At 45.9% G+C, this 144,179-nt stretch overlaps 2 protein-coding genes across 2 annotated transcripts; both read left to right on the forward strand.

Annotated features, from left to right (window-relative positions):
• Nucleotides 1-585: 585 nt before the first annotated feature.
• Nucleotides 586-4,390, forward strand: LOC117355916 (apolipoprotein L domain-containing protein 1-like). Its single transcript, XM_033935031.1, has 2 exons — nucleotides 586-803; nucleotides 3,241-4,390. The coding sequence occupies exons 1-2, from the start codon at nucleotides 781-783 to the stop codon at nucleotides 3,938-3,940; spliced, it is 723 nt and encodes a 240-aa protein (XP_033790922.1). The 5' UTR covers nucleotides 586-780; the 3' UTR covers nucleotides 3,941-4,390.
• Nucleotides 4,391-13,259: 8,869 nt separating this feature from the next.
• On the forward strand, nucleotides 13,260-72,045 carry DDX47 (DEAD-box helicase 47). Its single transcript, XM_033935033.1, has 12 exons — nucleotides 13,260-13,577; nucleotides 27,417-27,510; nucleotides 31,356-31,544; nucleotides 33,721-33,792; nucleotides 33,995-34,113; nucleotides 35,372-35,443; nucleotides 39,825-39,941; nucleotides 42,158-42,304; nucleotides 55,154-55,291; nucleotides 58,564-58,634; nucleotides 69,683-69,812; nucleotides 70,179-72,045. The coding sequence occupies exons 1-12, from the start codon at nucleotides 13,497-13,499 to the stop codon at nucleotides 70,299-70,301; spliced, it is 1,353 nt and encodes a 450-aa protein (XP_033790924.1). The 5' UTR covers nucleotides 13,260-13,496; the 3' UTR covers nucleotides 70,302-72,045.
• Nucleotides 72,046-144,179: the final 72,134 nt, after the last annotated feature.

Below are 144,179 nucleotides of genomic sequence, written 5' to 3' on the forward strand. Positions count from 1 at the left end.
CTTGGGGATCCCCTCCATCTCGGGTATTTTTAATAGTTGGTGGGGTGGGGGAGACAGAGACCACATGTGCCTATCCAATTTGCCCAGTGGCCAACTCAAAATTTGAGGTGTAGCTACGCACAATTTTTTTTTCAGCTTTCTTAAATGCACCCTGATATGAAAAACAAGTTGAAAATCATTGTTATCAGACTAATACGGCAACCCATTTAAAGATATCAAGTTAAAACAAAAATAAATAAAACACTCGTGAGATCTCCAGGATTGTGGGAATAGGTACTGCAAGGATTGGTGTTTCCAGTTCAAGAGACCCTTTACCGTAATTAAGTAGCTGACCTTGAACATCAAAACATGATTAGTTTTTAAAAAGGGCAATGAATTTATTTTTCTAGCTTTGACTAGTTCCAGCAAGCAGCAACCAAGGCTCAGCATGGACGCTACCCGCAAAGGAAATGATGCAGCTGAGATAAACAATGCTCGATGCCGCCATTGTGAAGCCGAGCGAAAGAGCAAACAGAATGTTCGCGTTCCGTAGTGACGTCTGAAAACGTGCGCTCCTGCACTGCGCCCTGTCCTGTCCCCAAAGTGCCTTCCATACAGGTCATTTCCTTCGAGTAACTGAACAAAAGGGGGCTCGGCAGGCCCACCAGGAAATGACACGTTCCCGGTGTGAGGTCATCGCAGCCCTGGCTGGAGTTGGCTCGCCTTTTCTTGCTGCTCTATAAATACGGCACAGCAGAGCAGTTTGTCAGACAGCTTTAACAGTCAAACTTTTGCTCTAAGATGCCAGCAACGGAGGAGAAAAGGTAAGTTTAGAATATCCTACATTTGCAATGGGAAATTAGATTGTGCAACTATTTTAAAGAGGAAATAACGGCTCAGAAACACATTTGTATTACATAGTTAATTAAAACAAAAACAGTCTGGTCCTTATTTTTCAAAAATGCATGGATGAGCATAAAATCTACCCTTTAGTGAATAGGTAGAAGAGTCTTAGGATTTCTTAATTTCTGGAGATATCACACACTTCTGTCAATACACAAATATGAAGTCGGTACCAGATAAAGGTGACTCAAAACGTGCACAGGGCAGAAAGCTTTCTAATTGCTTGAGCTTTTTTGTGATTGTTTAAAACTCTTTTTATGTTTTCCACATCTATTTTAATAAGTTTTTGAAATTTGTGTTACAACTTAGTGCATAAAAATAAGCCTATCATGGTTAAAATCAAGTTTACACACGTTACATTTTTGACGGCAACAAATAATTCCTAAGGAATAAAAAGCCTGTTATATTAAAAAAGTAAGGTGAAGTGGTAGTAATGAGGTTAAAAAGAGGGCTGTGATATTTATTTATCTGATATACCGTACTTTGTCATTTTAATTTCACTATCAACTATGAGAGATGACACGATCCCGGTGTGAGGTCATCGTGCCTATTTCCTTAAATGTATTTGAGCCACTTTTATTGTGAAAGAATCTGTCATTGGGAAGGGGTGGAGAGAGTTTGCAGAGAAGGGCAAATTACCTCTCTGCATACCCATACCTGGCAATATGATTTTTCTACCTCTTGCTGGTGTGCTCTCTCAGAAGTCAGAGTTATGCTTCTGGTACTGCAACAGAAAGCAGTGGAAGCATTGTTGATAATCCCTGCTTGGGGGGTGGGTTTCATTTCAGTTTCTCATGTTTTGTTTTCAGTAAGTTGTATTGTTAAATGATATAAGCTAAACACAAAACAAAGCAAAAACAATTTCATTGTGTTAGTAATGGGGAGAGGGTTTAGTTAATCTTTCATTTTCATCTTTTGAGCTGAATGCACATTCTTTTTTTTTTTCCTCTTCTTTATTCATTTTTAATCTCTCAACAAGTGTACAAATTAAACCATACCTATACATGTATTGTATGTAATGAATGCACATTCCTAGCAGAAAGCAGTTGTTTGGCACAGGAAGTGGTGGTGGTGAGGGTGTTTTAGGGTCCTGGGGTCATCTATTACTACTACTATTTATCATTTCTATAGCGCAAAAAGGCAAACATAGCGCTGTACATTTAACATGTAATAGATGATCCCTGCTCAGAATAGCTTACAAACTAATATAATAAGAACATAAGAAGTTGCCTCTGCTGAGGCAGACCAGAGGTCCATTTCGCCCAGCGGTCCGCTCCCGCGGTGGCCCATCAGGCCCATTGCCTGAGCAATGGTCCCAGACTATCCCTATAACCTACTGCTACTCCTATCTGTACCCCTCAATTCCTTTATCCTCTAGGAACCTATCCAAACTTTCTTTGAAGCCTTGTAACGTGCTCCGGCCTATCACAGCCTCCGGAAGCGCGTTCCAAGTATCCACCACCCTCTGGGTGAAAAAGAACTTTCTGGCATTTGTTCTAAATCTGTCCCCTTTTAATTTCTCCGAGTGTCCCCATGTACTTGTGGTTCCCCATAATCTGAAAAATCTGTCCCTGTCTACCTTTTCTATACCCTTCAGGATCTTGAAGGTTTCTATCATGTCTCCTCTAAGTTCATCTTGGTGAACTTGGAACCCAAACAGTTACATAGGTATGACAATTGTGCACAGGACAATTGCCCCGACAATTGTGCCCCGTCAAATGCGCGCACCAATAAGTGCACACATGACAATTGCGCCCCGTCAATTGCGCACAGCAAAGAGAGAACATTTGAAACAAGAGAATTATTCCCCCTAAATATATTATACATACATTGTGGTGCTCTGAATGTGCCCTCGATGACGACAATTGGCCCTCCCTGGTGCATGAAGGCCCTGATTGGCTGAGGCACCTCAGGCTCCTCCCCTAAGGAGTCTGAGCCAATCGGCCTTCCAGATACCCTAACACTAGATACTTTGTAACCCTCAAAAAGACAAAATAGGATCCAAAGAACTGCACTAGTTAGTAAGTGAATCTTTTATGTGTAGTGGGGGGAGGGGTTACCCCCACCCTCAAAAAGAGAAAATAGTATTCAAAGAACTATATTACTTCTTTACTGTCGGGGGTTTAATTGTCGGGTCACCTCCCATTCAGTGCACACAGATGTCGGGGTGCAATTGTGCGCGCATTTGACGGGTCACCGTTACATAAGGTGGGAGCTCCTGGGATGTGAAGGTGGAATCATCATTTGTCAGGTGATCTAACAGACTATAATACTTCATCTGGTCTCTTCCAGTCCTATCTTTCTCTCTGATTCCATGTCTGATGACAGTTGTAATGATGTTTGTTTGTTTTCCTGCAGAATGCTAGATGAAACTGCAGCCCTGTCCTGGCATGCCACCTCCAGTCCCACCAGCCAGTCTGTGCTGTTTCTGATGGACCAGAGAAACCAATTGTATGACCAAGTAATGCGCCTCCACAAAATTGCTGCGCGAATTGACAAACTTCACAAGAGGTCTGTTGTCACCACCTTGATGGGGAATTGCCTGAGTATAGCTGGTGCGCTCACTGCCATTGTTGGCCTCTTGCTCACTCCCATCACCTTTGGGGCATCCCTCTTGGCCTCCTCAATAGGCCTGGGGGTTGCAGCAGCTGGCGGGGCAGCTAATGTCACTTCGGACCTGTCTCTGTCATTCTCCAACTCCAAGGAGCTGAGAAAAGTACAGGAAATTGATGAGGCCTGCCGCAAGCAGCTGAAGGAGATCTGGGAATGCCTGGCACTGGAACAGCAACTGACGGGTACTGTTGGGTATGATCCCTGGGCCACAAAGGAAAGTCCTGCTGACTCTGTCCGCTTTATGATACTCTCTGGCTCACATGACTTCCTAGTGCCAAAATACTCAGAAGAAGCCACGAAAGGGAGCCAAGCAGTGCTAAGGGCCAAAGTTCAGAAACTGGCCATGCACCTGGAATCCTGCATACATGTCCTGGACACTATGTGTGATCGGTTACAGCTGGAAAAAATGGCACTGGACACTAAAGCACTCCTGAATTGTAACTGAATAAAGCAAGCAAGAGCTGGACAATTGTTTAAAGACTATTAAGGCTTATTCAGTGAAAATAGTGGGGGAGAGCCCCTTGTAAAGGCCTGAATGGCCAGATTGATATGGTTCAGCTGTTGATGGCAGGTGCGGGAGCATAGAACAGAGTACATGAAGTTGCCAGACAGCTGGTATATTAATTTGTGGTACAGCTGTTGTCTTTCAGCAAAAATGAGTTATTGATGTCCCAGTATAAGAATTATGACAAGACCTCTCTTAGTCAAAAGAAAGGGGAACCTACCATAAATTGAATATCACACACATTTTATATACTATTTATTTAATATATTTTTTAAACGGTGAAATTTTGAGATTCATAAAGACTGAGATGCTCAATTTGATGTGTATACAGTCTGTAGTTCTGTTTTGAGCTGTGGACATTAGATCTGAATAAAGATATTTTATATTTTCTGTACTGCCTTCCTAGAACATTAATAATGTAGTTTCTGGGTGAGGGCAAGCTTACATAAATGACTGCTACTGAGGTCAGTGCCTCTGTCCTTTACACTGGAAATAAATTAATGGTGATGGTGGGGGGGACCTAGTTGTAGTACCAGAAGACTACCGGTTGCGGTTAGGGTTCATAGACGAAAGTACGCAAGGGCAAATCCGCTAAGACAAATGCGCGCAGGACGTCAGCGTGCCGGATTAAAAGGTAACTTTAAAGCGCTCTGAGGGGGGGTGTTTTAGTGAAAAATTAGTTTGCTTTGTAAGTGGGGGGGGTTCCCCCCACTTACAAAGGCAGCGGCAACACTTCTAAGTAAAGTGGTGGGATTCCCCCCCCCCCTCAGAGCGCTTTAAAGTTACCTTTTAATCCGGTGCTCTGACTTCCTGCATGCGCCGTCACCGAGGTTAGTGGCGCCATTTTGCACCGAGTGACGGATGGGGTGGGAGCAGAGGGAGGCTATTCCTGCGCTGTCTCTCTAGACTAGCAGGAATTGCCCTGGGTAAATCCTGAAGGTTATCAGGGGGTGGAGAGGAAGGTTTGGGGGAAAGATTTAGGTTTGTGTGAGGAGGGGCTTTCCGAAGGGTCAGGGCTTCCTGATGGCTTACAGTTCAGGTGGGAGAGTTTCCACAAAGATAGGATTGGGTGGGGAGACCTCTGCCTTAGGAGGTTCAGATCATGTGAGGGGAGAACAAATCAGGTAGGGGGGGTTCTGCTTGTGGGTCATTGGATTGGGGGAAATGGTAAGGGTGGCTCAGACTGGGAGGGGGTGCAGCTGAGACAATGTGTTTTTGGGCCAGCACTGTTACTGTGCCATATAGTGCAGTTCCTTCCCTGTTATCTGGCACTCCATATGATATGATGCCCATGCAATAAGTGTCTGTCCTGTGCAGTAGATGCAGGACAAATACTGGACACACCCCCTGCCTTTACTGCACAGACTTTAGCTTTTCCACCTAACACACAATAAGTGCAAAAAAACCCATAAGTACTTCAAGTCACTTCATTGACTCCCTATCCATTTCCGCATACAGTTCAAACTCAATCTCACCAGGAAGTGATTTCAGAGGGGAACCAGGTCAGTGTGAGCAGCAGGCCAGAGAAGTTGCTCACGCTGGCGAAGACTGAAGATTTAAAGAAGTATGGGGGGGAAGGAAGAGTGTGGAGAGTCAAAGAGGTGCCAATGCCCCACCAAGATGGCACCTGGGACGGTCCCATCCCCCACTCCCCTTACTCCACCACTGCTTCTCTTTTTATCATTTGTTGAAAGGCAATGGCATAGCCAGGATTTTTTAACAAGAGATTCATCTCTTGCCACCCCGCCCCCACAGTGTACCTCTTTCCAATTATCACACTCCATTTCCTAATAAATAAAATACAAAGCATTCTTCCCCACCCCAAAAAAAACCCCTCTTGAATTGATTGTTGCAGTTCTCCAGGTCTTGCTGCATCTGAATAAGTTGAACCAACATTTCAGACATCATGCTTTGGCTTTCTTCATACCTTGAAAAAATCCACAGCACAATGGATGACATGTCAGTTACATTTATTAAGATGCAGCAAGACCCGGTCATCTGCAACAATCATGATGCCTTGGATTTTTTTTTCTTTTATATCCAGAACTGAAAGAATTAAGAAGTGTACGAGGGACCACTGAAAAGTTCTCAGTCCAACCACAAAGTTGGAGCAGCCTCCACTTAGGGCTTAGTCCAGCGATTTTCCACTTTTTCCGTTCTGTATTTTTCTGATAGAATGAAAAAAGTGGAAAATCACTGGACTTTAGTGTATAGCCCTCAATGGAGAACTTTTCAGTGGCCCCTCATACTACATAGTTGCATCTTTAAGGATCCAAGAGAATGTATTAAAAATATATTAACTATTTTATCTCCAGAATGGAGCAGAGACATATGATCTATTCATATGAGCTCGTGCATCTGATTTCTTCATGTTATATTTCCTGATGGCTCTTGCTTTGACAAGTTTACCAACCAATAATTGTTCTATGGACTGAAGCTCAAGATCATTGCTATGGTACAGGAAACACACCTTTGGGGTCCTAGGCAGTAACCCCCTCCCCCTTGCAAATCAAAAAATTCCAGATATGCACTTATGCACAAATTCTATATATAGGGCTAGATTCACAAAACAAACCAATCATGTACCGACCGGTTTGTAACCCCGGCCCGATTCACTTACCTCTCTTCCGACCATCCACCAATCCATGCATGCAAATGAGGGCAACGGCATGCAAAGTAGGCAGGGACACGATTCACTACACCAAACCCTGCAACACCGACTGTGCTGGCCAATCAAAAAAAAAGCGACTGCTGAGGACCAGTCGCTGAAGCCCTTTCCGAATGCCCTGCCTCATGCCGCCCTGCTCTCTGCCCTGTCAGCCCCGATCTCCTGCTGCCCCAAATGCCTCCTGCAGCCCCAAACGCGCCTGCCTGCCTGCCCCGACTCTCCCACCCTTCCCCGCGCTGCAAGCCCGTGGTTTTAATCTGCAGGCTTAAGCAGGTTAAAACCAAGGGCTCCAAAAAGTTCCTCGATCGCCTATTTTAAAAAATCTATGCCGGCCCTGAGGTCCAGCACTTTTCAGGTTCCCTGGCTGCGCTCAGTGGTTTAACAAGCAGATCCACCTTCCATTAAAAAAATAGAAGAAAAAAAAACCCAAACAATTCTGACGGCCTGGATGTCCAGCGCATGCTCAGACCATCTATAAATGGTCTGCGCATGTGCGGGGATCGCTATAGAGCGATCCGTGCCTGCAGATGGGGGTGCTTAAAGGTAACAAAGGAACTTGCAATGAAGAGGTGCTAAGATGTGTTAATGTCTGGGGCTTAAGATGGACAGCTTAAGATATACAATAGGTCCAGGTGCACAGATAGCTAAGATTAATCAGAAACCATTGTCAGAGGCATACTGGAAATTACATTTGACTCCAGTCGGTAAGGGACAGGTTCATCCTCTATTCTTCTCCAGTCTCTCGACTCACACTTCACTCACCTTCCTTATCAATGAAACTAACCATTGTTTCAAACAGTTTACAAAAGATAGGGGTACTTAACTTCAATAGATTCTATTTTTTTAGAATAAGACTCCAATCTATGAAAACCCCCTCTCTACATCATCCCCTCTCTTGCCCTCTCTACAACATCTCTATCTCCCTGGAACATCACCTCTCTCTTGCTCTCTGTCTGGAACCACTTTCTTCTCTGTCTTTTCCTCTATACTCTGTAAGGTAGGGAAACTAGCTTTTCTCTCTCCTTAATTGTAATCTTTATGAATCTTGCTTTTCTGTAATATTAAGCTTATTTCTGCACAATATATATATATACTTTATGCAAGCACTCTTAGCGGTCTTTGTCAGTAATTTTACTTCCTACTGAATCTTCAACGAGGGTATCGAGCCCGGGACCTGGCAGATTGTAAGGTCGCCTCAACATTACCCCTCCAAACCTTATATTTGGGGGGGGCTAAACAGTAGTATGTTTTCATGTATGGGCGCTCAGGACTGGAATAAGCTCCCAGGGTACATAGGACAGCAAACAAATTTGAACAATTTTAAGAAAATGCTGAAAAAAACATATTTTCTGTAGGATGAAATATGGGACCAAAACTGGTATGTGTCTAGGGGAGGTACTGGTAGCCTCTTTGTGATTTTCAAGGGGTTTTACATTATTTGTATGTGTTATGATGTTTGTTCAAATGTATGTGATTTTTATTGTTTGTATCTTATTGTGACCCGCCTTGGGAAAGGCTGGATATAAATAAATAAACTCTACTATATACAGTATAAACACTCAGCTAGTGTTTACAAATGTGTAATCATTCACTACCAACTTTAAAAACTAACCCAATTCTGTTTTTCAGCGATTATTTTGTGTAAAGTTGGCCAATGCACTAACAAGTCATTAGCAGGGGAGTGACAGTACTGGTTCTAAGCACCTAAATTAAATATTTTATTGTTTGTGAACCGCTGTGAACTTCAGAGGCATTGGCAGTATACAAATAAAAACTGTATTGTATTGTAATGTAATGAAAAACTTATAAATAATGAAACTTTCTAGATTTTGGCATGTTTCAGTAAGATGTAAATGCAGTCTCAAAAGGCTGATCTCCCAGCTGTACATAGGTGGAGACCCAACTCTGACATGCTTTAGGGAGAGTCCTCTGGTGATGGCTTTCCTGAACCAGTTTCTGGCTGTTTGTTGCTCATTATTCCAGCAGGGTGGAATTTCCTCTCAGCTTAGATCTGACGCTGGGAACAAAAGAAGTTGCATGTGAAGCATAACAAGCCTGGCATTTCCAAAACATAGTAAAAAGCTATGTGATAGGAAAAGAGAGGATAAATATGTGTACAAATGTCTTTATATGTTATAATTGTCAATGCTGTTAGACTGAATGTTCTCATACAGAGTTTGATTGACCCAAATGTAGGTCCTGGAAAAATATCCAGCAGAAAGTTGTCTGTCAGATTCAATGAATCTGACAGACAACATTGCAGACAGACAATATGAGCATTCCCAGCTCATATTTTAAAAGACTTCCAGTGGCATACCAAGGACGAGGTGGGGGGGGGGCAGTCTGTCCCAGGTGCAGGGAGCTCAGGGGTGCTGGAGTGGTTGCAGGTCTACAGTCTGCCTGCATGTGGCCATCAGCTCCTGCCCTCTCTGACGTCAAGTTCCTGTTCTGGGGTGGGGGACCAGCAGAGCCGATGAAGGCAGCCCACAATCCTGTGTCCGATACATGCATCTTCCCACTGCCTGGAGGGGGGGTTGGGGGTGCTTTGGCCAGAGGAGGGGTTGCTCCGCACTGGGTTTCCACCCTGTCAGGTACGCCACTGAAGACTGCAGCTCAGACACTATATTTCAAGAAAACCAAATAATTTTTGTTCATAGATCTTCCAAGGAGTTAAGCCACCCAGTTATTTGCTATAGCCAGAAATGAGACCATAGCAAATAGCATTCAACAGGTTGGACAAGTAGTGAAAATGCTACTTCTCAGTCAGTGGCTTTATTATTAGCACCCTGCAGATGGTTGTGACAATGCCACTAGATGACGGATTAGAGAGTTTTGCCGGGACAGAAATCAAACCAGTCCCTACCTGTCCCAGCTGGAATCAAACCTGTCCCCACTCATCCCCACCGGAAATCGAATCCATCCCCGCCTGTCCCTGCTAGAATTGAATCTGTCCTCACCTGTCCCTGCAAGTAATCTCTTCCATCCCCGTAAACTTCAGAAGTACTGTAGTTATTTCATTTAATTATGCTACTGAATTAAAGGCTCTGGTAGAGACCCATTTACAAATAAGCAAAGACACTTTATTAATTTGGAAATATTAATTGGGAAGAATATATACTTGTAAAGGGGTCTCTGCCAGAGCTTCTAATGCAGTGTCTTGCAAACTTAGTCAAGCTGCAGTACACTAAACATAATGGCTGCGGCTCAAGGCATCCATAAGTGCGCCATGATGATGTCCACGCATGTGCGAAGGCCCTCTAGATGGATCCTGAGCTGCCAGTAGGGGGTGCCAGCAGGGAAGAGGGCCGGAGGGAAAGATAGGCGCTAGCGCCAGCTGATTGCCTACAGGACGTGCCTCTTGCTGTGTCGCAGCACACCTGAAATCTCAGGAGCCACACTAGTGTGTCACGGCACACAGATTGCAATATACTACTCTAATGCAAATATTAATAGTCCAGCTGATGAAGACCGTCAAGCTATGTCAGCTGAATACTTCCTCTGAAGGTGGTCAAAAATCCCTTTTACCAAGCTTAGCAGGCGGCAGCAACAACATCCCTAAGCCACAGATGCTGGCACCACAGTGGCTCCAGGATGCTGACAATGACTGCTACACTTGGAGAAGGGAGTTCTGGCCACCTTTTGAGGAGATCCTCAGCTGGCGGTGCTTGGGGATCCCCACCAGCTACAGCAAGGGTCAGTAAGTACTTTAACACTGGAGAAACAAAGCCATCAAGACTTCCCCTTCCAGGGGTACTTGCAATGGAAGCCCCGTCATACTCGGCTGTTCCTGAGGCCCCTCAAAGCGTCAGTCTTCCATTAACAGTCCTCCTGGATCGGAGGTGGGTAAGATCCTGACGGGCTGAGCGATATCTTGCCCTCCAAGCTAAGTTGCTCCTGGGACTCAGCAGAGGAAACGCCCAACGCCAAATGAACTGTAAATGCTGTTATTACAGTTTGTTGCAGCATTGATGTTGCCAGCAGAGTTAGAGGGAAACTCCTCTGCCTACTTCTTGTCTTAGGCATCAAAAAGTAAGTATACAATCGTATTGGCAGGAAAAACAGCAGCGCTGATGAGAGGGTTCACGCTCACGCAGCCTGCTTGGTTGCCATCTTGCCATCATTCCACCATTTCTATTTCTAACCATTTATCAAAACAGCTACAATACTACTTTATCCTAAAGCAATAAAATAAAAAAATAGATTTTTTTTTCTACCTTTGTTATGTGGTTTCTGCTTTCCTCATCTTCTTGTCATTCCTTCCTTCCATCCACTGCCTGCTCCTTCCAGAAACTCTGTCTCCCCCTGCCATCTCTCCTCCTGCCCCTCCCCCTTTGGTCTAACATCCATCATCTTCCCTCTGTTCCTCTCATGGTCTAGCATCTCTCTACTTCCGTCTCTTCTTCCCTCCCCCTGTGGTTTTTAGCATCTTTCTCTTCTCATTTCCTCCACTCAGATCTGATATCTCTGTCTCTTTCCCCGTTCTTTGGCATCTCTCTCTCCTCTCTTCCCTTTCCTTTTATCTCTGGTCTTCCTTCTCTATTTTCTGCCTCCATCTAAATTAAATTCTTTCTTACTATTCAGTCCTCATTTTCCCTCTTTTCACTGTGTCTACTCACAGCTTGCCACCCCTTTCCTTCACCCCTCCACTATCTCACTATCTTCTTCCCCCCATCCAGCATGTGGGAAAGCAGCGGCAATGTTAAGGAGGTGAGGCCCCTCACATCCTCACCGCTGCTGCTGCTGCTTTCCCATATGCGCCTGATGCTGACAGCACAAGTTCTCCCCACTTCCATCATATGCCCCCTTCTCTCTCGTCTCCCCACTTCCATCATCTGCCCCTTCTCTCTCTCCACCCCAGGTAATTCCATTGCGTTATCCTGCCCCCTTCCCTCCATCCAGCATATGGGAAAGCAGCAGCAGTGGTGAGGGCCCCTCACCTCCTCACTGCTGCTTTCCCATATGCACCTGACACTGACGGCACAAGTTCTCCCTACTTCCATCATCTGCCCCCTTTTCTCTCGGCTCCCCACTTCCATCATCTGCCCCTTCTCTCTCTCCACCCCTCCCCCCCCAGATCGGCGGCAACCATCCATTCTGTTGCAAGCGGTGCTGCTGCTTGGTCAAAGCTGCCCTCTGATGCGAACCACCCAGGCAGAAACAGGAAACTGCGTCAGAGACCACAAGTTCTCTCCACTTCCATCATCTGCCCCCTTCTCTCTCTTCTCCCCACTTCCATCTTCTGCCCCTTCTCTCTCTCCATCCCCCTATCCCCCCCCCCACCGTTTCAGCGGCAACCATCCGTTCTGTTGCAAGTGGTGCTGCTGCTTGGCCAAAGTTGCCCTCTGACACGAACCACCCAGGCGGAAACTGCATCAGAGGCCACAAGTTCTCCCCACTTCAATCATCTGCCCCCTTCTCTCTCCTCCCCACTTCATCTTCTGCCCCGTCTCTCTCTCCATCCCCCCTAGTCTCCCCCCCCCCCCCCGTTTCAGCAGCAACCATCCTTTCTGTTGCAAGCTGTGCTGCTGCTCAGCCAAAGCTGCCCTCTGACGCAAACTGCCCAGACAGAAACAGGAAGCTGCTTTAGAGGGGAAGCTTTGGGATGAGCAAGGCTTGCACCAGAACGGTTGCCACCGGTGCAGGGGGGGGGGGCACGTTGCTGATCTTTCTCGGGGGCCCGTCACTGTTTGAATAAAAAAAAAGCTGAGTCCTTACTTCTTTCTTCAGCAGCCCCCCACCTCCCCTGGCAAGTTCGGGCCCTAGGCACATGCCTACTGGGCCTACCTGTTAATTCAGCCCTGCAGACATGACCTCTTTTTTAGGGAGCCTGGTTGGTTTTTGAAAAATGGGGGAGTCTATCTGGGTTTAGCTAGCTCTCCCAACTCTTCCACCTATTTCTCCAGTCCCCTACCCTCCCTCCGACCTCCAATGCTGCTTCCCCTCACGATCTCTCTATCTCCTGACTCCCTCTCCTCCCTGGCCAGCCGCTATAATTTAATATTCGGGCAGCAAAGAGATAAGCCTGCTACGGCCCCAGAAGCCGCCTCTCTGCAAGTCCCGCCTGTGCGGAAACAGGAAGTCGCTGCTGAGAGGCGGCTTCTAGGGCCGGCCGGCAGTAGCAGGCTCATCTCTTTGCTGCTGCCCGAAGATTAAATTATAGCGGCTGGCCAGGGAGGAGAGGGAGTCAGGAGATAGAGAGATCGTGAGGGGAAGCAGCATTGGAGGTCGGAGAAGGGAGGGTAGATTACTAGAGAAATAGCATGAAGTCAAGAGAGGGGAGCTGAAGAAACAGGAGGGAGGGAGGGAGAAGCATTATGGAAAGGAGAGAGTGCAGGAGAAAAGAGCATGGTGTAGTGTTGGATGGGAGGAGAAAGACAAACAGGAGAGGAGGTTGGAAGGAGAGAGAGAGAGGATCACCCAGGGGGGGGGGAAGAGGGGAGTTGGAAAGAAAGAAAGAAGCACTAAAAGGGTACAGAGGATAGGAAGGGGGACCAAGGGTATGGATGAAGTATGGGCGGGGTCATGTGAACTCTGTTTTGTAGTTTGATTGTTTGGGGTTTTGGTTGGGGGGGGGTTGTCTTCACAAATATGGTAACCCTAGGCAAGGGGCGGGGCAAGGCAAGCGTCAGGTCTTTCGTTGCCAAAATGTTAGCAGCAACCCTCGGAGGAAGAACCCTGAGACAAAGGAACAAACAAGATCAACGCACGCGAGAGACGAAGAGCTTCAACCAGTACTACATCTCCCAAGCTTCCACATTTTCGTGTCCGGAAAACTACTAGTACAGTACATTTCCCCCGACTCGCGCCCTTACTTCCGGGTGAAAGGTCATGCTCAGGATGGCGGCGCCGGAGGTCGAACGTGAGCTTAGTGAAGAAGTGCAGGAGGAGACTAAAACATTCAAAGAGCTGGTGAGAAATGATTCAGTGGCTAGGGAGACGAACGCCTCCCTCCCGCACCCGAGAGACGACCACATGCAGAGGCAGGAGGGGTGGGAGGTGGTATGGTCTGTCTGATACACATGGCTTCTCTCTGCCTGTCCCTGATTGAAATCTTAGGGTCGTGTACTGCATGAATTATGGAGCTTCACCCCCATCTTCCTATGCACTGAGTGGATGCAAAGACATCCCCCCTCCTCCTGCCACTATTTTGGGGATGGAGGGGGCACAAGTCGCAGCCTGTTCATTTACTGTGGAACACGTGTAGCATTTCAAACAAACAAACAAACCGTGTTTCTCTCCTTTTAACGAGAGGCTGAATTATTTGCAGAACCCAGCATCCTCTTTTTGGTAGTGGCTAATGTAGTTCTTGAGTATCCGGCAAGATGTGGCTCTCAAAGAGTACAGAATACCTAATGAGAGAGATAGAAAGCTTGGTCTAGGATCAATTCAAGTTTCTGTTTCTCTCCATACTTCTGTACAGAGAGGCTTGAACTGGTGGCCCTGGTATTTATTCCTCCTTGGCGTCGCCACCCCTGGTACAGGTTTTGCCCTGGAAACGTTAATGAGATGTCCTAGAGCAGTGGTCTCAAACTCTTTGCAGGGGCCACATTTTGGATTTGTAGGTCCTCAGAAAAAATAGTTAATGTAAAACTCTTTAAAGTTTATAAATCTTTCCTTTTGGCTAAGTCTTAATACAGTAATAATATTGTAATTTATAGCTAGAGACACGTATGATCAAGAAACTGTTTTATTTTACTTTTCTGATTATGATAAACATACCGAGGGCCTCAAAATAGTACCTGGCGGGCTGCGATTTTGAGACCACTGTCCTAGAGTCTTTAAATATCAAGAGCGCATTCATGTTTTTGTCATAGGAATGTGCCATCGGTATTCAGACAATGGGCCTTAACAGGGCTAACAAGTTGGCAGCTAAAATCTCTGGTATTGAGCAAACCTTCTTTAGAAACATAGAACATGACGGCAGAAAAGGGCCACGGCCCATCTAGTCTGCCCACCCCCTAACTACCTCCATGAAGAGATCCCACATGCCAATCCCATCTTTTCTTAAAATCTGGCATGCTGCTTGCCTCAATTACTTGTTGTGGAAGATTATTCCAGCGATCAACCACCCTTTCAGTGAAGAAATATTTTCTTTGGTGGTAAACCTTTTTGTATGCTTAATCTTTTAATTGGCAAATGGTGAAAACTGCTTTTTTTTTTACGTAACTTGATGTTGAACCAGAGCAACAGTGCCAAGTAACACATTTGGAGATGCAGATCTCCCATATGAGCCATAGAAACATGTTATTTCTGAGCAACAATGCCAAATAAAGAGTTAAAAAAAGGACAGTCACAACCCTGAGTTTAGGACAGGTATTCTAGCCTTCAGGACAGCCAGGGATCAATTTTTATATATATATATTTTTTTCATTCTCTGTCTTACTCTCAGATCTTTTTCTGTTTGATATCCTTCTTTATTTTGGAGTGGTTGGTTTTTTTAAATGCCTCTTCATACTTTTATTCTGCTCTTGCTACAGTTCATTTGACTGTGCTCCTCAGCAGTGGCGTACCAAGGGGGGGGGGCGGTCCGCCCCGGGTACCAAGCCCTGAGGGGGTGCTCCCGGTCCGGTCCAGTTACCCCCCCTGCGCCGGGTGTCGCGTCTGGAAACAGCCTGCAGCAAGATCGCGATGCCAGAGATCTTTGCCTGCTTCGACTGTTTCCTCCGCCACGGTCCTGCCCCTCCTCTGATGTCAGAGGAGGGGCGGGACCGCGGCGGAGGAAACAGCCGAAGCAGGCAAAAATCTCTGGCATCGCGCGATCTTGTTGCAGGCTGTTTCCCCAGGGCAGTAGTGTACCAAGGGGGGCGAGGGGGAGGTCCATCCCGGGTGCCGCCTTAGGGGGGGGTGCACAGCTGGCCCGGTCCCTATCGCGCTCCTACCCTCCCAGCGAAAGCAGCATCGGCGCCATTATCGAAAAAGGTAATGGCGCCAGGCCTTGGAGCACCAAGGCAGACCGCTTCTCCCCCCTCCCAGCCGAAACCCCGCTGACCATCCTATCTCTCTCCCCCCCCCCCAAGTGAACCTTTCTGACCCTCCCAGCGAAAGCAGCAAACCTCCCTCCAGTAGCGTCGGCTTTATCCTCCCTCTGCCGCATCACTGATGACGTCATCAGTAACGCGGCAGAGGGAGGAGAAAGCCGCGAAGGAGGTTTGCTGCTCTCGCTGGGAAGGTCGGAAAGGTTCACGGGGGGGGGGGGGGGAGATAGGAGGGTCAGCGGGGGTTCGGCTGGGAGGGGGGAGAAGCGGACTGCCTCGGTGCTCCATTACCTTCTTCGGGCAGCAGCAGCGTTTACAATTCGCTGCTGTTGCCGGCTTCAGGCCTTGTTCTCTGCCGGGTCCTGCCTACTTCCAGTTTTCATGAAGACAGGACCCGACAGAGAGGAAGGCCTGAAGCGGGCAACATCAGTGAATTGTGAATGCTGCTGCTGCCCGATGAAGTTCAGGACATCGGGGAAGGAGCAGGGAGAAATCGGCTGCTGGCTTGGGGGTGAGGGTAGGGAAAGAATCGTGGAAGTGGAGAAATCGGCACGATGGCTTTGTGCAGGCTAGGGGGAGAGAGAAAGAAAGGAAAAAATAAAGAGGGGGGGCCAGGGGGAGAGAGAAAGAAAGGCAGAAAGAAAGAGGGGGACCAAGGGGAGAGAAAGAAAGGCAGAAATAAAGAGGGGGGCCAAGGGGAGAGAAAGAAAGGCAGAAATAAAGAGGGGGTCAAGGGGGAGAGAAAGAAAGGCAGAAAGAAAGAGGAGGGCCAGGGGGAGAGAGAAAGAAAGGCAGAAAGAAAGAGGGGGACCAAGGGGAGAGAAAGAAAGGCAGAAATAAAGAGGGGGGTCAAGGGGGAGAGAAAGAAAGGCAGAAAGAAAGAGGGGGGCCAGGAGGAGAGAGAAAGAAAGGCAGAAATAAAGAGGGGAGCCAGGGGGAGAGAGAAAGAAGAAGGATCAGAAGAAGGACCAGAGACTCATGAAATCACCAGACAAAAAAGTAGGAAAAATGATTTTATTTTCAACTTAGTGATCAAAATGTGTCCGTTTTGAAAATTTATATCTGCTGTCTATATTTTGCACTATGGCCCCCTTTTACTAAACCGCAATAGAGTTTTTTAGCGCAGGGAGCCTATGAGCGTCGAGAGCAGCGTGGGGCATTCAGCGCAGCTCCCTACGCTAAAAACCGCTATCGCAGTTTAGTAAAAAGGGAGGGGGAATATTTGTCTATTTTTGTATAGTTGTTACTGAGGTGACATTGCATAAAGTCATCTGCCTTGACCTCTTTGAAAACCCGCGGAATATAAATGATAATTAACATTTTCTCTGCGTACAGCGTGCTTTGTGTTTTTAAAATTTTATTGTTGGTAGATCATTTTGACTTGGCCACAAAGGTAAGGGGGAGGGAGGGAGGGGAACTGCTGAAAGACATCTAATAATCCTTGCAGGCTTGACTGCAGGGAATTATTTTTGTAAAATCATGTTTTGTTATGTGACTGGCATTATCTAGACTTTAATTTCTATGAATGAATAGAATGAAAATGATATAAAATTACTTGCTTGTTTTTATGTGCGTGCGCTGAAGGAAAGTGGAGAGAGAGTGGGCTGAGGATGCTGAAGGGAAATGGGGAAGAGAGTGGGGAGAAGACGCTGATTTATAAATTGACAATTGTACAGAATATTGTTTCTTTTTATACTTTAATATAAACAATTCAAGGCTTGTGTGGATGGAATCAGGTGGTTTGCGGGGATGGGGACCGAGCTTACGGGGATTAGTCCAATAAAATTGTATTTTTTTATATCTCATTATTTGTTTTATTTTTATTTGTTAATTTATAAAGTGGTGATTGTTATGTATCAGTTTTTTCAAATTTACATCTACTGTCTTTATATTTTGCACTGTTTTAGAGGACATGTGTTACTGTTTTTTGTGGTGTTGCATTGTATCCAGGGTCTGGTTTCTTGGCGGATCAGTTTAACTTTTGTCTACATATTTCTATTTTTAGTTTGTGATTATTCCATTTTGGGCGAGGGTGTATCTCTGTTCTGTGTGTATGAAAAAGACATAGTTTTCAGTTGGCATTGACTACAGGACCAATTGACTGTGCGGGATCTGGCTTGTTTAGTTTTACAATGTATGTGTTGGTGTTCTAGTGCTCACTGCAGTGTTTAAGATGCAGCCTTTTCCTAGGTACACTCTTGTGGTGCGATATGTAGATTGGTACTAAAAATCATATTTTTCATATAGATGGGGGGGGGGGTGTCAAAAAATGATGGGCCCTGGGTGCCACATACCCTAAGTACGCCACTGCCTGCAACTACTCCATATGTACCGTATTTTCGCGGATATAACGCGCACCATTGTAAAACGCGCACAGGGGTATAGCGCGCAGAAATCACGATGATATGTACAAAAACTTTTCTATACCGCGCTCAGGAATATAACGCGCATGCTGCCCGACTCTCCTCTGGCCACCCCGACTCTCCTTTCGCTCTCCCCGACTCTCCTCTGGCCACCCCGACTCTCCTTTCGCCCTCCCCGACTCTCCTCTGGTTGCCCCGACTCACCCTGACTTTCGGTGCACTGCCCCGACTCTCCTCTGGTTGCCCCGACTCACCGTTCACCCGCCCTGACTTTCGGTGCACTGCCCCGCCTCTCCGTGCCTGTCCCCCTTGAAGATCTGCCTGTCCCCCCTTGAAGTCCTGTCCCCATCCTGAAAGCCTGATGCCCCCCCTCGACGTCCGATTCTTCTCCCCCCTCGGCAGGACCACTCGCACCCCCACCCCGAAGGACCGCCGACTCCCCGACAATATTGGGCCAGGAGGGAGCCCAAATCCTCCTGGCCACGGCGACCCCCTAACCCCACCCCGCACTACATTACGGGCAGGAGGGATCCCAGGCCCTCCTGCCCTCGACGCAAACCCCCTCCCCCCAACGACCGCCCCCCCCCAAGAACCTCCGCCCGTCCCCCAGCCGACCCGCGACCCCCCTGGCCGACCCCCACGACACCCCCACCCGCCTTCCCCGTACTTTGTGTAGTTGGGCCAGAAGGGAGCCCAAACCCTCCTGGCCACGGCGACCCCCTAACCCCACCCCGCACTACATTACGGGCAGGAGGGATCCCAGGCCCCCCTGCCCTCGACGCAAACCCCACGCCCCCCCGCCCGACCCGCGACCCCCCTGGCCGACCCCCCCACCCCCCTTCCCCGTACCTTTGGAAGTTGGCCGGACAGACGGGAGCCAAACCCGCCTGTCCGGCAGGCAGCCAACGAAGGAATGAGGCCGGATTGGCCCATCCGTCCTAAAGCTCCGCCTACTGGTGGGGCCTAAGGCGCGTGGGCCAATCAGAATAGGCCCTGGAGCCTTAGGTCCCACCTGGGGGCGCGGCCTGAGACACATGGTCGGGTTTGGCCCATGTGCCTCAGGCCGCGCCCCCAGGTGGGACCTAAGGCTCCAGGGCCTATTCTGATTGGCCCACGCGCCTTAGGCCCCACCAGTAGGCGGAGCTTTAGGACGGATGGGCCAATCCGGCCTCATTCCTTCGTTGGCTGCCTGCCGGACAGGCGGGTTTGGCTCCCGTCTGTCCGGCCAACTTCCAAAGGTACGGGGAAGGGGGGTGGGGGGGTCGTGGGGGTCGGCCAGGGGGGTCGCGGGTCGGCTGGGGTGGAGGGGGGTTTGCGTCGAGGGCAGGAGGGCCTGGGATCCCTCCTGCCCGTAATGTAGTGCGGGGTGGGGTTAGGGGGTCGCCGTGGCCAGGAGGGTTTGGGCTCCCTTCTGGCCCAACTACACAAAGTACGGGGAAGGCGGGTGGGGGTGTCGTGGGGGTCGGCCAGGGGGGGCGCGGGTCGGCTGGGGGACGGGCGGAGGTTCTTGGGGGGGGGCGGTCGGTGGGGGGAGGGGGTTTGCGTCGAGGGCAGGAGGGCCTGGGATCCCTCCTGCCCGTAATGTAGTGCGGGGTGGGGTTAGGGGGTCGCCGTGGCCAGGAGGGTTTGGGCTCCCTCCTGGCCCGATATTGTTGGGGAGTCGGCGGTCCTTCGGGGTGAGGGTGCGAGTGGTCCTGCCGGGGGGGGGGGGGATGTATCGGACGTCGGGGAGTCGGCCGGGCAAGAGGGCTTGGGCTCCCTCTTGCTCCGATCGTGGATGCGGGTGCGGGTGGGAGCGCGTGCGAGCGGTCGTTCGGGGTGGGGGTGCGAGCGGTCCTGCTGGGGGGGTGAATCGGGCGTCGGGCGGGGTGGGAACTATGTTTAAAAACTTTTGTATACCGCGCTCAGGCATATAACGCGCGAGGGGTATGCGCGGTACGTAAAATCACGTATAACGCGCGCGTTATATCCGCGAAAATACGGTACTTCTAATGTCATGACAATTTAGACATAATTTATGTTTTGTTATGTTTGGAATAATGGTTACATATATGAGGTTCAATAAAAGAAAATTTTCACTGCCTGTTTCTATTCTGACCATTTATTCCATTTCATGGTTATTGCAAAAAAAAAAAAAAAAAAAATTTTTTTACATGGGGGGGGGGGGGGGTGTCAAAAAATGATGGGCCCCGGGTGCCACATACCCTAGGTACGCCACTGCTCCTCAGTAGATCCTCTTTTTCCTTCCTTGCCCTTTATGCAGTCCTTTCTATTTTTGCTTCTTCCATGCTGTCATACTTGGGTGCAAACATTTCAATTATTGCGGTGCCAAACAATACAATTTTTTCTTTCCCTAGACTCACTGAAAGGATATGCTCAGCACCCAATCTGACCCTCTCAAAATCTGGATGCTATGCTGTCATACCTCCTTTTTTCCTTATTCTTACTTCTGAATCTCAAGCTGGAAGCTACTCTTCTGTACCCATTCACTTCTGTTGCAGCTTTTCTTCTTAGCTCTTCAGTCTCAGGAGGATGGCGTTAATACTACCAAATCCCTGTAAATCAAGCCATCAGCCCCCAAAGTAGCAGCGGTGATGTTTCAGAGAAGACTGGAGGGTGGCAAGTGGAGTCCAGAGCACTGGTCGAGGGGGTGGGATAAGGAAAGGGAGAATAAAAAAGGACTAGAAAGAAAAAGGTGGGAGCAGGCAGCATATTCAGTTCCTGTGAATCTGTGGCAAGGGGAAAATGCAGCAGCTACAGGATCAAAATAATTCAGAATTGTGATGCTTATGAGCCTTATTAGACCTGCTGCTGGTTCTCATGTTACTTCTTTCTTGTCTTCTGTTATTACCTCTATTTAGTAGCATTCACAAGAATTCTTACTATCTAAATCTGTATCAGAATAGGATTTGAACTCTGGCATTCCTAGTTCTCAGACTGCTGCTCTAGCTGCTAGTATAGTCCTTCAGATTGTGCCTGACATGTTGGCTTGATAACAATGTTGACGCTGCAATCTATTCAGAATTCATGATCTAGAACAGGGGTGTCGAAGTCCCTCCTTGAGGGCCTCAATCTAGTCGGGTTTCAGGATTTCCCCAGTGAATATGCATGAGATCTATTTGCATGCACTGCTTTCATTGTATGCTAATAGACCTCATGCATATTCATTGAGGAAATCCTGAAAACCCGACTGGATTGCAGCCCTCGAGGAGGGACTTTGACACCCCTGATCTAGAAGCACTGATCTTGTAATATAAACGATAGAAGTCTATAAAATCCTGAGTGGAGCGTAATAGGCGAATGTGAATCAATTGCTTACTCTCTCAAAAAGTACAAAACTAGGGAACATGCTGTGAATTTACATAGCAGCACAAAAAGAACATATTTTTCACTCAACCATAATTAAGCTCTGGAACTCATTGCCAGAGAATGTGTTAATAGCAGGCAGCATAGCTGAGTTTAAAAGGTTTAGATAAATTCCTGGAAGTAGAGGTTATAAACTGTTAAGGTAGACCTGGGAAAAGCAACTGCTTATCTCTGGGGATTAGGTAGCATAGAATGTTGGTGGGGGTTCTTCTTCTACTTTTTGGGATTCTGCCAAGTACTTATGACCAAGGTTGGCCACCATTTAGAAAGAGGATGTCTGGTTTGACCCTTTATGACAGTTCTTATGTTTCTAACTGGCCCAAGAGTTTTGAAAATACTTGCAGCGCTGGTATTGTACTGTATGGCTGACACATCACAACAGCACTTGACATGAAAACAGTTTCAAAGCAAATGTTAAGATGGTGTTTGGTGCATCACCAAAATTCATTGCTAACCCCTATTGTGTACTGTATAAGTTAGAGCTTCACATACCTAAGGCTCTTGTTCTTTGTATACTTATGCTTTTTTGTCATTTTATTTTGTGTAGTAGCTCCGCTGTCTGCACAGGATTTTTGGATGTTTGCAATTAATATGTAAGAAATCTATTTAGGACTTATTTACCACATTTTGAAGAAATTTACCCAAGGCAATGCACAACAAGAATAAGCCGGAATTATGACATGATGTACTGCTTGCAGTGTCAATAAAATACACATTACATTAAACATCACAAGAACATTAGAATAGCCTTACTGGGTCAGACCAATGGTCCATCAAGCCCAGTAGCCTGTTCTCACGGTGGCCAATCCAGGTCACTAGTATCTGGTCAAAATCCAAGGAGTAGCAATATTCTATACTACCGATTCAGGGCAAGCAATAGCTTCCCCTATGTCTTTCTCAATAACAGACTATGGACTTTTCCTCCAGGAAATTGTCCAAACCTTTCTTAGGTTGCACAGGTTGTAAGCAAAAGTGGAGCATATAGACAAATAACAGAGCGTCACAGGAGTTAGATGGAATAAGGGTGACTAAGTTAAGGTTTGTGAACATAACATAACATTACATTACCTTGCAGATCTTTGTGATTAAATTTAAAGAGAGCTGAACATTGACAGTGAGCTACAAAGTTAATCTATACAAAACTTCACATATGAAAGATATTACACAAACTTTTTATATAAGTAAGTTTTTAGTAGTTTCTTAAAATTCATGTAGGATGTGGAGATAGAAAAAATCTTGCGAAAATCCAAATCCTGAATGGCTGTTTGATATAACATTCAGCTATGATATCTTTTGTATTAACAGCCCCTAACCAATGGGAATTCAGATAATGTTGAAATGCATAAAGAACACCTCATATTTGGAAAATTGAAGAGTTCTGTCAGATAGCCAGGAGCTAACCATGTAAGACTTTATAACATTGGCATCCTAGCTTAAAACATATGATCTCTGCTAGAGTGGGAGTGGATATACCAGGTTTTACATCTTGTATGTTCACTGTGCATATTCTAAAACCCCATTAGCTGAGGGGTCACCAGGACAAGTTTGGGAAGCCACCACTTTGCATCATATCCTCCTTGCATGAACAATTTTGATCTTCTGTATACTTGCTCTTGGAATAGTTAAATACTTTATGGAGTAGGGAGTTATATAAAATACTTTTTTTAGGGGATACTTGGTGGTACTGAGTACTACTACTTTTTCCATTGCCTGCTAAAATGGATCCATGGTCCCTAGCTAGAGAATGACACAGGACAAAGTTTGTCCCCGTTCCTGTGGGCACCTTCTCCATTCCCTACCGGCTCTACCACCCCTATCTCCACCCCATATCTGCGAGCTCTGTCCTCTTATGAATAAGCCTTGAACCTCAAAGCATTAACCTATCAGATTCTCAACCCCCAACCCACACATGAAAAAGGCCACCAATTAGATATCGCAGCATACGTGACCCAAGACCCTAACAACCCTGAAATCCACATCTCAAACGGGGCCTGGCATCCCTCTCTCTGGTCAGACCACCACAAATACACCTTTAACATCAACTGGGCTCAACGCAACAACAAACATCATCCCCTCAAAACCCCCTTCAAAATACGCCAAAAATTGAATCTACCACATTCTGGGACAAAGCAGATCTTGCAATCGATACCATAGCCCCCAACAAATCCATATCCCAATGGCGAACCTTAAGTGAATCCATCCTGAATGAGCTTGCTCCAGAAAAATCAAAACACAGAATCTGCAGACCGTCAGACAAATGGTTCGACTCTGAACTTCTCCAAATCAAAAAGCATTGCAGACAACTAGAAAGAGAATGGAAAAAAAAGAACCTAGAACACACTAAAATAGCATGGAGAAGCCTAATTAAACAATACAAGATCAAACTCAAGGAAAAACAGAAAACCTACTACTCCAAAATGGTAGGAACGGAAACCCAAGACACAAAAAAGCTATTCAAACTAGTAAAAAACCTCACTGATACCAAACCTTTCCGAGCTACTCAAGGAAACCATCCACCAACAGCCACCCAACTTGCAGACCACTTCAAAAACAAGATCACCAAGATCAGGACCACCTTCAACAGCACACACACACACCTCGACAAGATAACTACAAACCCTACAATAGGAGAAGCCATTGCTGCGGACAGAAGCTGGACCAATTTCCCATTAGTACACTGGTCTGACATGAATCGACTCTTCAAAAAATATAGCCAAGCATCATGCGACCTAAACAACTGTCCCACATACCTGATAACAAAATGCCTCCACCAAATTCAGAGCGAGCTTCATGCAATGGATACAAACCACGTTAATGGAAGGACAATTCCCACAGAACCTAGGAGAGATCATAATCACCCCAATTGTGAAAGATCACAAAGCCCCAATTGATACCCCCTCCAACTACAGACCCATCGCTTCAATACCAATATACGTTAAAATAATAGAAGGTGTAGTTGCACAATTCCTCACTAACTACCTGGAAGACCACAACCTACTTCATCCCTCACAATCAGGATTCCGAACCAACCATAGCACAGAGATACTACTAGTAACCCTACTAGACACAGCTCGACAACACCTTAGCAAAGGCAAAAAGATGCTGATAATTCAACTTGATCTCTCTGCGGCATTTGACCTGGTTGACCACACTATACTACTACAGATACTTGAAGCTATAGGGATCTCAGGTAGGGTATACAACTGGTTCCAAGGATTCCTCAAATCAAGAACTTACAGAGTAAAGTCCAACGATCTCAAATCTGATCCATGGTCCAACCCCTGTGGAGTTCCACAAGGATCACCACTATCACCTACACTCTTCAACCTCTTTATTTCCTCCCTCGGAACCACTCTAGATAATTTAAATGTTACATCTTTCAGCTACGCAGATGACATCACCATACTCCTCCCCTTTGACTCACCAGACCTTACCTCAACAGTAAAATTGGAAAATACTCTAGATGCAGTGAAAAAATGGATGATAGACCACAAACTGAAACTAAACTCAGATAAAACAAAATTCCTTCTGCTCGAAAAGTCCAAAACCCCCACCATCACAGAATTAGAAATCAAGGCCACCAAATACTCATTACAGCCCGATCTTAAACTCCTAGGAGTAATGATAGACAGATGCTGCACAATGCAGGTTCAAAATAACAAGACAACCCAGAAAGCTTTTTTAATCATGAAAAATCTATCTAAAATAAAAAATTATTCGACATAGAGCAATACAGGCTCATCGTCCAATCCCTAGTCTTAGGTCTACTGGACTGCTGCAACTCCCTCTATTTGCCATGCCCTGCCAACATGCTAAAACAACTACAGACTATATAAAACACTGCTCTCAGATTGATCTACTCACAGAAAATATGACCACTTCACTTCTGCCTACCTAGACTCATACTGGTTACCAATACAAGCACAAATTCAATTCAAACTTTACTGTCTATAATTCAAAGCATTAAATGGCTCTGCCCCCTCCTACCTAAACAACCGCCTAAATCAGATCCGCACCACTAGACAAAGAAGATCTATGACCCCATTTGCCTACCCTCCACTCAAAGGTACTCAACGCAACCTACTTGCGACGCAAGCAGCAAACTCGACCACTCCATCTCCAAACTGCTGACAACAATGTGCGACCTCAAAACATTTCGAAAAGAAATCAAACCCTTGCTATTCAAAAAATTTATCCGGTCACCTTAACTCCATCCTTCTTCCCTCCCCTCCCTGAGAAAACCCCTCTCAATTCCACCGCTCCTCTGGTATTCTTTTCCACTCTAAAATATCAACCAAGAATACAGTACCCTAAAATGTAATGCTCCTGGAAATGTCCAGCTATCTTATTTGTTACCTTATCTGTTATTTTATTTGTAATATTGCCTAGAAATGTCCAGTTGTCTTACCTGTTATCTAATTTGCAATATCTCCTGGAAATATCCAGCTATCTCATCTCATTTGTAACCCAAAATTGTAACTTTCCTGGAAATGTCCAGTTAGCTCTTTTGTAATCCGCCTAGAACTGCAAGGTACAGGCGGAATAGAAATCACTAATGTAATGTAACTTATGATTTTATATTTAAATCTTTTTATTAAAGTATAAAAAGAGACAATATTCTGTACAAATAGAGCCTTCCATTTCTATCTGGTTTTAGTATAGCCTTCCCAAAGGTTCAGTTGCCTATGTTTTTACATCATCTGGGAAGGTAATTGGATTGTTTTTCAGACATGAGTGTAGAAGAGAATCTAAACTATGTAGTGGATGAACAGGAAAATAAGTGTCTATTAAATGTTCCTTAATTCCAGCAACAGTGAATGAATCTATTGCAGTAAGAGTAAGATGCTTGAGCAGCTGGGCACATAATGGAAGGATGTCGCAGATGGCAGACTGCCATGTAACAATAGTTCATTGAAATTTAAAAGCGGCTTCTGCAGTTTTTTTTAATCATTGAATTCATTTGCCAGTTGTCTAAGATGTGTTAAGTTTTTACATATTGATACTAGTCTCAAGTTTTTAGAGAATGACATGGGACAAAGTTTGTCCCTTTCCCCACGGGCTCGGTCCCTGTCCCATCCCCATGTCCAGACTCTGCACACCAACACACACATCAAGTGTGTCTTCAGCTAGGACCCCATATTATCATGAGATAATGCGGTGGTGAATTCTTCAGTCGGCATGCTCAACCCCTGCAAAAAACAATAAAGATAGGAAAAATATTATAGTTTTGGTTTAGTGATTGAACTATATCAGCAGCCCAATCTCTGATGTTTATATTTTGCACAATACAGGAAGGAAGGTACTTCTGATTCTCTGATGTACTGCAAGCAGTCTGACTACAAGGGATTTCCAGTTCAGTATTCTATTTTTGTAAAACCAGAATAATAAGAGTAGGTCTGCACAACTCTCTCAATAATCTAGCAGTCCATTTTACTTTGTGGTACCTTCTGAAACCCTTGTATCATGTTCACACTTTCCCATCCAAGTTCTAAGGGTTCCCCAGATTCTCTCAGAAGTCCCCAGTTTCTTATTTTTTAGGGCTGTCATCTAGGACAGGGGTGCCCATACTTTTTGGGCTTGCGAGCTACTTTTAAAATGACCAAGTCAAAATGATCTACCAACAATAAAAATAATAAAAAAACACACAAAGCACACTGTACGCAGAGAAAATGTTAATTATCATTTATATTTGTTTTTTTCCCAAAGAGGTCAAGGGAGATGACTTTAAAATATGCAATTAAATTTACCAAGGCACTCTAATTTTAAATGGCCTTCTGTGAAATAGATCACATCAATAGCTATTAGGTGGCTGTTTCTATATTCAAACAACAGCCATTAGAATTTCCCAGTGTCAATATCTCACAGTCCTTAGCGACACCACCAGGGACTCAAAAATACTTTCACAGTCCGTGGCTTTAAGTGTCCTTTCTTCATCGGACTTAATAAATTTACATTTTATTTTGGTTTTTAACTTTATAACTTAGATTTTTTTGATAAATAGTACTTAGCTTAGTGGTCAAAATATGTTTCTCTTCTCTTGTCAGGGTGTAACAGAAGTACTCTGTGAGACGTGTGAACAGCTCGGATGGAAGCGGCCAACAAAAATCCAACTGGAGGCTATACCTATAGCTCTACAAGGTAAGTGGTAGGGAAAAAATCTGTGATCATTAAACTTGATTTCTTTAGCAATTCTACAGACCGGTATAGGTATCTTACAAGCGGGTATATATCTCATCATGACCAGCAGGTGGAGACAAACAAAACTGTAGAATAGTACATAATAGGTGCCTTTCCCTATTCCTATCAGTCTTCTTTCAGTTTCAGCAGGTGTGAAGAGCTGTACCCATCTCCCTTGTTAGGGCTGTTGGAATTTGTTTAGGGATCCTGGTCCCCATTTTTGTGCCGGATTGAACTTGGGTGGGCCCTGTTAGGGGGTCCATCCGACCTCAGGGGTGTCAAACCCAGCGGGTCTTGTGCTGGGTTCTTCCCCCCCTTTCCTCCACCTCCCCAACATTTTTTTAGAGGTGCCTCAGCAGTAAGCCTTGCCCCCTAATTCAAGCAAGGCATACTGTTTTGAGAGCCAGTGGTCTGTTCTGTAAAAAATTAAAAAAATCCTGAGGTAGTGCCGGTCTGAAGGGTTGCTTTCCCTTTAAATTTGCTGTATTTTACTGTATTTTTCAACTAACCAGCACTTTTTCTTCTAGCTAGGTCACGTATGGATCAATTGAGCACTACTCAGGGAAGAGGTGCACAATTTGGTCCAGATGTGAGGCATTCGCAGCCAGCCTGAAAACAGTTGTTCGGGCCGGTACGGTGCTGGAGCCTCGTCGGCAGCAGCTGCAGGCATCCAGGGCTCCCCACCGCTAGTGCCTCGTGAGTCGGCAGGGAGCAGAGAGGAAGCCCAGTTTTCCCCCACCGCCCAAGGAGGGATTCCCTCAGCTGTTTCTTTAACAGCTGATGCCGGCTTGTCTGTTTTAGGGCTGGGACAGTTCAGGCTTCCCAGCCGCTACAGCCCTGGTGGGAACTTCACCATTTTTACAGACAGGCCCCTCCATTTTGTCTGCAACCTCAGGTGACCTTTCCCTGTATTGGAAAAACAGGGACAGATTTCTGCTGAGTCCCCTGCTTTAAACAAACAAAAAGTCACTCCATATGTATTGAATCAGAAAAAAAATCTAAAAATGTTCTTCTTTACTGTTTTTAGGAACTGTGCTCAGAGACATGAAGGCTATAAAACTGCCTCACCACCCAATCATAGTTCAATACAGTGTCTGAAGAATGGTATATATATCTCTAGTTGATTACACAAAACCAAACAGGTTATAGCTTTATCATTTTGGGTATGAAACTCTAAAAAGAATAAAACTTAGCTTTAGAGAATCGCTGGCTCCGACGTGCACGTTTCGATACTGTGTCAGGGAACCGAAAAGCCACTGCTGAACCCTTCCAAAAAAGTGGGCAATGAAGTCTCTAAGACAAACAAAGTTAAAATCCAGCATTACTTTATTTATACACAATTGTTAAAACCAACACATCTTTACTAACCTAAAGTTACATCCTGACTTCAAAAGGAAAAAAGGAACTCACCATATATTATTAGAACTCCGGTGCTAACTGCAAAAATTCATACCTCATTATCCAGCGGCCAAAAGAGTGCCGGTGGACAGGCCTATTTTAACCCTTTCAGGACCAAGGGACATATTTGTCCCATAACTTTAAAATCCTATAAATTTTGATTGGGATAGTCTACAGTTCTAAATTTGATATGTACGGATTCCATATGATACTGCCTTTATGTAAACAAACTGGTTCCGACATTCATTCATTAGCGTCGTTGCCAGATTGACGAGAAGATTCACTTGCCACACTGTCCATAAGCCAGAAGTGTGATTTTTTTAAATAAAAATAATGATATTTCACAAACAAAATCAATTTTTTGGCATCTGCAAGCCCTTTTTACCATAAAAATGTCGTCAAAACCACAAAAATTGGCCTACGATCCTTATGGTCCTGAAAGGGTTAAACCCCAGCTAATTTACGCCCCAAGATGACATCAGCACAATACAGACTCCTCCCCATTCCAACCAAGCACATACACTGAAACTACTGGTCCCACAAAGGACAAAATACTAAAGTTCTCAAACTGCCAGCAGAATATTAAGCCTGGCAAGTCAAACTTTGGAACATAAAAATTTATTCACCAAATGCAGAATGTTATAACAGAGGGGAGCCTACCATTAAACCTAACCTAAACCCATAACTAAAAGGAAACACAATGTAGGACTTTTTGACTGAGTCCCCTGCTTTGGCAGGGAGTCCCATGGGTCCCCCGGGGTTTTTTTCCCCTGATTTAAATTTTGCTTTGTGCAGAGCCTATTTTCAGGCAGCTGGGGGTTCCGCATGTGCCCAGGGGGTTTCGGGGTGTCCCCTCTTCCTCCTCCCTTGTCCAAGCGCCTGAGGGTGGCTTGGGATGAGGATTTGTGGTCGAAGGAACATGTCAGCCTGGCTGAGGACCTGGACCCTTTTGAGGAATTCCAGGATCCTCTCGAGGGGACGGCCGCTGGTGGCAGGGCAGCAGGTTTCCGGTAAAGAAGCGTCCGTGGTGTGCCTTTTCTAGAGGGATGAGCTGCCAGACCTGATTCAGCAGGTCTTCTCGGTGCTGCATTTTGAAGAGGCGCCACCGGAGATCCCATTTGTGGAGGACCTTCTTTTTAGGGAGATCCACACTGCTTCCCCTATGCATCAAATTATGCTCTTTTCCTATGCATCAGGTTATTCAGGATATCGTCCTGGCGCAGTGGAATAAGCCAGAGGCGCCATCTCAGTTAGCGCGCGCCATGGCTCGTTTGTATCCCATCCCGGAGGGGGATAGAGATACCTTGAAGTTGCCAGTGGTGGACACGGTGGTCTCAGCGCTTGCTAAGCAGCATGCCATGCCTGTTGAGGGCGGTTCTGCCTTATGGGACTCTGAGGAGCTTAAGTTAGAGCCCATTTTTAAACAGAATTTTGATGTCTCGAGCTTGGGGGACCAGGCAGCTATTTTGGAGGGGCTGGTGGCTCGTGCCGTTTTTTGGTGGGCCAAGCATTGACGTCGGGGGTGGGGGGGTTAAGGCTTGTGGGCTGGTGGCGTGCAATCGCTGCATGTGCCTGGCCCTTCCTTGCCTGGAGTTGCGGTGGGGGATGATTGAATGGAGCTGTCTGGTGGCGGATGTAGAATATCGGCGGCGGCTTCAGTAGGGGGCTGGCAGGGAAAGATCTCGGGTGGCGGACAGCTTGCATACCCCCAATAGGTGGCCTGTGTACCCCCTAGGGTACGCGTACCGCAGGTTGAGAAACACTGCTATAGAGTATACATATTTAGGATCTTTAGTCTCTTCTCATATTTCTTCTGATGGGATCTCCTATCTTTTGGTCATTTTCTTCTGTACCTACTTCAGCCTCTTATGTCCTTAGCAAGATATGGTCTTCAAAACTTAACACTCTAGCAAGTGAGGCCTTACCAGTGTCTTGAAAGAGTGGGCATTATAACCTCCTTTCTGCTGGTTGTGCCCCTTTCTGTGCAGTCTATCATCTTTCTGACTTTGGCCAACACCCCAAGATCTTCCTCTCAGTCCATGCACATCAGCTTTTTCTCTCCTATCCCATATATTTATTTTTGGTATTGCATATCACTCTTCATTTATTGGCAGTAAAGGTCAACTACCAAATGTTCAACCAGTCTTCAGGTTTTGTCTTTTCCCGTCAAGATATTTGTTCTGTTGCAGATCTTTGTTGAAACAAGCAAAGAAGCAGACCTTGCAGAGGACAGTAGTCTTTATTAAAATTTAAAAGCGCCCAGGAATGAAAATTTGATAAAACATCTTGTTAAGGTTGTTAGGGTCATTCTACCTGGTCACGAGCCTCCTGAATATTTCATTGTATTTTACAAATTTCCTTCTGATGACTTTTTTTTTTTTGTGCCCCTCTTCTGTCCTATCTCTTAGGTCGGGACATCATTGGATTAGCAGAGACAGGTTCTGGGAAGACAGGTGCCTTTGCGCTGCCTATCCTCCAGACACTTCTGGAGACACCACAGCGCCTCTTTGCCCTGGTGTTAACCCCAACCCGTGAGCTTGCCTTCCAGATCTCTGAGCAGTTTGAGGCTCTTGGCTCTTCCATCGGCGTGAAGAGTGGTGAGTGTGTAAAGATACAAAGCGCTCAGGCAGAATCTTTGTATGTGGGTGGTGGGGGATGACTCGTAGCAGAAAGAGATTGTACAGAACTTCTTTTTCTTTTTTTAAATCTTTATTCATTTTCAAACTTACAATAAGTGTGTCAATATGTTAAAACAGATTAACAATAAGTATATCACTTAATAATCATCAATAGTACAAATGATATGCTCTTATCTTCCACCCTTCCCACCCTTTCCTATTATATAATCAAATACCTTATACAATATGTAATATTAAAATTACCCCCCTCATAATTGAACCTGTAAATTTAAAGGAAAAAAATGTCATCTAATCTAATCAGTACAATATTTTGTTAATGGCTCCCACACATCTTGAAATTTCCTAAAACATTCTCGCTGTATTGCAATAAATCTTTCCATTTTATAAATATGACACAAGGAATTCCACCATAAATTATAATTTAATCTATTCCAGTTTTTCCAATTATACGTAATTTGTTGAATGGCAACCCCAGTCATTATAAGTAATAATTTGTTATTATTTGAAGAAATCTGACTTTTTGCTCTCATTGCCAAACCAAACATCACAGTATCATGTGATAATGCCACTGGGTTATCTAATAAACAATTAATTTGGTCCCAAATTGATTTCCAAAACTTCATAATAAATGGACAATAGAATAATAAATGATCTAAAGTCCCTGCTTCGAGATGACAGTGCCAACATCCATTAGACTTAGAGCTATCCAATTTTTGTAACTGAACAAGGTCCATAATGCTTTATGTAACAGAAAAAAACAAGTTTGTCTCATAGATGCCAACATTGTACACCTCATCCTCTAAATCCAAATTCGTGGCCATTGAGACGCAGAAATTTGATGCTTAATCTCAATACTCCAAATGTCTCTCAGACCAGTGTTTGGTTTCTTTTTAATAAATCCAGTCAGCAATTTATACCACTGGGCGGCCTGGTGAACCCTGTTCTGGAGGACCACCAGGCCAATTGGGTTTTCAGGCTAGCCCTAATGAATATGCATGAGAGAAATTTGCATATAATGGAAGTGACAGGCATGCAAATCTGCTCCATGCATATTCATTAGAGTTATCCTGAAAACCCGATTGGCCTGGTGGTCCTCCAGGACAGGGTTGAGAACCACTGCTTTAAAGCATTGAATTGTAGTTTTGTCCCTTTTTACCTTGTGTATTGGTTGGTCTGTAAGTCTATTTGTCTAACCAATTACAGTGGTACCTTGGATTACGAGCATAATCCGTTCCAGGAGCATGCCCGTAATCCAAAATGCTCGTTTATCAAAGCGAGTTTCCCCATAGGAAATAATGGAAACTCGCTTTGATGCGTTTCCCCCCCCCCTGAGAACCGGCATTGCTCCCCTCGAAGGCCCCCCCCCCCCGCGATCAGGCACCCCCCCCTGCGATCCGGCACCCCCCTGCCTCGTACCGGCACCCCCCCCTGCCACGATCCGACCCCCTCCCTGACACGATTGGGCACCCCCCCGACATGATCCGACATCCCCACCCGACACAATTGGGCACCCCCCCCCGCCGCTTCTTACCCTCATCTGGGCACTCTTGAAAATCGGCCTCCTCCTCCTCTGCTGGGCCTTGAGCATCTGAGCATGCTCAAGGCCTGCGAGTTCACGTTCACGTTCAGAACGTGAACTCGCAGGCCTTGAGCATGCTCAGATGCTCAAGGCCCAGCAGAGGAGAAGGCCGATTTTCAAGATTGCCCAGATGAGGGTAAGAAGCGGCGGGGGGTGCCCAATTGTGTCGGGGGGGGGGGGGTCGGATCGTGTCGGGGGGGGGGTTTCCCAATCGCGTCGGGGGGGTCGGATCGTGGTGGGGGAGGGGTGCCGGTTCGAGGCAGGGGGGGAGTGCCGGATCGCAGGGGGGGGGGTGCTCGTAAATCGAGGCATGCTCGGTTTCCGAGGCACCGATTTTGCAAATGTTTTGCTCATCTTGCAAAACATTCGCAAACCGGTGCATTCGTAAACCGAGGTACCACTGTATTTTAAATTTTAAATGGTATGTCTAAATATATGCTTATATTTTTTATTAATGTTGTATCTCATTTAGTAAAACTAAATAAGCGATTCATCAAACTAAAATAAAACTTGAAGCTTGATTTTAACAGCCTCCCCCTGGTTTCTCTCCTGCAGCTGTTATTGTGGGTGGGATTGACATGATGTCTCAGTCATTGGCCCTCGCCAAGAAGCCTCATATTGTGATTGGTAAGAGATGAGTTTGTGTTCTCCCTAAGCCTGAGATACTCTTGTCTGAGTGTAATGCTGTCATGATAACCCTCCTGCCTCCCATTCTCCCTTCTTTCATGGGTGAGTGAGGGTCTGTGCCCTCCATTCCACCTATTTTGTTACATCTTGCCCCCCTCGATACAGATTCCCTCTTTTCATATCTCTCCTTTTCTGTTGGCAGCAACTCCTGGCCGTCTGATTGATCATTTGGAGAACACAAAGGGTTTTAACCTGCGGGCTCTGAAATACTTAGTGATGGATGAGGCTGATCGTATTCTTAATATGGACTTTGAGACTGAGGTAAGACCTGTGCTTTGCCTTTCCATGGGACTGAGGAACATTTTATATAAAGAGTGCCTGTAACCATGAGGTAAGCAGTTCCAAACTAGGCATGCTAGTGTTCCACCATGTTTATTTGTGCACAGTGTGACTTCATTTTTCTCTCTGGTTCTGTGGCTCCTCCTTTACACTATTTTTTAGTCTTCTTTGTTATATGCTTAAACCCCCTCCCCCACCACCAACTTTCTCATGTCTCCCTCATGCTTTATGTCACTGTTGCTAGGGCCCTGTGGCGACCCCATACACTGCCCTTTCTAGCTCTGCAGTCTTCATTGTAGCTGCCAACCAGTTATTTTTGGGCAGAGCCACTGGAGAACTGCTTAGTATGAGTCTCCAAGCAAACAGACTCAGGAGCAACATTAGGAAATATTTTCTCACATGAGACGTGATGAATGTATGGAACAGACCTCCAGGGGATGTGGCGGAGACAAAACTGAAGCAGAATTCAATAAAACCTGAGATAAGCAGAGAAGGTGCCTGATTTTGAAATGAGGGGAGAGCCAGAGGTCAAGGCCTATGGTATTGTATCAGGAATGAAGTTGGGCAGAACCAATGGGTCTCCTGGTTCTTATCTGCTCTTGTGTTTTGTTTTTGTCAAAAAAAAGAAGGAATTTTCTTACAGAGACTCTTGCTTTTTATCGGATTGTTTTTATTTATTGTCATTTTTCTGGATCACATTTAAAGTCAAAAGTTGTGAGAAAGCAGAGCAAAATGATTTATTTTATTAATTTAGGTATTTATATACTGCCTATCAGGTTATCTAAGTGGTTTACAATCAGGTACTCAAGCATTTTCCCTATCTGTCCCGATGGGCTCACAATATTTCTAACTTACCTAGCAATAGAGGATTAAGTGACTTGCCCAGGGTCACAAGGAGCAGCGTGGGATTTGAACCCACAACCTCAGGGTGCTGAGGCTGTAGCTTTAACCACTAGGCCACTCTTTCCTCTAATCAGAAGTAAGAGAGAGTGGAGTAGAGGGTAACCAAATTTTGGATTCAGCACCAAAACTGACTCAAAATCTGGGTTAGCATTTTCAGCAGAAAACAAAATTCAGCTCTCTGATGGAGGCCTACAGTACATTGACCATGAGACGGAAAAGCTTAGTTCCGCAAGCTTGATTCTTTGTTGTCACAGTACCTGCTGCTTTGTGTTGATGCCATACTAAGGCTGTTTTTCCTTTTCTCATACTGATATCAGTGTGTGCCCTTCTTTTGCAGGTGGACAAAATCCTAAAGGTGATTCCCAGAGACCGAAAGACCTTCCTCTTTTCAGCCACTATGACCAAGAAAGTGAGTATAGTGCCTGAGGTGAACCTGTGCAGGCCCTTCTTTCCTGAAGCACCACCTGTGGACGTCTCTTTCTAATGGTATATGGTGACAGAGAGTTTGACTTTCCCTGTTGGGGATGTGCCCCAGCTTATCACACTGTGCCCCCTTTAACAATTATTACAGGTATTAAATAAGGGAAGGTGACACTAGTCTAGGGATGGACTGCTGATTGTGACAAAATGTTGTTAGCTGCATGCTCTTAAAAGTGTATGCTCTCTTATACATAGTGTGTATTCTTGATGGCATTCTTTCCAAACAAACAAAAAATTGAAGACATGAAAATTGTTTGGCTGTCCATCTCTACACTAGTTTTTAATGGTAAAATTATCTAGCTACTCTGCTACAGTATAAGACAAGTTCCAATCAGAACATGCAGTGCCAGCAATAGGGACATTACAGAAATTGTGTTTAGCTTCTCGGGGAGGGGGGGGGATTTATTTATATTTGATATTCAGCATTGCTTGGTAAGGTACCCTGGGCTTTAGCTGTGGTGTCCTTGTAGCTGAAGCAGATGAATGTAATTATATTCTGTGTTCTGCTTGAATGAGGGTTTCCTGTGAAACGGACCTCTAAAGCAGTGTTGTCATGGAAGTACCCCAATTAATATTAGTAATATCAGGCTACTGATACTTATTTTCTGGTGGAGAATGGCTAATTCTGCAGACTTACTATGGCCATGAAGAAGAAGCTTCATGAAGAGAAAACAGCTCGACATATCAGCGAGAAGGCTCTGGGACATGCTTCACGTGGTGTAGGGTCGGCTGAAGATGCAAACGGGAGGCAGACAGCGTTAGCTGTGTTTGTGGTGGAGGGATCAGCAGCACTCACCAAAGCGGACGTGCAGGGCTGGCTTGAGGAGGTAAAAGCCAAAATCTCGGCAGTGGCAGTACAAATGAGAGAGGCCCTGCAGGAGATTGTCTGATTTAGCAAACATAGTTCCCGTGTGAATGCAGTCAAGACGCAGATGGACACTTGTGAGGAGGGCATAACTGGTGCGCAACGTAGCTTAGAAGACATGTAAGCAGAATTTCAGGGGCTGTTGGACAAAGTTGAAGATTTAGAGAACCGCACCTGTAGAAATAATCAGCAGTTGGTCCTCTACAGAGATGTTGTTACCAGATTGCTGAGGTGGCTCTTACAGGATGAGTCATTGGAGCCTGGTATTGAGTGGGCACACAGGGCTTTTGGCCCTCGCTCTGCAGATCAGCCCAAGGACATAACAGTATGTTTGCAGAGCTTCACCCTAAAAGGACATGTGCATCAGAGTGCCTGGGAGCTTGCTGGCTGAAATTATACCAGGATTTGGCAGCAAGTTTGCTACAAAACGGGCCACATTTCGGGAGTTGTGCTTTGATAGATGGGCCTTTCCCTTTGCAGCCTAGTTGGACCTTTCCCTTTGGTCTGCTGGTACTGATTAATGGCATCTGTGTGAGTGTCGCCACTCTTTGAGAGGCCTGGGCATTGCTGCCTTGAGCTTTTGGAGGCCAGAAAGGACAGTGCAGTGGCCCAGAGTGCTCATCAACAGTTGACCAGTTTTCGCGACAAGGTTCACAAGGTTAACTTTGAGTTCTTGATTGAATCACCACCGCCTCTCCCATCCGCCCCACGACCCTCTGCCGACCCCTACCGCCTTCTCTGAAATCATGTAGGAGGAAACTGCACATCTATTCTCCTTCAAACTCACTACCTGTTCCTCTGATCCCATCCCCACCCATCTATTGATTACCATCTTTCCTACTGTCACCCCCGCTATCTGCCTTATCCCCAATCTATCATTCTCTGCTACAGTTCTAACTGACACCCTCAAACATGCTGTCGTTAGCACAGCTCCTCAAAAAACCCTCCCTGCACCCTACTTGCCCCGTTTCACTCCTCTCCTTCTTATCCAAGCTTCTTGAACATGCTGTTCACCATCATTGCCTTGGCTTTCTTTTGTCTCGAGTTGTTCTTGACATGCTCCAATTGGGCTTTTGCCCTCTCCACTCTACGGAAGCTGCCCTTGCTAAAGTGTCCAGTGAACTGCTCCTGCCCAAATCCAAAGGCCTCTAATTGTCATGCAATTTCTTCCATTCATTTTTCATATATACACAATATAATCTTATTAACAATGCATAATGGTAACCACAAAATTAAAAAAACACATACGCAGAGAAAATGTTAATTGTCATTTATATTTGGTTTTTTACAAAGAGGCCAAGGCAGATGACTTTAAAATATGCAATGTCACCTCAATAACAACTATAGAAAAATAGACAAATATAGTGCAAAATATAGGCAGCAGATATAAATTCTCAAAACTGACACATTTCAATCACTAAATTGAAAATAAAATCATTCTTACCTTTGTTGTCTGGTGATTTAATTAGTCTCTGGTTGCATTTCTTTCTGTGTATCCAATATTTTTTTCTTTCTGCCTCCTACATGCTTCCTCTCCTCTGGACCTCATTCTCTTCACCCAACCAACATCTCTCTCTGTCCCTCCATGAGTCCAACTTTTCTTCCTCTTTCCTTCACCCCCATTGGCAACATGTCTCCCTCTCTCACTGTCATTCTCTCATTCCTTCCCTTGCTGCAAAGAGAGTGGGAAAAGAGAGAGAGATCCAGGGTGCATCTCTCCCACGCCCTCTACTGCCACATCCAACATTTCTCCTTCTCTCATCCCCCGGATCATGTGCAGCATTTTTCACCAATGCCCACCAGCCCCATGCCCAACATTTCTCCTTCTATCACCCCTCTCCAGCACCATGCCCCATCTCTCCCTCCATCACTATGTCCAGCATTCCTCTCCCTTCCATCCCCTTCAATCTGTCCCTCACCACTATATCCAACATTTCTCCCTCTCATCCTTCTCTTCCCCTTGCATCTCTATATCACTCTCTCTCTTTCACTCTCTCTCTCTCTCTATGCCCAATTCTCCCTTTCTATTCCCTCCCTCCCTCCTATGTCCCAAATTCATGCCCCCCTCCCTGTATTCCAACCTTTGTCCCGAGTTCATGCCACTCCCTTTTCCAAATGCGCTTCTTCCCCCCATCATTCTCCCACATTAATATCCCCTCTCTCCCTTACTTGCTCACTCCAGGGCTGCACTAGCTCCCTTCAGAGTCGTCCAGAGTCGTGCAGCCTTCAGATGCACTTATTATCAGGGACGCGGGCAGTGTCTTTTGCATGCTGCATGTGGCTGACCCACAAGCCTTCCCTCTGACATCAGCTTGTGGGAGACAAGTGGTTCACGTACCCCTAGGAGTACACACGTACCGTGTGTTGAAAAACACAAACCTAGATTACTGCAACTTGCTTCTTGCAGGTCTTCCCGTCAATCTGTTCAGAATCGTATTCTGTCAGAGTCGTCATGCTCATGTTACCCCTCTCCCTTTGTCACTTCTTTGGCTCCTTGTCTGTTTCCGCAAACAGTTCACACTCCTCTTACTGACCTACAAGTGTATTCACTGCAGCTCCTCAATATCTCTCCCTATGCTCCATCCTGGGAACTCCGCTCTTAAGTCAAGTCTTTCTTGTCTATAACCTTCTCTTCTACTGCCAACTCACGACTCCATCCCTTCTGGCTCGCTGCACCGTATGCCTGGAACAGCTTGCCTGACTTGGTTTGTTGGGTTCCGTGTTTGGCGGTATTCAAATCTAGGCTGCAAGCTCACTTTTTCAAAGCTGGTTTAAGTCCTAACCCTACCAACTTGTAAATCACCATATTTGTTTGTCATTCCCTCTGTAGTCCTCTACCCTCTCTATCTCGTCATTCCTTTGTATTTCCTACATGATCAGCTTATATTGATTCACCATTTTTGTCCAATGTGTCTGTCATAATAAGATTATAAGCTCTTTTGAGCAGGGACTGTCTCTTGGCGTGTTTAATGTACAGTGCTGCGTGCGTCTGGTAGTTCTATAGAAATAATAAATAGTAGTAGTAAATAGTAATGGTACTGGGTGACACCCAGGAGAGAAGTATTGTCAGCTAGAGACGTTCAGTGCCAGAGATGAGAGATCAGACACCCTAACGAAAAGCCTTGCAGCAAGTCCATAGTCTGTTATTGAGAAAGACATGGGGGAAGCCACTTCTTGCCCTGGATCATTAGCATGGAATATTGCTACTCCTTGGGTTTTGGTCAGGTACGAGTGACCTGGATTGGCCACCGTGAGAACAGGCCAGTAAGGCTATTCTTATGTTCTTAACTGTTGCTGTTAGAAAGCCAGCATTAGAGGGATAATTGGATCGTGATTAATATCTGAGCAAATGGAGGTGGGGCGAGAAGGGGTTTGGAGCTCCTCTAAGAGAAAAAAAAAGGTAAAGAGAATCTATCTCTCTCTCTCTTTCTCCCTCCATTCCTAGGTTCAAAAATTGCAGCGAGCGGCTCTCAAGGACCCTGTGAAATGTGCTGTGTCTTCCAAGTACCAGACCGTGGAGAAACTACAGCAGTACTATCTCTTTATTCCATCTAAATTCAAGGTAAGGTACCCCTCTGGCACACATCGCTAGTCCTATGCATACCACCTTCCTTCTCCATTTTTTATCCCATCCAAATTCAGCATGTCCCTCTGGTACACACCCACAGCCTATACAAACCACCTCCTCACTTCATCCCATCCAAATTCAAGGTAATGCATTAATCTTATACTCACTCTACACCCTGTCCATACCTTCCCACCAGTGTTCCCTCTAAGTTGTGCAAATGTGTGCACACACATGGGTCAGAAAGGGAATGCATATGCCTAGCAACTACACACACTTTTTGATGGCTTTCTTTATTGTGAACATAAGCTATACCACACATGTCGAGTTGAGGCTGAAAACCTGCACACACAATGTTTTTCATGTGCACATGGTTTATTAAAAATTAACAAAAACATTGCTTCCCGTATCTCATTTCTTCATCCTTTTTCCAAATTTTAAGGTAATATTCCACTCTTTCACAGATCCACACCTTGCACAAACTTGCTTCTATCCCATCCCATCTCTTCTCACTTTCTAGTGGCTACATCTGCACGAGATGCTCTGTTTCCCTTGTTTTGTGTAGGACTGGTTTCTAGTATATTTATTTGTTTGTTCAACAGGTTTTATATACCATCTGACTGAACAAGCTCATTCAAAGTAGTTTACAATATCGAAAAAAACCCAAACAAAAACCCTAATAACAGATGAAAACTAAGTGCTTAGAAAAGTAAGCCCCAAAACTCCCACCCTTCTTCCCAAATGGGATTAAAAATCAATTAACACTTTTAATGAATAGAACAATGTCACATAAACACATAATTGACCCAAAAAAATTCATATCTGCTGTTAGTGAATACAGCAATATAATATAAAACATGATTACCATATCTACTTGACTATAAGTCGATTTCATGTATAAGTCGAGGACAGTTTTGGCCAAAATTGGTGTGACCCATGTATAAGTTGAGGCCAAACACATAACCAAATTTGACTCCCCTTTCCCAGCCAACAGGTCTTTGTCCCTTGCACACTTCTCTGCCTCATTCATACCCCTCCACAGCCAACATGATGTTTTCCTTACATTACTCACACCCCACCACACAGATCCAGCATGCCTTCTCTGCTACACCAGCAACCACCTCCAACATGCCCTCTCTGCCCCTTCCCCCCCCCCACATGGTATATATGTATCCCTCACTCTAAACTTTGGCAAGTTCACTAAAGCAAAATGTATTTTCACAAATCACTCACCTTTCCTATCCAAGGAGGATGTTTTATTTTTATTCAGGAATCAGTATTTCTCAGCACACACACACACAGTTCTGCTTTTGTTTGAGCCATCATCCATTCAAATGGCTTCTAGCTATCTCCAGGACTCCTGGTTATTGAGATGGAAATTCCTGCAGACATGCCCTCCCCTCAATGTATATGATCAGCGCAAACTTTTAACCAGCCAGAACATTTACAGATTTTAAACAATCGCTACTACCAGTGTTTATTTTTATCACTCCCAGTCTCACTTGCATACCTCTTCCAAGCTACTTCTCTTTAATTTGACACCGTACAAACTCACCCTGGATTAAGAGTTCTTCCTGCCAGGGACATACATAGCACTGGTTCTTCCCTGTAAAACAAGTGTAGTACAGCCAGACATAGCTAACAATAGCAAAATTGCTTTAGCCCAGATAAGACAACCTATACACAAAGTTATTTCTATATACAGGGTTTGTCACCATGCTTATTGCTTTTTCCAGCAGTCCTGTCTAAATCAGTGTGATAGTTAAATAGGAGTTACACAAAGGTAAAGTACTGAGCAAGAGACAAATAATTCCCATGGTCATCTGCTAAAGGTCTCATACTTTTATGAGGAAATAAACCCAAACTACAGACACTTAGTGTTCTGCAAAAGGTAGCTAAGTACTATGCAAATGAAAATTTAATTTGTTGGCTCAAACCATCTTTTAATGTTAGATCAGTATTAAATAACAGTGGTTTGAGAATAACTTTAACCAATAATGGGGTCCTTTTATTAAGGTGTGTTAACCAATTTAGCACACCTTAATAAAAGGACCCCAATATTGTAATCAAAACGGGGCATTTCTTAACTTTAACCTGGTAAGCAGACTGGATTGTATACTAGTGAAACTACCTGGCATCTCCCTGGTAAACAGGGTTCTCTACTCCTGCCAGGAGGGTGAGCAGATACACATTTTTTTCTTTTTTACTTGCAGGACAGTTACCTTGTGTACATTCTGAATGAACTGGCTGGCAACTCCTTCATGGTTTTCTGCAGTACTTGTAACAATACACAGAGGGTGGCCCTGCTCCTCCGCAACCTGGGCTTCACTGCCATCCCACTGCATGGCCAGATGAACCAAGTGAGTAGCCCTGTAGAACTGGAGAAGAGCACTTGTTCCTCTTCATAAAAGTGGAAGCAAAGAGGAGCTTGGAAACTAGAGTCCGGTTAGTCTAACTTCAGTAGTGGACAAATGAACAGGGATTCAGCTGTGAGAGAAAATGGTGAAGTAGCGGTGTAGCAAGGGAAGGAAGTCAATGATGTCAGAAGGAGAGCTGAGGCTGGCACAAGCTGCAGCCAGGAGATGCTGCTTGCTGCTGCGAAGATTTTGAAAAGGTGGGCAGGCGGAGAGGTGCTGATGTCCCCGCCAAGATGGCACCCAGGGTGATCCACCACCTCCGCTCCCCCCACTATGCCACTGGGTGAAGTATAAGTATTTACAAGTTGGTTATATCCCAGGCAACATAGTTTTCCCAGCAGAGTGTCGTATAGAATATATCTAATCAATTTCTTTGACTGCATGACCAGAGAATTAATGTGCTTGGATTACACCAAAGGTTTTGATACTGTCTTGCACAGGAGGCTCATAAATAAACTGAGCAGCCTGGGGTGAGCCCCAAGATGTTGGACTGGATCAGAGACTGATTGAATGATGGGCAAAAGAGGGTAGCTGTAAATGTCCTAGCAGAATGCAGGCATTAAAGTAGTCAGATCTGTCTGGCAGGTTATGCAAGGGAGCTGAAAGGCTCACCTAGTAATAGTTTCAGTTTAGAACAGGTGGTGCTAGGCAAACTCAGCTGTTAAGTTCTGCAATAACTAGAAGTCCTAGTATACATACATACAGAGAAATATAGATAAAATGAAGGCAGATAAAGATCATATGGTCTTTCCCAGTGGTTCCCAAACCTGTCCTGTCTGGGTTTTCAAGATAGCCCTAATGAATATGCATGGAGCAGATCAGCATTCCTGGCATCTCCATTATATGCAAATCTCTGTCATGCATATTCATTAGGGCTATCTTGAAAACCCGACTGGCCTGGGGATCCTCCAGGACAGGTTTGGGAACCACTGGTCCAGTCTTCCTATCTGTGCCATGTACTCTCCCTTTGAGAATCTATGCACTTGGCCCAAGCTTACTTGAATTCCAGTATGGGTACAAGATCCTTTATCCGATATCCTTGGGACCAAGCATATTTCTTATTTTGAAAATTTTCATTTTTCGGAATGATAATGTTAAGTCAGAAAAAGACAGACCATAAAATTGCCATCAAACTTTTCTATTTCAAAATAAGGCAAACGTTAAGCACTTCAAACACAAACTTGCCTGCACTAGCTGACGTCCCTGCCTCAAATTTTCATGAAAGACAGATATAAAATTGTAAACTATAGGAGTGCACATCCCAACAATTTTCTTAGTCTTTATTTTCCATGTTTAGTAATGTTCTTGATCAATCTTCTTCAGTACCTCAATTTTCTGTGCTATTGATAGAGAGAAACACTTCCTTTTCTGCTTCTCACTACCACCTTGGAATCTGCAACTCTCCACTTTTCAGCCCTCCGACCTGAAGGAGCAAAGCATGCACCTGTGTTGGTTTCAGTGTGTGTCACATCGGAGAAATCAACTACTTCCAGTTCACGTCAAACTTCAGTTTTTGGAATTTTGGATAAGGATCTTGTACCTGTACAGTCTTCATCTCCATCAGGAGGTTTTTCCATGAGCTCATCACCTTTCTGCTTTCTGTGAAGATGCATTTCCTCAGGTTATTTCTTAGTTTGTCCCCTTTCACCATCATCCTAGGCCCATTCATTCCAGAGCTTCCTTTCAATTGAAAGAGATTTGCCTCTTATAATAATAATAATAATTTATTTCTTATATACCACTATACCGTGAAGTTCAAAGCGGTTTACAATAAAGATACATTTTGACAGTACATAGGATACAAACGATTTACAATAAAGATACATTTTATCAGTACATGGGATACAAGTGGATTACAATACAAATGGTTTACTATAAAGATGCATTTTGTCAGTGCATGGGATACAGGTGGGCAGTGGCGTACCAAGGGGGGGGCGAGAGGGGCGGTCCGCCCCGGGTGCCAGCCCTGAAGGGGTGCTCCCGGCCTTGCCGTTCAGTCCCCCCACACCCCCGAAGGACCGCTCGCCCCACTGACCTTCCTGCACCACCTGTGAAGCAGCAAGCAGCAGGATCGCGAGGTCAGCTATCCCTGAGCTGCTTGGGCGCTGCTTCCGGCGCTGCGGTCCCGCCCCTCCTCTGACATCAGAGGAGGGGCGGGAACGCGGCGCAGGAAGCAGCGCCTAAGCAGCGCAGGGATAGCTGACGTCGCGATCCTGCTGCGGCTGCTTCATAGGTGGTGCAGGAAGGTCAGTGGGGCAAGCGGTCCTTCGGGGGTGGTGGTGGTGGTGGGGACTGAACGGCAAGGCCGGGAGCATAGGTAGTGCTGCTTCATAGGTGGTGCGGGGAGGCCAGGGGGGCGAGCGGTCCTTCGGGGTGGGGCGAGTGGGCAGGCAGGCAGGCATTCAAGGGGGAGGGGGTGACAGGCAGGCAGGCCTTCAAGGGGGAGGGACAGGCCTTCAAGGGGGGGGCAGGCAGGCCTTCAAGGGGGGACAGGCCTACAAGGGGGTGGGCAGGCCTACAAGGGAGTGGGACAGGCCTTCAGGGGGGGGTGCAGGACTTCGGGGGGGGTGCAGGCTTTCAAGGGGGGGACAGGCAGGCAGGCCTACAAGGGGGGGACAGGCCTTCAAGGGGGGTGCAGACCTTCAAGGGGGGGGGACAGGCCTTCAAGGGGGGGACAGGCAGGCAGGTCTTCAAGGTGGGGGGACAGGCCTTCAAGGGGGGGGGACAGGCCTACAAGGGGGTGGGACAGGCCTTCAAGGGGGGTGCAGGCCTTCAAGGGGGGACAGGCAGACCTTTAAGGGGGGACAGGCCTTTGGGGGGGACCCTGGTTTAGAAGTACACGGAGGGAAGGGGGTGTTCAAAAAGACGTGCATATGCCAAACTTTGGGGGGGGGATGAAGAAATAATTGGACACAAGGGATGGTGTGGAGGAGGGATAGAGATACTGGATAGGAGGGTAATTGGGAAAAGAAAGGGAGAGATGGTGGACTCTGGGGTGGTGGGGAAGGAGGGAGAGATGCCGGATGAAAGGGTAGTTAAGAAAAGGTGGATCTGTGGAGGGAGATGAAAAAAAGAAAAGATACCAGACTTCCTGGGGAGGGAAGGGAAATGGAAAGGGAGGACAGAGTTGGCAGATGGATGATAAAGGACGGCATTTGCGAGCACATTGAGAGAAATGGCCTACTGAGAACAAGCCAGCACGGATTCTGTAAGGGAAGGTCATGCTTAACGAACCTTCTGTACTTCTTTGAGGGAATAAGCAGTCGGGTGGACAATGGGGAACCCGTCGACATCATTTACCTCGATTTTCAAAAGGCTTTCGACAAGGTGCCACATGAAAGGCTGCTTAGGAAGCTGTGGAACCACGGGGTGGGAGGGGATGTGCACCGATGGATAGAGCACTGGTTGTCGGGTAGACTGCAGAGGGTCGGAGTAAAGGGCCAATATTCTGACTGGCGGGGAGTCACGAGCGGTGTGCCGCAGGGATCGGTGCTGGGGCCGTTACTCTTCAACATATTTATCAATGACCTGGAAAAGGAGGCAAAGTGCGAGGTTATAAAATTTGCAGACGATACCAAACTGTGCGGCAGAGTTAGCTCCAGGGAGGAGTGTGAGGACCTGCAAAGGGACCTAGACAAGCTGGAAGACTGGGCGAACAAATGGCAAATGCGCTTTAACGTGGAAAAATGCAAGGTCATGCATATAGGGAAAAAGAACCCGTTGTTCAACTACAAATTGGGGGGGGCATTGTTGGGAGAAAGCAGTCTTGAGAGAGACTTGGGAGTGCTGGTGGATGCATCACTGAAGCCATCTGCACAGTGCGCAGCGGCCTCAAAAAAAGCCAACAGGATGCTGGGCATCATAAAAAGGGGCATAACAACCAGGACGAGGGAAGTCATCATGCCACTGTATCGAGCGATGGTGCGTCCGCATCTGGAATATTGCGTTCAATATTGGTCGCCGTACCTCAAGAAGGACATGGCGGTACTCGAGAGAGTCCAAAGGAGAGCAATGAAACTGGTAAGAGGGCTGGAACACTGCCCATATGCCGAGAGGTTGGATAGGCTGGGGCTCTTCTCTCTGGAAAAAAGGAGGCTCAGGGGTGATATGATAGAGACCTTCAAGATCATGAGGGGCATAGAGAGGGTGGATAGGGACAGATTCTTCAGGCTGAAGGGGACAACAGGTACGAGGGGGCATTCGGAGAAACTAAAGGGAGATAGGTTCAAAACGAATGCAAGGAAGTTTTTTTTCACCCAAAGGGTCGTGGACACTTGGAATGCGCTACCGGAGGACGTGATTGGGCAGAGTACGGTACAAGGATTCAAACAGAGACTGGACGGATTCCTGAGGGATAAAGGGATCGTGGGATACTGAGAAAGCTAACCAAAAAATAAGTATAGAAACCCGACCAGGTCGTGCATGTGCAAGACCGGAGGGCTAGGACTTTGATGGGAAGATAGCACTCAATGGGAAACCAGGGTGGCATGGGGGCCCCTTCTGGTGATTTGGACAGGTCGTGACCTGTTTGGGCCACCGCGGGAGCGGACTGCTGGGCAGGATGGACCTATGGTCTGACCCGGCGGAGGCACTGCTTATGTTCTTATGTTCTTATGGTTAGCACGCAGAAAGAAGAAAGAAGGAGACCCTGGCAAGCAAGTTATCAGAAGAAAACCAGAGCCTTGGACCAACAAGATTTGAAATATAACCAGACAACAAAAGGTAGAAAAATTAATTTTATTTTCTGTTTTGTGATTATAATATGTCAGATTTGAAATGTATATCCTGACAGAGCTGGTGTTGGACTGCAAACGTGAGCTAGGATTTAACAGAGAGAGGAAATGTCCTTTTTGTTTCTTTATTTTATTTACACCACAGTGCCAGTGTGGTTAGGAGAAGCCAAAGGGGGTGAAAAAGCTATAAAACCCACCAGGAGTTTTGAAAAAAATCACCCAACTGGGCAGGAAAATCGAATTGAAAAACCAATTCAATAGGCTGAATCGAATCGAAATTTTTTTTCCTGAATCTGGCAGCATTAGTTTGCGCTACTGTCTTAGACTTTAGGACCTGGGATTGGGGAGAGATGGCATCCTCAGTACTTTATAATGCAAGTGAAACGAGGATTTGGTCAGACTTTAGAAGGGTCTGCAGAAAAAAAATATTGTATAGGCCGGGGACATGAAACAGCAGGAAATGGGAACTTTTCTTCCTTCTATTTTTGTGAATGGAAAGGCTGAGGATGTCAGAGAGTTCAGTTAAAATATGTGCTTTATAAGAAAATATAATAATGTGTTTTATAAAGTTTATAGCATAGCTGGCCTACCCAGTGAGGTGTTTCTAGTGGTGGTGGTGGCAGCAGCGTGTCAATGTGTTGAGAGGAAGAGGTGGTCTGGGAAATTCTGCTGAGCAAACTCCGGGCCCATTTCCACCCCCCAGTTAGTCCACTCCACTCAACTGGTTCACACACTGAGTGGGTCTTTGGGTGTTGTGTTGGGATCTCTTCCAGTGGTTTATCAGTATCTCCTTCTGGTCCAAGGAAGGAAACTTTGTTATCCTTAGCATTGACCTACAGAATATGTTTGTAACAGCGCTGCTTGTGTGGCATTAGGCTATGTAGTGATCGAAAGAAAAAAAACAGACCTTTGCACATTTTTGCACTATATGGTGGGTGTATGAGGAGATTCACATTTCCTGCACAGCTAAGTCCATGTGAAGTTACCTTGTGCTGTATTTGACATCTAGCAAGGTCTCTGTTTGAAAGGAAAGATCTAAACTTAAAAATGAAGTGGCCAGAAGTTATGGTAAAAGCAGATAGTGTAGCTGGTTTTAAGAAAGATTTGGACAAATTCCTGGAGGAAAAGTCCATAATCTGTTATTAAGACATGGGGGAAGTGTCTGCTTGCCCTGGATCAGTAGCATGGAATGTTGCTACTCTTTGGGTTTTGACCAGGTATTAGTATCCTGGATTGGCTACCATGAGAATGGGCTACTGGGCATGATGGACCATTGGTCTGACCCAGTTAGGCTATTCTTATGTTATGTTCTCATCTGTAGGGGCCTTTGTTTTCACTTCTTATTTTAATGTATTTTTTTTCTGGGAACTTATCAGTGTTTTTTATAATGGGAACAAAAATGGAAGAGAATTAATGTGTGTGGGATGAGGGGGGTAACTAATTTCTTCAGCTAAATAATTCAATCCACTTCAAACAGACATAGGAGAACTCACGCACCATTCACACACCCTCCAACCAAAAACGTCAAAAGGAAAAAAACTGTTCGACAACCTCTTAGCCATTCGAGCTGCAACACTCGACCCCCAACCCTACAACCAATTGACATCGACCACATACTGCAAAACCTTCAAAAAGAAATAAAAACCCTTCTTTTTAAAAAACACATAAAACCGAACTAACACAATCGGAACTGTCCCAAGCATCACCTGCAACTACTCCATATGTACTTCTGATGTCATGACAATTCAGACATAATTTATGTTATGTTATGTTTGGAATATAAGAAAATTTTCACTGCCTGTTTCTATTCTGACCATTTATTCCGTTTCATGGTCATTACAAAAAATATTTTTTTACATGGGGGGGGATGTCAAAAAATGATGGGCCCCGGGTGCCACATACCCTAGGTACGCCACTGCAGGTGGGTTACAATAAAGTTGCATTTTGTCAGTACATGGGGTGCAGGTGGGTTACAATAAAGATGCAAGGTGCAAAGTATAAGTTAGTTTCGGACCTTGGATTGGGGGACGAGGTGTGGAAGAGGGTCGTGGTGAGGAAGAGTTGGGTATGGGAATTTAGAATTTGTTAAACAATCGAGTTTTCAGGGATTTTCTAAAGTCTGCGTATGTAGTGGCCTCAAGTATGGGTTTTCCAAGCCATGTGTTTAACCTAGCTGCCTGGAATGATAACATTCTATCTAGAAACTTTTTGTATTGGTAAGATTTCAAGGAGGGGTAATTAAATAGATTTGTTCTGCGAGTGCTCTTGTTGGACTCGTTGGGGGAGAACTGGGAGATTAGGTAAGATGGAAGAATCCGAAAGACAGCTTTGTAACAAAAACAAGCAAACTTGAAGAGGACTGGATTCTGTGGATAACCAGTGGAGTTTCTCATAATAAGGGGTAATGTGTTCCCATTTTTTTAAACCGTGGTTTAGTCGGATTGAGGTGTTCTGAATTAATCTCAGCTTGTTGAGGTTCTTTTTATAAGCTCCTAGGTATATGATGTTACAGTAATCTAGGGTGCTTAAGATGGATGATTGTACTAGTAAACGGAAGGACTTTTCATCAAAGAATTTTTTAATAGTGCGAAGTTTCCATAGAACCGAAATACATTTTTTAAACAGTAGGTTTGTGTGGTTTTCCAGGGTTAGGTGTTTGTCAAGTGTTACCCCCAGAATCTTTATGGTTTGGTCAATTTTGTATTCTCGGCTCTGTAGGTGAATTGTATTTTCTTTTATCTTTTCATTGGGTGATGCCAGGAAGAATTTGGGTTTTTCTGTGTTGAGTTTCAGTTTGAAGGCCATCATCCAGCGCTCTATTTGATTTAGGATGTTGGTTAAGGAGTTGGTGAATTGTGACAGGGCGGTTAGCGGAATCACTACAGTAATGTCGTCTGCGTAGATGTAGAAGGTGAGCCCTAGGCTTTGTAGCAGGTTTCCTAATGAGCTGAGGTGTATTTATGCCACAGAGGTATTTAAATTTCTCAATCAAATCTCCCGTCCTGCATTTCTTTCAAAGTATACATATTGAGATCTCTTAGTTTGTCCTTATAAGCTTTAAGATGAAGGCTACTGACCATTGTAATAGCTGCCCTCTGGACCGACTCCATCCTGTTTATATCTTTTTGAATATGTGGTCTCCAGAATTGGGAATGAGGTCTCATCAGAGACTTTTACAGAGGTATTATCCCCACTTTTTCCTGCTGGCCATTCCTCTCCCCTTACACCCAAGCATTCTTCCAGCTTTTGCCGTCACCTTTTCTACCTGTTTGACCATTTTAAGAAGATCACATACGATCACACCCAAGTCCCACTTTTCTTTCATCACAAAAGTACATTAAGAACATAAGAATTGCCATACTGGAACAGACCGAAGGTCCATCAAGCCCAGTATCATGTTTCCAACAGTGACCAACCCAGGTCCCAAGTACCTAGTTATATCCCAAGTAATAAAACAGATTTTATGCTACTTCCCTTAAGAATAAGCAGTAGATTTCCATAAAGCCATCTCAATAATGGCCTATGGATTTCCCTTTTAAGAATTTATTTAAAACTTTTTTAACCCAGCTAAGCTAACTGATTTTACCACATTCTCTGACAATGAATTTCAAAGGGGTTACCTTCAAAAGCTTATCATAAAAAGCATTGAGTTAGTCCAATAAAAAAAATGTATTATCTTATTTCCTCTGTTTTCTGTTTTATATATTACCTTGCAAAGTGGACTAACACGGCCACCACACCATTTCACTCACATTGTATGAAGAAATATTTTCTCTGGCTTGTTTTAAATCTACTACTTGGTAGCTTCATTGTATGCCCCCTAGTCCTAGTATTTTTGGAAAGAGTAAACAAGTGAGTCACATCTACCCTTTCTACTCCACTCAGCATTTTATAGACCTGTATCATATCACCCCTGAGCTGTCTCTTCTCTAAGCTCAAGAGCCCTGGCCTCTTTAGCCTTTCCTCATAGGGAAGTTGTCCTATCCCTTTTATCCTCTTCATTGCCCTTCTCTCTGCCTTTTCTAATTTTGCTATATCTTTTTTGAGATATGGCAACTAGAGCTGCACACAGTATTCGAGGTGCGGCTGTTCATAGAGTGATGCAAGGGCATTATAACATTTTCGTCTGATAATTCCTAACATTCTTTTTGCTTTCTTAGGCACTGCCGCACATTTTGCTGAGGGTTTCCACGAATCCTCAGTGATGACACTTAGATCCTTTTCCTGGGCAGTGACTCCTGACACAGAGCCCAGCATTGCGTAGCTATAGTTCGAGTTCCTCTTTCCCATATGCATCACTTTGCACTTACATTGGGCATCAAAATGGCAGATGATGTTTAGTCTCACAAGGTCCTCTTTCAATTTTTAATTAGGGCCAACCTAAGATTCCGGTTGGCCCAGGTGCCTAAGGCCCCTCGGCCAATCAGGGTTAGGCCCCTCCCCGGTACATCCCATAATGCACTGGGAAGGGGCAGGTCCACCTCATTCCGATGGAGGTGGGCCTGCCGGACAGACATAGGAAAGACCCAGACGGCCATACTAACAGGTTAGAAGGGGGTCCGGGGGGGTTAGGAGCACTGTTCCCTCTAAGCTGTGCGCTTGTGCACGTGCACACATCTTGCCGAACCCACGCACACAAATTAAAATAGCGCGCACTATAAAATAAATTTTTGCCTAAAATGATTTTCACTGCTAAAATGAAATGTTACAAAAGACCAGCTGTTCCGATTTCCGATTTATTACATTTATTGAAGCGCTATGATATAAATTTTAAGTCATTCACTTGATTCCGCTATCTTTGGCAGTTGAACTTGACACGTCATGTGCCCCATAGGGCCATAGCCTATGGCCCATAGGATATGAAACACTTCTGATTCTTTGACTTCCTGAAGTTCCACCATATTATTTATTTCGTGGAATCATAGTGTGCAGCGTGGTACTGCGGTTGTATAACTGTATTCGTTTATTAAATTGCAATCAGATATAACTCTTAAAATGTCTAAACCACGAATGGTGAAAAGTGTAAAACGCAAGAGTGCTGCAACAGCTTTTAGGTCTGAATGGCTTGAAGAAATTGTTGAAACGGAGACACCAGAATCTCGAAATACAATGCGTGTTCAACTGTGTGAAATATTTATCTATGACGAAGACAATGGAGTTGTGTGTTGTTATTGTCAAGATGCCAAAGCAACTGGAAAATTCTCTACTGGAAAAATATGGGATGATGTTTGGAAACTGGACTTTCTGAAACGCCATCTATCAAGTAAGTCTCATACTGACAGTATTAGGAAACTCAGAAGTAAAAATCCGAATTTAAGAGGGGGACTGGTTAACATGTTGCTTGAAAGCCCAACCAAAAAAGAAAACAGGCATATTAGTAATGAACGGAAACGTTCCAGTCCTGATGAAATTAAAGTTCTTGTCAACAGTGTTGTGCTGGCCATTAAGATGAATATCTCAATGCTCTCTGTTCAAGATATCAATGAGCACATGGCGAAATATGTTAGTATACCTGATAGCTGGAGAAGCAAAAACTATGCGTTTGAATTTCTTGGAATTATCAATGGCATCGTACAAGATGATGGTATGGCAGACATTAAATTAGCAACGTATCATACGTTAACTGTTGATGAAAGCACAGACATTTCTGTCAACAAGTATTTAATACTCTACTTTAAGTATCGGCCAGTCAATTCAAATGAGTATAGGACATCATTTGGTGGGATGCTACAGTTGGAAGCATATGATGCTACATCAATAGTAACAGCAATTAGGGAATTCTATAGGAAACATGAACTTGACCTGAATAAAATGGTTATGTTCACCTCTGATGGTGCCTCTGTTATGGTGGGCAAAATAGATGGTGTTGCAGCACAGCTGAGAAAAGACATTCCACATTTAGTAAAACAACATTGTGTTGCACATCGGGAAGATTTGGGACTTTCTGATTCATGGAAAGAAGTAAAATTGATGAAAGAAGTAGAAACTGTAATGAGAACTGTGTACACGGTGTTCTGTCCGTCTTCTACTAAACGATGCAAATTTTAAGAAATAGCAGATGCATCTGAATGTGAATCAATTGCTTTCAGACCTCTGAATGAAGTGTGCTGGTTATCTAGACACTTTGCACTTAAAGCAATTATTCGAAATTATGATCCCCTGTTAAAATATTTTGAAGAAGACAAAGATAATGATCCTATTGCAAAGTAAGAAGCTGAACAGTGAACAATTTCATATTACACTTGAAGTTTTGAATGATGTCTTATCAGAACTGGCTTCCTTAACCATGGCATTTCAAAAACGTGGTTTGACACCATTAGAAGCTTATCATCTTGCACAGAGTGAATTGAACAAACTTCGAATGCAATACTTAGGCGACAAGGTTAAGTGGAGTGATAAAGTCAACAGTCTTCTTGACAACAGGATGAGGTCTGGAGAAAAAGTTTCAGTGGATAATAATTCCATATTAACCTTCATCAACATCCTATGTTTGCATCTGGGTGAAAGATTTCCTGAAAATGAAGTTGAGGAATGGTCTGCTTTTGACTGTACAGCAATATCACAATGCGACTTTGACTTCGGAAATGGACATATCAGATCTCTTTGTTTAAAGTATAAACAATTTCTTCTGGAGGAAAGTATTATTATTAAGCAATACAATGACTTTAAATTCCTTGTTGCAGAAAAAATCAAAAGCAATCTGATAAATAGCTTTCCAGATATGACAAAATTTGTATTTCAGAATGATCAATTTGCAGATTTAGCAAAATTGATGGACATTGGTGCCACATTCTTAGCATCTAGTTCAGATTGTGAGCGTGGTTTTACTCTAATGAACAATTTGAAGACTAAACAAAGGAATCGTTTACATTTAAAGCATTTGAAAATGCTGATGTGTGTTAAGAGTCACCTTCAAGATGGAGGCTCAACAGATCTTGACAGAATTTATTCGGACTGGATAAATATGAAAGATCGCAGGGAAAACTTTGAAAACTAAATTACTGTTATTTTCTAAATTTTAAGTATAAAGTACAGTGATACCTTATTTATAGGTAGCGCTCAATGAAACATTTCAGTGAAACATAATTTATGTTTATTGAAATGAGACTTTATGTTACATAAAGTGTAACTAAAATTACATTGTGTTTTCGTAATTCAGACTAAACTCAAAGACCTGCCCATAAATGCCCATAATTGAACTCCGGGCCCTCTGGCAATCATTTTTATAGCGCACACAAATTTAGTTTTTCTTTAAAATGTGCACAGATGAAATTTTTTGCACACACAGCCTATGAAAAATTAGAGGGAACATTGGTTAGGAGGTGTTCTAGTGGGGGTGGGGGGCCACACAATCTACTGGGTGTGTTTCCAGCAGGAGGGATTGGGCATCCCTCCTGCCGCGTTCAGGCGAGTCAGGCGGCCACTGATGTGGTCGCTAAACTTTTCGCGGCAGGGAAATCCCTTGCCCTGGTAAGCTTATCGGCTGCATCTACTTATAACCCGATTCTCTAACCGGTGTCTGTAACATGGATGTCAGTTAGAGAATTGGGTTCACTTTAGGCGGCCTTAGGCCCGATTCTATATATGACGTCCGTCGGCTTCTGAGACCTGGCGTCGTATACAGAATCCGGACCTTAGTGTGCTGTGGCTCAAGAAGGTTTGCAGGACACTGCTCTAAACTGTACTGTTTATTCAGATTTTTGTAATCCAAATGCATAACCCTGTATTTTTTTAGCTTTAAAACTTTAGCTGTCAAATTCCAGACCATTCTTTAAGCTTTGTTAGGTCCTTCCTCATATTATGCACACCATAGAGGGTATTTGCTGGCCACTCATTGCCATAATCTCCTTCATGGCAAGATTGAAAGCTCCATATTCATGCAAAACTGCAACTACTTATGTCATTTAGCGCACTGTATATTTTGCTGGTTGCATCCTTTTGATGTGTTTTATCACCGTTCTCTGTATATATTGCAAAGACATTACCAGGCATATTGCATAGACATTACCAGGCATATTGATGCAATATAACCTTTACTTTAAAATGATTTCTTCCCCAGAACAAGCGATTGGGCTCCCTGAATAAATTCAAGGCCAAGTCTCGCTCCATTCTCTTGGCCACAGATGTGGCAAGCCGTGGATTGGATATTCCTCATGTGGATGTGGTGATAAACTTTGATATTCCCACGCATTCCAAGGTGAGCCCTGCCATTGCTAACTGCTGAGCTTTGGCATAGTTACAGTGCTGGGTGTCATGTGGTATAGAGAGCACTTGTTTCTTCCTTTTTGAAAGAACTGCTCCTACAAATACTTGTAAACACCCTTACTCCACATGGGAGGGATTATACTGTAGAAAGAAAAACAAAAGAGACGACCTGTGGTACTCAATCTTTTTATTCATTCAAGACCCGACATGTACATGTTTCAGCCGTTTGGCCTGTCTCAGGGGTCTACAAATATAAAATAATTCATAAACCATAAAAACCATATACAGTGGTACCTCGGTTTACGAGTGCACCGGTTTGCGAGTGTTTTGCAAGACGAGCAAAACATTTGCAAAATCGGTGCCTCGGAAACCGTGCATGGCTCGATTTACGAGCACCCCTGCAATCCGGCACCCCCCCCTGCGATCCGGCACCCCCCCAGCCTTGAACCGGCACCCCCCCGCCACGATCTGACCCCCCCGACACGATTGGGCACCCCTCCCGACACGATCCGACCCCCCCTCCCCCGACACAATTGGGCACCCCCCCCCCCGCCGCTTCTTACCCTCATCTGGGCACTCTTGAAGATCGGCCCTCGTCTGCTGGGCCTTGAGCATCTGAGCATGCTCAAGGCCTGTGAGTTCACGTTCTGAACGTGAACGTGAACTCGCAGGCCTTGAGCATGCTCAGATGCTCAAGGCCCAGCAGACGAGGAGTCCGATCTTCTAGAGTGCCCAGATGAGGGTAAGAAGCGGCGGGGGGGTGCCCAATTGTGTTGGGGGGGGAATGTCAGATCGTGTCGGGGTGCCCAATCGTGTCGGGGGAGGAGTCGGATCATGTCGGGTTGGTGCCCGATCGTGTCCGGGGGGGGGATCGTGGCGGGGGGGGTGCCGGTTCGAGGCAGGGGAGGTGCCGGATCGCAGGGGGGGTGCCTGATCGCAGGGGGGGGGCCTTCGAGGGGAGCAATGCCGGTTCTCGGGGGGGGGGGGAACGCATCAAAGCGAGTTTCTATTATTTCCTTTGGGGAAACTCGCTTTGATAAACGAGCATTTTGGATTACGAGCATGCTCCTGGAACGGATTATACTCGTAATCCAAGGTACTACTGTATATATAAACACAGGATTAAAGATAATAAAATATTTAAAAAATGAGACATCACTTATATAAAACAAATTAAAAACATATTACATATATATGTCAAAACTATTTTATATGTTGTATTTTATATGTTGTCCTATGAGTTCATAATTTAAAAAGAGCAGTAGGTTCATTAATGTTTTCCTATATGCCACAATGTATTAAACATTTAACAATATGTTCTTGTGATTACAACGTTGCAAGACAAGTTTTGATTCATTATATCATGATCTGTACCACAATATTGTATTTATAATTCACATTTGTCTATATTCTCACATGAGCTGTAGTTTGCTTTATCTGTGGCAAACTTGTGTTATGTTTTTATATTTATATTCATATTTGTCTTTATAATTATTTTTGAACCTTTTAAGCATTAGGCAATCACTCTATGCAATTTCCTATGGGTATTCCCCTTTTCTACCTTCCTTCTTTCCTTTCTCTTCCCTCTTTCCCTTTCCCCCCTCTACTCCTTCCTCCACTTCCCCTTCCTCCCTCCCCATTCTTTTTCCTCTCCCCTCCCTCCTTTTCCTCTCCCCTCCCTCTTTTTCCTCTCCCCTCCCTCTTCCCTTCCTTCATCCCTACCCTTTTACACCCCCACCCCTTTTCCCTCCCCTTTTTCCCACCATCACTAAATACCCTCCCCTTTTCCCATTTTTCTCCTTTCTCCTCTTTTTTTTTTCCATCTTCCTTCCCCTTCTTCCTTTCCCCCTTTCTCCCCTTCCCTCCCCCTTTTTCCCTCCCTCTTCCCCTTCCCCTTTTCACCCTCTTCTCCTTTCCCCCCCTTCTTTTTTAAGATAAGATAGTTTGTTTTTGTTCTTAATTGTTTTAGTTTTTAAGATATAAAATAGTTTTGATATATATATGTAATATGATTTTAATTTGTTTTATATAAATGTCTCATTTTTTAATATTTTATTTTATATATATATATAGTTTATATATATATATAGTTTTTATGTTTTATTAATTATTTTATTTTTGTAGACCCCCTGAGGCAGGCCATATGGCCGAAACATGTAAGTGTCGGGTCTTGAATGAATAAAAGGATTGAGCACCACTGGTCGCCTCTTCTTTTTTTCTTTGGTCTACCTCGAGGAGGTAATATCTTTTGTTTGCATGTATGGATTATACTGCTGCTGGCTGCTCTCCCATATGTGATGGTTGTCTCTGGGAAAACATGGCTAAAGTCTAGTAACTTCAGCCATGTTTTCCCAGAGAGGGTCACATATTTTCCAGCTGTTGTGACCAATGGATTTCCGTCTCTGGTCACAAACAGTTTTTGGCTGGGCTCAGTTCTAGCTGGTAACCTAAAGGTGAGTGCAGATTATCCCTTACGTGAGCTCCACAGACCTGTGTTCATACATGATAGATGATAATCTTCCCTGGAAGAGAGTGGGATATTATAACATTAGTGTTGAGAACATTAAACTGCATCTTGAGGAAATGGGTAGAGAATTCTGGTGAAAGTTTTTCCTTTTTTTTTTCTTTCTTTTTTCAATATCAGATTGTAATCTTTTACAGGATTTCCTTTCAGTTCCTATATGGATTAAACTGAACCTCTTATGTGTTATTCTGTGCCCTGCTGCTTGCTGGTGGCACTGTACTCTGGGGGGGGGTAGGTTGCCAGAGTAGTCATGAAAGAGAAGATCGGGCTGGTGCTGCAAAGCACTGGCTTGCCTCCCACCATTTTTCTTTTATGTCCCTATTAAATTGGTTTCTCTCGCTGCTTGTCGAAGGGTAACATGCTGTGCAACATAGAGTATTATCCTCCCCCAAACAGCATGCAGCAGACTTGCCGACCAGAGAATATAACATTCAGAATAAGAATGTTAAAAAAAAAAAAGTTTACACTTCCTCTCCCCTGGACTCTTATTCTTTTTGCCAAGAAAAAGGGACCGTTATGTTTAAATTGTGAATCTCACTATTATAACAAAGGCCCTGAGAATTTATAAGAACTACTAAATTGGGTCAGATTGTAGGTCCATCTAGCTTGGCATCCCATCTCCAACAGCAGCAAGCAGCTGGAGCTTACAGAAAATGAGCAAGAAACTTAGTGTTCAGGGTGCACCCGATGAAGTGAACAACTCAGATTGTTCTGGCTCTTCCATTATTTTGTTTTTGCAGGATTATATTCACAGAGTAGGGAGAACAGCTCGAGCTGGCCGTTCTGGAAAGTCCATCACCTTTGTGACACAGTAAGTTACGTGCTGGAGGAAGACCAGCAACACTGATCAAACTTCCTTTGGAGAAAGGAATGGCCCATCCAAAAGCTGCTTTCTGTGGAAGCCCCTCCTTGTCATCTCCACTCATCTTAGTTTTTCACTTATGTCCACCCACTTAAGAAAGGAGGGGGGATTCATTTAGCCACATATACCCCTGCTATTTTGTTTGACTCAGCTCTCTGTTTACACAACACTGCCATTTACTATTTTGCTGCAATACGAGTTGTTTTTCAGTGTGTTTCTCAGTGTTTTGGTGAAAGTACTATTCTGATGAAAATTTAGCATAGGTGAGCAAAATGGCACAAGCAAAAAATAGCAGGTTGTACTTAACCAGCCTGGATGTCAGGTACGGAGTAAAGTAGTATAAGAAACACGGCTCCTGTTATGTGCTAGGAAATTGAAAGAAACAGATTTACATTGGAACTTTGCAAATGTGAATTTGCAGTTTTGATGAAGAAATGCCTGAAACAGAGAGAGTTTTTATTATAATTGTGTTACAGGAGCACACTTTATCCCAGGACAAGCAGGCAGCCTATTCTCAACAATGAGTGTCGTCATCCACGGAGCCCGGATGTGGACAGCTTCGCAAGCAGATTGTTGAAGAACTTTTAGAAAGTTTGCGACTGCCTTACCACACATGCACAAGTGCCCTCCCGCCCGACGCAGGGCGCGCGTCTTCTCAGTTTTCCGCGGAGCCAAGAAGTCCTATTTCAACGTTCTGCACTAGACTCAGTTCTGCTTCGTGCCTTCTCTCACCACGGCTCGTGTTTTATTTCTTTACAGGATTGCTGTGTTTTTCTTGCACGTTTTATTTTTAAAAAAGTAAAACTTAATTTGACTTTCCTTTTCTGTCACAGTGGGGCCTGCCTCGTGGCCTCAGCCTGCGTGCTTTGATCTGGCTAAGGCTATTTTTTCGTTTATGTCCCGGCCGGTCACAAGCTTCAAGAAGTGTAGCTGTTGCCAGCATGCAATCTCCCTCACAGATCCACATAGGTGGTGTCTTAGGTGTTTGGGACCTGACCATTGTCCGGAGTCGTGTGCCCGCTGTGCTACCCTACAACCTCGAGCCCTCAAACATCGTCGAAATCAACTTTCCCAAGTCCCAGCTACAGCCCTCTCAAAATCTACAGTTCATCGGAGCTGTCTTGGGACACTATACAACTCAGAGCATTCCTTCCTCAGAAGCATCAGGATGCTCTCATTCACCTTTGTCACAAAGTGTCAACCCTCACTTCACTGTCAGCGAGACACATGATGGTTCTCCTAGGTCACATGGCCTCTACAGTTCACGTGACTCCTTTTGCCAGACTTCACCTCAGAATCCCTCAGTGGACCCTGGCATCTCAGTGGGCTCAAGTTTTCGACCCACTCAACACATCAGAATGACTTCTTCGTTGAGACAGTCTCTCCTCTGATGGATGCTCTCTTCCAATCTCTGTAGAGGTTTACTGTTTCAAACACCTCTTCATCAGAAGGTCCTCATTAGAGAATGACACGGTGACGGTTTACCCGCGGCCACCGCATTTAAGCCGCGGGTCACCGCCGAAAACGGGGAAGAAAACTAGCAGTCGCTGCGGTGACGGGGACAAGGCCATTCACCGACCGCGGAAACGGTGAACAGGTTTGTCCCCGCGGGCCAATGTACCCCCTTCTAGGAACCGCTATTTACCGCCCGACGCCCGATTCACCCCCCCAGCAGGACCGCTCGCACCCCCACCCCGAACGACCGCTCGCACGCGCTCCCACCCGCACCCGCGATCGGAGCAAGAGGGAGCCCAAGCCCTCTTGCCCGGCCGACTCCCCGACGTCCGATACATCCCCCCCCCCCCCCGGCAGGACCACTCGCACCCCCACCCCGAAGGACCGCCGACTTCCCGACAATATCGGGCCAGAAGGGAGCCCAAACCCTCCTGGCCACGGCGACCCCCTAACCCCACCCCGCACTACATTACGGGCAGGAGGGATCCCAGGCCCTCCTGCCCTCGACGCAAACCCCCCCCCCCCCCAACGACCGCCCCCCCCCAAGAACCTCCGACCGCCCCCCCAGCCGACCCGCGATCCCCCTGGCGACCCCCACGACCCCCCCACCCCCCTTCCCCGTACCTTTGGTAGTTGGCCGGACAGACGGGAGCCAAACCCGCCTGTCCGGCAGGCAGCCAACGAAGGAATGAGGCCGGATTGGCCCATCCATCCTAAAGCTCCGCCTACTGGTGGGGCCTAAGGCGCGTGGGCCAATCAGAATAGGCCCTGGAGCCTTAGGTCCCACCTGGGGGCGCGGCCTGAGGCACATGGGCCCAACCCGACCATGTGCCTCAGGCCGCGCCCCCAGGTGGGACCTAAGGCTCCAGGGCCTATTCTGATTGGCCCACGCGCCTTAGGCCCCACCAGTAGGCGGAGCTTTAGGATGGATGGGCCAATCCGGCCTCATTCCTTCGTTGGCTGCCTGCCGGACAGGCGGTTTTGGCTCCCGTCTGTCCGGCCAACTACCAAAGGTACGGGGAAGGGGGGTGGGGGGGTCGTGGGGGTCGCCAGGGGGGTCGCGGGTCGGCTGTGGGGGGCGGTCGTTGGGGGGAGGGGGGTTTGCGTCGAGGGCAGGAGGGCCTGGGATCCCTCCTGCCCGTAATGTAGTGCGGGGTGGGGTTAGGGGGTCGCCGTGGCCAGGAGGATTTGGGCTCCCTCCTGGCCCGATATTGTTGGGGAGTCGGCGGTCCTTCGGGGGGAGGGATGTATCGGACGTCGGGGGGGGGGCATCAGGCTTTCAGGATGGGGACAGACCTTCAAGGGGGGACAGTGCAGGGAAGTCAGGGAATTTATATTAATTAATTTTTTCTCTGCGTGTTTTGTTTTTGTATAGTTATTAACTAATATTTAACTAAGTTTTAAAGTTTTAAAGAATGTTTCCTTTATACGTAAATAAAGAAAAGTGAATGGGATTGCAGTGGCGGTGATGGGGCGGTGAATGGGGTGGCAGTGGCGGTGACAGGGCGGTGAAGAGGATGGTGAGACGGGGATGGTGAGACGGGGACGGGGCGGTGACGGGGATGGTGAGATGGGGACGGGGCGGTGACGGGGACCAATTTTTTCACCGTGTCATTCTCTAGTCCTCATGACAGATTCTTCGACCTATGCTTGGGGGGCTCATCTCGATTGTCTCCGTACTCAAGGCCATTGATCCAGCACAGATCGTCAGTCAGTATCACATCAATCTGTTGGAACTCAGAGCGATCTTCAATGCTTTCAAAGATTTTCAGCATCTTTTTCACAACCAGGTAGTCCTCATTTCGACAGACAACCAAATCACTATTTACTACGTCAACAAGCAGGGAGGAACGGGATCTCTCTCTCCTTGCCAGGAAGCTCTGAAGGTTTGGAATTGGGCAATCCTTCACAACACCTTCCTGAAAGCTGTCTACATTCAAGGAGAGGAAAACTGTCTGGCGGACACTCAATTCCTCGCCTCTTCATCAAATTTTTTCTCAGTGAAGAATTCCTCAGTTCTATTTGCGTCTCCCCACAACAACAAACTGCCTCAGTTCTGTTCCAGGATACACTCCCCTCACCAACTTGAGGCAGATGCTTTTCTTCTGGAATGGACGAATCTGTTTCTCTATGCGTTCCTTCCATTCCCTCTCATTCTCAAGACACTTGTCAAACTCAAACAAGACCATGCCACCATGATTCTCATAGCTCCTCGGTGGCCAGGCAACCATGGTACTCCTTTCTACTTCAACTCAGCAGCAGGGAGCCAATACTTCTACCAGTTTTTCCCTCTTTGCTTACACAGAGTCAAGGGTCTCTGCTTCATCCCAAACTGCAGTCTCTACACCTGACAGCTTGGTACCTCTCAACTTAACTGCCACTCTACAGTTTTCTCAATCTCTTTCTTCTAGGAAGCCTACCACTAGACAATGCTACAATCAGAAATGGACTAGATTTTCTGCTTGGTGCACCATTCATCACAAGGAGCCTCAATCTACCTCCTTGTCTTCAGTTTTGGATTACCTGTTCCATTTGTCGCAAGTCAGGCCTCAAATCCACATCCATTCCAGTCCATCTCAGTGCAATTGCTGCTTTTTATCAGCCTATCAAAGGGAAACCCCTTTATCCCAGGACAAGCAGGCAGCATATTCTCTACATGTGGGTGATGTCACTGACGGAGCCCCCTAGCGGACGTTTTCGCAAGCAGACTTGCTTGAAGACCTTCAAGCTTGCGATTGGCCCGCGCATGCTCGTGTGCCCCTCCCACCCGGTCTAGGGCATGCGTGTCCTCGGTTCTCTGTTTTCCACGGAGCCAGAGCACTGCTCCCTTGCTTCGCGTGATATTGTTGTCCCTCTTGCACCACGGCTTGTTTCATTAGTTTAATCTGAGTCGCTGTGCTCGCGTCTGTGTTTTGTTTGTTTTTTCAGTTCGTAATCTTTTTGACCGGGTTCCTGGTCTTAATCTGGCCGCCTGGCCTCGCGGGGCCGCGGCCATATTTTTTCTTATGTCCCGGCCTCGTTCCGGGTTTAAAAATTGTACTCCATCACCGACCCTCGTCGTTGGTGTTTGGAGTGCCTGGGTGCAGAGCACCACGCTGAGTCGTGCCCCTGTTGTGCGACTTTGCAACCGCGGGCTCTTCGTCTGAGGGTGGCCAAGATTCTCCAACTCTTTGGCCCCATGGATCTTGTGGGACAGGCCTCGAGCTCGGCCTCGAAGTCCTCAGCCTCGAAGTCCCCGTTGGCATCAAAGGCTCCGGCCTCGGGTAAGTCTCCTCTTTCCTCCTCAGGTATGCCGGCAAAGAAGCCTACCTCCGAGTCTCATGTCAGTGCTGCCTCGTCGGCATCTTCGAGACATCAGTCTAAGCGTGCCTCCTCACGTAGGGATTACTCTTCCTCGAGGTCGCCCCCGAAGGAGCGCACTGCTGCACCTAAGACCCAACCATCCTTGGTCTCGTGCCTATGTTCGAGGACATGTTTAAAAGGCTATTCTTACCACGCAGCTTTCCTTGGTGGTGAGCCAACTCGTCCCGACTTCGACGCCTCTGACCTCGGTTTCGACCCAGTCTCGGTCTGACCAGCCTGAGCGTCCCCTCGTTTCTCAAGGCTCTGTCCACAAGACTCACCAGGTTCCCTCAAGCGATTCTTCATCCCTCGAGTCACCTGTAACTTTTCGGGGATCCAGGCCAGGGGGCCGTTTTTCCCCCGCTACGTTGTCGAGGATTGCCCCTCCTAAAAAGCCCCGGTCTTCTCCGCCTCTTCAGGCCTTCTAGACACACGCTTGTCCTCGAGTTGGACTCTGGGTTGTGTTCCCCATCGAGGCAACTACCAGCCTCTTAAGGGGTCTTCTTCAAAACCGGTGGAGGAATTTTCCTTTACCCAGTCTTCCCTGAGGCATCGCCAGCTAATTCCTCGGACCCTGGGGTCTTCCCCGGCCCACCTAGCATGGGGTCGTTCCTTGATGCCCCCCAGACACTTTAGTAGAGCCTCTTCAATCTCCCATTCGCGGGACTCTGAGGCCCCGGCTTACTACTCAAGGGAAATTTCTCCCTCTTTCTCGGCTGCTCCCAGATCTTGCTCGGAGTCTCCTCAGGAGGATGAGTCTTCTTCTCGAAACTCCTCCTTTACTTGTTTCATCTCTGACATGGGTAGGGCCTTGAAACTGGACCTCCAGTCTGAGTCCCGTTATACCCGGGAATATCTGGAGGAGATGGTGTTGATCGTCCACCCCGTGAGGCGTTGCGCTTGCCATTGCACCAGGTTCTCCGGCAAACTTTTCTCCAGAAACTGAAGACCCCCTATGCAGTCATAGCCATTCCCTCCAAGTTGGAGTCCCGTTACCGGACGATTCTGGTTAAGGGGTTTGAAAGTTCTCAGCTTTCTCATCAGTCCTTGGTGGTTGAGTCTTCCTTGAAGAAGTCCAACCCCTCTAAGGTTTACGCTGCCGTCCCTCCAGGCCGGGAGAGCTGTACGATGGACAAGTTTGGTCGCCGTCTTTACCAAAACTCAATGATGGCAAATCGTGTCCTTAACTATAACTATCTTCACGTCCTACCTCCGGTTCTGTGTGGACGCCCTCCGCTTGTTCCGGGAGGAAGTACCGGATTCTTGGCGTCAGGAGTTTCGTCTCCTCGAGGAGGCCCTCTCCCAGCTCCGCCTCTATATGTTTCAGGCGGCCTACGACGCCTTCGAGTTGTCCTCGAGGGTCACGGCCTTTGCGGTTGCCATGCGTCGTCTCGCTTGGCTCCGCATTGTGGATATGAATCCGAATCTACAGGATTGTCTGCCAATCTCCCGTGTGTGGGTCATGAGCTCTTCGATGATTCCATCGAAGTGGCCACCAAGCGCCTCTCAGACCATGAATGGTCCTTCGCCTCTCTGGTGAAACTTAAACCGAAGGCCCCTCCGGCTCAGCAATACAAAATTCCTCTCTGGAGGTACCCGCAGAAATCTACACCTGCCTTCTCTCGGCCTCCTTCGAAACGGCCGCAGCAGCAGCAGCAACGTCAACCTAAGACCCGGCTCTGGCGAAACCTGGGCCGTCTTTTTGACAATTCCGGTCGGAGCCTTCGGGCTCCCTTCCTCCTGGGGCCTTCCCCCCTCCCCATCAGGGGTCGTCTCCACCATTTCTATGCCCAGTGGGAAAGTCTTACCATCAACAGTTGGGTGCTTTCTATCATCCGGGATGGGTACTCCCTTCACTTCAGTCACGTACCCCCGGACTTGCCTCCAAGAGAGTTTCCTTCTGCTCGGTCTCAGTTGCCTCTGCTTTTGCAAGAAGCTGAGGCCCTTCTTTGCCTTCGGGCGGTCGAGGAGGTTCCCCCGGACCAGTGGAACACCGGATTTTATTCCTGGTACTTTCTGGTAACCAAGAAGACGGGGGGGATCTGCGTCCGATCCTGGACCTCCGTGCTCTGAACAAGTTTCTGGTTCCAAATGCTCACTCTTCCTACTTTGTACCCCCTCTTGGACGAGAGGGACTGGCTGTGCTCTCTGGACCTCAAGGAGGCGTATACGCACATTCCGATACACCCGGCCTCTCACCAGTATTTGAGATTCCGGGTGGGGGATCTCCATCTCCAGTATCGTGTTCTTCCCTTCAGCCTGGCGACCTCTCTGAGGGTCTTCATGAAATGTCTAGTTGTGGTAGCTGAGGCCCTGCGTCTCCGCGGCCTGCAGGTGTTTCCCTACCTCGACGACTGGTTGATCAAAGCATCCTCTCGCCACGAAGTTCTGCGAGCGATGAATCACACCATCTCGCTCCTTCAGAGCCTCGACTTCGAAGTGAAATTTCCCAAGTCTCAGGTCTGTCCATCCCAGTCTCTGGGATTTATCGGAGCGGTCCTGGACATGGCTCGTCTCCGCTCCTTTCTGCCTCGGCCTCGACGGGAGGCCCTTGTTCGATTGTGCCGGAGGGTGTCCCATCTGCCCTCAGCCCCGGCTCGGTTCATGATGGTCCTCCTCGGTCACATGGCCTCCACGGTTTACGTGACTCCTTTTGCCAGACTTCACCTCCGTATTCCTCAATGGACTCTAGCGTCCCAATGGAACCAGGATCGGGACCCTGACTCTCTACTCATTGTCGTGACTCCTTTGTTGAGGCAATCTCTCCGTTGGTGGATGCTCTCTTCCAATCTTTCCAGAGGTTTTCTGTTTCATGCTCCTCCTCCGTAAAAGGTCCTCACGACGGACTCGTCGGCCTATGCTTGGGGTGCTCATCTGGATGGTCTTCACACTCAGGGTCTTTGGTCCAGTGCCGACCGCCTTTGTCACATCAATCTGCTGGAGCTTCGAGCGATCTTCCTCGCCCTGAAAGCTTTTTGTCACCTGCTTCGCGATCGAGTGGTGCTGGTCTGCACGGACAACCAGGTCGCCATGTATTATCAACAAACAGGGGGGTACGGGGTCCCGCTCACTGTGCCAGGAGGCGATGCGGCTCTGGTATTGGGCCATCCGCAGCAACATATTCCTTCAAGCGGTCTACAATCAGGGCCAGCACAATTTGTCTGGCGGACAAGTTGAGTCGTCTTCTTCAGCCTCACGAGTGGTCCATCCATTCCTCGACTCTGCGTCAAGTATTTGCTCGCTGGGGGACTTCGGACGTCAACCTGTTCGCATCCCCCACAATCACAAGTTGCCCCGCTTCTGCTCCAGGGTTTACACCCCGCTCAGGCTCGAGGCGGATGCTTTTCTGCTGGATTGGACGAACCTGTTTTTGTATGCGTTCCCTCCATTCCCTCTGATTCTGAAGACTCTCGTCGGGCTCAAGTCCACACGTGCCACCATGATTCTGATAGCTCCTCGGTGGCCGACAGCTGTGGTTCCCCCTTCTGTTGCAACTCAGTTCCAGGGAGCCTCTTCTTCTGCCTGTTTTTCCTTTTCTGCTTACGCAGAGTCGAGGTTCTCTTCTTCATCCCAACCTTCAGTCTTTGCACTTAGCGGCTTGGTTCCTCGAGAACTAATGCTCTCGTTCCAGTTCTCTCAGCCTGTGCTGGACGTCCTGGAGGCGTCTCGGAAGGAGTCCACTCGCCAATGTTACCATCAGAAGTGGACCCGCTTTTCTTCCTGGTGTGCTACTCGACAGCAGGAGCCACTCTCTGCCTTCTTATCTGCTGTCCTGGATTATCTGTTACACTTGTCTGGTGCTGGACTCAAGTCCTCTTCGGTTCGAGTCCACCTTAGTGCAATTGCTGCTTTTCATCAGCCGATTGACGGGAAGCCTATCTCTGTTCATCCTGTGGTTTCCAGATTTATGAAAGGTCTTTTCAATGTCAAACCTCCTCTCAAACCTCCTCCAGTAGTTTGGGATCCCAATGTTGTTCTTGCTCAATTAATGAAGCCTCCTTTTGAACCAATGGCTTCGGCTCATCTCAAATATCTCACTTGGGAAAGTGGTTTTTCTTATTGCTCTCACGTCTGCTTGCAGGGTCAGTGAGCTACAAGCTTTAGTTGCAGACCCACCTTTCACAGTATTCCTTCATGACAAGGTGGTCCTCCGTACTCATCCTAAATTCTTACCTAAAGTGGTTCCAGAATTTCATCTCAATCAATCCATTGTATTTCCAGTGTTTTTTCCAAAGCCTCATTCTCAACCTGGAGAAATAGCTCTTCATACTCTGGACTGTAAGTGTGCTTTGGCTTTTTACTTGCAAAGTACTAAGCCACACAGATCTGCTCCTCAACTTTTTGTCTCCTTTGATCCAAACAAGTTGGGACATCCGATTTTCACGTGCACCATTTCCAACTGGTTAGCTGCTTGCATCTCTTTCTGCTATGCTCAAGCTGGACTGCATCTACAGAGACGAGTCACATCCCATAAAGTCAGAGCCATGGCAGCATCAGTAGCTTTCCTTAGATCTACTCCTATTGAGGAAATCTGTAAAGCTGCCACTTGGTCCTCGGTTCATACTTTCACCTCTCATTATTGTCTGGATGCTTTTTCCAGATGGGATGGCCATTTCAGCTATGCAATGTTACAAAATTTATACTCCTGAATTGCCAACACTCCCACCATCCCATTCTGGTTAGCTTGGAGGTCACCCATATGTTGAGAAAAGGCTGCCTGCTTGTTCTGGGATAAAGCACAGTTACTTACTATAACAGGTGTTATCCAGGGACAGCAGTCAGCTATTCTCACAACCCACCCACCTCCCCTGGTTGGCTTCTCTGCTAGCTATCTGTACTGAGGAGACGTGCGTCGGGCGGGAGGGCACTCACGCATACGTGGTGCGGCAGTTGCAAACTTTCTAAAAGTTCTTCAAGCAAGTCTGCATGCGAAGCTGTCCACATCCGGGCTCCATGGATGACGTCACCCATATGTTGAGAATAGCTGCCTGCTGTCCCTGGATAACACCTGTTACGGTAAGTAACTGTGCTTTCCCTGCTGAATTATCACACATGAGAAACATAATCTGGAATGACCGTTATAATGCAGCGGTGACAGTCACTCTGAATCCCATTCCTTTTGCATGTATTATCTGATATGAAACAGGCAGGAGCCTTAGTGTGATCATGAAAACATCACATACTACCCACTGCCCGATAAATGCAGTGTCACTGCGCCCAACATGTTTTTATGGCACATGGAGCAGACAGAATCTTTGTATTTCACTTGCTTTAAATATGGAGGAATGGCCTTATTTTTGTGCTGCCTAAGGCATGTCATGGATCAGACTGACCTTATGCCTTTAGAGACTGTTTTCTCTCATGGATAGGTAAGGCTTCTGATTTTAGAGTTTAGCTGATAAACACTGATTAATTATTTCCAATGCAAAAAAAAAGTGTTTCTTTTGGTAATCACTAAAAAGAAACCCCTTCCCCCCCCCCCAGGAGCCTGTCGCCCCTCTCCTGGCTTACCTTGTATCCTCACTTATTGTGTTTTGTGCATTGACTCTTCCTAAGCAATAATACCTGTGGCACAAAACCATCAATAACTTTTTTCTTTGATTTTGCACTCTTAAAGAACCTCTAAATAGCTGGCAAATAAACCATCTAAATTTACAATTTTTCAAACTTATACACACCTAAGAACAGAAGCTCTATGTATAGAATGAGTATTGATGTGTTTGTGGGTTTTTTTTACTGTCACTAAGAATTTTAATGTTTAGAAGGAGTTCAGCCCTATGGTGAGGTCCTACTCTCACTGGAGCATGTTTCTGATCTAGCTAATATGGCTTCTGTAAATGGAGAATGGGAAATGCAGTTTTTGCAGTGATGCTTGTGGCTAATCAGAGAACCGGAAGTAGAAGTACCCCTAGGAATCATCAGCATCCTGCTATCTGACACATGGAGTTTACTGCAGTGATAGTCTGCAAGAAAGAATACACTAGAAAACATTGAAGATGCCAGACAGCAATGTAGGTTGAGGTATAAGACTGGAGATCTTGGAGAGAGAGACTAACCTGTCTCAATAGAATAGTGAAACTGACCTAATAATGATCCGCTTTCAGAAATGCCTCTTTTAAATAATTTCTATTGTATAAGATGTTGCATACTCTTTTGAGAGAGTTGACTATAAGTGTTTATACATTTTTTATTTCTGATAGATATGATGTGGAGCTGTTTCAGCGGATTGAACACTTGATTGGAAAAAAACTCCCAGAATTTCCCACACAGGAAGAGGAAGTGATGATCCTGAACGAGAGGGTGGCGGAGGCCCAGAGATTTGCACGACTAGTATGTTGTATTTCTATACCTTGCTTTGACATTTTTCTGTCTTAGAGGAGGGGTTTAATTCCTCTACCTTTGCCTTGGATACTTCTGGGTCATTAAGGATGAAAGACTGGTTTGCACTTATTTGCCTGAGTGTAATCTATTCTGTACCTTATGTCTTCCTTGTGAGCTGGAGCAGGGTGTCCATAAATGAGATGAGCCATGTACTAGGTTTTTGTCTCCTAGAGTGAGCCACAAGATGCCCTTATAATTACATTTCTCTCTCTCTCTCTCGTTGTCTTGTTCACCATTACCTTATTTTGCTTATCACCAATGTGAACAGCAGAGACAATTGTGATGTCTGACCTCCTGTGATTTTTTTTTCTATAGGAGCTAAGGGAACATGGCGACAAGAAGAAGCGGCCAAGAGAGGAGGATGCAGATGATGCAGAGAGCTCACTGAGGGTCAGGAAGAAAGTAGCTGGAGGCAAATTCAGAAAAAAGATTCATTAGAGAGACTGTAAGAAACTCCATTCCAGCCGTATGCTAAGAATTAAAGGGAGCAGTATTGTGGCCGCAGCCTCGGGGTCCGCTGTGGATACAGGCTGTTTCACAGGAGGTGAAGAGGAGCCCAAGCAGGAGTTCAAAGAGTGAGATAAATCTATATCCCACTCTGCGGTATGATCACATTTCTGCTTGCACTGTTGCAGCCTTCTGCATGTCAATTGTCATCATCTGAAAACCTCAGTGTTTGGAGAATCTGCTGAGGCCAGTCTGTTCCTGTGGACTTAGCTGTGTTTCCCTGACTTTATGTAACCCTTTATTGAAAATCAAGGAAAAATAATTACAAACTACAATGCAACGTCTGTACTCCAGACAGGACGAGGGGGTGGGAGAATTTTATTTTTGTTGCAAGTCTATAACGTGCTTCAAATGCTGAAAGGAGTAAATTGTTTGTTTACGGAGGAATTTTCCAGCTCTTTCTTGTGTAATAGGTGACAGCAGGTTAAGTTTCATTTGGCCTGTTCAGTCTGCCTAGGTGCCTTGCTGTCTGGTTCTCTACCATTGTATAAAGACATGTTGCCAGAATAGGCATCTGCTTTGGATAAAATTAGAAAGAAAGAAATTGGTAACCTGGATAATGCTAGTTCTTCCCTTTTTATACCATCATCTATCCATTAGCACAGGTAGATTTCAGTCATATAACGTCTCCTCATCCTTTCAGTGCTGATTTCTGTTCCCTCTCATCCACCTTTTGCAGGATGTTGCCCTGGGGTGTAAAGTAGCCCCTTTTTACCCATGTCCTTTGTCTTTTCATCACTATCACAGTAGAGCAGATTGAAACATTATACAAGTTGAGCCTGCATGAAAAGCATCAGGTTTGTACCTACAAGCACTTCAGCAGATGGCCTGTGCTAGTGGCATGTGTTTCATAAAAAGATGTACCTACCAGAACAGAGACAAGTTAGACAATATCTGTTGTAAAGCCAGAAAATAAACCTGCTAGTGAAATGCAAGACAGTCTCTGTAACAGCCAGAGAAATACTTTTTTCTGTTGTCTGTAGTTACAGTGCGGAGCAGCAGGTGGCAGTAGAAGTACTGGACTAGTGACATCACATTGGATACGTTTGTGTGGTGGATTACTAAAGGCATAAAGGTTTGGGTGAAACGTTCCAAACATTTTATTTCCTTTATTGAACAGGATTTCAAAATGAAATATTATAAAAAGGTTATTAGGAGTAAGAATGATGTCCCTCGCCCTATAGGACATGTCATCGTATCCAGTTAGAACAACAAGATTGAGATAAAGCCAAATGTGTCTTCCTGCTATAGCCAAGTTTGCTGAATACAGATCCCTAACAAGAAGTTAATGTGCAGAGGGAGGGGATCATTTAGATTTCTATAGCATCTTGGAATATCACAGCACAGTATAAATGCAGTAAGAAACAGAGCAGCATTTACAAGTTTCATTTAGATGAAATCAGGAAAAGCTTAGATATTGAGGTGTCTTGGCTTTAAATTTCTGACAAGTTATTCTATTGATTTTTTTTGATGAGTTCATGTGAAAGGAAGTTCCAGATTCTATGTAATGCCTCAGTCTTTGCACGCTGTGCTGTGATATTCCTTGAATTCTTTTGAATCAAGTGCACCTTCCATTATAATCACATGGTTTGCTGCCACTCTTGTGAGTAGTATTTATTATAATACCTTTTGAAAAAGGGTGTAGCCCAAATAAAGATGAGAGTTTTTCTATATACTTCTGCCTGTTCTTTTGTAATTTGTTAAAGATGAAATGTTTACTGATGTCTGCTGAGGTGATTTCTTGAGACTTTCAAATGTATGAAATGTTCTGTGTGTAAAAGAGAGAGTGGTTCAGATCTGAAAAGAAGGGATCTAGTTTGTAGGAGCAACGGCTCTTAAATGAGTTGTCAGCACCTCAAGCTGCATCCTGCTGTCTTTGGAAAGCAATCTGCCTGTCAGAAAGCAAGTGGCCAACCTTCTTCAAACCTGATTATCTCTCCACTTCGGTACTCTTCCTGTTCATTAACACATGTATATCTGTTTCACTAGCTCCTGGAGAAGAACAGTAAGAACTTGGAAGATAATAAAAAGATAGCCAAGTAGGTGGATGGATTATAGAAAGTAAAATTAAGTTAACAAGGTCTAGCATCTCTTTAGACCCATCTCATGTTGAAAGAATTTATTCCTGTGTGCCATTTTTGGGGGGGTCTTTTAACCACAAGAGTGTGGGCAGTAGGCCTTTTGTGGCTCAGTCCATTACAGTATTTGCTTTTGTCAACCATTTATAGTTCCTAATGCAAGCTCTGAGGCACCTCATAGTTTAAAATGTGGGGAAATGTCTACCTTGATTCCTAAAAAATTTACTTTCTGAAACAAGCAGTGATGTTATCCTGACACCTCACATTCGGTCAAGAAGAGTTAAAATACCGTTTATACTTTTGTTATGTGTCTTATTGGGCCACAAAGAGGCAGTTCAGTGTCGGGCTTTACCACAACCCAGATGAATACTAATATTGAAGAGGATGGTATTGTAAATAAACTGCAGAGAAGCACTGAAACTGATTCTACCAGTGAAAAGATGTCCATGGTTGTGGAGCAAATGCTTTGACAAAAATGTTGCAAGGAGCAAGAGGAAACTACTGAGTTGAAAATAAAGGTAGAAGGTCCTATCATTATGGTAAAATCTTGCTTCTAAACCAGGATGTGTGATGTTTGATATCAATTTGTCACATTTACAGCTAGTGCTTGCTGTCTGTCTTGCATCATTGCAGGAAAAAGGCAAAGGAGATGCTTTTCAACCGAGCAAGGACTTTATTCATAAAAACAGTCCCTGTCTAGATGATTTTATTTCCTGTTCAAGCTTCTGAACAGAAGAATTAGAAGCAGTCATTTCATTTTTCAATTCTTTAAGTTCAGTAGTGTGTTGAAGCAATTTCCCATCAATTAGGTGGAGTTTGGGGCTTATGGTCTTCACTAGGCCGGCCATAAGATCCTATAGTGAGTCCAGGGTTACCTCTGAAGGTTTTTCCAGAGAAATTAAAGAAATTGTAGTGTCATAGTCTCACCATTCTGTTGTGTTTCCCAAGAAGGATCCAAGTTTCAGTGTGTCTAAATGCCTTCCTCAGGGGACACTGGATCAAGCAATTGAAATAACAAGGGTAATTTGGTAGGACAGTCAGGCAGCAAAAACAGCACTTGAAATCGACGTGTTTCGTATTCCAAACTGTCATACCAGAGAAAGCTTCCTTTTAGAGTTCATAATAATATGGATAGGGAAGCTATTGAAGTGTACTTTAAAAATGTTTTTAATCACCCAGTATGATTTACAACACTGTTGTACCAGGAAGAAGTCTGCTACCTCTTTCTGCATTTCTCCCATCAGACCTTTGTAGCTAGCTATGAGATGAGTCATTTTTAACTTTTCTATACAGAATCTACGTCTTTTTTTACCATATTTTTTTTCTATGCTTTTTGTGAATCATCTCATCTGTAATTTATGTCCTTTAGTTCACCTCTTCTTAACCATTCATCTATCAAGGTTTGATAAAGGTATAGTTTCTGGAGTAGTTTTGTATTTCCTTGTGCATTTGTCACTTGTTTTTCCTCATCTGGTGCTCTAATTTTTTAAAGGGTGTTTTTGGGGGGGATTTTCAAATTCTGTTGCTTCGCTTCCCTGTGGATAGTGATGAATTTTCACTCATTCTTTCTACTTAATCATAATTCTTGCCCAAGGTTAAAAATGGATATACTGTAGATTCTGGAGTTTGCATATTTCAACATTGGATCTGTTGATGGCTGTTAATTAGGAAGCCTATATGATCTATTTCTATAAGGCTCTTAGCTCTAGGTATGTACAGTCTCAGCATACACTAATTTATTTTAAAGATTTTTACACTGCCTAAATACCTAGGTGGTTCACAATCAACATACATAATAAAATAAACATAAATACAATCAGCCTAACCAAACCCAGCAATCAAAATACATGTCATTGCAATACCCTCAAGTCCTGCCCCAGGTCTTAAAACATACAAGCTTTTGCAAAGAGTTAAGTTTTCAACATTCTCTTAAACTTCCGTCTGGCATTGCATTGTCGTATTAAACCAGGTAAATGATTCCATAACTGCACTCCTGATACAGCAATTGTAGATGCCTGTGTACTTGCATAAAGTGTTTTCATCATTTTCTCCTGCGATAACAACATAGCATGCTCTGATCTTAATGTTCTACAAGGGTGCAGGAGCATACAATGTTTGATGAATAATAGACAAAACCTTGCAATGAATGCGATATGCTACCAGTAACCAATTAAGATGCTTTGATACAGGAGAAATATGCACTGTTTCTGTACTCCCATCACCAAGGGGTTCATAATTGAAACTGAAATACATCTAAAAACCCACCTAAATTGGTACTTGGACAACCTAAAACACAGGTCGTCCAAGTGCCGAGAATCGAAACGGGTTTTAGACATATCTAAAAACAGCTTAGGCTTTTTCAGTTCCGCTGTATGCCCAGAGCGAAAAGGGTTTTGTTTTGGTTTTTTTGAAGGAGTGATTAGGGCAGGAGGTAGGCGGGACGTGGGCTGACCTAGACTTAGTCGTCTTGCAGTGATTAATCGAAAGTTCAACGAGACTTCCTAGATGAAACTTATACGTTGTAAGTTAGACGATTTAAAAACAGGTCTTAAGTGGTCAGAAGGTATCCAAAGTGACCAGATAACCACTGTAGACATAAAGTACAGACCCCCCCCACACTCCCCCAGTGATCACTGATCCTCCCACCACCACCATAAAAATCGGAATAAAATAAGTACATACCTGCTTCCAGAACATCAGCACCTGGCATAGGAAAGCCTAGTAGAGCTGCACAGAGGTGTCTTATGTAGTCTGGGGGGTGAACTAGTGAACCATGGAGAGGAGGACCCAGGCCCATAAGTCACTCTAATCAATGCATTCATGGTAAAAAAAAAATGTGCACCCACCAAAACCTCCCAAAACCCTACTGTACTGTCATGTAAGTGGCCCCTGCAGCCAAAGCTCCTGCAGCCAAAAGGGCTATTGGGGTGGTAGACAGGCAGGTATAGTAGGTTTTGGGGGGCTCACCATGACCTATAAGGGAGTTGTGAGATGTTTATGTGGCACCCTTTTTGTGAAGTTCATAGCAGTGCTCTGTAAGGTGCCCTACTACTATGTTGCCATGTCTGGGTATCCAGTCCATCATTTTGCTGTTACCTCCCACGTCCAAAAGGTCTTTTTTTAGGCGTATTAGGCTTGGATGATTTTTTGGATTTTTTTGGATTAGAATGGGGTATAAAAATAGACAACTTAGCGGTCTGGACGATCAAATGGCTGAACGTAGAAGTAGACGATTCTCAAAAAAATACATATTTTGGATGTATTTTACGAGACTAGACTTTGGATGACTAGTGACTTAGGCGCCAAATGGACTTAGATGGTTGTTTTTTTTTAGTATGCCACTCCAAACGTGCAGTCACATTTTGCACCAATTGCAATGCCTTCTCCATACCCATGAAGTACTCTTTTGCATCTCCAGTTTTTAAGATCATGGGGGACTGGTCCAAATCTGTAACCCCAAAGCACTATGAGAGTATGTGAATTCTAAACTGATTAATGGTTTGTATTTTTTTTCTGTTAAGCACAATACACTTTTCCCTCGGTATTTGCGGGGGTTAGGTGCAGAGCTGGACTGCGAAGTGTGAAAAATCACGAATAACTTCTTAGCTGGCTCTGACCCACCCCCGCTTCCCTCCTGCCTGCCCAGAACCTTACCTGGTGGTTTAGAGGTGAAGCAGTTATCAGAATGGCTGTCTCGAGACTACAACGGGAACTCATGGCAGCCATTCTGTTGACAGCTCTGCACGGGGCAGGAACATAGGAAGATTGCTTCTGCCCTGCTTCACTGCTAGACCACCAGGTAAGGTTCCAGGGAGGCTTTGACGGCTTAAAAATAGCCAAAAAATGAAAATAGTTTTTTTGCAAAAAAAATTGTGAATAACCGAATCCGCGGATACTGAAACTGCGGTTTCAGAGGGAGAAGTGTATCGGTTTTAATCTCCTGCTCTTTTCTCTCTACTAGCAGTTTGTGCTGGATCGTAGTTCATTCCTGTACTCTTAGGTATTTATATACATCTTCCTGTTCAAGTTCCTTTAAGTTGCAGTCATCAGTCAGAGAGATGGCTTTAGTTTTGCTCAATTTTCCTCTAAGGAAGGTTGCATTACCACCCTTGGCCAGAAAAGAAGTCATCCTGAATTCCTGATGTCATGAAGTATGTGCTGGTGGTGCTCTCAGCCTAGTTCTTATCATAACTGGCATTCTTTAGTTCCCCTGGCTAGCAACTACAGCAGTAAGGCCAAAATATGAATGGACAGGGGGAATAGACTCATTTATTCTGGAATAAAATAGTGGTGGTATGGTTTTGGTGGTGTCAAGTCAAAAGTGCGCCGGGACAAAGGCGCGCCCAGACAATTGAGCGCAGCGCGAGGGTGCGCACCACAGAAAATTACTGTTTTTAGGGCTCTGACAGGGGGTGTGGGGGGGACCCCCCCCACTTTACTTAATAGAGATCGCGCCGCATTGGGGCGTTGTGGGGGGTTGTAACCCCCCACATTTTACTGAAAACTTCACTTTTTCCCTGTTTTTAGGGAAAAAGTTAAGTTTACAGTAAAATATGGCGGGTTACAACCCCCCAAACCCCCCATAACGCTGGCACGATCTCTATTAAGTAAACTGGGGGGGCTCCCCAACAAAAAACCCCGTCGGATCCCCTAAAAACTGTAATTTTCTTTGGCGCGCGCCTCTATCTTGTGCTCAGTTGTCGGCGCGCGCCTTTATCTTTCGCGGGATTGTCTATGAACCGGTTTTGGTAGGGGTGGGTCAGGAGCAATGTAGATAATGAGAGGTTTGCTGTTGAGCCCTCCCCCCCCACACACACACACACCCCACCACCACTGCAATTAAAATGCAAAGATCGAAGGAAATAGAAAACAAAGAACGAGGTCGACCATTTCGATATAAATCCAGACAGCCCATCCAATAGAGCCCTACCCAAAACACACCTACATTCCAGTCTGTGCTGCATCTGTAGGATGTGTGTATAACCCATGCTACCTAAGCTCAAATAAAATTCTCTTTGTGTAAATGCCAGAGCTAACACTGAAGGTTTACAGGGACTTGTGTATTCCCACCCTTGTACATTTTTCACATTCTGTTTAAAAAAATACAATTCAAAGTGCATTAAAGTAGTAGTAGTAGTTTATTTCACTGATCCTACTGTCAGTGTGTAGAAAAAACCCCAACTCAAAAAATATTCATTAATTGGGAAAGCATGTACAGCATAGCTCATGGTGTTCTTCCAATGACTCTTCTGTGCTTAGGTCTGTGTGTTTCTCTGGGCCTGTCACTTGAAAGGGAGAGTGGAGGGCTGGTTTGAAGGCGTGGTATCCTCTCACCCCCTCTTAGAATCATCTCATCAAAATTGCTTTAGACCTTACGCCTTCAATTGTATTCCTTTACTGGAAAAGTCCAGCTATCTTTTTTGTTGTACTAGGACCAACTTCTTTAATTGTATTTCTCTTCCTGGAAATGTCCAGCTATCTTTCTGATGTAATCCGCTTAGAACTGCAAGGTACAGGCGGAATATAAGCATGTAATGTAATGTATCCAAAAATCCCATTGGTTTAGAAAGTGTGATATATGCTGACCATTAGATATCACTATCAACAAATCTGAAAGGATGAGGTTTGTATTTATCCATAAAGCAACAGGTATTGCTGTGTTTGTTCAGCTCTAGTAGATAGTATACTTACCAACAAGTTGCAAACTGCATGATTTTAATCACTATAATTCAGTACCCAGAGGACACATGGTAGTAGCTTACTTTCCTTTACAGCAGTGTTTTGCAAACCTTTCAGCACCGGGGCACACTAAACCTGGTGCCACTGCCGGAAGACACCCGGAAGTGCACAGACGTTGATGCGATGACATCACACACATGCATGATGTCATTACATTGACGTCCGCACATGCGTGGAGGCCCTGTGGCTGGACCCTGAATCTGTCCCTTAGCCAGTGGAGGAGAGACACTACAGGTATCCAGGGAACATGGGTGTATAATCCATGAGCAGCTGGGTATGCAGAAGCTGTCATCCAAGTTGGTGCCCAAATGGTTGAATGCTGACAAGAACCAATGTCGAGTGGACACTTCCAAGTTGATTTTGCACTATTTTCAGTGAGCTGGTGCCAGCTTTTTGAAATGACTAGTTACTGTTGATGAAACATGGTTCCACCACTATGATTCTGAGATAAACCAACAGTCCATACAATGGTAGCACTCAGGTTCTCCAAGGCCAAGGAAATTCAAGACCCAAAAGTCAGCAGGAAAGATCATGGCCACACTGTTTTGGGATCAGGAAGATGTTGTAATGACTATAATAATAATAATAACTTTATTCTATACCGCCATAATCGTGTGACTTCTAGGCGGTTCACATTGAAGAGAGCTGGACAATCAGCGAGTTACAATATGCAGATAGTGAAATTACAGTATGCAGAATCTTAAAATGCAGCGAATTACAATATAGCATACAGTTTGTTAAGAATTTCAGAGGGGACATATTAGAAATAATAGAATTGGATTTAGTGTTTGGTATAGTTACTGTTTAGGTGACATATCTGTCAAATAAGGCAGTTTTTATGACTTTTCTAAAAAGCTCCATTAATGTAGTTGTCTAGCCAGTGTTGTTGTTTGTTTGCTTGGTACATAAAAGTTATATCCAGAAATGACCAGAACAGAACCTAACCACACCATATTCTGGAAGAAACTGAAAACTCATCTATTTGGCACTGAATCTCCTGTATCCCCTACCCCTCCTACCTACTTCTTCTCCCTTCTCTCCTCCCCCCTTCTCCTTCCTTGCCCCTCTCTATGTCGCCTTGAGCCTGCCTAGGTATAAGCGATGCAGAAATAGAAGATTAGATTAGATTAGATCTTCCAAGGGACCAAACAGTTAATTCAGAATACTACTGCAATTTGCTGTGCTGAATAAAGGAGGCATTGAAAGAAAAAGGGAGAGGGAAGCTGCAGAAAGGAGTTCTCTTTTTACAAGACAATGCACCTACTCATAAGGCTGGCAAAACGATGGATGTTTTGACGCAGTTGGGGTTTTAGTGCATAGATTCACCCTACTCACCAGATCTTGTTCCATCTGACTATTTTCTGTTTCCAAACCTTAAAAACAGTTTGAAAGGGTGACAGTTTTTGAGTGGTTTGGAGGTGATTGCAGCAGTGGAGCAATATTTCAGTGACCAGACATCAGAGTATTTTTGGAAGGGTTACAGAAACTTCAGACACACTGGAATAGCTTGTAAATTTCATGGCTCCACATCATTCCTTTCTTGGTTGGGCTGAGAACTTTTCAGTACCCCCCTCATACAATTCTTAAGACTGGTTATACACCAATAAGTCCCAAGCCTCACCTGCAACTATTCCATATGTACTTTTAATTTCCTTGACAATTTAGATGTAATCCTTAGCAACTCAAAGAACTGTACAAACTACTCCCTAAATACTTCTAATGTCCTGACAATCCATTTGTAATCCGCCTTGAACCGCAAGGTAATGGCAGAATATAAATCCCTAATGTAATGTAATAAATTATAAAATTAAAAGCAGATTCAAATACAGATTCAATATTTAGTTATCACTGGCAAAATAAAACTTTCAGAGCACAGCAAGAACTGAAGGAAGAATAAATTTGTCTTTTGATTTACCAGAATTTATCTATCATGACATATATTTGTACTACAAGAACTGAATTTGATTTCTGCACTTAATATTTTGCCCTTGAAACTGTTTAGAGAGGCCAGACGAGCCTCTGAAGGAATGCTCTGCTCTGGACCACAATCCAATCAGGAAAAAGCAATCTTGCCATTCAACTGTTCACAAACCTTTTCCTTGCCCTCCATCTTTCTCTATGCTGACACCTGACTGTATTTGCACACTTTCAGTCTCCCTTCAAGTGAGTTTTCAAAGTTTGTATTTTTCTGTTTGAATGCAGGTCTGATGGGCATTTTGTTTCCCCTTAGCATGCCTTTTTGCCTGACAGGAGTAAGGCACCAGGTTTTGCCAGCAGGAGTGACGTTACAGCCCGTCAGTCCCCAAAGTCTCTAAGGTAAGACAGTGAGTGTTGCACTGGTTTTACTGTTTACAACAAGCATTAAGGAAGTGGCATACTGTCGAAAATGTCTTAATGGTCACTGTCTTAATTAAATTCCGTGGCCTTTCCGGAAAGACAGCTCAGCAACGGGTGATGATAGGTCATAAAAAAAATGAGATTCTGAAGTAATAGCACATGGTTCAGAGGTATAAGAAGAAATGGATTATCATTTTGTGCAGTGATCAGAGTTTCTGGTTTTAGGTTTAACCAATAAATGCTAAATCTGCTTTACCTTGGACAATCAATCTGTCTTCACAGCTGGTTTATGGCACCAGTTCCTCTGCTAGACAAGGCCACTGCCGAGCTCTTACCAGTGGAGGAGAAAAAGACAGATTGTAGAAGGGAAAGCACCATAAAACACAGACTTTGTCTGTTCTAATAAGTATTTTATTTTCATTTCCATTTATATACTGCCTTTCTAAGCAAGGTAATGCATGGGATATTTTTAAAAAAGCATAAAATGAGATAAAACACAAATTCAAGTTGTAATTTATAAACACCTAAAAACGGATGCCCTTTTGATAAATTTGCCGACTGTTATTACAAATTTTAATGCTGTTGCTGTACTATCGCTGTTTTGTTCAGCTTTTCATTACTGTTAACCGCATAGAACTAAGAGGTACTGCGGTATAAAAATAAAATGTATTATTAAGTGCAAAGGGAGACCATTCCATGGAGACCACTTGGAATAGGAAAGATAGCTCAAACACTCACTGCCAGCTAAAGCCTCAAAGCATATTGAAAGTTCTACAAGTCACTTTAAAGAAAATATGTGCCCGGACAAAATATGCCTCAACACACCCCCTGGTCGTGCCCTTCAACTGCAAACCGCAAAGCAATGGTCTACTCCCACTTCATACCGAGTCACTGGAATTGACTGCCCCTGCAGATCAGATCCCTTGAAGGTCTCCTCAGCTTTAGGAAAGCAATAAAAACATACCTCTTCACCTAAGCCCCTACCCTTGATCGATAAACTACAAAGAGATATATATTAGTACCTTGTTGTTCCTCACTTGTCATTCCAATTTCCAGATCATATATAAATAAGTACCAAAACCAGTATGTGTCGCATAAGGATAACTTGTATCATACACTATAACTTGCTGTGCGTCAAATTAGGTATAACTTGTATCTTACACTGTAACTTTATGTCAAATTAGGTATAACTTGTACTGGAAACCTTGCATTGTAAGGACAACCAGTAAACTCTAGGGGGCTCATAATAAAAATTAAAAAAATGTTCAAAAAGTTCTAAATCCCAAGCCCTCCTGACAAAGGCGCACACCCAAACCCCTCATCCTCCCATGAATACCAGCAGGAGGGATCCAAAGCTCTCCTACTGAAGGCACACCCCCACCCTCCCAGTGAACCCCCCGAACGTGCCCCCCCCCCCACTATCCCGGACTCCCCTACCCCAGATACCCCCTCCACTAACCTGTAAGTTGGACGGATGGATGGGTCCCTTGTTCGGCCGGAAGGCCCGCTATCCTTGGAATGGTGGGCCTACCCCTTCCCGGTGCATTGTGGGATGCACCGGGGAGGGGGCTAGGGCCTGTTTGGCCCAGGCACCTAAGGCCCACCCATAGGAGGGGCCCTAGGCACCTGGGCCAGCCAAGCATTCGGTTGAGATAATGGTTACTGCAGATGGACAGACTGGATGGGCCATTTGGCCTTTAATTGCCATCATGTTTCTATCTTTATTTAGTATTATATGAAGGAAGTGCATCTCTGTGTCTTTTATTCTCTTGTACTGCGTGAGGAGTCTGGCTCCTTGCGTTTCAGTTTAATATTTGTTTACACAGATTTCTATTTTTAGCTTGTGAAACTTCTGCATTTAGTGAAAGTCTGTGTGTTCTGCATATGGAGTTTTTATATAAGGATTTGTATTAATCCAGCTTATTCAATAAGTATATTATGTTCTACAGCCTACTGTAAAATTTAAACTGCAGACATTCCCTAGGTAAGGTCATTGATGTATAAGTTTAGTTTAGCTTATTACAATTTGTTATCCCACCTTTGAATAAAACATCAAAGTAATTTACAATAACATTAGGATAGACAAAAATAAATATTGCAATTACAACGAAATAGAAACAGCAGAGATTTAAGAAAACAGAGAGATTGAACACCACCCAATTCTCCACACTAAAGCCCAAAGGCCTACTCAAAGAAGTAGGCCTTAAGTCACTTTTTAAATCATGGGAGAGAGTTCTCTAAGATTTAAAAAAAAAAAGGCATAGAATTTCATAGCACTGAGGCTTGATAGAAAATGTGGAGCATATGTAATATTAAACTGTACACACACAGGATGTGGAGGTTATAGGACATTTGCCCCCTGGTACATTTCACCCTCAGGTACATTTTGCCCCCAGAATTTTTGCTCCTACACATTTCACTCCCGGGATCTTTTGCCGCTACATCTTTCACCCCCACACGTTTTGCCCCCAACATTCACTGCTGTACTAAATTACAATATCATAATCATTACTGACCCAGCATTGACCTCTCATTTTGCAAATGTTTGTTCTTCTGAATATCCATTCATATTAAGGCCACATTGAAATTTTATTTTTCATCAAAAAGTAAAAAATACATAGTAAACACAAAACAATCAAGTAAAAAAAAAGCACAATCAATTAATTCAAACCAAAACTGAATCAAATAAAAATAAAATCTGACTAAATTCCTTATATAAAGGTACTTTGATCAAAATTTGATGTCACATCAAATCATTTGCAATCCAGGCGTTTGATATTGAGTTCCTCAGTATAGAGAACACAGGTTGCTTCTTCCACCTATCACAGGCAGTTTGGCATAAAGTTCAGAAAGAAGGACTGAAAGTGCAATACGAAGGTGATCACAAATTTGCCTGTTGGATCTGCATGATACCAGCCCTTGCCTTTGTCCCGCCTGAAAATGTTGTGCAATTATTTGCAGAATTGCAGGAAGATCCCAACTTTCCTCAAGAAGCAGTACCACCTTTATTGGCTGAATGAATCGCAGGGGACTTCAACTTTGGAACATGTGTCAACAAATGTTAAATGATCAGTATCAAACAATAATATTGAAGGATGACACTGCAGCTTGCAAGAGACATGTGGTACCCATTCTCCAAATATATACCGGTTCATGAACTGCCTGAAACGTCAGCACAGTCTTCATGATTTTGAAATCACCCTAATTATATCCAGCAGTCTTGTCAATACAAAACAAATATGCTGCAATTTCAGGAAGGATTAAACGTAGTGTGAAAGATTTTGAGAATCGGAATTTGATTGGCTATCTGAGAGACATTGCATACAATTTTGAATTTTAGTTTGTTATGACATGTTTTCTTGTGTTTTCTTTGATTTTTTTTATTTTACAATTATGATTTTACTATATATTTATGACATGATTTTTTAGTGCTAGTTCATTTTAATTATTGTACTTTTTTACTTGTTTTGTGCTTACTATGTATTTTTTTACTTTTTGATGAAAAATAAAATTTTGTTGTGCCTATGAATGGGTAAAAATGGCTGAACCCCTGCACAAGATAAGTAGTTTGTATCTTTACCTTGTTCGTTCTATACTGCATCGCACAGAGCTTTTTTTCAATAAACAGGAGGTTTTTTATGCCAATGAGGTTTGCCACTTTAGCCTTTTCTATGGTTGGCAAAGGTTTGGGTTCTGAGGCTTTTTCCTTCTTTTGAATAAGCCTGTGCTTGCTATGTATGTATTTATATTGATGTGAAGATCGCACCCAGCACATTTTATGGTGGAAGAGTGACATTGTGATTTCTGCTTAATTTCACTAACTTGTGTTTTGTTGGCTATATGGTCAGATGATGAAACATTCGCAAAATGAGAGGTCAGTGCTTGGTCAGTAATGATTGTGATATTGCAATTTAGTACAGCAGTGAATGTTGGGGCAAAACATGTGGGGGTAAAAGATTGTGGGAGCGAAATATGTGGAGGCAAAAATTCCAGGGGCGAAATATACCTGGGGTGAAACTTCCTAATCCCAGATAGGAATCAGCAAATAGAAGTGCTGGCTGAGAGCAAAAAAGCTTAAACAGGAGTGTATAGGGGTCTGTTATGCCTATGGCTGGCCAGGGCATGGCAAGTGGTCACTTTGGCTATTAGGTGTGAATCTTCATGTCTGCTTGCTTTTTAGCTGCAGTCCTTGCCTTACATCTGTGCCAGACAATTAGGCAGCCTAACAACTTAGAGAGAGCAAGTTGTTTTTCACTTTGTTTTAATGAGAGCAAGTTGTTTCAACTTGCATCCTGTGCTGTTTCATGTCTTGCCGAGGAAGGGTACTCATGCTACTGTGATAAGGGAGGGTTCGAGCAGCGGTTAACATTCCATCTGTGAGAGTTAGGAGATAAGGGAGACACCTGTTGTTATTGCAGAAACAGAAGTGTCTGTGTGTGTGTGTGTGAAATTCAGCACTTTCTGTGTTATATAAGACTGAGAGTCACATCTTAGAATTTGAATTCAGCCATGGCCCTGGGAACTATGTACTGTACCGACCTATTGATCGCTCGAATTCCCGATCAGGATCAGGCAGAATGTGGCAAATTTAGTGAAGTATTCTATTTGGTGTATATAGATATTCTCTGTTTATATCCTATATATTATCTGATGTCTATTTGCATTATTTGGCATTATCTGATGTTTATGCAATAAAGAATCATATTTCTCTGAAGCTTTGTTGGAGGTGACTTCTATATACCCTTGTTACATAAACACGTGGCAGAACAGGGTCTTAGGCTGAGAAAGGTATTTTGGTGTCCTGACATGCAGGATTTTGGATATAAGTAGAATTTAAATGAATATTTAATGTGCAAAGTTGGAGAAATGTCATTAAACTTTCTAATATAGTGAAATAGGTATATAGCTGCATTTTGAACAATTTGAAGTCTCTTAATTGATAACCAAAGACCAAGGGAGAATGAATTGCAGTATGGCAAAGTACTACAGCATCAAGAAAATGGGGTATCCTATATAATAAAACCCTAAGCGCGCACTTAGAGTTTTGTGATCCCTGCCGCCGTGTTTTCTGATCCTTGGCCGAATTCTATTTTAGAACGCGGCGGCAGGGAACACTCTGGCCACTCTGCTCCACCCGCCCTGACTCACTGTAAGGCCCACTGTTCATCGTCATCGCCACCCCCCCTGCGCGCAACCCTCCCTGCCGCATCCGAACCCCCGTTGGCCCTCCCATCCGACCCTTCCACTGTGAGACCGACAAACCTCCTGGCTCCAGCAGCGTCCGCAGCATTCTAAATACGTTGCTTCGGGGCCTTCTACTGCCCTGATTTCCTCTGCTGCGTCCCGATGACGAACAGCGGGCCTTACAGTGAGTCAGGGCGGGTGGAGCAGAGTGGGCAGAGTGTTTCCTGCCGCCGCGTTCTAAAATAGAATTCGTCCACGGCGGTAGTGGGACTTGAATTGAAGTTAAGCTATAATTTTCTTATTACGGTTGACTATATTAGTACAATTTGTATTGTATTTTACTTTTTGCTTAACTTTATCGTTCTGTACAAGTGGATACTTGATATGTTATTGAAAAATGATAAGTAAATAATAATAATAATAAAAATTTTAAAGTTACCTTGAAGTCACATTTTTTTCAAGCAGGCTTTTCAGTTGTGATTCTGTTAGAAACATGATGGCATATAAAGGCCAAATGACCCATCTGCAGTAACCATTATCTCTTCCTCTTTCTAAGAGATCCCACATGCCTATCCCAGGCTTTCTTGAATTCAGACAAAGTCTCTGTCTCCACCACTTCTTCCAGGAGACTGTCCATGCATCTACCACCCTTTCTGTAAAAAAGTATTTTCTTAGATTATTCCTGAGCCTATCACCTCTTAACTTCATCCTATGCCCTCTTATTCCAGAGCTTCCTTTCAAAGGAAAGAGACTCAACTTATGCGCATTTATGCCACATAGATATTTAAATATCTCTATCACATCTCCCCTCTCCTGCCTTTCCTCCAAAGTATACATATTGAGATCTTTAAGTCTGTCCCCTTACGCCTTATGATGAAGACCACGCACCATTTTAGTAGCCTTCCTCTGGACCGACTCCATCCTTTTTATATCTTTTTGAAGGTGCAGCCTCCAGAATTGTACTCAATATTCTAAATGAAGTCTCACCAGAGTCTTATATAGGGGCATCAATATCTCCTTTTTCCTACTGGCTATACCTCTTCCTATGCATCCTAGCATCCTTCTAGTTTTTACCGCCACCTTTTCAACCTGTTTGGCCACCTTAAGATCATCATATGCAATCACACCCAAGTCCCACTCTTCTGTCATGCACATAAGTTCTTCACCCCCTAAACTGTACCATTCCTTCGGGTTTTTGAAGCCCAAATGCATGACCTTGCATTTCTTAGCATTAAATTTTAGCTGCCAAATTTCAGACCATTCTTCAGACCAAGTTTTGCTAAGTCTTTTTTCATGTTATTCACACCCTCCGGGATGTCTGTTCTATTGAAGATTTTGGTATAATCCACAAAGAGGCAAATCTTACCTGACAGCCCTTCAGCAATATCTCTTACAAAAATGTTAAAAAGAACAAGCTCAAGAACAGAACCTTGAGGCACTGGTACCATCCCTTTCTTCAGAGCGATTTCTATTGACCACTACCCTCGGAGGGTACAGCTACTGTACTTTGGAAGGATTGATTGAGTTTGAAGAGGATGATTTGAATGGTATGCATGTGTTGGTCTGTCATTTTAATAGATGGAGTTCCTTTCTTATTTTAATGTATTTCTCTGTAATTGTGAATCACTCTGGTCTGACAAAGGAGGGGCAGTATATAAAATTTTAAAATAAACATAAACATCAGCATAACTGACAGTATGTAAACCTGAGAGATACACTGAATAATTCTGGAATAACTTGTAGATAAAGAATTATGGTTTACTGGACTTTAATATACTGCTTTTCAATACCAGATTGCTAGAAACAAAGCGGTTTACGATACATTTTTTTTTTTAAAAAGAGCAGAACTCCATTATAATGATAGAATCTAAAATAATAAAATGCTAGCCACGCATGCGCACTCAGACCTGCGTGATCGGTCCATGGCTTTGCAAGAGTGCACATGCGCGGGTCCCCGGCCACTCCCCTCCTCCCGCCCTCACTCAACATGGAAGCCAGGCAAGCTCTCTCCCTGCCCGTGTCCTCAGCAGGGAACACACCTCCCGCCCTAACTCGCCGCTGCTGCTGATCCTCCTGTAAAGAGCAGCCTGCGATGGTGTCCGGCTTTAGCGAACCTCGCAGGCCGCTCTCCAACCTCGGTAGCACGTTCCCTCTGATGCACGGGATCGCAGGCTGCTCTTTACAGGAGGATCAGCCACCACGGGAAAAGCCGTCGAAAAAAAAACTTCAGTCGCAGCAGGCCAGCCCACAGGAAGGGAAGGAGGAGGAGCCGAACGGAGCAGGGCAGCTCACGGTAAGAGAAGGGAATGGGGGGGGGGGGAAATGCTGCTACTGCTTCAGAAGGGACCTGGAGGGGAAGGGAAATATCACTGCTGCTTCTGCAAAGGAAAGTGGGGTTGGGGAGACAGACAGAAAGAAAGACAGACAGACAAAGTGTGCCAGGGAGAGAGAGAGAAAAATAGCAGGAGGGAGAGAGACAGAAAGAAAGGAAGAAAGAGACAGGAGCAGGGAGAGAGACATAAATAAAGAAAGACAGACAGGTATATATTCTAGCACCCGTTAATGTAACGGGCATAAACACTAGTTAATCATAAAAGACAATATGACACCAGCAAGAAAAGAACTATGAAACAAAGTTTCACAGACAGGAAGTTGCATCATAAAGAGGGGCCCAACAGAGGGAAGGTTACAGCATTGTCGAGCAAACCTGTGTAGGGATCGACTCCCTCTCCCTCATAGAAAGGAATGTGCCAGCAGCCAAGAGGAAGGGAGGGAAGTGCAGTAATTGTAGAAGCAAGACATTTTACCGTTCCCGTGGAGCGGTAAAAATAAACTCTCCTTGGGTGAGGGGGAGGGGGCATGGGCACACACATGCACAGGTAGAAAGTCAAAAACTTTTATTCATGTACATTCAAGGAGAATGATCAACCCTGTTTTCTCACAAGATCAGTATGTCCAATTCAAGTCTCTCAAACAGAGTCCCAATTCCAGTAGCCTGCCAATGGCTTGGAATCTTCAGTATGCAATAACTTCCTTTATCTTAACCACAGTTCCATTAATGAAGGGCTAATTAGCCTGCCTTGGCAGTATCACACATCCCTGGAGGCAGTGGCGTACCAAGGGGGGGGCGGGAGGGGCAGTCCGCCCCGGGTGCCAGCCCTGAAGGGGTGCTCCCGGCCTTGCCGTTCAGTCCCCCCACACCCCCGAAGGACCGCTCGCCCCACTGACCTTCCTGCACCACCTGTGAAGCAGCAAGCAGCAGGATCGCGAGGTCAGCTATCCCTAAGCTGCTTGGGCGCTGCTTCCTGCGCTGCGGTACCGCCCCTCCTCTGACGTCAGAGGAGGGGCGGGAACGCGGCGCAGGAAGCAGCGCAGGGATAGCTGACGTCGCGATCCTGCTGCGGCTGCTTCATAGGTGGTGCAGGAAGGTCAGTGGGGCGAGCGGTCCTTCGGGGTGGGGCGGGTGGGCAGGCAGGCAGGCATTCAAGGGGGAGGGGGGTGACAGGCAGGCAGGCCTTCAAGGGGGGGGACAGGCCTTCGGGGGGGGTGTGCAGACCTTCAAGGGGGAGGGACAGGCCTTCAAGGGGGGGGCAGGCAGGCCTTCAAGGGGGGACAGGCCTACAAGGGGGTGGGCAGGCCTACAAGGGGGTGGGACAGGCCTTCGGGGGGGTGCAGGACTTCGGGGGGGGGTGCAGGCCTTCAAGGGGGGGACAGGCCTTCAAGGGGGGGACAGGCAGGCAGGCCTTCAAGGGGGGGACAGGCCTACAAGGGGGTGGGACAGGCCTTCAGGGGGGTGCAGGCCTTCGGGTGGGTGCAGACCTTCAAGGGGGGGACAGGCCTTCAAGGGGGGGACAGGCAGGCAGGTCTTCAAGGTGGGGGACAGGCCTACAAGGGGGAGGGACAGGCCTTCAAGGGGGGGGACAGGCCTACAAGGGGGTGGGACATGCCTTCAAGGGGGGTGCAGGCCTTCAAGGGGGGACAGGCAGACCTTTAAGGGGGGACAGGCCTTTGGGGGGGACCCTGGTTTAGAAGTTCACAGAGGGAAGGGGGTGTTCAAAGAGACGTGCATATGCCAAACTTTGGGGGGGGATGAAGAAATAATGGGTCTGAAAATAGAGGAGAGGGAGAGAAATGATGGACCATGGGATTTAGGGAGGGAAGGAACTGAAAGGGAGAGAAATTGGACACAAGGGATTGTGTGGAGGAGGGATAGAGATACTGGATAGGAGGGTAATTGGGAAAAGAAAGGGAGAGATGGTGGACTCTGGGGTGGTGGGTAAGGAGGGAGAGATGCCGGATGAAAGGGTAGTTAAGAAAAGGTGGATCTGTGGAGGGAGATGAAAAAAAGGAAAGATACCAGACTTCCTGGGGAGGGAAGGGAAATGGAAAGGGAGGACAGAGTTGGCAGATGGATGGTTAGCACGCAGAAAGAAGAAAGAAGGAGACCCTGGCAAGCAAGTTATCAGAAGAAAACCAGAGCCTTGGACCAACAAGATTTGAAATATAACCAGACAACAAAAGGTAGAAAAATTAATTTTATTTTCTGTTTTGTGATTATAATATGTCAGATTTGAAATGTATATCCTGACAGAGCTGGTGTTGGACTGCAAACGTGAGCTAGGATTTAACAGAGAGAGGAAAAGTCCTTTTTGTTTCTTTATTTTATTTACACCACAGCGCCAGTGTGGTTAGGAGAAGCCAAAGGGGGTGAAAAAGCTATAAAACCCACCAGGAGTTTTGAAAAAAATCACCCAACTGGGCAGGAAAATCGAATTGAAAAACCAATTCAATAGGCTGAATCGAATCGAAATTTTTTTTCCTGAATCTGGCAGCATTAGTTTGCGCTACTGTCTTAGACTTTAGGACCTGGGATTGGGGAGAGATGGCATCCTCAGTATTTTATAATGCAAGTGAAACGAGGATTTGGTCAGACTTTTGAAGGGTCTGCAGAAAAAAAATATTGTATAGGCCGGGGACATGAAACAGCAGGAAATGGGAACTTTTCTTCCTTCTATTTTTGTGAATGGAAAGGCTGAGGATGTCAGAGAGTTCAGTTAAAATATGTGCTTTATAAGAAAATATAATAATGTGTTTTATAAAGTTTATAGCATAGCTGGCCTACCCAGTGAGGTGTTTCTAGTGGTGGTGGTGGCAGCGTGTCAATGTGTTGAGAGGAAGAGGTGGTCTGGGAAATTCTGCTGAGCAAACTCCGGGCCCATTTCCACCCCCCAGTTAGTCCACTCCACTCAACTGGTTCACACACTGAGTGGGTCATTGGGTGTTGTGTTGGGATCTCTTCCAGTGGTTTATCAGTATCTCCTTCTGGTCCAAGGAAGGAAACTTTGTTATCCTTAGCATTGACCTACATAATATGTTTGTAACAGCGCTGCTTGTGTGGCATTAGGCTATGTAGTGATCGAAAGAAAAAAACAGACCTTTGCACATTTTTGCACTATATGGTGGGTGTATGAGGAGATTCACATTATCCCAGGACAAGCAGGCAGCATATTCTTAACACATGGGTGACGTCACCGACGGAGCCCTCGGTACGGACCTTTTTAACTAGAAGTTTCTAGTTGGCCGCACCGCGCGTGCGCGAGTGCCTTCCCGCCCGACGGAGGAGTGCGTGGTCCCCAGTTTCTTCGTTTCCGCGGAGCGAAGAAGACGCGTGTGTTTTTTCAACCGCCGTTGAAACCACTTTTTTGCCTTCCCGCTCGCGCTTTTTTCCTTATTTTTTCTCTCTTTACCTTCGGGTTTATTTTTCTTTGATTTGCAAAAAAAAAAAAAAAAAAACTTTGCTTTTTTCCCTTTTTCTTTCGTTTTTGCCCCGGCGGGGCCTGTTGCCAGTATACAGGCCTCGGGCTTCGATTTTGCGGAGGCTATCTTCCCCTTCATGCCCCCGCAGGTCGGTTTTAAGAAGTGCCAGCGGTGTGCACGCCCGATCTCCATAACTGACCCACACAATTGGTGCTTGCAGTGTCTGGGTCCGGAGCATCGGGCGGACTCCTGCACCCGCTGTGCCACTCTTCAGAAGAGAACTCTTAAAAACCGAAGAATTCAACAAACTCTTCTCTTCGGCACCGAGTCGGCGATGGACTCCTCACCTTCAACGGCGGTACCTCAAAAATCGGCACCGTCGACCTCGACACCGACCGACCCCACATCGGCGTCGCTGGCGCCAGGTAAGCCGGCTAAGAAGCCTTCCTCTTCCCTTGAGCGCCCTCCAGCTACGGTGGCGACACCGTCCCTACCGGCATCGCACCGGTCCCGCAAACGCTCCGCCCCGATCTCGGTGAGTGCCTCGTCATCGGCCTCCTCATCGCCGGGGCGTGGAGCGGCATCTAAGGAACCGAAGAAAAAGAAAGCGGTTCCGATGCCACCCCTAGATGACCGTATCTCGGCCATCTTAAAGGCTCAACTCCAAGAACAGTTGAAGAAACAACTTGAACAACTGTTGCCCACTATCCTGGCACCGCTCCTTCCGGTACCAGACCGGCCCGAGCCCCGTACCGAGCCCCCGGTGTCCACCCCTTCGGTACCGGTGAACACATCCATGCCGATCCTTTCGGCCCAACAACTTCAGGGCGATCCGGTGGTTCATTCTCAGGCCACATTGGATCCTCCTCGGCACCAGGCGGTACGGCATTCTTCTCGGGACCGAGATAGACGCCGGTCGTCCTCCCCTGGTACCGTTTCGGTGCGCTCTGGAAAGTCTTTGTCCAAAACTCGCCATACCGCGCCCTCCACCCCGGTGTCTCGACATGCACCAGAAGTCAGGGACCCTGACTTATGGGAGGAAACTCCTCTCGGTACCGAGGAGGATCCCTCCTCATCTGATGAGGAACCATCGGCACCCGATGCCACCTCTAAACCAGAGCAGTCCTCATTCTCTAAATTTCTGAGAGAAATGTCTGCTGCCCTGTCCCTTCCTCTGGAATCTGACTCCAAAAAGTCTCAAGCCTTTCTAGAGGCTTTAGACTTTGAGCAACCCCCTAAGGAGTTCCTCAAGCTTCCCGTGCATGACATCCTACGGGAAACGTTCTACAAAAACTTGGAAAATCCCCTCACGGTACCGGGAGCCCCCCGTAAACTGGACAACCTTTACCGTGTCATTCCCATTCCTGGATTCGACATATCTCAATTGCCCCATGAGTCCCTTCTGGTGGAATCCACCTTAAAAAAGACTCAGGGCTCCAGTGTCTATGCCTCTACTCCTCCTGGCAGAGAAGGTAAGACTATGGACAAGTTTGGCAAGAGGCTTTACCAGAATGCCATGCTTGCCAACAGGGCAAACAACTATTCCTTCCATTTTTCTTTCTATCTGAAACATTTGGTTCAACAACTGTCTGCCCTCCAGAAGTACCTTCCTGAGCGCAAGGTCCCGCTATTCCAACAACACATCTCTGGTCTTCTCCAGATGCGAAAATATATGGTCCGCTCAATATACGACTCCTTCGAGCTCACCTCTCGGGCCTCTGCCATGGCCGTAGCCATGCGTCGCTTAGCCTGGCTCAGAGTCTCCGACCTGGACATCAACCACCAGGATCGTTTGGCCAACGCCCCTTGTCTCGGGGATGAACTCTTTGGAGAGTCCCTGGATTCCACCACCCAGAAACTCTCGGCCCATGAGACCAGGTGGGACACCCTAATCAAGCCGAAAAAGAAGGCTCCGCCTGCTCGACCCTATCGGCCTCAATCATCTTACCAGCGGAGGTTCTCAGCCAGGCCACTCAATCCGCCTCCCCAACAATCTCGGCGACCCCGTCAACAGCAGCACCATGCCCAGGCTCGGTCTCAGGCCACTCAACCCTCCAAGCCTCCTCAGCCTGCTAAACAATCTCAGCCCTTTTGACTCTTCTCTCCAGGGCATAGCCAGTCATCCACCCTCGCTGCCTCTTCCACAGCCTATCGGGGGTCGTCTCACCATTTTCTCAAGCCGTTGGGAGGTCATCACGTCGGACCAGTGGGTCCTCAACATCATCCGCCATGGCTACTCTCTCAACTTCCAGACTCTTCCACCGGACAACCTCCCCGTAGAGTCTGCTTCACACTCATCTCAAACCCCCCTCCTCCTGAGGGAGGTTCAATCCCTCCTCCTTCTCAATGCCATCGAAGAAGTACCTCCAGATCAAAGGGGTCAGGGATTCTACTCCCGCTACTTCCTAGTACCCAAAAAGACGGGAGACCTCCGTCCCATTCTCGATCTCAGGGACCTCAACAAGTGTTTGGTCAAGGAAAAGTTCAGAATGCTCTCCCTTGCCACACTTTACCCTCTACTTTCTCAACACGACTGGCTATGTTCCCTGGACCTCAAAGAGGCCTACACTCACATCTCCATCCATCAGAACTCTCGCGGGGGGTCACGTGATGCTGCCTGCTTGAGCGGTCGCACGCCGGAGAGCTCCTGCCTCACCCTTGCTAAAACCGGCCAAACTACCGACTCCTTCGTGTCCCCGCGGCAGAAACGAGCGGGCGGGACAGGGACTGACACCCCGCTTTTCTATTTGTTATTTTTTTGACCATCGGGAGTGACTGCAACGGCGGGGGGGTCCCGTGAGGTTGCCTGCTTGGACGGCCGCGTGGCGGTGAACTTTGGCCTCATCCCCGCTAGCCTCGGCGCTCCTACCGAAGATTTTAAGACCCCACGGCAGAAACGAGCAGGCGGGACGGGGACTGACAATCCGCCTCTCTATCCCTGTTCCTTGGGGGCGACTGCGGCGACGGGAGGGTCACGTGGTGCTGCCTGCCTGGAAGGCCGCGTGGCGGACAATCCCGGCCTCACCCCCGCTAAGCCCGGCACACATATTAATTATATTGAGTCCCCGCGGCAGAAACGAGCAGGTAGGAAGGGGATCTCCACCCAGTTTTTTGCTCATCTTCGGGGGAGAAAGCAGAGGCGGGGGGGGGGGCCACGTGGTGCTGCCTGCCTGGGTGGTCGCGCGCAGGAGAGCTCTTACCATACCCCCGCTCACAGTGACGGGCGCTACAGGCCTTTCAGCGCCCCCAAGGCAGAAACGAGCAGGTGGACCGGGGACTAACAGACCGCTTTTTCCCTTCCTGGTCCTCGGGAGCGACTGTTGCGGCACGGGGCATGCCCATAAAAGCGACGAAAGGCGCCCGGGACAGACCCTCTCTTACCCCCTCCAAGATGGCGGCGGAACAGGCCACGTTCACTATCCCCGCTGGCGACTGGATCACAGACATCACGCGGTCGGTCACGGCGGCGCTGGCAGATAAACTGAATAAAATTCAATCAGCGGTGGATGAAATGCACGAGAAATTCGATTCCCACAGCCAACGCCTAACAGAGGTAGAGCAGCGCGTGTCCGACCAGGAGGACACGTGTGTGACGCTGACGGCCCAGGTGGAAGAACTCACGCGGACGTCTCGGGAGTTGCAGGCGGCCCTAGAGGAGCAGGAGAACAGGAGCCGACGGAACAACCTGCGGCTGGTCGGGCTCCCGGAGTCGGTGAGTGACCAGGACCTCTACATGATTTTCAGCAAATGGCTCCCTGAGACCTTGAATCTGTCGGGGGGAGCGGAGGCCTTCGCCTGCGAACGGGCGCACCGCATTGGAAATCGACCTCTGGAGGGGGGTAGGGCGAGGACCGCCATAGCCCGCTACTCTAACTGGAGGGAAAAAGAACTCATACTCCGGGCCTTCCGAAAGGCGGGCACCTTGGATTACAACGGATCCCGAGTGCTTATATTCAATGATTACTCTGTGCGGGTGGCGGCCCAACGCAAGCTTATGGCGCCCTCCTGCACTGACCTTCACAACAGAGGAGTTAAATTCGCGCTGGTCTATCCGGCGAAGCTCCGAGTCTGGCATGAGGGCAAAACTCTCACCTTTAACAGTGGAGAGGAGGCCAGGGCGTTTCTGGCAACTTTACCTGCCTAATGTTACCCTACACCGGAAGTGGCTGCTTTGCGGCTCACCTGCAGATGCGGCTCAGTACTCCTGGGAGCTGTGTTGGAGTCCTTTTGAATTTATCCCCTGAGCGTTCAGCGGACCCGTGAGATCAAGCCGCCATTGCGGTGGTGGAGCTCCTTTCCTCGACTTGGATATGATTCCCGAATCCGAGCGGCTGGAGTGCCTGAGTGATACGCGCTTGGCATTGAGGGGCAGTGGTGCTTACGTCTTTCCAGTGGACTCCTGTATCTCCGCCGGCTACACTAACCTTTGATTGACTCTCTTTGATCTTGGTGCGGGCCGCCCTGGCTGGAGGGGATTCCTTTTGAAGTGGCAGGCGGCAGCTCTGGAGCACTTTCTTGGACTTCTTGGTATCACCTATTCACTGTTCACTGTTTGTGTTTAACTTCCTGCTTTTGCATTCACTGCGGGGACTATATGTTAGGAGTATTGTTCAGTGGGTGGGGGGGGGAGGGCTCCGGGCAGGTTGGGGGAACTGTATGGGTTTGTATGCTGATGGGATGGGATCAGCCTGGGGGGCAAGAATGGGGGGGGGAGGGTGGAGGGAGAGTTTAGGGGGGGGAGTGAATGGGAGCGTGTGGGTGTGTATGGGATGAGTGAGCAGGGGGGAAGGGTGGGGGTCTGGGGGGTGGGTCTGGAGGGCACAGAAATACCAGGGACAGCGAAGCTTAGCTGGGAGGCTTCGCCTGGGCCCACTTATTCTTTTTGTATTGGACGAATGCGTATTTGGCTGGTGGAAAATGGATGAGTTCACACGTTTTGGGAGGGGTGTTTCTTTCTGGATTACTGTGCTGCATAGAGCTACTCTCTCACTGTTATGGCTGATTTAAGAGTTGTAACCTTTAATGTCGATGGCATCAGGTCCCCGGTAAAGAGATCCCGTATTCTTACCAGCTTGCGACAGTTGAAGGCGGAGGTGGCGTTCCTGCAAGAAACTCACCTTACTCAGATCGAACACTCTAAGTTGCGAAGAAATTGGGTTGGGGATGTTTATTCCTCCTCCTCCGGGGGCAGGAAACGCGGGGTGGCGATACTGTTGCACAAGAGACTACCTTTTACCTTGCATAAACAATTGACCGATCGGGAGGGGAGATATGTACTTGTGCTGGGGGAACTTTGGGGTCTAAAACTGTTACTCTGTAATTTGTACGCCCCCAACTCTTACTGTCATAAATTTTTCTCCTCTGTTCTCTCCCTAATTTCGGCTTACCCGGATTATCAGGTGGTTCTGGGGGGGGACATGAATATCACTGCAGACCCGGGGGTGGATTGCAGACCTCCCAGGAGCAGTCTGAGAGATCATGATAATAAGGGGGTGGGCTTCCTGATGCAGCATTTAGGTCTGGTGGATGTATGGCGAACACTACACCCATATGACTCGGAGTTTACTTACTACTCTCATGTGCATAAGGTCTATGCCCGCCTGGATTATATACTACTAGACCAACGGCTGTTCTCTAGGGCTACTAGATCGGAGATAGTGGATTCCACGATCTCGGATCATGCTACTGTGGATCTCACACTGACACTGGCAGCTGGCAGGAAGGCCTCCTCTTGGAAAATGGCATTACACCTGTACCAGGACCGGGAATTCCGGACGTATCTTCGGGCACGATGGGCGGATTACCAGGCTACAAATGACACCCCGGATATTGGACCAATATCTTACTGGTATGCTTCCAAGGCAGTCCTGAGGGGGCATGTGATCGCATACACTGCGGCTAAACGCAAAGCCCGGGGCGCTGAGCTTCTCTCACTCACGAGACGGCTGCATGGTTTTCGCAGGGCCCACATCTCCTCTCTCTCGGATACGGAGCGACAGGAATACAAGACTATACGTGACCGTATTGAGACTCTGCTTCATCAAAGAGCGGAGCAGACCCTTGCGTTTCAACGGTATAACCTGCATAGATGGGGAGGGAAGACGGGGAGACTTCTGGCGAACCTAGTGAGACCTTATAAGAAACGTCAAATTATTACGGCAATCCGCGATGCTGGGGGCACTCGACATGAAGGGGAGAGACAAATTGCGGAACAATTTGTTAAGTACTATGAAACTCTATACGGTAAGAGACCGCTAGATGAGATGGCCCTTCAGGATTTTTTCAGGGGGTTATCACTACCTCGCCTGGAGGAGGATCAGGCTGCATCTTTGAGCCTGCCGATTTCCGAGGCTGAACTCCGTGTCACCATTCGGTCCCTTAAATTGGCAAAGGCGCCCGGCCCGGATGGGTTTGGGCCCGAATACTACCGCATCCTAGAAGATCTGGTGGCGAAGCCCCTGAGTGCAATGTATAACGAAGTGGCAACATCAGGGGGCTCCTTTCCGGATAACATGGCTCATATAGTTCTACTCCCTAAGCCGGGCAAGGATCCGGATCTGGTGGGGTCGTTCCGCCCAATCTCCCTACTAGATCAGGATATTAAGCTTCTGGCTGCGACTTTGGCGAGACGTTTGAATGGCCTTCTTCCCGATCTCATTCACCCAGATCAGGTTGGGTTTGTGCCGGGTCGATACGCCTCTATGAACTTAATGAAGGTCTTGGGAGCGATTCATGACAGGGTAGGCAGGGGGGGTCAAGAGGCGGTGGCGGGACTGGATATGGAGAAAGCATTCGATAGCATCTCTTGGGATTATCTCTTTTGGGTCTTACGGCGGGGCGGATTTCGGGGTGCCTTTCTGGCCTGGGCTTCTGCCCTATATCACAACCCCAGGGCGCGCCTAATGATCAATGGGGGTTTGACGGAGGATTTCGGTCTGCAGAGAGGAACTAGACAGGGGTGCCCGCTCTCACCGCTCCTCTTCCTACTGGCTATCGAACCCCTTGCGGCGAAAATCCGGCAGGATGGGTCAATTCAGGGAGTTGCGGTACGGGGACAGGAATGCAAGATCAGCCTGTTTGCTGATGACATCTTACTCTACTTGGATCATGTTTCCGTGCATCTGCCCAGAGCTCTGGAGGTGATTCGAGCCTTTGGAGCACTGTCGGGATTACAAGTTAATTGTAGTAAATCGGATCTTCTGCTACTGGCTGGGGGCCGGGCGGAGACCTGGCACGCGGTGTTACCTATCGCACCCACGACTAAACCAATGAGATACCTCGGCATATACCTCAGCACTGATCTTCCCACGCTTTACAACGCAAATATCCGCCGGCCCCTTGAGGCCATCGCAAAACTGTGCCAAGCTTGGCAGGACCTGCCGCTGGGGATTCTGGGTCGGGTGGCCTTAGTGAAAATGAGTCTGGTACCGAAGCTCTTGTATCCATTGCAGGCCATGCCACTTTGGCTCACCAGGAGGGATGAACTTGTCTTTAAATCTACTATCTCTCGATTTGTTTGGAGGTCTCGCACTCCTCGGATAGCGATGGCCAAGCTTATCTTGGATAAATCATTGGGGGGACTTAATGTCCCGGATATTCGGCTTTATAATGTTGCCTCCCTCCTCCGTTGGATTCACGAAGACTATAGTGAGTGCCCCCGCTACTCCCCTCGAGGATGGTTGGCGAGCTGGAGTGCCCCCTTTCAATTTATGAACCTCATACATCGACATGATGATCCTGGGAGGCGTTATACGGTTTGTTCTCGTTTTCTGCGCCCGTTCAGACTGGCTTGGCGTTGGTGGAGGCGACGACAGCAACTACCACCGGACATATCCCCTTTTGTACGCCTGGAGGGCAACCCCAGGTTCCCACCGGGCAGGGGGCGATCTGTGTTTCAGCATTGGTCGGCCCAGGGTTGTAGGTTGATGGAAAACGTACTTGACCTATCTCCGTCTGGATTTCCCTCCTTCCAGCAGGTCCGGGACGCGTGGGGCCTTCCCTCGAGCTATATGTTTTCTTATTTTCAGGTTCGTCACTACTGGGAGACGGAACGTAGGGGAGTGGCGGGGGCCTGGGTCAGGGGCCCTCTGGATATCTTGTTCTCGGCCACTCGGCCCGCGCTAAATTCCCTGGCGCGCTGGTATCGTGTCCTTAAGTTGTCTCTTGTCACGTCGGTACTTACACCGGTGCGTACATCCTGGGAACGAGACCTGGGGCAGGATATTTCTGAGTCACAGTTCACCGCCTGCTTTACAACATTATATTCCTACACTAAATCAGCAGACTTCCAGGAACTCCAATATAAGATCCTTCATAGGGCATACTTCACGGCACAGAGGGGAGCGCGAATGGGAATATGGGAGAGCGGTCTTTGTATTAAATGCAAGAGCAGTGCTGGAACATACATACATTCCTTTTTGGAGTGCCCACGACTAGATGTGTGGAGGGAAGCCCTCCCCTTGTTGGAACAGGTGGTGCAGCGCACTGTGGAATGGGACTATGGGTTCATACTCCTGGGTCTGCAGACACCCCTCCAGGACCAGGGTTTCACCACACCCCAATGCAGGTTTCTCTATAATGCTATTTTAGTAGTAAAGAAACTGATCTTGACATACTGGATGTCTGAGGAGCCCCCTCCGCTGCCGCATTGGCGGTGCCGGCTTCGAGAGGTAGCTCTGTTTGAAATTCGATCCCAAGCAAGAACAACGAGCGTGCTTAAGCAACATTACGCTGGATTATGGGCGAGACTGCGGGACCTGGTGCCGTCGAACGCACGAGAGGGGGATCAGGGGCCTTTTTAGCAGGGAACTGATTTTCCGTTTCTTGGCTGGCCCTAGGGGTTTTTGCCTCCTTTAACTGACTCTTTATAGCCTTCTTTTTCTCTCTCTTTTTTCTTTTGCTTTCCCTTTCTATACTTTAGTGCCCTGGGATGGGGGGAGGGGAGGGGGGGAGGGAGTTTCCTGGGATATGAGTGAATGGTTTGTACGACTGGATGATGCTGAGTGCGCTTGATGATTTGAGTGTCGCGTGGGTTTTTTGGGGGTTCTTTTTATGGAAAAAGGCGGGAGATCACTGCTCCAGACGGGTGACTTTCCTTTTCGAATGTTCCTCTCAGCTTACGCCCTCATTGCTCTTTTTGCCTTGCTCTGTTTTTGTCTATCACATGCATGGGGGGGTACCCTGGGGGACGTATTGCTATTGTTGATGCCTGTTCTGAGTGTTGGACTGTTATTTGTCTTTTCAACCGGTTACTGTTGCGCCCTGCTGGGCGGTGTATTCTCTCTCGCTGTCAATAAACATATGTTTAAAAAAAAAAAAAAAAAAAAAAAAGAACTCTCGCCGCTACCTACGGTTCCAGGTGCTACACCACCACTATCAGTACAAAGTGCTACCGTTTGGCCTCGCCTCCTCCCCCAGAGTCTTCACCAAATGCCTGATAGTGGTGGCGGCCTTCCTCAGGTCTCACAACCTCCAGGTGTTCCCCTACTTGGACGATTGGTTGGTGAAAGCACCCTCATCTCAACTCGTGCTACAAGCTACTCATCACACCATCTCTCTCCTCCACCTCCTGGGGTTCGAGATCAACTACCCCAAGTCGCATCTGCTTCCCACCCAGCGACTTCAATTCATTGGAGCAGTTCTAGACACCACGCTGATGAGGGCCTTTCTCCCCTCCGATCGTCAGCAGACCCTGCTCCACCTCTGCCGTCAGGTACTCAGGCATCCCTCCATTCCTGCCCGACAGATGATGGTCCTCCTGGGTCACATGGCCTCGACGGTGCATGTCCTTCCTCTGGCACGTCTCCACCTTCGTACACCTCAGTGGACTCTCGCCAACCAATGGTCACAGACTACAGATCTTCTTTCTCATCCCATCTCTGTGACATCATCTCTTCAGCAATCTCTCCAATGGTGGTTGAACTCCTCAAATCTTTCCAGGGGTCTTCTTTTTCATCTGCCCCCCCACTCTATGATCATCACCACCGATGCGTCCCCCTACGCATGGGGAGCTCACCTAGGAGATCTACGCACCCAGGGACTTTGGACCCCACAGGAGCGTCGTCATCACATAAATTTCCTGGAACTCAGAGCCATGTTCTACGCCCTCAAGGCTTTCCAACATCTTCTCTGCCCTCAAGTCCTCCTCCTGTGCACAGACAATCAAGTCGCCATGTACTACATAAACAAGCAAGGCGGCACCGGATCTCGCCCCCTTTGTTTGGAGGCTCTGCGCATCTGGACCTGGGCCACGGACCGCAATCTCTTTCTCAGGGCGGTCTATATCCAGGGCGAACAGAACTCTCTGGCCGACAATCTCAGCCGCATCCTTCAACCTCACGAGTGGACGTTGGACCCTCCGACTCTGCTCTCCATCTTTGCTCGATGGGGCACTCCGCAGGTGGACCTCTTTGCAGCACCTCACAACCATCAGCTGCCCCAATTCTGTTCCAGACTCTTCTCTCCTCACCGTCTGGCTCCGGATGCATTCCTGCTCGACTGGAGGGATCGGTTCCTCTATGCCTTCCCTCCACTTCCTCTGATGTTGCGGACCTTGTCCAAACTCCGCAAGGACAACGCCACCATGATTCTCATCGCCCCTCGGTGGCCTCGTCAACACTGGTTCTCCCTCCTGCTTCAACTCAGCTCCAGGGAGCCCATTCCTCTTCCTGTGTTTCCTACTCTGCTTACACAGCAGCATCAGTCTCTACTGCATCCCAATCTGTCTTCCCTCCACCTGACAGCTTGGTTTCTCTTGGGCTGACCTCTCCGGAGAATCTATCTCAACCGGTCCGCCTCATTTTGGACGCCTCCAGGAAACCGGCCACTCTCCAATGTTACCATCAAAAGTGGACCAGATTCTCCTCGTGGTGTCTCCGGCATCATCAGGAACCCACCTCCTTAGCGGTGGAAACTGTCTTGGAATATCTGCTCTCACTGTCCAATGCTGGCCTCAAAACCACCTCAATCAGAGTCCACCTCAGTGCCATCACTGCGTTTCATGAGCCTATTCTCGGAAAACCCCTCACGGCTCATCCTCCGGTTTCCAGATTTATGAGAGGGCTCTTCAATATCAAGCCGCCTCTCAAGCCTCCTCCTGTCGTCTGGGACCTAAATGTGGTTCTCTCAGCACTCATGAAACCTCCATTTGAGCCTCTTGCCACAACTTCGCTCAGGCTTCTTACCTGGAAGGTGCTTTTCCTAATTGCCATCACCTCTGCCAGGAGGGTTAGCGAACTGCATGCACTGGTTGCCAACCCACCTTTCACTGTTTTTCACCATGACAAGGTTGTTCTGCGTACCCACCCTAAATTCCTTCCCAAGGTGGTCTCAGCTTTTCACCTTAACCAGTCCATTGTGCTACCCGTCTTCTTCCCTAAGCCTCACTCGCATCCTGGGGAACAGGCGTTGCACACACTGGATTGTAAGCGTGCCCTTGCTTACTATCTTGATCGTACCAGAGCTCACCGATCATCTCCTCAGCTATTTGTATCTTTCGATCCCAACCGTTTGGGTCGTCCTGTCTCCAAACGGACCCTTTCAAATTGGCTTGCTGCCTGTATTGCCTTCTGTTATGCTCGGGCCGGTCTCTCACTGGAAGGAACTGTCACGGCCCACAGAGTCCGAGCTATGGCTGCTTCTGTTGCTTTCCTCCGTTCCACGCCCATCGAGGAAATCTGCAAGGCGGCCACTTGGTCCTCAGTTCACACGTTCACTACTCACTACTGTCTGGATGCGTTCTCCAGACGGGATGGACACTTCGGCCAATCTGTGTTACAAAATTTATTTTCCTAATGGCCAACCATCCCACCTCCCTCTTTGTTAGCTTGGAGGTCACCCATGTGTTAAGAATATGCTGCCTGCTTGTCCTGGGATAAAGCACAGTTACTTACCGTAACAGGTGTTATCCAGGGACAGCAGGCAGATATTCTTACGTCCCACCCACCTCCCCGGGTTGGCTTCTTAGCTGGCTTATCCTAACTGGGGACCACGCACTCCTCCGTCGGGCGGGAAGGCACTCGCGCACGCGCGGTGCGGCCAACTAGAAACTTCTAGTTAAAAAGGTCCGTACCGAGGGCTCCGTCGGTGGCGTCACCCATGTGTTAAGAATATCTGCCTGCTGTCCCTGGATAACACCTGTTACGGTAAGTAACTGTGCTTTTCCTGCACAGCTAAGTCCATGTGAAGTTACCTTGTGCTGTATTTGACATCTAGCAAGGTCTCTGTTTGAAAGGAAAGATCTAAACTTAAAAATGAAGTGGCCAGAAGTTATGGTAAAAGCAGATAGTGTAGCTGGTTTTAAGAAAGATTTGGACAAATTCCTGGAGGAAAAGTCCATAATCTGTTATTAAGACATGGAGGAAGTGTCTGCTTGCCCTGGATCGGTAGCATGGAATGTTGCTACTCTTTGGGTTTTGACCAGGTATTAGTATCCTGGATTGGCTACCATGAGAATGGGCTACTGGGCATGATGGACCATTGGTCTGACCCAGTTAGGCTATTCTTATGTTATGTTCTCATCTGTAGGGGCCTTTGTTTTCACTTCTTATTTTAATGTATTTTTTTTCTAGGAACTTATCAGTGTTTTTTATAATGGGAACAAAAATGGAAGAGAATTAATGTGTGTGGGATGAGGGGGTAACTAATTTCTTCAGCTAAATAATTCAATCCACTTCAAACAGACATAGGAGAACTCACGCACCATTCACACACCCTCCAACCAAAAACGTCAAAAGGAAAAAAACTGTTCGACAACCACCTAGCCATTCGAGCTGCAACACTCGACCCCCAACCCTACAACCAATTGACATCGACCACATACTGCAAAACCTTCAAAAAGAAATAAAAACCCTTCTATTCAAAAAACACATAAAACCGAACTAACACAATCAGAACTGTCCCAAGCATCACCTGCAACTACTCCATATGTACTTCTGATGTCATGACAATTCAGACATAATTTATGTTATGTTATGTTATGTTTGGAATATAAGAAAATTTTCACTGCCTGTTTCTATTCTGACCATTTATTCCGTTTCATGGTCATTACAAAAAATATTTTTTTACATGGGGGGGGGGGTGTCAAAAAATGATGGGCCCCGGGTGCCACATACCCTAGGTACGCCACTGCCTGGAGGTATTGATCACACAGGAATACAAGAATATGAGCTTCTCTTCCATTGAACTCTACTTGGGTCAGTGGCTTAGTGAGGGTAGGAGGTGCCCCATGTGCCCTCCTCTCCATCCCTCCCCCCCCCGTTCCTTCCCTGCCCCCATGCCACACTATTGCACTCCAATCCCCCCATACCTAAGGTGATCATTTATTTTTTTCATCAAAAGGGGGCATCTATTAATTGTCAGTTCTGCCCCCAATCCCACCCTAGCCCCACCCCAATCCTACCCTAGCCCCGCCCCAGTACCACCCCCATCCTACCCTAGCTCCGCCCCCAATCCTGCCGCCAATTTCTTCCATTCATTTTTCATGTACACATAATATCTTATTAATTCATAATGGTAACCATTAAATTTTTAAAAACTACAAAGCACACTATACACATAGAAAATGTTAATTATCATTTATATTTGGGAGGGTTTCAAAGATGGCAAGGCAGATGACTTTAAAATACACAATGTCCCCTCAGTAACTATAAAAAATAGACAAATATAGTGCAAAATATAGACAGCAGATATAAATTCTCAAAACTGACACATTTTAATCTCTAAATTGAAAATAAAATCATTTTTTCTACCTTTGCTGTCTGGTGATTTCATGAGTCTCTGGTTGCATTTCATTCTGACTGTGTATCCTTTCTTTCATTTCTTTTTGCACTCAGGCCCAACAATTGTCCCTTTCTATTCCCTCCTTCCTTTCTTCCTATGTCCTTAGGGCCCTCATTGCCTCCTTCCCATGTCCTTCGTGCCCTCAATGCCTCCTTCCCATGTCCTTAGTGCCCCTAGTGCCCCCTTCCCATGTCCTTAGTACCCTCAGTGCCTCCTTTCCATGTCCTTAGTGCCCTCAGTGCCTCCTTTCCATGTCCTTAGTGCCCTCAGTGCCTCCTTCCTATGTCCCTAGTGCCCCCCTTCCCAAGTCCTTAGTGCCCTCAGTGCCTCCTTCCCATGTCCTTAGAGCCCCCAGTGCCTCCTTTCCATGTCCTTAGTGACCTCAGTGCCTCCTTCCCATGTCCCCTTCACTGCCTTCCAGACTTTGTCCCACCCCCACCCCCATCCCCGAAGCCAGCCTGCCTGCCTACCTCCTTCCCTCCCTTCCGCGCAAAAAAAAAGCCTCCCTCCAGCACCCGATTTAACCACCCACCCCCACCCCCGCTGCTGCTGCTGTTCTCCTTCTTATCTCCCTGGCTTCTGGGCGGCGATTACCAGCAGCACCAGGGAGGTAAGAAGGAGAACAGCGTTGGCGGTGGATGGGGGTTTAAATCGGGTGCCCATCTTCCCAGCAGCATGTCCAGCCCTAGCTCCTCCTCCCGCCCTAGCTATGAGTAGCAGAAGGAGCTGAGAGTGACGCCTTCTTTTCTATTCCTCCCCAATCAGAGCTAGAGGGCGGACCTTTCTATGACTCTTCCAGCCCCAGGAACCGTTCTGACCAATCAGCACTGAAAGAGATTGAAGACCGTGCGTCACTCAGCCCTCGTCTCTGCCCTTCTCTCCTTCCCTCCAGCGCTGCAAAGAGGCTTTTTTTTTTTTTTTTTTTTGAGCGCAGGGAGGGACAGGAAACGATCGCTTGTCCCATTGTCCCCGCGCACAGCTTCAGGATGCTGTCCCTGAAAATGGGACATATCGGCATCCCGAAGCTGTGTGTGAGGAAAATAGGACAGGGGATCCAAAAACGGGACGGTCCCATTCAAAATGGGATGTATGGTCACCTTACCCATACCTCTTTAAATTTTTGCCACCCTGAGCAGCTTCTCCGGCCTGCTGCTTGCGCCAATGTTGGCCTTTCCTCTGATGTCACTTCCTAGCCCATGACCAGGAAGTGATTTCAGAGGGGAGCAAGACCGGCGTGAGCAGCAGGCTGGATAGGTTGCTCACGCTGATGAAGATTTAATGAGGCAGAGAGGTGCCGATGCTGAAAGTTTGCACACCACTTCTTCCCTGTGGAGTATGATGGGTATTTGTCACTCAATGTTTGCATCATACATTCATGGATTTCCTTTGGAGTTTTCTTCTGCAGACATAGGAGCTTCATGATGACTCAGAGCTCCACACTTTTCGTTGACATGATTCAATCAATGATCTGAAACAATGTCAAAACAGCATTACGATTCTGCAAATTGGCACTATGCAAAATAAAATAACGCTCTTTTCAGCTACATTGACAAAATAATACTCAGAATTTAGGAAGCTGGTTGGCTGAGAACTTTTCAGCATCCCATCGTAGGCCCTTCTGGGGCCTACTTTAGAAGCCCTAGTGGTCTAGTGGCCTAGTTGGAGCTGAAGCAATATCCAGTAACTCCTGCCCTTGCCATCTCCATTGTCAAAATGGCTGCTAAGACCTTCAGTGGCAGTCCAGTGAGACTGCTGCAGAAGGTCTTGGCAGCCATTTAGAAGGTGGAAATGAAAGCTGCAATAATTGTTAATTGTGACTGTACTAATATAATAAAAATAAGAAATAAAGTAAAAAAACAATAAAACATTAGTATTCTAGAACAGAATCGGGCGTCCAGATGTCATAATAAATCTGTGCTCAGCACACTGCATTTTGGTCCTTTTGGTGCCGTTTTTAGAATGGTTTTTATGTGTCTTGTAAACTTTTCAGCCAGCGGCACACTAAACCCGGTGCCCCGGCCGGAAGACACCCAGAAGTGTGCAGATGTCAATGCGATGACGTCACACGCATGCGTGATGTCATCGTGTTGACGTCCGTGTATGCGTGAAGGCCCTCCAGCCGTGACCCTGAACTTGTCACTTCGGTGGGAGTTCCTGGAGGAAGGGAGGTGCGAGGAGAGGAGGAGAATCGTTGGTGCCGGCTAACTGCCTACAGGATATGCCTATAAACAGTCAGCCAGCACCTCTCCTCCTCACTGGCGTCTCGTTGGAGCACACCTGGAATCTGCTGTGGCACACAGTTTGCGATACACTGGTTTAGGGGGTAATTCTGTATAGATTGCCCTAAGTTAGAAATGTGCTAAGTGTGAATTCTATATCAGCAATTCTGCTAGCATTCTCTAATGGAAATTGCATGCACAAGCCCACTGTTATATGGCAGACTGCAGATGCATCTTAGCACAATGTCTTCGGGAAAGCAGCAGCGGCAGTAGCGGTCGAAGGTATTGGTCCCGACTCCACCTGCTGCGCGGTCTCCTGATAAAAGATGCACGGCCGCGCAGCTTAGTGGGAACATTGTACACAACTAAGCCAAGTTTCTCTTTTACACCTTGGTTCTAAGAGTGGGAGCAGTTAGTTCTAAGCTCCTGGCGTCCTGATCACAGCACAGTGGTTAAGGAGCTGCTGTCACTGTAAAAAGCTCCTGGGTTTATCTTCATCAGGTGCTTTGGGTGGGGCGGTCAGAGCTCTCTTCTATACTATTGCTGTGTAGCTTGTTGGCTAAGGCCTTTGTGCAGTAAAAGCTGTCCCCTTACTGTACAAATGTAAACTCATAATTTGTCTATGCTTTAAGTATGTCAACTTTGTTACCCATTCTGAGCTTGTTGGGGGAGGACGGGATATAAAATTAGCCAAATAAATAAATAAAATAAATGTAAGGTTGGGAGAGGCTTGGAGCCAACACAAAGACAAAGTGCACAGGATTTTATTCCCCTGGCAAGTTCCCTTTAAAACTAGTCTCCACCTCGCATTATAATGCGCATGAGTCGAGTCTTTTTCATTTGAAAGGAAGCTCTGGAATGAGAGGGCATAGGATGAAGTTACAGGTGATAGGCTCAGGAGTAATCTTAGGAAATAGGGTGGTAGATGCGTGGAACAGTCTCCCGGAAGAGGTGGTGGAGACAGAGACTGTGTTTGAATTCAAGAAAGCCTGGGATAGGCACGTGGGATCTTTTAGAGAGAGGAAGAGATAAGGGTTACTGCGGATGGGCAGACTGGATGGGCCATTTGGCCTTTATCTGCCATCATGTTTCTATGAGAGAACTTCTTATCTCTAGCAACCACTGATGTCATAATAAAGTAAAAGTATGCTATTCTAGTACAACCTTTTGGTGTCACTATAAGCACCTTTAAAACAGAACCCTAGGATCTCTAGACATGGAAGTTCCTTTTAATATCGGACCCTCAATAGTCAAAGACAACAACTTTACAATAGACAACAACAAATACAAAATATAATTGTTTTACAGATCTTTTAGAATAATTATCTCCTCCTGCATGTTTTCCCCCTTCTTTCTAGTGTCCTCCGGCTTCCCGGTCTCACCTTCAAAGCTGCCTGCAGAGGATCGCCGGTCGGCTTTAGTGATCCTAGCAAGCTGCCGTTGGCCTCCGCAGCACGTTCCCTCTGCCGCGATCTCACCTGTGACATCAGAGATGGGGTGGGACCGCAGCAGAGGGAACGTGCTGCGGTGGCCGACAGTCGCCTGCTAGGATTGCTACAGCTGACCGGTGATCCTCTGCAGGCAGCTTTGAAGGTGATACCGGGAAGCCGGGAGAGAGATGATGGACAATGGGATGGAGGGAGGGAAGGAACAGAAAGGGTATTTTCTCGTGGGCCAAATCTAATTACACTGTGGGCCAGATTTGTCCCGCGGGCCTGAGTTTGACACCCCTGCACTAGTACATTCAGCCATTCACAGCATCAGAACTCTGGAGAGTCAAGCAGAGAGACCCAAATGGTTGTCATGTGGTAACACAAAGAAGTGGCAAGTCCCAGGCTTTAGGTCAGCCTTGGCTTTATGAGATTTCTCCTCTCTAGATGCATTTCAGTCCCAGGAACATTCACTCCAAATGGAAGAAGCAGGGCCTAGATACCACAAGAGGCTGGGATACACACACAAAAAGCCAGAAATAGCCAGTCTCCTTCCAGAAGCTGGATCTCATCACATCTCTACTAGCAGCTTCTTTGTTGTGATCTGACCTGGATGTGAACTGTCCACCCAACTGGAACAGGTTTTGTAACCCCCATCTTGTGTTTATCTTCTTAGTCAATCGTTTGATCAACTGTTATTTTTGATGTGGCAATATCTTCTATAAGCTGGTGGAGACGATGACAATCTCTGGAACGGATATGCTATGTTTTGATTAAAAGGTTTCATCAATGACTTGCTGGACAGTTAACAATCAGTTTTTAAAATAGCATTCCTTTATCCACCCATCATCAAGTCCCCACCCTGTCAGGCTAATGCAGATTCCAGCATCGGCAGCACAGTCACATCCATCTTTTCGTTCTTTAGAACTGAGCTAAGCTCATCTGTTTGGAGGCTGAATACTATCGGCATCCCTAGTCCTAACTGATCCATCCAGGGGAAAACGTAACTCAGAAACTGAACTGGGTTCTGAAGGAATATTTTCAAGTGCTACTTAGGAATTTAAGGTTGTTGGGTTTTGTTTTGTTTTTGCTGTAAACTGACTTTAGGTGAATTGAGTAAGGGTCATAGAGTATAAAGCACAATGGGTAAATAAAATTGAAGCAATTTAACATTACGTACATAGTAAATGACGTCAGATAAAGATCAGCATACTTCCTTCTGCCATTGCAGGGCAGTAAGTCCCTCCAACACACTGAGACCAGTAAATCTAGCAGCATCATGGTCCCTTGTACTCATCAGCGTCTTTATAGGTGCATTTAGGAAGCCAAGAACAGCAGCAAAAAGAGGGTGAATGGGAGAGAGGGAGACAGAGAAAGATGTTAGATAGGAGAAGGAAACCACAGGAGAGAGAGAGAGAGACACTGTATGGGAAGAAGGAAACCACAGAGAGAGGCTGCATAGAGGAGAGAGACACTAGATAGGGTGGGAGAGAGACAGAGATGGGTGATGCTGGATTTGGGGGGTGAGAGAGAGACAGGGTAAATTTTAAAAGTACTGTCTGAGTATCTGGAAAATCCAAATATCTAGACTGACCCAATCCCCATGCAGTCTGGAGTTTTGAACTTGTACTGTAATATTTATTAAAGGTGTCAAGTAAGGGTCCCTGCTTACTTCACGGGAAAGGAGACACCAATACTCAAACTAGTTCTGTAATACAGTATAACAGTGTCCTTGGGTAGCCTGCTCCTGCAGGGCCACTGCATACAGGAATGTCTTTCTCCCAGCTGTGGTCCAACCTTACTGGACTCTGACTTGATCTTTGAATACTTCCTGTTCCCACCTAGGTGGGCTGCTGTCTGAAGATTTAAAATAACAGCGACCAGGGAAAAGGTGTGGGGAGTTGGGAGCTGAAGAGTGATGTCGTGCCACAGGGTCCTGCTGGGGGTGGGAGAAGAAGAACATACACTTCACAACACGGGCTGGGGGTTGGGAAGACAGATGCTGCACGGGCTGGTAGGGCTTTGGGAAGAGCAGGTGTTCCACAGATGGGAGGGGGTTGGGAATTACAGATGCTGCATAGGCTGGGGGTTTTAAAGGACAGATGCTGCATGGATGGGGTGCTGGGAAGGGAAGGAAAGGAAAGAGAGATGGTACCAGTGGGGGAGGAAAGAGAAAAAGAGAATTATTGGACATAGGTGCATGGAGTGGGAGGGAACTAGAGAAGGTATACATGGGGAAAGGAAGAAAGAGGGAAAATTGTTGGACAAGATAGTGGTAGAGAGGAGGGAAGGAGAAATATTATACTCAGAGGAAGGAGAAATGACCCAGAGGGAGAGATGTCAGATTCTGGAGAAGAGAGATGGAGGGAGAGAAAAAATTGTCAGACCAGGGAAGGGAAGGAGGGGAGAGAGAGATGCCAGAGTGCAGGAAGGAAAGAGATGTTAGACAATGGGAAGAGGGAGGGAAGAAGCGATAGATGCCTGACCTAGAAGGGGGAAAACAGAAATGTCAGACCATGAGAGAGGGAGGAGATGGTGCATAGGGATGGAGGAGAAGGGGAGAGAGAGGGAGGAAATGGTATACAGCATCGGGAGGGGAGGTCCTCTCTCCTGATTTAAAGATCTTACACCCGTGGTACATGGCCCACGGTCACGTGACCAAAGGGGCATGGCTAAAGGGGCAGAAGAAATGCTTCTTATAGATAGATAGGAATAAGGGTGAAGAAAGAGAAAGAAGATGGCACACATGGATAGATGGGAAGGGAAGACATGGAAAAGTAGATTTTGAGAAGAAAGCTGAAAAATGTAAGAAAGTTGAATGCTAAAAGTTAATGCCAAAGATGGATGTAGGGCAGAAAGTGAAGAAGGAGAGAAAAACAGCAAATGGATAAGAAGGCCCTGGAAACACAGAGCAAAGACAGAAGGAAGTGCAACCAGAGGCTGGGAAAAGATGATAGAAAAATGAAATCACCAACAAAGGTAGGGAATATGATTTTATTTTCAATTTAGTGATTGAAATGTGTTAGTTTTAAGAATTTATATCTGCTGTCTATAACTTGCACTGTTCGGGAATAAATTGTTTTCTATTTCTCTGGTGTTATAATGCATGTAGAGTCTAGCATCTTAGGGTTTTGTTTATGAATATTAGTTCTTTTACCTCCCCTTTTACAAACCGTAGCGCAGCTTATAGCACCGGCCGTGACGGTAACAGCTCCCATGCTCATAGAATTCCTTTGAGCATGGAAGCTGTTACTGCCACGGCTGGCGCTAAAAACCGTGTTATGGTTTTGTAAAAGGGGAGGTTAATTTGTGGTCCTGTGTTTGCATAAGGGTTATCTGTGTTCTGCATGTGTGACCAAGGCCAGGTGTTCTGGTATGAATGAATGTTGAGAAGCATACAATGTAGTTTAATTTTGTGGTTAACAATTATGTATTGTTAATAAGATTATATTGTGTGTGTGTACATGAAAAATGAATGGCATTACAATTAGTACTATTATTATGGGGGTGGGGTCTGGGGCAGAACTTGGGTTGGTTCTGGGGTGGAGCTTAGGTGGGATCTGGGGTGGAGCTTTTGGGCCCCCCAAACAAAAAAGTGTTCTGCTTATGCTCCTTCTTCAGGTCAGGAAAGGATACCATGAAGGAGATTTTGGCCTCTGAAAGCTAATAGAAAATGTATTAGTCAAATAACATGGTATCTTATCTTCCATTTTTCTTTTTCTATGTGGTGATTGGTATTTGTCAGTCTTTTCAAATCTTCATCTGCTGTGTTTATATTTGGCACAGTATTACAGGTCATGCATCGCAGATTCTGTCTTCTTAGGATGCAGTTTCATTGTCTACAAATTTTATTTTTAATATGCAGTTTCACTCTCACCCAGTATAGATAAGTATCTGTTCTGTGGGTGTGATAAAAATACATGCTTTTCTGTTAGCATTAACTGTGCAGAATCAATCTGTACTAATCTGGCTTGTTTAGGTTTACAATGAGTGTACTGATATTTTTGTACTCACTGCAAAGGTTAAGATGCTGCCATTTCCTAGGTGTGACTCATGGATATTTTTTCATATAGAGGAGAGGATGTTTAAAAATGATTGACCCCAGGTGTCAAATATGCTAAGTATGCCACTGACGGCTGGACTCGGAGTTCCAGACCTGATGCTGCATCAGTCAGCACCAACGGTTATCACAGATGCACAGCATACACCAGTAGAGGTCAGCTCAGATGACACCGGGCACCTTATCTTCTGGTGCGTGCTGTGCAACAAGCAAAAAGAGCCTCTTTTCTCCTCCGATCTTTTGCATTGCATGTAGCCGGCAGCCGCCAAGACCCAAGGAGAGGGGGAAAGATTGAAGAGGCCAGGCGGGATCCAGGAGGGACTTACTGCACAGACAGTGCAGGTGCACCAGTGCTCTGCCGCCTAGGTTAGCCTGAAGTTGGGACAAAATAAAATAGTGATCTCAGTCCTAAGATTAGCCCCAACCGAAAGGAGGATGTATCAGGAAGTTCTTCCCAATAGCCTGTTCCCTGGGAAAGAGAAAAAGAAAAGGCTATGGATTGGCTGCCAAGTCTTCAAGAAATAAACTTCAAATGGAATGGATGCTAGGAATTTAAGATAAATAGAAGAATTTTTTTTTTTTTGGGAGGGCACGTTTGACAATCAATAACTTGTGCTTTGCATGTGTTACTGAGACCCCTAGAACTGTTTGCTATTTGTGACCATCTGCTGATTGTTTTTAAGTTGGGAGGGAAAGGTACTGAACCTGACTGGTCAGGAAAGAGAGCTAGTTTCCCTGGCTAGGCTTTGAAATAAAGCCCACAGAGCCTGCTATTTTAGTGTTTTGTTGGTGTTTTCAGTTGCCCCTGATGCTTTGGATATGTTAACAGCTGGAGGACTGTTTAACAGTGGCGTACCTAGCATATGTGACACCTGGGGCCCATCATGTTTTGGCACCCCCCTCCCCATCTGTACGAACAACATAAATTTTAGTAACAAGCCACACGTCACACATGAGTACCTAGGAAAAGGCAGCATCTTACATATTGCAGTGAGCAGTACATCAATACACCCATTGTAAAACTAAACAAACCAGACTAGTACAGATCAATCCTACACCGTCAATCCTAACAGAAAACCATGTCTTTCGAACACACAGAACACAGAAAACACCTTCGCCTAGTATGGAATATGTCATCACAAACTAACCCCTCCCCTTTTACAAAACTGTAGTGTGGATTTTAGCCACGGAGATAACAGCTCTGACGCTCATAGAATTCTGAGGATCAGAGCTGCTACTACCACGGCTGGCGCTAAAAAACGCTCCACAGTTTTGTAAAAGGGGGGATAAAATAGAAATACATAGACAAAGGTTAAATTGAACCAGCAAGAAGCTGGACTCTGCATACAATGCAACACCACAGAAACAGTGACACATGTCTCCTAAAGCAATAAATAAATAGAAAATTTTTTTCTACCTTTGTCTTCTCTGGTTTCTGCTTTCCTAATCTTCTTGTTACTCTCTTCCTTCCATCCACTCTCTGCCATCTCTCTGGCCCTATATGTCATCTTCTTTCCTTCTATGCCCCTTCCAGAAACTGTATGCCTCCCCCTTCCATCTCTCCTTTCACCCCCATTGGTCTGGCATCTCTCTCCTCTCCTTCCCTCTCCCACACCTCTCTTCTGCAATCCTTTTCTTCCTTCATTTTCCTTTTCAATTTATTTTCTGCATTCATCTAGATTACGTTCTTACTTCCCTCTCATCAATTTCCTTTTTTACTGTCTACCTACAGCTCGCCACCCCTTTCCCTCACTCCCTCCAGTATTTCCCTAACTCAATCCTTTTCCCCCATCATGTGCCCTCCTTTTATTTATCCCCTCCTTCCATCATATCCCCTCTTTCTCTACCACTTCCATCTAGTACCTTCTCCTCTCTCTGTCCACTTCCATCATCTGCTCCCCTCTTTCTCTCCTCCCATTTCCTTCCTGCATTTGCTCCCTTATCTCTCCCATCTGCACTTCCATCCAGCATAGGCTCCCCCTCTACCTACCACACTACCATCCAATGTCTGTCCCTTCCAGAAACTGTCTGTCTCCCCCTGCCATCTCTCCTCTAGACCCCTCCCCCCATACACACACTTTGGTCTGGCATCTATCATCTTCCCTCTGTTCCCTCATGGTCTGGCATCTTTCTCTTTTCATCTCTCTTTCCCTCCCCCCTGTGGGTTTTAGCATCTCTCTCTTCTCATTTCCTCCGCTCAGATCTGATATTTCTGTCTTCTTCCCCGTTCTCTGGCATCTCTCTCTCCTCTCTCTCTTCCCTTTCCATCTCTGGTCTTCCTTCTTTATTTTCTGCGTCCGTCTAAATTAAATTCGTTCTTACTATGCAGTCCTCAAATTCCCTCTTTTCGCTATGTCTACCCACAGCATGCCACCCCTTTCCTTCACCCCTCCACTATCTCACTAACTCTTATCTTCTTCCCCCATCTAGCATATGTCCTTTTTCTTTATCCCTCCTTCCATCCAGTATGTGTTCTCTTTCTCCACTTCCATTCAGCATTTGCTCTCCCTTCTCTCTACTTCCATCATCTGCCCTCTTCTCTCTCTCCACTTCCATCATCTGCCCTCTTCTCTCTCTTTCCCCCCACTTCCATCATCTGCCCTCTTCTCTCTCCCCACTTCCATCATCTGGCCCTTCTCCCCACTTCCACACACTTCTTCCAATGGTTCTGCCACTGTTGGAAGCAGCGCTGGAACGCCTCTTTTGAGATTGCTCGCAACTGGTCCATCACATTCTGCATGATGACTGAAATCTGGTCCCTTTCAGGGGCATTTTCAGCTTGGGGAAAAGCCAGATGTTACACGGAGCCATGTCAGGAGAGTAGGGAGCCTGAGGAATCACAGGTCTGTTGTGTTTGGCCAGGAAACTCCATATCAAATGTGGGCAGGTGCGTTATTGTGATGGAACTGCCAATTGCCCGCTGCCCACAGGTCCAGCCAGTTACGTCTCACAGCGTTACGAAGGTGATGCAGAACCTCTTGGAAATACCCCTTGGTGATGGTTGTACCGTGTGGTGCGTACTCGTAATGAACCACACCACTGGAGTCAAAGAAGACGGTCATCATGACTTTGACATTGCTGCAGACCTGCCTTGCTTTTTTTGGCCTCGGGCATATTGAATGCTTCCATTGTAATGACATCAACTTGGTTTCTGGGTCGCCAGTGATCACTGTGCTGAGGAAGCTGGGATCGCTGTTCACAGTCTCCAGCATGTCCTGTGCGATCTCCAAACAGAGTTGCTTCTGCTCGATTGTTAGCAACTTTGGCACGAACTTCACTGAAATTCTCCTGAAGCCCAAATCCTCAGTCAAAATGGAATGAACGGATCCAACGCTGATGCTTGCATTGTCTGCAAGTTCTCTGATCGTGATTCGACGATCCTGTATCACCAGGGTCCTCACTTGGTCAATGACAATCTCATTTCTGGATGTTGAGGGCCTACCAGAACGTATTTCACTCTCCACTGATGTGCGGCCATCTCTGAAGTGGTTGTACCCATTGTTTTTTCCCCGAAGGCCTGTTGAATCTTGCTGATCGTTTCCACTTGGGAATCGCCAAGCTTTACAAAAAATTTAATGCAGTAGCATTGTTCAACTTTTTCTGTCATTTTGTCAAAAAAGAAAATCCAACGGCGCTCACTTACACTTTCTCACTCATTGGCGGCCTGCTGGTGACTGACAGCTTCCATAGGCGGGAAAAAATTCAAGCATGCGCATTAGGGTCGCTTACATATGTGCACCAAACCACGCCTCCCTAGCTTTATTTGTTTATGCAAGAAAAATTAAGGTCTGATACTTTTTGAACTGCCCTTGTACACAGACAAAACAGAAAGGCAAGGGAGGCATCTTTTCAACCAATGATCAAGTCTTGAATCAAATAGTCCCAACAAGGATCCCAGTTTGGGCATGTAAAAACCATCTTCCTCAGGGGACATTATTGGAAATATGCAACACAAAGAGAAACATTTAAGATCAAATAGCAGAAAATGAAAATATATATATCACATGTCAGAACACAAAACAATTAAAGACTTGATATTGGTTGAAAAGATGCCTCCCTTGCCTCCTTTTCTGCAGCCATGTGGTAAACCTAAGTGACAGGTAAGCAGAGAAGTTTGGGCACTAAAGATTTCTGGCCTATTATATTATGTTCCAGATGTCTAGTTTTACCCTACCCATGAACCCACTTGGTAAGAAACCAATAGAATGAGGCCCAAATTGGGGCCTAGTATCCTGTCAGCTAATAACACTGGTTTATAGTGTCTTATCTGATTTAAAAAAAAAAAAAACAAGTGAGAACTGAAAGGGAGGTAAAGTCAGCAAGTCTAAGGTAGTGTTATCAGTAGCTAATTATAAACAGAAATAGAGTCAGGACCAAGATTCAAAGAGAAGAAAAGAAAAATAGAGAACAAGGCCTGTGTTTTGTAGGGTTGCATTCTTTAGACAACTCTGATAAGGATGCCAGGTTCAGTGACATAGGGCTAGATTCACTAGGCAAACCAAACCGATCGTGTAGCGACCCGATTCACCAACCTCTGTCCCGATCATTCTCCGATCCACGCATGCAAATGAGGGGGAACGGCATTGAAATGTAGGCAGGCAGCGATTCAGAAACAAAAACCCTGCAACACTGACTGGGCTGGCCGATCACAAACAAGTGACTGCTGGGGACCAGTTGTTCACTGCTTTCCGACTGCCATCTCCTGCTCTCTACTTGCTCCCTGCCAACTTTCCGGCTCTCTGCCCCCAACTCTCCTGCTCTCTGCCCCAAGCGCTGCCCCGGCTTCCCCCGCAGTGTGAGCCCATGGTTTTAACCTGCGGGTTTAAAGCAGGTTAAAACCATAGGCTCAATGGACTGTAAAGTTTTTTTTTTAAAAAAGTCGCTGCTCTTCAATGCATGCGCAGACCATCTACAGATGGGCTGCGAATGCATCAGGATCACTACAGAGCGATCTGGGTGCTCGGTTGGGGGTGTGATTCCGATTGCCCTCATTTGCACGAGGGCAAATCATGAATCAGCCCCCCAGATACGGATCGGATTGGATCCCTCGTAGATAGGATCCGATCCATGCCCATAGTGAATCTAGCCCTGGTGCAGACTGCTTTTTACTTTTCTCAATTAACTCCCTCCATACCAAAATGCAAAACTTTGGTTCTTCTGTGTGTTTGCAATATTTAGCTCAAGAAACAAATTAAAGAGCTATTGTGTATTAACACTTCCAACAACCTGTATTTCCCTGGTTCTTAGCCTGCCACTCCAGCCACTGGGCTATCCTCTGTGGAGAGCTAAAAGCCATAGTCACACTTGACCTGGTTATTGAATTGTCCTTATTTTCAGTATCAACAAGAAATGGGATTGGCAACTTTATTTATTTAGAAAATTTCTACCTCTCCCTCATGACTTCACAAATCATCCAAGGCAGTTTTGATTAATGGAGCAGGAGCAGGTTAAGACATATTGATATCAGGGAAGCTTTCCCAGCTGTTCTCTGCACTGTAACTTCCCTGGGAATACATGAAGGCTGTCCCTTGGTCACTTTCTGGAATTTGAAACACAAAGCAGAATGATGCACAGCGGTCTTTCTATATCTGTTCCAGGATTCAACTGAGGAGATTTGTACTTTTGCTTGATGTCTTTCTTGTTTCTGTTTATATGCAAACACTATAAAATTAGCATTCTTCAGCTCCACCAAGCAAATTAACTTTCCTCTTCCCTTCATCTAGACTAGGAGTTCAACACCAGTGGTTCCACATCTCCAAGAGGTGTGGGAAAAGGTCAAATGGGGTATGGAGAAGGGTCTTGAAATCTGAGGCAATTTATTGAAACCTTCTGCGAAGGTGGTTAATAGGACAGAAACAAACAATGCACGAGACAACATAACTGATGCACTATCAAAAACCTAACCCCAGTTTTAAGCATTGGTAAAAGATAAACAGCAGCAATGCTTTCACTAATAGCGATGAAACCTAAGTTTGCTTTACTTCATTTACACACTTCTACAGGTTACACAATCATGTCTTTGTGACAAAGGCTGTGCCCTAATGACTGAAATTCTAAACTGATGTTGCATTGCTTATGAACAAAATGTTTTCTAGAACATAGTATTTGTAAATGGTCATTTTATTCAACAATCTTATGTACAATTTATATAGCATTGTTTCTTTAAAGTGGCTTCTTTGGTAATATAACTGTGTGCTACTGTAATTTTAATGACATGTTAGCAGTGACATACTGTATGTGGCTGTCAGGGATGGTTTAGGAAGAGGGTGTGAGAGTTTCATTGATCAAAGGGGTGAAGGAACCAAAAAAGGTTAAGAACCCCTGGTATAGATGTATCTCTCTCCCTCCCTTTCATTCACACTAAAACAGCTCTTCATAACTATAAGAAATTAATTAAAGACTTGGCTTTTTCAGGTAGTCTTTGGTGCTGATACCTCCTAAACTAGGGTTACCAGACATATGGCCCTGCCCCATTCAACCCAAGCCCCGCCCCCATTCTGACCCGGCCCCACCCCACCCCTCACAAACCTCGTCTCTCTTTCCTCGAGCTCGGGGCTGCATCAGGAGGTCGTCCGTGCATGCACATGGATGTGATGCGATATCACAAGCATGCGCACATGTGCGTGACATCATGGCGTCACATCCGTGCGTGCTCAGAGGCATTCTAGACTGCCCTTCGGAAACCCGGACAAACAGTTGTTTTTAAAAAAAATCCATCCAGTTACCCGGACAGTCCTTCAAAAAGAGGACATTTCCGGGTTTTCCAGACATCTGGTAAACTAGACCAGATGCAACAACCTTTTAGTGACTCCATAACGGGATGGGTTTTGTTAAGAGCTAATGCAACCTGTCCATTCCTTGCTTTCTCCTTTTCCTTGCTACACTTTGGGTGTTCCATGTTGTCTTCTGGTATTAATCTCTGTCTCCTGTTCCTGGATTAACTAATTTTTTCTCATTGTAAATCACTTTGCTGCATGTACTCTATAAATATAAATTTAGTTTTTAAGAGGGCCTGTAAAGTAATTTGTTCCCATTTCGAGGCCAATTGTGACTCCAAATCTTTAATATTTTGTTCCAAATTAGAAAATTCCATTTTAAGTTGTTTCCTAACATATGCCAAATACGATATAATTTGCCCTCTCATTGTAGCTTTAAAAGCATCCCACAATGTTTCTAAAGAGATTTCCCCTGTGGAATTCAGTTGAAAGTATTCATTCATTTTTAATTGAAATTTCTCAACAAAGTTTGAATCTGCAAGCAATGTATTATTAAATCTCCAAACAGGTCTATTACAATCTTGCTCAGCAAGTTTGAATTCAATCCAAACTCCAGCATGATCTGATAAAATGATTGAATCTATGCTGGCTTTGTAACCTGCTGAATTAGTTGATCTGAAACAAAAATATAATCTATTCTTGAAAATGACTTATGTACATGGGAACAGAAAGAGAATTCCCAAGCATTAAAATGAAGAATACACCATATATTTTTCAAACCACATGACTGCACTAAATTATCTACTCCCATTGATTTTATTAACTTACTGGGTTGTTTGTCCAACAATGGGTCCATAACAGCATTGAAGTCCCCAGCTACTATTAAATTAGAAGCCAGTGGTAGAATCAACTGTTGAAGGGTTTTAAAAAATTCAGCCTGGTTTGAATTAAGGGCATACGTATTAAAAAGCGTCAGGATATCTTTCCCTGAGCTCATGGGATCTGATGATATTTCTTTAAATGCGGCTGAGCATTTCCTATTTACCAGGATAGCCATCCCAGCCATCTTTCCTACAGCAGGAACAAAAAAGCAATATTTAACCCACCCCCCTTCCAACTTTTTCGACTCACTAGCAGACAGATGAGTTTTCTATATACGCTCCCTGCTGTTTAAAGAAGCTGAGGGCTTTCCTCCTTTTAACTGGATGGTTGAGTCCATTGACATTCAAAGAAAATATTTTTAAAGCCATATTAAGTGTTTAAACCATGCTATTAAATATTCTATTTTCCCTGTAAACACATAATAAGATGAAAGTTCCCCACACATCCAAGGACCCAATGTAAAACACCTCCCCCTCCCACCCCAAACCCCTCCCATAAAGCATCTCTTAAACTTGGGTGCGCTCATGATAGCTAGCAACTATCCCTCTCCCCCAAATTGAATCCCCTTAAGAATGATTTTTATTGTTTAACTATTAAAGTATTCTAATGACCTTATTAAATCATGGGTAATCAAATAAACAATTTACTATAGGAATCTGTAACCCCTTTAGTAATAAAATAATTAATACATGAAACAATTTCCTGCCTTGATATTAACCTATTATCATACCATATCATTTCGTATGTAAACATATTAAAGAAATAGAATTGAATTGAAACTACAGTACAAATTAATATATTGACAGATCCATGCAATCATATAATTAAATTTGGAATTAAATTCATTTATCAATTTATATTAGTATACCTCTGCTACTACCATATCGATGCATAGTCAAAAGAATAAGAAATTCATTAATACTAACAGAATACTTATTGTTGAAATATATTTAATTGTTTTCCCCATTCATACCAAAAACCAAACATACCATCTTACCATTTATGCATTTTCCCTCTTTTTGTATCCTATTAAACTTTAAACAATATACATTGAAAACCAATTATCCCTTTAGCCAATACAATAAAATATAACATGAAAGTCAATATATATATTTTTCTCTTTTCTCACCCCCCCCCTTTTCTCTCCTAATATATTATTACTTGTATATGTTAAATTATTTTATACCTTTTCAATTTCCAGTGGCTTAGGAAACTGCAGTGGTAGCACTTTTGGTAGGAAGCCCTCCAAAAATTTGATGGCATCATTACCTTCCACTCCCTCTGGTATACCAATTATTCTGACATTTTCCTACATCCCCTATTATTCAAATCTTCCAATTCATTGGACAGGCGCATGATGGGTCTTATGGTCTGATTGACACTGGACCAGTTTAATTTCACAGGCTTCCACCCTGTGTTCACAGCTCTCCAGTCTTGTGTTAAAGATCTGTACCTGCTTAGTAAGGATGCCAATTTCTTCCTGCACTGAAACGAACTTCACTGAATTAGCCTCCACTGTATCATGTACCATTTTCATCCTCTCCATGAGTTGTTCTAAGATGGCCATAGAGTCCTTGGGAAGTGGTACTTTTAAAGGATCCGCCTTCAATCTTTTGCTAATGCTAGTGCCTGCAGCAAAGGCAGTCTCAAGACGAATTTGCTTCCCTGTTGCCATAATAATGAATTATCTATCTGCTGTGAGGGAATCAATTTTAATTGCTGAAAAAAAAGCTGTAAGAGTCACCAGAGGAGGAGCTCAGCACTCACACAGCCATCTTCATCGCCTCCAAGTTCCGGAATCCCGCTCTACGGTTTTGTAAAAGGGGAGGGGGATGGTTTAACATAAATTTGTTTCTCAATTTTTTTACAAAGACAATGAAGCCTATGGAAATTAACCAATTAACTATGGGTTTTGTTCTTCTCAACAGAAATATTTCACTATATTTGGTTACCCCAGTGAATATCCTAGAGGACTTATCAGATAAGTATTTCCCCCTTCTTCATTAATCAATGAGTGTTGTGTTATTAAAACAAGAATAAATTGCTTTGTGAATAAATTGCTTTACTCTGTTTTTCCTTTCAGGTAAACCAGGTGTGGACCAAAGGAATTATAGACAAGTATAGCTTCTTTTGGAAAAATTGAGTGTTCAGTCTTTTCTTAAAAACATTGTCCTTCAAAAATTAATTTAAAATAAAAATGAATTCCTATGAATGTCGGAGCTGTTACTGCCATCTGACAATAAAAAATGTGCTACGGTTTTGTAAAGAGGGGGGGGGGCGTAAGTGTGTACACTAAAATAAGAACATAAGCAGTGCCTCTGCTGGATCAGATCAGAGGTCCATCATGCCCAGCAGTCCGCTCACGCGTCGGCCCATCAGGTCCAGGACCTGCATAGTAATCTCTATCTGTACCGTTTAATCCCCTTTTCCTTCAGGAAATCATCCAATCTTCTATCTATACCCTTCAATCCCCTTTTCTTTCAGGAAATCGTTCAATCCCTTCTTGAAACCCAGTAGCGTACTCTGTTGTATCACACCCTCTGGAAGCGCATTCCAGGTGTCCACCACCCTTTGGGTGAAGAACTTCCTAGCATTGGTTCTGAATCTGTCCCCTCTTAATTTTTCTGAATGTCCTCTCATAATTGTACTTTTCGAAAGTTTGAAAAATCTGTCCCACTCTACTTTCTCCATGCCCTTCATGATCTTGTAAGTCTCTATCATGTCCCCTCTAAGCCTCCGCTTCTCCAGGGAAAAGAGGCCCAGCTTCTCTAATCTTTCGGCATATGATAGATTTTCCATACCCTTTATCAGTCGCGTCGCTCTCCTCTGAACCCTCTCGAGTATCGCCATATCCTTCTTAAGGTACGGCGACCAATATTGGACGCAGTACTCCAGATGCAGGCGCACCATTGCCCGATATAATGGCAGGATAACTTCTTTCATTCCGGTTGTAATACCTTTCTTGATTAAACCTAGCATTCTATTCGCCTTCTTTGAGGCCGCTGCGCACTGTGCCAACTGCTTCATTGTTTTGTCCACCACCAAATAATGAATACCGTAATACTTTTTTTTAAAAACCCTCTCTCTTATTTCTTCAGGCCCACTCTGCAGTCCTGCATCTGCTGAGATCCAAGGATGGGAACACTAGACCAGGACCAAACTCCAGAAACCAGGAACAATTTCTCTTCCAGGGAAGTATCAGCAATTGTCTCCACCTACTACCTGTCTTAAATAACATAAAAGGAATAAAACCTTTTCTCTCTTAGGGCTCCTTTTACTAAGTTGCGCTAGCGGTTTTAGCGCGCGCGCTAGATACTAACGCCTCCATTGAGCTGGCATTAGATTTTCCACGTAGTGCGCGGGGCAGCATGCGCTAATCTGAAGTGTGTGCTTAAAACGCTACCGCAGCTTAGTAAAAGGAGCTCTTAGTGTTGTGTGAGCTCAGAGTTACCTCTTCCAGCAGGAACCTTGGTGGCATTAACTATTTTTTCCTCAGAAAATAAAATTTTAAATTTGCCCTATCTTGTGCCCGTCCCCATTCTGGCAATACATTTTATTACTTCAGGCAACCTCTCTCACACTTATAATGTTTCCACTCAACACAGCTTGGCACAGCCCTTCTCAAAGCTCTCACACTGTTAAAAATACTATCACTCAGCTAGTCTTTCAGTTCAGCAACTAACTGCTCATTGAACTAGTCAACCTTAATAAAAAGGGAGAAAATATTTTTTAGAAATATTTTCAGAATTTCTGTCAGTTCACTTGTAAACTCTATAGAAGCCTCATGTGGAAACTTTTTCTTTTATTATCTAATTTTCCTTTCTAACTTCTCTGGAAATAAAAAAACCCCCAAACTGACCAAAGTTCAGTAGAATAATTTAAAACTATATATCCCAGCTTCCACTTTAGTCAACAATCCCAAAGTTACTCAGATAATCCTTCTCAAGTCCTAAAGGGAAAACCCTAAGGAAAATAAAATTAAAACATGTTCCCTTTAACCACATTCACTTTTCTCTAATCAGTCTCCTTAAACTTCTTAAATCTAACCTTTTTCTATCTCAAATTAACCCCCAAACAACTCTCCTTCATACCCACTCACTCAGCAACATCTACTTTCTTTCAAAGACCAGTCCCAACTGTCAATGCCAAGCAACAGAAGCAACCATAAAGCACAGTTACTTACCGTAACAGGTGTTATCCAGGGACAGCAGGCAGATATTCCCACACATGGGTGACGTCAGCAACGGAGCCCCGCAGCGGACAGCCTCGAAAGCAAACTTGCTTGAAGATCTCGAACTTTCGAGTGCTGCATCGCGCATGCGCGCGTGTCTTCCCGCCCGAACCAGGGGGCGCATCTCCTGTGAGGATCCTCAGTTCAGATACCAAGCCAAGAAGCCAACCAGGGGAGGTGGGAGGGTTGTGGGAATATCTGCCTGCTGTCCCTGGATAACACCTGTTACGGTAAGTAACTGTGCTTTATCTCAGGACAAGCAGGCAGCATATTCCCACACATGGGTGACCTCCAAGCTAAGTAAAAAAGGGAGGAGGGAAGTTGGCAGTTTATGAGAAAAGATTTTGCAAAACAGATTGGCCAAAATGGCCGTCCCTCCTGGATAAAGTATCCAGACAGTAATGAGAGGTGAAAGTATGAACCGAGGACCAAGTAGCAGCTTTGCAAATTTCCTCAATAGGAGTTGATCTAAGGAAAGCAACAGAAGCCGCCATAGCTCGAACTTTGTGGCCCGTCACTCGACCTTGTAGAGGAAGACCAGCCTGAGCATAGCAAAAAGAAATACAAGCAGCCATCCAGTTGGAGATGGTACGCTTCGAGACAGGACGGCCCAACCTATTTGGATCAAAAGAAAGGAAAAGTTGAGGAGAAGTCCTGTGAGGTTGAGTACGTTGAAGATAAAACGCCAACGCACGTTTACAGTCCAAAGTATGTAGAGACGCCTCACCAGGGTGAGAATGCGGCTTAGGAAAAAATACTGGTAGCACAATAGATTGATTTAAATGAAAATCAGACACTACTTTAGGTAAGAATTTTGGATGTGTACGTAGAACCACCTTATCATGGTGAAAAACTGTGAAAGGTGGATCCGAGACTAAAGCTTACAACTCACTGACTCGACGAGCCGAAGTGAGGGCAATTAAGAAAACAACTTTCCAAGTAAGATATTTAAAATGAGACAAGTCAATAGGCTCAAACGGAGGTTTCATCAGTTGAGCCAGAACCACATTAAGATCCCAAACCACAGGAGGCGGTTTAATTGGAGGATGGAGATTGAAAAGTCCCTTCATAAAACGAGCAACCAGAGGATGTGCCGAGAGAGGTTTTCCATCCAGAGGTTGATGAAAAGCAGCAATGGCACAAAGATGCCAGACTGAGATAAATGAAGCAAATAATCCAGAACTGAATTCAGAGGGGAAGATTTCGGTTGAAGACTATGAGTGGAACACCAAGCCGAGAACCTGGTCCACTTATGACCATAACATTGACGAGTGGACGGTTTTCTGGACGCCAGAAAGACATCCTGAACAGACTGAGAAAATTGAGAAGGATCAGTCAAGTGGAAAGGAACCAAGCCGTCAAGTGAAGAGACTGTAGGTTGGGATGAAGTAAAGACCCCTGACTCTGAGTGAGCAGAGAAGGAAAAACTGGTAGAAGAAGAGGTTCCCTGATGTTGAGTTGAAGAAGAAGAGAGAACCACCTGGGAGCTATGAGAATCATTGTGGCATGGTCCGACTTCAATTTGATCAAAGTTCTGAGAATTAGAGGGAATGGAGGGAATGCATAAAGAAACTGACCCCTCCAATCCAGAAGAAAAGCATCCGCCTCTAGACGAAGAGGCGAGAAAATGCGGGAACAAAACAGAGGAAGTTTGAAGTTGTTGGGTGACGCAAAGAGATCCACCCGAGGAGTTCCCCATCGAGCAAATACTCGACGAAGTGTAGGGGAGTTGATCGTCCATTCGTGAGGTAGAAGCAGACGACTCAATTTGTCTGCAAGGCAATTCTGTTGACCCTGAATATATACCGCCCTGAGAAGGATGTTGTGAGAAATCGCCCAATGCCACAAACTCAGAGCTTCCTGACAAAGGGAGTGGGAGCCCGTCCCACCCTGTTTGTTGACATAATACATCGCTACTTGATTGTCCGTCCGAACAAGGACTACTTGGTCGTGAAGGAGGTGAAGAAAAGCTTTGAGAGCAAGAAAGATCGCTCTGAGTTCCAACAGATTGATGTGACAACGACGATCTGTGGCGGTTCACAACCCTTGCGTACGGAGACCATCTATGTGGGCTCCCCATGCGTATTCGGACAAATCTGTTGTGAGTACTTTCTGATGAGGAAGGTGGTGAAACTGCAAACCTCTGGAAAGATTGGAAGAGAGCATCCACCAGTGGAGAGACTTCTTTAATAAAGGCGTCACCGCTATGTGACGAGAAGGCGGATCTAGGCCCTGCTGCCACTGAGACGCCAGGGTCCACTGAGGGACGCGAAGGTGGAGTCTTGCAAAGGGAGTCACATGTACCGTAGATGCCATATGCCCGAGGAGGACCATCATTTGACGAGCCGTGAGCGTTGACATGGAAATTACGCGATGACAAAGGTGTAGTAGGGTTTCTTGACGATTGAGAGGAAGGAAAGCTCTCATGTGAACCGAGTCCAATACTGCGCCAATAAATTGGATCGATTGAGTTGGAACTAGCTGAGATTTTGGAAAATTGATATGAAACACTAGACTTTGAAGAAAAGAAATAGTTTGAAGGGTCGCTTGAGTAACCCCTGGAAGAGAAGGGGCTTTAATAAGCCAATCGTCAAGGTAAGGAAATACCTGAAGCCCTTGAGCACGAAGGGCTGCAGCTACCACGACTAGACACTTGGTAAAGACCCTGGGGGAGGTCGCCAAGCCAAACGGAAGAACCCTGTATTGAAGATGAAGGTTCCCCACCTTGAACTGGAGATATTTGCGGAAGTTCGGATGAACAGGAATGTGAGTATAAGCCTCTTTGAGGTCCAGTGAGCACATCCAATCTCCCTGATCCATGAGAGAATACAAAACTGGAAGAGAGAGCATGCAAAACTTCTCTTTGACTAGAAATTTGTTGAGAGAACGGAGATCCAGAATAGGTCGCAAATCCCCCGTCTTTTTGGGAACTAGGAAGTATCTGGAGTAAAACCCTAGATTGTGCTCGGAAGGGGGAATCTCCTCCACCGCTCGAAGGCGAAGAAGTGCCTGAGCCTCCCGAAGAAGAAGGGGGAGTTGTGAGAGACTGGAAAGACACTCTCCTGGAGGATGATCTGGAGGCACATGAAGGAGTCGTAGAGAGTATCCCTCGCGGATGACCGTGAGGACCCAGAGGTCCGATGTAATGGTTTCCCAGACAGATATAAAAAGGGAAATACGACCTCCGATGGGCAGGGAGGAGTTCGGATGCAAGGCGATTGGAATGCTCACCACTTGACCGTCAAAACGACGGAGTGGGTTTGGTCGCAGCAGGCGTCTGGGGCTTCTGAGAACGCTGTTGTTGAGGCCTTCTAGGTGGAGACCTAGAGAAAGCTGGTGTGGACTTCATAGGGTATCTACGAGCCGGAGGTTTGTAAGCCCTAGATGTGGAAGGTTTTGGTTTAGGGCGTATAAGAGAGGCGAAAGAACGTTCATGCTCCGAGAGCCTTTTAGTAGCCGCCTCAATCGAGTCATCAAAAAGCTCAGAGCCCTGGCACGGTAGGTTTGCTAACCGATCTTGTAAATTGGGATCCATGTCCACTATTCTGAGCCAGGCCAGACGTCGCATGGCCACTGCAAATGCCGATACCCTGGAAGAAAGCTCAAAAGCATCATAAGATGCCTACAACATGAAGAGACGCAATTGAGAGAGAGACTGAATAATGTGTTTATATTCAGAAAGGCGTTCTCTGGGCCAGTCTGGGCAAAAGGATGACAACTGCTTCAAAAAATAATTAAAATATGAAGTAAAGACATAGTTGTAATTCAAAATTAGATTTGTCATCATCGAATTTTGATAAAGTCTGCGCCCAAATTTGTCCATAGTGCGCCCTTCGCGCCCCGGTGGGACTGTTGCAGACACCTTAGAAGGATGAGCTTTCTTCAGGGATGATTCCACCACTAGAGACTGATGAGAAAGTTGTGATTTCTCGAAACCTTTGCAGGGAACAGTGCGATACCGAGACTCCAACTTCGATGGGATCGCTGTCACAGAATAAGGAGTTTCCATATTCCGCAGAAAAGTCTGCTTCAGCACCGGTGTCATGGGCAGACGCAAAGTCTCCTTAGGAGGATGGGGAAGCTCCATATCCGCCAAATATTCAGGCGTGTACTTAGAATCGGAATGCAAGTCGATGTTAAGTGCCTGCCCCATGTCGAAAACAAATTTCGCAAACGAAGAAGACTTCGAAGTCGAGGCTTCCTCTGGGGAGGCAGAACGAGAATGAGGCGCCACTGAAAACGATGGAGAAGCCTCGCGTGAATATTGAGAGACGGGCTCCGATTCGAGGTGCAAAGTGATGGAGGATACTCCACTCAGAGGAGGAGTGGCTGAATGCTTCCGCTTAAGACTCCGAGATGGAGAGGTGTGCGGAGTGCGAGGTTTAGCCAGAGGCGATAGATCCCGAGATAAACGCCTCGAAGGCGGAGTCCTCGACCTCGAATGCCTCAATGAAACCGAAGAGGCAACGGTACTGTGAGAGCGAGGCACAATCTTCGAAGTGAGATCCGAAGGCCTCGAGCTCTTCGAGGGAGTGAGCTTCGAAGACTGAGACCGATGCTTCGATCGAGGCAACGATAGTTTAGAAGCCCGTTCAGGAGAGGAATCTGACGAGGAAACCTTAGATCGAGACCTGTGATTAGGAGACCGTCGACGAGGCGCAGACTGCTGCTCAGGCTGGAGTTGCGAAGACAGAGTCGAGGCCGGGACCAACTGAGCCACTATCAAGGAAATCTGCGTAGTCAAAATTGACTTAAGCATGTCCTCAAACATGGGGACGGAGACCAAGTACTCGGAGTCACAGGTGGTCTCGTGCGTTCCAAGGAGGGCGACCTCGAATGAGAGTATTCCCTGGACTTGGAAGCACGGTCGAGAAGATGGAGTCGAACCTGGAGCCCCAGGTTGCGTGGACGCAGACTCCGTCGGCTTCTTAGGGATGGTACCTGAAAAGGAAGCAGGAGACTTACCCCCCAATCCAGGCTTCGAGGACACCATCGAGGCCTTTGAGGCCGAGGACCCGGAGGTCTTCGAGGCCGAGGCCTGTTGAAGAGGCGAGGTCGAGGTCTTAGCACTCGAGGATTGTCCCGAAGTCGAGGGCTTAATAGATGCCTCGACCGAGACCACAGCTTTTTCAGGCTCCATTCGAGGAAAAAGTTCTAAGAACCTGTCGCAGCGGCGCTTGAAGGCACGAGGTTGAAAAGTAGAGGCAGCGAAGACAATCTTCCGGGCGATGAGTCGACCCGAGACAGATCATACACCGACTATGTGGATCAGTGATGGAGATAGTCCTGCCGCACTGATAACACCTTTTAAACCCGGTAACAGGTCAGAACATAGATAGGACAAAGTCCGTGTCGAGAACGAGGAAGAGAGGCCTAGGCCTCAATCTCCCAACCCGACGACAAATAAAACACAAAAGGAATTGTATGTTTTTTTGAAAAGAAAAGAAAAGAACGAGAGCACAGCGACCGAAAACAACAAAGAGTACTCAGCCGCGGTGAAGAGAAGGCACAACGCTACGGGAACCAAGTCGACAAGTCTTCTCAGCTCCGCAGAAAACGTTGAACTGCGGATCCTCACAGGAGATGCGCCCCCTGGTTCGGGCGGGAAGGCACGCGCGCATGCGCGATGCAGCACTCGAAAGTTCGAGATCTTCAAGCAAGTTTGCTTTCGAGGCTGTCCGCTGCGGGGCTCCGTTGCTGACGTCACCCATGTGTGGGAATATGCTGCCTGCTTGTCCTGGGATAATGTTTATTCTGGTTACCAAGGCAACCAGTAAGTATGCCTGTGCTAATATATCTCTCATAATTCTGCAGCACTACTCAGGTAATAAAAAAAATATTTTTTAACCTTGGTTACAGAAGGGAGGGACAGAAAGAGGATAGAGGGCAGATACTGGATAGAAGGGGGAAGAAAGGACAGATGCTGGGTGAAAGAAGGAAAAAGAGCAGATGCTGAATAGAAGGGGGAGAGAAAAATGACAGATTCTAGAGGAAAAGGGGAAGAAAGAGCAAATGCTGAATGGAAGGGGTAGGAGGTAGAGAAATGCTGAACACAACAGTGGTGGGGAGTGCAGGAGGGAGGCATTATAGAGAAGGCTGAACAGGGGGAAATGATGGACCTGCCGGAGAGAGGGAGAGAGCACATGGCAGGAGGAAGGGAAGTGAAGGGACAATTGCTGGATCTGGGAGAAGACAGCAGGAGGATGGGAAGAGAGATGGAAGCATGATGACCAGTTGGGTGAGGGGGAAGGAAGAAAAATGCTGATCCCAGGGATGGACAGGGAAAGAAAAAGAAATGCTGGGATGGGAGTTGGGGGGTTGGGGGTAGGAGTCAAGGAAGCTAGATGTTGGTTCTTTTGGAGGCAGGACAAGAGCAAAGAAGATAAATGCTGGCTCCTGAAGGTGGTGGTAGGAGGATAGGAAGGAAGAAAGATGGAGACATGCTGGCCCCAGATATAGAGGTGGGAGTGGGAGGTATGGGGGGAAGAGGAGAAGATGGACACGTGAAGAAATGAAGACAAAAAAGGTAATGTTTGGAATGAGGAAGGAGGAGACATGAACACAGAGGAGAGTTGATGAACAGGGCAAAAATAACACAGAGAAGGGAAGCACTCAATAGAGTAGGAGGTTAGGGGCAAGGACACAAGGGAGATACTGGATAGTGGCTAGGGATGCAGAGAAAAGATGAATGATGGACATGGAGAGAGAAGAAATGCTCTAGCAAGTGTTAAGAAAGGAGAGAATAAAGCAGAAACCAAACAACAAAGGTAGAAAAGTAGTACCTGTGTATAAACCGCTTTGAGTGTGGTTGTGAGGAGTGTGTGGCATAGTGGTTAGAGCTACAGCCACAGGTTGTAGGTTCAAACCTTGCGCTGCTCCTTGTGACCACTGGGCAAGTCACTTAATCTTCCACTGCTCCAGGTGGTGGTGGTGGTCCAGCGGGGTCTCCTGGACAGCTAACTTTGTCTTAGAAGAGTGACGTACAACGTAGGAGCACGACCTTTGCGCTTCCTGCCTGGTCCCGCACGACTCTGTGATTGGCTGCAGTCAGTAACTGACTGCAATCACAGAGTGGCACAACCAGGCAGGAAGTGCACAGGTCACGCTCCTGCATTCTGGGTTGCTCCTCTAAGACAAAGGCAGCCATCCAGAAGACTGCGCTGGACCACCACCATTAAAAAAGGTACCGGGGGGCGCGCAGTGTATTTGGTCCATAAGACATACTCCCTTTTCCACCCCTTTTTGGGGGTGGAAAAAATGTGTCTTATGGTCTGAAAAATACGGAAATTGAATGATTGGTGTTGCACTGCAGTGTTTAAGATGCTGCATTTTCCTAGTTATACCCTTGTTGTGTGACTTTTGGATTATTGCTAAAAATATTTTTTTCATATAGAGGAGGGGGTGTTAAAAATGATAGACCCCAGGCGTCAAATACACCAGGTACACCACTGCTAAGGCTGTATTCTATATTTCTTTAGGCAACATTTTAGACATGCCCATAGCCACACTCTTTTTGAGTTTCATGCTCGTAGCATTAGGTGACATGTCTTATAGAAGAAGGCATAGACAGATGCACATGCAAATTTTAGTAAGGGCCAATTAACATCAATAATTAGCTGTTAGCAGCCACTTATTGATAGTTAAGGGCTTGTTTCTCAATTAAATTGTGCGCACAACTTGGGTACCATATATAGAATCCGGGAGTAAGTGTGCACTTACCTGTGAAAGTGCCAGCAGGGCACCTATGTACGCAAGCATAACAGGGTTATCAGATGCCCGGATTTCCCCGGACATATCTTCCTTTTCGAGGACATGTCTGAGGGTCCGGAGGGCTTTTTAAAACCCGGCGCTTTGTCTAGGTTTTGAAACGTTTCCGCTAAATCACGTCGAAGAGTAGGCAGCGGAGGGCGGGATTGCTGGCAGGACTGGGGCATAATGGGGCAGGGATGGGTGTAACTGGGCGAGCCTGGGGGCAGGTCTAGGGGGTCCAGATTTGGATCTTTTCCAGATAAGCCCCGCCAAAAGGTTAACCCCCGCCACCCAAAAAAAATTATAAAAAAGAGGCACGATCTGTAGAAAGTAAAGTGCCCCCCGTCGGAGCCCTTAAAAAAAATGGTCGACAGTTTATCCTATTTTTTTATAATGTTAAGTTTCATATCCTCTTTTTTATAATCTTTTTTGGGTGCTCCGACGGGGGTGTGTGGGGGGGAACCCCCCCATGTTACTTTATACACATTGCGCCACATTGTGGGGCCGTTGTGCTGAGAACTTCACTGGTTAAGGTTGCGTGCGCTGGCAAAAGGTGGCGGGGCTTAACTTTCGGCGCGTCCACTTTTTCTATTAGTGGCGGGGCTTATCTGGAAAAGATCCCCAGATTTTACTATAGTAAAATCTGGCAACCCTATGCATAACAAGTAAGGGGGGGAGATATACCATATTTTCTCGCATATAACGTGCGCGTTATACGTGGTTTTGACAAACCGCGCATACCCTTGCGCGTTATACGCGTGAGCGCGTTGTACAAAAATTTTTTTACATAGTTTCCCCCCCCCCCGACGCCCGATTCATCACCCGGAAAGAGCGCTCGCACTCCCACCCCGAAGGACTGCTCGCACCCCCACCCGAAGAACCGCTCGCACCCCCACAGCCTCCCCCCCTCCCCCATGGAGAAGCTGTCTACCTTGTTTCCGGATGCCAGCCCAGCTGCTTCCTCTGCCGGCGGTCCTGCCCCTTCTCAGAGCCCTGTGCTGCGCTGCTTCTTCTTCAGGCGGTCCCGCCCTTTCTCTGATGTCAGAGAAAGGGCGGGACCGCCGGAAGAAAAAGCAGCACAGCAGGGCTCAGAGAAGGGACGGGACCGCCGGCAGAGGAAACAGCTGGGCTCGCTGGCATCCGGAAACAAGGTAGACAGCTTCTCCATGGGGGAGGGGGGTGAGGCTGTGAGGGTGCGAGCGGTTCTTCGGGTGGGGGTGCGAGCGGTCCTTCGGGGTGGGAGTGCGAGCGCTCCTTTGGGGTGGGGGTGCGAGCGGTCCTTCAGGGTGGGGGTGCGGGTGCGTGCGAGCGGTCCTTCGGGATGGGGGTGCGAGCGGTCCTGCGGGGGGGTGAATCGGACGTCGGGGGGGGGGGGGGCATCAGGCTTTCAGGGTAGGGACAGGACTTCAAGGAGGAAAGGAGATTCGGGGCGGGCGAAAGGAGAGTCGGGCAGCATGCGTGGTATCCGGGTGTGCGCGGTATATAAAAATTTATGTACATAAATATGTGTTTTTTGCGCGCTATACCCGTGTGCGCGTTTTACACGGGTGCGCGTTATCTATGTGAAAATACGGTATTGAAGTTTCACTAGGAGACATTCCAGTATGTAATACAGATTAGCTTGAAGAGGGCTGCAGCATAATTGACATAGTTACATACAGGCTGAGCTCAAGCAAAAGTACAATGATTGTGTATTTGAGAAATCCAGTAACCAGTTGTACCCTTACAGAGTTGGAGTGCCATCGGGCATCCTGGGAGGATTTGTGAAGAATGTCCACAGATTATGGGGATAGGCAGTGTGCTGGCATGAAACACAGCGAGTGAACTGGGTGTGCCCATGCTAGGACCTCAGTCAAATGCAGCAAGCACAAAGACTGATCTGTTTGAAAGCCGCCAGGAATGTTTTAATGGCACTAAAAAGTTAAAACGGTATATAATCTCAGTCGAAAAGTGCACTGCATAGCATACAATGTGTTCCTTTCAACTGAAAAGGCTGAGGGGTAAACAATGAAAAGTTAACATGCTGTTGCAAACTCTGTGGGTATTTTTAGTTAGTTAGTTGGTTTTAAAGCCTGTCTTCCCCACGAGCCCAGAACGGGTTACAAGGATGCGTATGCAGTAGTTATCAGAATCAATAACATACAAGCTACAGGATCAATAACAAGCTACAGAAAATTGAGATGGTTTTTGATAACATACATCCTATGGGGGAACTAAGAACATATGCTATAGTGAATCTGCATGCTACAGGATCAATAACGAGCTACAGGAACAGTGTTACAGAAAATTGAGACAATTTTTTTAATATATGACCATTAACAAAATATTGTAAAGATTAATTGAAATTGTTTCCCTTATATTTATCAATTTAAGGTGTAGGGAGGGGGGAATTCTCTTAATACATGTTTTATATGATAATGGAATATATGGGTGGGAGGGATGGGAAAGGGGAAGGGATAAGAATTTATATGATGTACCAATGATTATTTGTAAGTGATGTACTTATTGTTAATGTGAATGAATATATTTAACACTTAATGTAATTTTGAAAATGAATAAAGAATTAAAAAAAAAAAAATAATAATATATGACACGGGCTAGGGAGGAGGGTTGAGAATACCTATGCTTTAGTTAAACTAAGGGCTCCTTTTAGTAAGGTGCGCTAGCATTTTTAGCGTGCGCACAAGATTAGCACGCACTAGCCGAAAAATTACCGCCTGCTTAAAAGGAGGCGGTATCGGCTAGTGCGCGCAGCATTTTAGTGCGCGCTATTCCATGCGTTAAGGCTCTAAAGCACCTTTGTAAAAGGAGCCCCAAGAGAATACAAACTATATAGAGTCTCAGAATGGGATCTGCATGGCTGTAGTAACCGGACAGCAAATGAGTCGGTTATGGGGATCAACAGTGCTTTGAAGTCAGCGCAGTCACTACTGAAGATAGCAGGAATAGTCACCGTCTCCTGAACAGAAGGTAGGGAAAGTGCATTTGTGCTATCTTTGCCCACAAGGTTTTCATCGATAAGCAAAATCTGCAGCAATTGTTTGGCTTTATTGCCAAAAGAAAACTTTCACAGAGGTTTACACCTGTAGAGCCAGATTAAATGACACTGGTGGTTTCCAAATCTGGTCCTAGAGGCACCACAAGTCAGGTTTTCAGGATATCCACAATGAATGTTCATGAGAGAGATTTGCAAGCAGTAGAGGTTACGGAGAAGCATGGGATGGCCAAGAAATCCTATATAAGAATGTTGCAAAATTTCAACCTTGCTCTTCATAAAATCAGAAGATATTTCAAGATTTTGTCCCCTCCTTAATATTAGTTATGCCATAAATTAGTTCCACTGAGATCAATAAGAGGTTAATTCTATTACTGTGCAGTGTATGCAAATATCTCCCATGCAGTGCTGAAGCTAGGATTCAGTGGGGCCTGGACAGGTGGACAGAGATGCCCCCCCCCCCAAGGTCTATACCCCCCATGCCACTTCCTTCCTTGTGCTCAGCTACATACCCACCCGTGGGGTCCTCCACAGCAGCAATGTCAGAGACAATGCTAAAACCTGCTTTTCTGGCCATTAGGATCTTTCCTCTGCCATTTTCCGCCCACAGGAAGTTGCATCAGTGCAACAGGATGTGGCAGAGGAACAGATTGCCAGCCAGAGAGGCAGTCTTTTGCACTGTGTCTGACACTGTCACTGTAGACACAGGAACCAGCTGTGGGTGCAGGATCCAGCGGGTGGGTAAGTAGCTGTGCGCAGGGGGAAGGGGGAGGCACTGGATCTCAATGCATGGAAGTGAGCATTCAGCTGCAGGTGGCCCCTACCATTGGACAGCCCTGGGCATTTTGTCAAGCTTGTTCAATGGTAGCTATGCCCCTGCTCCCATTGTGGTTTTGGAAATCACTGAATTATACAAACTAGGTAGTAACCCAGGGCAGCAAGAAACAAAGAGCAGCTGCAGATAAAGCAAAACAACGGGTCCTGATAGCCACAAAAACTGAAAGAACCATCAATGCATACTTTGCCCACAGGGTGGGTGAGAAATGTTCAAATAGCCCTTATACCCAGGTCAATGGTTTTTGAAAATTGTCCTCAATATGTACATTCAAAATGTGAACAAGTGCAAAGTGATGCACATGTTAAAGAGGAACCCAAACTATAGCTATATGATGCATAGTTCCATGTTAGGAGTTACCACCCAGGAAAAGGATCTCCAGTAGGTGTCACTGTTGAGGATACATTGAAACCCTCTGCTCAATGTGAAATGGTGGTTAAAAAAGCAAATAGAATATTAGGAAAGGAATGAAAAACAAAGATGAGAATGTTATGCTTTTGCATCGTTTAATGGTGCAGCAGCACCTCGAATACTAGTGCAGATATGCATGCAATTCCAGTCACCACATTTCAAAAAAGATATAGTGGAATCAGAAAATGTAAAGAGAACAACAAAAATGATGGCGGGGATGGAACGACTTCCCTATGAGGAAAAGTTAAAGTGGCTAGGACTCTTCAGCCTGAAGAAGAGATTGCTCAGGGGAGATATAATAAAAGTCAGTAGTATAGTTATATAGCTTTGGTCAAACCTAGTTTTCATATTTAACAGGTGGCCACACCCACTTCTGGTCCCATCATCCAATCAGAAGTGAGGATCCACCCATGCCCTGCCCACTCTGTCTAAGCTCCATCCATTCCATGTCCCCTGTGATGATGTCACTGGATGTGGCTCCACCCCATCTTCATAACCTTGCCTTAAAAAAAAACCTCTCCCCTTTTGATGTTATAACTCCACCCAAACCATTCCCCCTTTAAAGATGGCGGCATACACTGGGAGGGGTCTTAAGTGCCTGAGCCAATCAGGGCCTTAGGCCCCTCCCAGTATATCCTGCCAACTCAGCTGAAGCGGCAGAGAGAGCATGGGGAGATGGAGCGGGTCTGGCGCCCCCACCAAGAGGCACCCGGGGCGGTCAACCCCTCCCCTTACTATGCCACTGGAACCCCCTTAACTCCTCACTTCAGTGCATACTATTTGCCCAGGGTTACACTGACAACACAAAGTTCTTTAAAGTTGTTAAATTACAAGAGAATTAAGAAAAATTAAACAGAACCTTATGAAACTGGAGACTGGGCATCCAAGTGGCAGATGACATTTAATGTGAGCAAATTAATGCATGTAGGGAAGAGGAACCCAAACTACAGTTATATGATACAAGATTACTTATTAGGAATCACCACCCAGGAAAAAGAACTCGGTGTCATAGTTGATGATACATTGCAAACTTCTGCACAGTATGCAATAGTGGGAAAGAAAGCAAATAGAACGTTAGGAATTATTAGGAAAAGAATGGAGACCAAAACAGAGAATATTATAATGCCTTTGTTTTGCTCTATTCTTTTCCTAATAACTCCTTACGTTCTATTTGCTTTCTTTGCCGAGGAATTAGAAAAGATACAGAGAAGAGCAGTGAAATTGATAAAGGGAAATGGAATGGCCTCCCTATGAGGAAAGGCTAAAGTGGCTGTGCGACTCATATTCCGTGAGAGCCGCTACTCTCATGTTACCCCTCTCCTCAAGTCGCTTCATTGGCTCCCTGTCCATTTCCGAATACAGTTTAAACTCCTCGTGCTGACCTACAAGTGCGTTCGCTCTGAAGCTCCCAGATATCTCTCCTCACTCATCTCCCCCCCGTGATCTCCGCTCGTCGGGCAAGCCCCTCTTATGTGTACCCTTCTCTTCCACTACCAACTCCAGATTTCATCGCTTCTTTCTTGCAGTGCCATATGCCTGAAACAGGCTTCCTGAATCAATACGTCGTGCTCCGTCCTTGGCAGTGTTCAAATCCATACTAAAGGCCCACTTTTTTGAAACTGCTTTCAACTCTTAACTCCCACTATACCCACTATACCTATACCCACTATAACCTATACCCACTATAACCTCCCCAACCCTGAAATGTCCTCTCTTCTGAGCAGGGACTGTCTACTGTCTATTGTATGTTAAAATGTACAGCACTGTGTACGCCTTTCAGCGCTATAAAAATAATAGTAGTAGTTGTATTAGAAAAGAAAAGGCTCAGGGGAGATATGATAGAGGCAGTAGCGTAGTAAGGGGGATTGGGGGAGCAGTCCACCCTAGACACCATCTTGATGGGGGTGCCAGCGCCCATCATCTCTGCCCCCTGCCTCTCCCCCCCCATTGCCATGTGCGTGCAGTCCTTCCATTCCCTCGTACCTCTTAATGTTTGTGGTATAAGCAGCAACTCCAACCTTCTCGCACCAACGTCAGCTATTCCTCTGATGTCACTTCCTGAACCAGCATCTAGGAAGTAATGTCAGAGGAAGAGTCGGCTGGTGTGAGCAGCAGGTTGTGGTTACTGCTCATGCTGCAAATGTTAACTAGGTATGGGCGAAGGGAAGAGGCGTGCGTGTGGCAGGTGGGGGCATGGAAAGAGCGGTTTGGGTGGAGAATGGAGAAGAGGGCACCTAGGGTGCCTCTCACCCTCACTACACCTCTGGATAGAGGTCTATAAAATACTACGGCCTAGATTCTCAAAAAGCGTGTTAAAAAACGACAGGCTGCGATAGCAGCCATTCTGGTAGCGAATTTTAAAAAGCGAGTCGTTCTCCAAAAAACACTCATGTAAATGAGGTGGGCGGAGAGTAGTGAAGACTTGTTAAATTTCTATGTGCCCATCTCTGGTGACAACGATAGGCACAAACGCAGAAGAAATGCTAAAATAAAAAAATAAACCAAAAACACAACAGCAGGAGAGATGTTCAATATCTCACACTGCCAACCAACACTCTCCCCCAGCAGTGGGAAAGATGCTTATTCTGTCCCACTGCCACACAATGCCCCCCCCCCACCGCCTCCAACCCCTGTACCTTGAACAAGATGCCTACTCCTTCCAGCCAGTAAGCCTCTTCAAAATGGGCCTTACCCTCTCTGGTACATCTTGGGCCTGAGGCTCTGATTTTGCCCAGGTTATTTAAGGCCCCTCCTATGAACCTAATCACTAATAACCCCAATTAACAATAAAATAATCCATCTTAACGGTAGCCCACAATAGTGCTGCCCGATTCAGGAAAAAAAATTTTGATTCAGCCCATTGAATCGATTTTTCGATTCGATTCGATTTTCCTGCCCAATTGGGTGTGGTTTTTTTCTTTTTTTCAAACATCCTGGTGGGTTTATTTTATAGCCTCTTCACCCCGTTTGCCTTCTCCTAACCACACTGGCGCTGTGGTGTAAACAAAATAAACAAACAAAAAAGACATTTCCTCTCTCTGTTAAATCCTATCTCACGTTTGCGGTCTAACACCAGCTCTTGCAGGATACACATTTCAAATATGACATATTGTAATCAAAAAACAGAAAATATAATTAGTTTTTCTACCTTTTGTTGTCTGGTCATTATTCAAATCTTGTCAGTCCCAGGCTCTGGTTGTCTTCTGATAACTTACTTGCCAGGGTCTCCTTCTTTCTTCTTTCTCCGTGCTAACCATCCATCTGCCATCTCTGTCCTCCCCTTCTGTTTCCCTTCCCCTCCCTCCCCCGGAGGTCTGGCATCTTTCCTTTTTTTTGTCTCCGTCCCCAGATCCACCTTTTCTTAACTACCCTTTCATCCAGCATCTCTCCCTCCTTCCCCATCACCCCAGGGTCCGCCATCTCTCCCTTTCTTTTCCCAACTACCCTCCTATCCAATATATATATCCCCCCTCCACACCATCCCTTGTGTCCAACTTCTCCCCCTTTCTGTTCCTTCCCTCCCTAAATCCCATTGTGCACCATCTCTCTCCCACTCCTCTGTTTTTAGACCCATTATTTCTTCCCCCCAAAGTCCAGCATATGTACGTCTCTTTGAACCCCCTCCCTCCATGTAATTTTACACCAGGGCCCCCTGAAGGCCTGCCTGTTCCCCCCCCTGAAGGCCTGTGCCACCATCCCTGAAGGTCTGCCCCCCCTCCCCTTTGTAGGCCTGCACCTCCCTGACCAGGCTATTCCACCATGCCCTGCCCTCATGTACCCATTTTCGTATTTACTTCTTTTCTCCTTCTTGCTTTTCTACTTCTCCTCTTCACTGTTCTCTTTCTTTCCCTTTCTCCCACCAGACCTTTTTCTCTGCTCACTCCATCCCTCTCTCCAAATACTCTTTATCCTCTTTCTAATCCTATATTTCTCTCCCTGTCTCCTTTCTCATTCCAATCCTTCATTCAGTACTTTTTCACTCCTTGCCTCCTTCCTCTCAGCTCTCCTCTCAGGCTGCCTACACTTAATCTCTCTCTTTTTTTTTTTTTTAAATCATGCAGCAGTCTGATGGCAGCAGAAGAAATGCTGTGCTGCTGTGGGTCCAGTCATGGCCTCCCTTCCTCTCCCCGAAGCCTGCCTGCCTTCCCCTAAGCTGACCTGCCACCAATTCGGCCTCCCGCCACTCACCCAATACCCGCAGCCCCTGCTAGCTGAATCCATTTAACACACACACCCCTGCTGCTGCCGCAACTCCAAAAGGGCCAGGCGCGTGCAGCGATTGCACCCGCCAGTCCGTAAGCCTTCCCCCGACATCAATTCTGATGGAGAGAAGGCTTATGGGCCGGCGGCATGCAATCGCTGCACGCGCCTGCCCTTTTGGAGTTGTGGCAGCGAGCGGAATTAAAGGGAGCCGGCGGGCGGGTCGCAAGCAGACAAGGACCAACAGCAGCATTGTCTATCGAGGTCTGCAGTTATTGTAGCAGCACATCGGGCCCACCCTTTAATCCGGCCCTGGATGCGCGAGAGGCTAGTGGAGATGCCGTAAACCAGCACTTCCAGACTGACCCTCCCCCATCGCCCTCTAAAGCAGAAGTGGCAGGGCTGGCCAGCAAGAGGCAGCGCTGCCGCTCCTGCTTTAGGGGGCGAAGGGGGGAGGGTCAGTAAGCAAATCGGGAGGATGATTTTTTTTGTTGTTTTGAATCGATTCGAATTGATTTACCCGAAGTGAATCGGTGAATCGATTCGAATCGTGAATCGGTCAGCACTAGCCCACACTGATAGCTTCCTCCCAGTAAGAATGAGAAGGATGTATAGAAAGACCTGAAGGGATTAGAGTTGAAATTATCCCAGTTTAATAACTCCTTTGATTTTTTCCTGCACCTGTAGGCCATTTTATTATCACATTTCTATGTCATCTAATGATCCAAACATAATTTATGTGGTTTACAGAATAAATAAGCATAAAATATAACAGAGAAAAATAATCTTCAAAACCTGAGAGCAAAAACTCATCGCAATCTAGCAATCCTTCCCCGTACCTCCCCAAGAGTTTTTAACACCTACACAATCCAGCAGGAGCTTTTCACTGGAAAAATTCCATTCTCGTGGTGAAATCCCATAAGAAACAGAGATTCCACAATTCAGGGGCCATTGCTTTTTATAATGTTCTAGCTGGACCTCCTGAACTGTTAGCATAAAAAGTTAGTTCTCTTGTCTAGAGCAAAGTGCATATTTGGACCATAGTATCACAAAATATAAAATCTTCTAAAATGCTGCATTAATAAATAATATATTTTTAGAGTTACTGGACAGTTATGAACAGAAGTAGTAAATATTCAGGTACAATAAGTAGTGGACTCATTAAAAAAATATGGGCCCCATACAGGTTTCTGTGGCAGCCTCCACCCTACTCTTAATGATGGGAATGCCCTAATTTTCTGAGAACAAATAACATCCCTAGTAAAGCCTGGTTCTGTGAGTCACCAGCTGGAAGCCTCAGTCCAGCCCCAGCCTTTGTTTTATTTTCTATTCTCAGGTGTGGGTAAGATCAGACTAAGAAATTCCAGCAGGAGAGACTCAACTGACATTTTCCCTAACAACCAGTTGACTTGAGGATGACAACAGCACTCATGGAGCTGTTCCAATGCCAAATACAAAACGTGAGTCCCGCAGTGACCCAAACAGTCCTGCACAGGCCCCGGGCATTGTTAGAACGGCTTTCCACATGTAATAACTAGCATGAACAATGACTAGTCTCTATCAGAACTGACAAGTGCAAAGATGCCAAGGGTTGTCTATCCCAAAGAGTGAGACTTCCCTCCCCATTGAGGGAGGCAGATGGCCAAAGGATGAGACAATTGATGTCCAAGGTATATATCAAGAAAGGAAACAGTGTTCTCCTGCTTTGCAAATGAAATACTGGGGGAGAAGTTTTTGTGATTAAAAAAAAAAGAGTTAGAGGTTCTTCTAGATCCAGAACATTTGAAGAATTTTCTAGAACCAAGGACACCTCCTATCCCTTTGGCATTGCTTTCTCCTTCCATTAGGCACTGCAAACAGATTCTGGACACCATGGCTCAGTAGCCCGAATCTCCTACTGGGGTGGGCGATACCAAACATGTTTCCTTCACTTTCCTGAGCCGAACAGTAGTATGTGGATGTGTGCTCTTGTGATGATGGAGCACGAGGGGAGCCAGCGCTGTGTCAGCAATATCATCTATCTCAGTGTCTCTCAAACTTTCTCAAGCTGGGGCACACTAAAGGTAATGGCCACAGCTCGAAGCACCCAGAAGTGCACAGATGTTGCTGTGATGACATTACACGCATGCGTGGCATCATCACGTTGACATCCACGCATGCGCAGAGGCAATCACGACAGGCCCTGAAATGCCAATAGGGTGTGCCAGCAGGAAGAGTACCCCCAAACATAGACCTCCCAAGCTCCACCCTAGACCCACCCAAGCTCTTCCCCAGATCCCGTCCCCTTTACTAATTGTAAACCAATTCCATTCATTTTTCATATACACATAATATACACAGCAGATATAAATTCTCAAAACTGATACATTTCAATTGAAAATAAAATCATTTTCCCTACCTTTGTTGTCTGGTGACTTTATTTTTCTGTGCTTTTAACTATGTTTTCAGTGCCTTCTTATGTACTGACTGTTTTTCTCTCCATCTTCACTTTCTGCCTTGCATCCATCTTTGGCATTAAGTTACCATTCAATTTTTCAATTTGCTTTTTTCTCAAAATCTACTTTTCCATGTCTTTACCTTCCCTTTCTATCTCTCTCTGCTTCCCTCCCTATTTCCATGGTCTGACATCTCTCTCTTTCCTTCCCTTCTTCCCCCCCACCCCAGTGGTCTGACATCTCTCTCCTTCTTTTCCCCCCTTCCCAGTCTGGCTCTCTCTCCTCTCCTTCCCATAATCTAGCATCTCTCTCTACTACTAGTAATATTATTTCCATAACGCTACCAGACTCCCCTCCTTCCCTTCCATTCCCTGGTCTGGTATCTCTCCCTTCCTTTAGTCATCTCTGTCCCCCCCCCCCCAGTGTAACATTTCTCTTTCCCTTCGTCCTTTCTGCCCCCTGCAGTCTATCTCCCTTCCTTCCTCCTTTCTGGCCCCCCTCCCAGTCCAACATTTATCTCTCCTTTCCACAAATCTAACATTTTTTTCTCTCTTCCTCCTGCATGCTTCTTCTCCTCTGGTCCTCCTTCCCTCCCCTAACCAACATTTCCCTCTCTGTCCCTCCATGAGTCCAACTTTTCACTCTCTGTCCTCTCCCTCTTCCCCCGAGTGTGACATTTCTCCTTCCCTTCTTTCTGTCCTCCCCATCCATCTTGCCCTCTCCATGAGTCCAACCCTTTCTGCCTCCTCCATACTTTCTCTCTCTCTCCTTG

Source organism: Geotrypetes seraphini, chromosome 2 (assembly GCF_902459505.1).
Source record: "Geotrypetes seraphini chromosome 2, aGeoSer1.1, whole genome shotgun sequence".
Taxonomy (NCBI): domain Eukaryota; kingdom Metazoa; phylum Chordata; class Amphibia; order Gymnophiona; family Dermophiidae; genus Geotrypetes; species Geotrypetes seraphini.

Coding starts and splice junctions, on each gene's coding strand:
- LOC117355916 (XM_033935031.1), top strand. CDS start 781: ATGCCAGCAACGGAGGAGAAAAG. Junction 804..3,240: donor CCAGCAACGGAGGAGAAAAG/GTAAGTTTAGAA, acceptor GTTTTCCTGCAG/AATGCTAGATGAAACTGCAG.
- DDX47 (XM_033935033.1), top strand. CDS start 13,497: ATGCTCAGGATGGCGGCGCCGGAGGTCGAACGTGAGCTTAGTGAAGAA. Junction 31,545..33,720: donor TTCCATCGGCGTGAAGAGTG/GTGAGTGTGTAA, acceptor TCTCTCCTGCAG/CTGTTATTGTGGGTGGGATT. Junction 42,305..55,153: donor TGCATGGCCAGATGAACCAA/GTGAGTAGCCCT, acceptor TTTCTTCCCCAG/AACAAGCGATTGGGCTCCCT.